A 132,551-nucleotide genomic window follows, 5' to 3' on the forward strand; every position below is an offset into this window, starting at 1 on the left:
TAACCACGAGATCTTGCACGATCTAAAAAATAAAAAGGAGTCCTATAAAAAATGGAAACTAGGACAGATTACAAAGGATGAATATAGGCAAACAACACAGGAATGCAGGGGCAAGATTAGAAAGGCAAAGGCACAAAATGAGCTCAAACTAGCTACGGGAATAAAGGGAAACAAGAAGACTTTTTATCAATACATTAGAAGCAAGAGGAAGACCAAAGACAGGGTAGGCCCATTGCTCAGTGAAGAGGGAGAAACAGTAACAGGAAACTTGGAAATGGCAGAGATGCTTAATGACTTCTTTGTTTCGGTCTTCACCGAGAAGTCTGAAGGAATGCCTAACCTAGTGAATGCTAATGGGAAGGGGGTAGGTTTAGCAGATAAAATAAAAAAAGAACAAGTTAAAAATCACTTAGAAAAGTTAGATGTCTGCAAGTCACCAGGGCCTGATGAAATGCATCCTAGAATACTCAAGGAGCTAATAGAGGAGGTATCTGAGCCTCTAGCTATTATCTTTGGAAAATCATGGGAGACCGGAGAGATTCCAGAAGACTGGAAAAGGGCAAATATAGTGCCCATCTATAAAAAGGGAAATAAAAACAACCCAGGAAACTACAGACCAGTTAGTTTAACTTCTGTGCCAGGGAAGATAAAGGAGCAAGTAATTAAGGAAATCATCTGCAAACACTTGGAAGGTGGTAAGGTGATAGGGAACAGCCAGCATGGATTTGTAAAGAACAAATCGTGTCAAGCCAATCTGATAGCTTTCTTTGATAGGATAACACGTCTTGTGGATAAGGGAGAAGCTGTGGATGTGGTATACCTAGACTTTAGTAAGGCATTTGATACGGTCTTGCATGATATTCTTATCGATAAACTAGGCAAATACAATTTAGATGGGGCTACTATAAGGTGGGTGCATAACTGGCTGGATAACCGTACTCAGAGAGTTGTTATTATGGTTCCCAATCCTGCTGGAAAGGCATAACAAGTGGGGTTCCGCAGGGGTCTGTTTTGGGACCGGCTCTGTTCAATATCTTCATTAACGACTTAGATATTGGCATAGAAAGTACGCTTATTAAGTTTGCAGATGATACCAAACTGGGAGGGATTGCAACTGCTTTGGAGGACAGGGTCATAATTCAAAATGATCTGGACAAATTGGAGAAATGGTCTGAGTTAAACAGGATGAAGTTTAACAAAGACAAATGCAAAGTGCTCCACTTAGGAAGGAACAATCAGTTTCACACATACAGAATGGGAAGAGACTGTCTAGGAAGGAGTACGGCAAAAAGGGATCTAGGGGTTATAGTTGACCACAAGCTAAATATGAGTCAACAGTGTGATGCTGTTGCAAAAAAAAGCAAACATGATTCTGGGATGTATTCACAGGTGTGTTGTGAGCAAGACACGAGAAGTCATTCTTCCGCTCTATTCTGCGCTGGTTAGGCCTCAACTGGAGTATTGTGTCCAGTTCTGGGCACCGCATTTCAAGAAAGATGTGGAGAAATTAGAGAGGGTCCAGAGAAGAGCAACAAGAATGATTAAAGGTCTTGAGAACATGACCTAAGAAGGAAGGCTGAAAGAATTGGGTTTGTTTAGTTTGGAAAAGAGAAGACTGAAAGGGAACATGATAGCAGTTTTCAGGTATCTAAAAGGGTGTCATAAGGAGGAGGGAGAAAACTTGTTCACCTTAGCCTCTAAGGATAGAACAAGAAGCAATGGGCTTAAACTACAGCAAGGGAGGTTTAGGTTGGACATTAGGAACAAGTTCCTAACTGTCAGGATGGTTAAACACTGGAATAAACTGCCTAGGGAGGTTGTCAGATCTCCATCTCTGGAGATATTTAAGAGTAGATTAGATAAATGTCTATCAGGGATGGTCTAGACAGTATTTGGTCCTGCCATGAGGGCAGGGAACTGGACTCGATGACCTCTCGAGGTCCCTTCCAGTCCTAGAATCTATGAATCTATGAATCTTACTCATCTAGAAGTCAGACTGTTAAAGGACCAAAGGTGGCAAGATCTGTATCTAAAGGAACAAAGATATTTTTTTTTAATTGATGGGATAAGCATGCAAAATTTGTCATTTCCATAATGCCAATAATGATGTTCTATGAACAATGCAAACGTGTCAACCTTCATTCCATTACAGATACTAGATTCTATCACTTTTATTATTCCACAACTATTCACATGAGTAAAACATTTATCAACATGTCACATTGTGTTGACTAGTATGATACATTACATTACATTGCCCTATGTTATGTGATCATGTAATGAAATATCATAATGCATCTGTACAAAGGGAATGTTACTGAGCTTTGGTGAGTTTAAATCTATATCTTATGGCTGCATTAATGTTTTGCATAAATGCAAAATTGTGGCATTTAGAATGACAACTTGTACTGGCCCACATTAATGTAATCTCATCTCCTGTGAAAGCAGACAGGAAAGTGTGTTGCTGTATGTGAAAAAATTAGGTGCATCTCTGACATTCAACCTGATCATAACTCTCTACATTTCACATACCCATAATGATCCACCAATAAATCTACCCTGTATGAAACATCCAAAAACATTTGGTTTTGTTGTGTTATGTTGCATTTATGCAAATAAGCTGCTCTGTGTAGATTTAAAGTGAATACAGTTATTTTCAAACTGGATGCCTACTATGCACTCATATAGGAAACATCTGTACCATATTTATGGATATGGTAAAACAATTAAATAACTAAATTGCTGCATCTTTATTCTCCCCCAAAGCGGCCTATGCTGCAGTTTGCCAACCATTTAAAACCTATTCTAAATGTTCTTCCATCGTTTCCAATCTTGAAATAAGCCATAACATTGCTCTGTATGCTGACATTTCTAATCCTTTTCATCTAGAGAGAAGTCTGCTGATTTCTTTTCAGTTCGGGCAAGAATGGTTTGAAGTGAGTGATTTCTTCAGCATTCCAAGGTAGGCAATTCATTCAGGCAATGAATGATTCTGTATTACAGTATCACATTTGCAATGCTATCGTTACATGGTTGAGTTGCAGTTTTCATTATAAGCCCCATTTTCACAGGTTTGTAACTCATCCATACCTTGCCATTAAAGTCATCAGCCCAGGAACAAATGTTATTCCAAAACTTTGTTTGAGTGGGTTTAGTTTTCTTTTTGTTTTTAAAGAGCTCAAGTATTTTAAAAAATAGATTTTAGATGCTCTTTTGACAACCTCCATACTTAGCAATGTGGTACTTGAAGGTACATTTTCAGCAAGAAAAATGACAGGGATTGAGCTGTGCAACTTGCATTAACTTTAACTGAATATCCTTCCACATCTTGTATGCCATGCAATTTCACTACTGACATTCCCATCCCTATTCAAAACACTGCATTTATTGAGCTTCTAATGCTAACATTCATCACCCCACTCCTGCCTTCTTGCTGGACTTTGTCCCAGACATCATTAATTTAATATTTTTTTTAAAGGAAAAAACCCACTATCTGAAAGCTCAATGCAACTAAAAGGAATGCAAAATGAATTATGCATATATAGCAGTTTGTAACATTATGGTCCATTACAACTGTAAACCCTGTCCTTCATAGAATCATAGACTATTGGGGTTGGAAGAAACCTCAAGAGGTCATTTAGTCCAACCCCCTGCTCAAAGCAGGACCAATCCCCAAACAGATTTTTGCCCCAGATCCCTACACGGCCCCCTCAAGGATTAAACTCACAAACCCTGGGTTTAGCAGGCCAACGCTTAAACCACTGAGCTATCCCTCCCCTTCCGTACTAGCCACCCAACCACTTGTCTGTCATTCATTAAGTCCAACTTAGATCTACATCACCCCTCCAGTGGACAACCCAAGGAGAAAACCTCGGGGGAGGGATCTCTGTATGGAGGTTCTGTGAATCTCCACTGATTCTGGAGGACTCTCTCCTTTCTCTCCTCCGGCTCACAGACAATGTGTCTCCAAAGGAACGGCACTGTTAGGGTTTCAGCCACTGGTGGCTGCATCTGGAACATTAAAGGGGGTTCTATAGTGTGGGAGTCTATTTATTAGCTCCCGAGCTTACATGCAGGTCCCTGTAGCCACGGAACTCCCGTATAGATAGGGTTCAGGGCATGGTAATATAAATGTGGCCAACCTGTCCACTATGCTGTTGGGGCCAGACTTGCAAACATAGTTTCCTCCTGATTTAGCTCTAGGTGGCATAATTTGGCCATTATGTTGTAAACCCCTCAAGGCAGGGATGTGCCTTTTTATTTGTCTGTAAAACGCGAGGCACACTTGTGGTGCTGTAGGCCATAAATGATTTGTTTCAGACGTCCAACAGCCAAAACCGTCTGGTAAATTAACAGCCTTGGATATCACACTGTAAAGAGTAGAACTCATAGAATCATGTAAACTGTAGTAGAGATGGACCAATTTGGTCATCTAGCCCATTTCTCTGCCATTACAGGATTGTTGCCTAATTCAGCATCATTCATTCATCTGGCCAAGTTCAAAACTAATGCACGGGGTACAAATTCTCTTCAGAGATGGGGTTTCCACCACTTTCCTTGGAAGACTATTCCATAATCTTATAGATCCCACTGTAAGGAGGAGTTAGTTGTTCTGGTTTTCTTCTCTATCCCCTCCCCACCACCTTTTCTTAGTTTCATATCATTATTTCTGATTATACTCACTTGTACCATAGTAAATAATTCCTATTGTCTTTAGGTGCTTCCATATGTTCAGTGTTTGTATCATGTCCCCTATTACACACTGCTTAGCCATGCTACAACTGTTATAACTACAGAATTCGATTGTTCTAACTCCTGAGCATATTTGTTGCTCTTCTCAGAACTCCTTTCAGATGATCAATAACTGTTTTTGGTGATGGCACGCCCAGAGTTGAGTGCTATAGTCCAGGTGCAATCAGAACAGAATTATAGAAAGAGGTATTATATCTCCTCCTTGGTTTTGTATATGCAGAACTTAATCACAGTGCCTTAGGTATACTCCAGTAAAACTGCAAAAGAAAATTGTAGCTTTCCAAAAAAGTATCCATTCTGTGGTTTGCATATGCGTTCTCTGGACTTTTCAGCATTCTTTCTTTCCTCTCATCCTATTTACATGTAACTATTGAAACATAATTAGATCCTGATGTCTATTTCAGCACTTTTTAATCAAATGTTCTATGGGTCAAGCTTATATCATTAATAAATTTAAAATTAAGTCTTGGCAAGATTACAGCACAGCTCGGATATTTCTATGACTAAAAAGACAGACATATTTTACCAATATTAGCTGACCCCCTACCCAAAGTGTTTGGGGACAGAAAGTTAACAGTACGGATTCACATGTTTTTGTGATTTATCCTCAATTCAGGAGAAGCCTAACAGTTTGCAATCTGGATCCATTGTGAGAGGGATTAAATTAATTCTGCCTAAAATTATATGTAAAGGATACATGTGTGTCACATACAAACTAGAAAGAAATGAAGCAGAATAAAACTACTGTAAACTCATCTACTTCCTAGCTTTAGTGGGCCAAATTCAGAACTGGTATAAGAGAGAGCAACTCTACTGGATACAACAGATATGCAACCCCCTTCACCAGGTCTGCACTTGGCCCACCTTTGTGATTTTATCACTGTTTTAATTTAAAGGAGGAGTAGATGCTGGGGGAGGGGGGGAAGGAAGAGGGGGGAATCCTTACAGGGAAATTATGGGTGGGGATGACTCATGGAGAGTCATCCTAACAACAGAAAACAAAATAAACAGGACTCAGACATGGATTTCTGTCTAGAAGGAAGAATTAGTATTGAAATGGTTCAGTAAGAATATTGCTGCTCCTTTGGGTTTATGCTGTTCAGCAAGCTTTCACTGTTTTCAAACCTGGTGTTAGGGCTCTCTTATTCAGCATTAGCCAACTGTGTACTTTGAACTACTTTCTGAACCCAATATGTGCTATCCTGCAGAGAGAGAAAAGAGCTGCAGCAATATATTCTTTTGATGCTTGCACTTTTATTCATTATGAGCAAGTCTAACAACCTCTCATTCTCTTACTAATTCTTGAATCCCATAAATTTCACTTATGCTCAAACAATCTCATTTAGCAAAGGCCAAAATGCACCTTGGGTTAAATGTTTTCTGGATTCCGTGAAAGCCCATCATCACAAATCATATTCCCTTTCTACTCCAACACTATTTTATTTTGGTGGACACTTGTGGCATGTTAGCAGTATCTCTCTACAGTGAGATGGCCAGCTACAAAGATAACCCTGTAAAGTATAGCTTGTCATTTCTAGCCATGCTCAATATAAATGGCAAGGCAAAGAATCATCAGTAGCACAAGGACATAACTTCAGCGTGAGCTATTCATCCATTTCATCATCATTGCAAATCCCAAAGGAACAGAGGCTCCTTGAAGATCAAGTACCATATGGATCAATATCTAGGTAAGCCCTTAAGATGGCCTGGCTGGATGTTCAGACCATGTCCCCCAATGGCAATCGTAACAAGTTGCTGAAGATTTTGTCACCCATGTGTTCACTGGCTGCGCAGTAGCATTCCTCGATAAGTGTGCTTTGTAATTAGTTGGTTTTCATCTTAATATATCTGGACCAAGAAAGCTGCCAAACCTGAACTCGGGCTGATGGAGGTTGTTGCACACTGGACCAAATTCAACAGTGACAAAAATGATATTGTAAGTTACATGTCAGGTGTAAGTCGATTGAAAATCAGGTGTAAATGGTCAAATAAAGTGACTTGCACAGATTTGGTATTAAATGGATGTGCAAAAGCATGTTTCTTACATACTTAGAAGGCAGAAGTGTAAAAACACCAAAGAAGAAGGGACTGTACACAGGTTGATGGGGCTATTTTATTTTACACCTATATGCTGAATTCTTTTCCTGCTTCATACAATTCTCCCACTCTCTCAGCATGTAATTACATGCATTTCAAATGCACTAAATGACACATCTTTTGCACAAGATACCCTGTTTTATCACTTATACCCACGTTCTGACCAATATGCACCTGACATGCAATTTACATCAGTATAGAAGTTAACTGTTTTATCTGTGAATATTTCCACGGTTATCAGTCACTAAGACAGCCCTAGAACTACAATGATAAAAACATACAAGTCAGCCATAATACTAGTGCTGTGCTCTGGTATCATGGAGTTTGGGTTTGTTGTAGGTCCTCATAATAGATGTGCTTGTAAACACCAACTGTGATACCAATGCTAATATCAAAAGGCTAGATCAGTGGTTCTCAGCTTTTTCCATACCAGGTTCCCTCTGGGATTCCCCACCCATGTAGCAATATGGGAAAGGCAGGGTGGGGCCCCTCACACCCAACTCTCCTTGTACATAACTTGTACACTTGTACATAACTCCTAAATTGAGATCCTATGGTTTAGCTTTTTCTCCTATCCAAATAAAGTCTGCTGGATGGACCGGATAGCAATTATATTCTAGACCAACTTAGTAATGCTAGACAGCACCACTCTAGGTCATGATAAAGTCTGAGGAAACTGGAACACTGTAAAAATTCTTGATATGCTACACCATCAGAAACATCTGTGCTAAATAATATTTGGCTGATTCCCTATGAGAATTCAGTGTTCAATATTCCTTTTGTTTGTTGAAAGAAAGTGGCCAACTTTTGGCATCTTTGGCTGTAATACAGAACTCTAAATATCCTTTAAAAGGATATTTTTCTTTCCACTGCCAGTAAGGTATAATCTCTACTTAGTGGCAAATTCCACCTGGCCCTTATATAGGTGCCAGTACAAGATGAAACATTTTGTAGAGTATGCAAAAAGTGTGGGTGACTTAAAGCTATGTGTGAGACACTCAGTGAGGTACTGAAGTAGTGAATGTTTCCAAGTGGCTTTGTCTAACTGAGCTCTTGAGAATACAGAAGCAAAAGAGCAGTGTTTAGAGATCCAGTTAGTCCTCAGAGGTGTTTTCTTACTGACTACCTTGGGCTGCTCCCTATTCAGCTCGCTGGCTTTTGTGAATCCCATTCTTAGGCAGTTAATTCTCCCCATGCATTGTACAGGGAACCTGGGCACCTAACTCAGGGTTGAGGATTCTGCTGGGTGGCAAGGCACCTAAAAGTTAAGCGTTGCAACACTGAGCATTGCAGAAGCCCCTTTGTGGATTTAGCCCTGAAGTCCATGTTTAGGCACCTAAATTAGGGGCCTGAATTAAAAAAAGTGTCCAGCACACAGTAGCTCAGTCTCTGTTGACTTAAACGTCATCCCACTTATTTAGGTGCCTAAATAGTTTGAAAATCCTTACCTACAATGTTTAACTGACTGTTGTGCAGGCTCTGTGTAGTCAATAATTCTTTAATCTATCCCCTTGCAGAAAGAATGGTGCACTTTAAGTACAAACTTGTAAAAAGTTAAATACTATAAACTGGTATCTGGAAACAGAATGGCCAGACCAGGAGCAACTGCCAATGCTCCCACTTCTTAGATATCTGCATGCCAAGATTAAAACACCTGTTTTAACCCTTTATAAAGTTCTGGTACAAAGAACTTTATTAGCTCTACTTTGTGCTATCGTGTTGTTGGGAGACCTTGCCAAGAAGCGAGTGCACGGAACAGGATAGCAAAGGAGAGACTTAAGGATCTGAAACACAAGTGGCGATATCACAGTGGGGTAGCATTGAAGAAGCTGGCACAAGACCAGAGAGTTGCTTGTGGTAATAGAGGAGAGAGTTACTACAAACCCTCATCCTCATTCCACTAGAGCAGTTGGTAGCTGTTAGCTACACACAGACTGTGAAAGGAGAATGAGAAGTGGCCACATTCTATCATAAGAAGAATGAATAAAATGCATTAGGTCTCCTGCACATGAAGAATGAGAAAGCTATACAAATAAACTATTTCTGCAACAGGCACAATGCCAGCAGCAACATTGTTTTAACTGCTAGAATCCAATATGAGAGCAATGAGAAATGACAGCTACTCAAAAGACATCTTATAATAATAATAAAAAGCCCACAAGAATCTGTATGTCACTCAGTATCTGATTTTTCCAACAACAGAACTACTGTGTCCACAGATAGATCAGTTTTCTTTGAGGAAATGAAGGAACCAACTTTATGAAGTGATTTAAAAGGGGAAGTGGATCCCCCAAAGTCCACACATAGCCTGGCTGGGTTTAATAGTACACTTCTTAGTCTCCTCATCTGTTTTAACTGGGCTAGTCTTTGACACAGCCAGGGTACCATTAGGAAACAAAGAGGGTCTGAGTCTTCTCTCACTTACACTAGTATAAATCACAAGTAACCCACTGAACAACAAGACTGAGTGGTTCAATGTGGACACTGGCATAGGACAGGGCTGCATTTTACCTCCACTGTTCAGCATTGTCATAGACTGGATAAAGAAGTGTATAAGCACCACAAACATTGGTATAGCATGGGTGGATGGCGAATGCCTAGAAGACCTAGACTTTGCTGATATTGCACTACTGAATAACAATAATTACAAAGACAATCTGGCAAAAAACAGTAGGCCAAACAGGGCTCAAAATTAGGTTATGCTAAAACAACCATCTTTGAATCCCAGATGTTAAGCAGTAACATCAGATTAGAAGGGGAAAAAATTTAAAAAACCAAGAAAGTAGAACAGTTCACCTACCTGGGCAGCACCACATTGGCCAACTGTGACCTCAAGAAGGAAATGACATCCACAGCATTTACTAAACTCAGTGTATGGAAATCAAAGGTATATAGCATCAGAACAAAACAGACTTTTCAATTCAAATGTAATCTCAGTTATGTAACATATGGCTAACATACAGCTGCAATAGCTGGAGATCTACTGAAGCGTTACAACAAAAGCGAGATTTCTTCAAAAATAAGTTCCTGCAAAAGATTCCAGGAGCTTATTTCCACAAAAATCAGAAGGAAATAATGGACTTATCTGGGGCATGTGCTGCAGATGCCAAGACACAGATTCTCATGTGAAGCTAACAAGCGGAAACCAATTGGTGTGAGGAAATGGGGGCACTCAAGAGAAACATTAAGAAGAACCCTTTAGCAGGTAGGGCAGAACAGTTGACCAACACTGTAGAACAGATGGAAGTAGCAGCAAGTGACAGAGGAGAATGGAAGAGGCTAATTTCTCCTGTGTGCCAACATTTGCATGAGAAGGATATAATGTAATAATCCACTGAAATCAATTAGTGTAAAACTGATCTGAGATCAGAATCAGACAGACAGAGGTTGAGATTTTCAAAGCAGTTTAAAGGATTCTAGCCATACATCTGCCATTACTTTTAATGGCAGGTATGGATCCAAATCCTCTAGGTTTCCCTGAAAATTTCGAACACATCAGCCATTAAACCCACAGTCTACAGTTAAAAATCACAGAGCATTGAAAGCAAGAAGGAAAAGAGCGGGTACTGCTGTAAATTCACACCACATGGGTCTGAGCTTTCTGGCATGGCACAATTAATGTAGAGAGTGAAGAAAGGGAGAGTAAGGAAGATGAGGTTTGACCAGCTCCTCCAATTAACTGCACCAATTGCTTCCTTCTTCATGTTTTGTTTCAACCTTTCCAATATTTTTTCTTCTGCACTTAATGAAAAAAGAAAAACCAAATCCATACTATTTTGAACATCAAAGTAGTGCTAGGGCTCTCCTATTAGGGGGAAGAGCCCGAGTGCAGCTCTGATTAACTGCTGCCTACTTTGTGCAATGGAAAGCTGGCAATTTCTCAAAAAAACAATTCTAAGGGCACAAGTGCAAGCTATCCCAATGCAAAGGAAAGAGAGGAAGAATAATAAGAGATCACTATGGATCCATCAGGAGCTCTTTAATAACCTGAAAATTAGAAATGAATCCTAAAAAAGTGGAAACATGGATCAATTGCTCAAGAGGAGTACAAAAAAAAAGGCATAAGCATGTAGGGACAAAATCAGATCATGTAGGTCCTCTACTTAGCAGGGAAGGAGAGAAAACTGATGATATCAAGAAGTTGTTTAATATTTATTTTGTTTCAGTATTCAGTGAAAAGATTAATGGCAACCAGGTATTCAACACAATATTAACAATAAATGCAAGCCAAAATAGGGAAAGAACAGCTTAAGGAATATTTAGATAAACTGGATGTATTCAAGTTGGCAGGGCCTGATTAAATTAATCCTAGGGTGTTTAAGGAACAAGTGGAAGCAATCTCAGAATTGTTAGCAATTATTTTTGCAAACTCATAGAGGACAGGTGAGGTCACAGAGGACTGGAAAAGGACAGATATGGTACTTATCTTTAAAAAAAAAAAGGCCCCTGGAATTATAGACCCCCATCAGCCTAACTTTGGAAAAACCTAGAAAAATACTGGAACAAATTATTAAACAATTTGCAAGCACCTAGAAGATAACAAGGTTATGAGGAATAGCCACCATGAATTTATCAAGAACAAGTCATGCCAAGCCAACCTAACAACCTTCTTTGACAGGGTGACTGGCCTAGCATGTGGGGATGGGAGAAGCAGTAAATGGGATAGATCTTGATTTTAGTAAGGTTTTGACACAGTCCCATCTGACAGTCTCATAAGCAAACTAGGGAAACGTGGTCTGGATGAAATTACTATAAGGTGGATGCACAACTGGTTGAAAAACTATACTCAAAGAGTAGTTATCAATGGTTCGCTGTTAAACTGGGAGGTGATATCTAGTGGGGTCTTCCATAGGCATAGGCGCCAACTGCATGGGTGTTTTGGCGCTGGAGCACCCACAGAAAAAAAAATAGTGGGTGCTCAGCACCCACCAGCCACAGCTGTTCAGCGGCGGCCCCAATCAGCTGATCAAGGGCACCACCAAACAGCTATTTAGCAGCTCAGGAAGGGACTTGGGGGAGGGCAGAGAGCAGTGAGCAGCAGGTGGAGGCCTTGGGGTGGGGGCAAGAAGAGGTGGAGTGAGGGCAGGAAGAGGCGGAGTGAGGGCAGGGCCTCGGGGGAGGGAGTGGAGTGGGACCTTTGGAGAGGGGGACAAGGCAAAGATGGGAAGGGGCAGAGTGGGGATGGGCCCTTGGGGGAAGGAGCGGAGTGGGGGCAGGACCTCAGGCAGAGCGGAGTGGAGCATCCCCCGGGAAAAACTAAAGTCGGCACCTATGCCCACAGGGGTCAGTTCTGGGTCTGGTACTATTCAATATTTTCATTAATGACTTGGATAACAGAGGGGCAAGTATGCTTATAAAATTTGCAGATGAAATCAGGATATGAGGGGATGGATGAAAGGATTAGAATTCAGTATGACCTTGACAAATTAGAGAATTGGTTTGAAATCAACACGATGAAATTCAATTAAGATAAGCATGAAATACTACACTTAGGAAGAAAAAAAATCAAATGCCCAACTACAAAAATACAGAATAACTGGCTAGGTGGTAGTACTGCTGAAAAGGACCTAGGGGGTATAGTGATCACACTGAATCTGAGTCAAGAATGTGATGCAGTTGTGAAAAAGACTAATATCTTTCTGGGGTGTATTAGCAAGAATATCATATGTAAGACATGGGAGATAATTGTCCCACTCTACTTGGCACTGGTGAGGCCTCAGCTGGAGTACTGTGTCCACTTCTAGACGCCACACATTAAGAAAGATAAGGACCAACTGGAAAGAGCCCAGAGGAGAGCAATAAAAATGCTAAAAGCTTTAGAAAACCTGACCTATGAGGAAAGCTTAAAAAACTGGGCATATTACTCTTTAGAAAAGAAGAGTATGTTAAGGGCAGTTATAAAGAGGACGAGGATCAATTGTTCTCCATGTCCACTGAAGGTAGGACAAGAAGTAATGGGCTTAATCTGCAGCAAGGGAGATTTAGGTTAGATATTAGGAAAAACTTTCTAACTATAGTTTAAGGTAGTTGAGCTCTGGAACAGGCTTTCAAGGGACGTTGTGGAATCCTCATCATTGGAGGTTAAGAACAGGTTAGACAAATAGCTGTCAGGGATGGTCTAGGTTTACTTGGCCTCAGCACAAGGAGCTGGACTTGATGACCTCTCAAAGTCCCTTCCAGCTCTATATTTCTGTGATCCTGTGAGACTTCCAAATGCTGTCCAGTCATTTATGGATAAAGTCTAAACATTCTCACATGCTAAGATTCCTTCATTTCCTCCTTCAAATCCCTCCTTAAATGCATTTCCTTTCAGTGACGATATCTTCACCCACATCTGTACTCACTTTATGTTGAACTAGTACCCAGTGTCTTGTGTCTGAAGTAGACTGTAAACTCCTTAAGGCAGGACCTAGTCTTGTGTGTGTTTGCAAAGCATATTTATCTAAAACTAGATACTGGAACATAGAACTAAACTAAAACCACCACCAGCATTTGTCCTGTAAGCAGGATCTCTATTGAGCTTCTAGTAGTAAAATTGCTGAAGAAAGCACCCTAATGTGGCATTCAATTTCTTAGGGAAAAAAAAGAAATTTGTCATTTGCCAAACTATTCAATGTTCATATGCAGAGAGGCCGCACCCCACTCTTCACCCCCTCCCCATACAACAGAAAGATAACAATTAAAATATCTTACACCAGCTCCCTCTGGACACCCTTCCACATGGCATGTCTTTCCTGAAGTTTTTTGGCTCTTTGCCATAGATTTTGTATATTTAGGTCAAAATTTGGTGCTTAAAATTGAGCAGCTATAGCCATATTTAGTCAATGGACGTGTGGGGACTCAGCAACCTTGGAAGTTAAGCTACTTACTAGATACTATGCTAGGCACTTAACTCTATATTTAGGTCTCTTATCTAGGTGCCTAATTTTCAGAGAAAGTGAGTATCCTCAGGTCCCAACTACTAAATATGGAAATAATGCTTGCTTTTAGGCACCCAAGCCTGATAATGTCAGCCTTGTTCCATAAGATACTCCTGCTCTGTTGTGCCTGACTTACATATCCCATGGATTGCTATTAAACTCCCACGCCCCTACCCTCAACATCCATTCGGAGATTTGTGCAGTGGCAATGAAAGAGTTATTCAGCATTAAGAGTCCTCATGTATGAACAATAATTTATGTTGGCAATGTAAACATTTTGTGTTGCCAAAGGAATGTTCTATTAATATTCGCAAGTTATTTTATGGCAGGGATAATAAAATGACAGCAGAAGACAATATCTGATTGGCAAGGGAACATTCTGAGCATGGCTACTGTCACGAGTTGCTAAGTAGAACATTAAAGCTACTCAGCCTCTGGAACTTTGCTGCAGCGACAAGCAAATTAAAACACATAATGGAGTTTCAATTATTCTTTATTTTGCGAAACCCCTCCACTATCTCCAGGAAAAGCTCGTCAGACACCTGAGTTTCAAAGTGAAATCATTAAAACTATCAGGTTTCTGTCCAGACATAGAAAATGTCATTATTTACATTCTCCAGAGTATTTCTAATTCCTCAGTTTAATATCCCCAAAAAGTAGTTTTATTTTAGCCCACAAGTTTTTCCAAATATGTCAAAGTTACACTGCTGACCAGATCTAACCCCTCCCATATGCACATAAATAAGTCTTTTTACAACATTCTCAGTAGTCACTGTTCTAATCCTAGATCAGAAAAGCATATTGCTGCATAAGTAATTTATATAAGAACTCAAATTTATAGCCTCTAAGTGTAAAAATATTCCTTCTCCCAATTACTGGAAATTGAGGGTTGCTGTTCCACTCACTATGGCAGTCAGAAACATTTCTTTCTCTTTCATTCAAATAGCTATTGAAAATGTGTCATGGTTTGATAGAAAGAGAAGGTGGGTGAGGTAATATCTTTTGTTGGACCAACTTCTGTTGGTGTGAGAGACAAGCCTGTGTGTTTTAAAAGTATTTCTTCTTTCTGTCCTTCATTTGTGCATATTCAGTGTATTCCATGTATAGCAGCATCTCCTAGTGGACATACTATACTACTACTTGGTGGGTAGCTAGAAAAGAGCATAGTAACTATGCATGCAATGTTTTCTTTTTACAGTTAAATTTGCATGAATTTGGTTTTATCTGATTTGTTCTTTATCTCACAAATGCTAACACTAAAGACTAAGGGCAACATTCACCTCTGGGATTTGTCAACTCTAAATTCACCCCAGGATTTGGCTGAGACTAAGCCACTAGCAAGCCAAGCTCTTTCGGGGGATCTGGGACTGGACATCACCAGTCCACAAAGTGAATGGAACTAGACCAATGGGGCAGAGCCAGGTGTACCAGGAAATCCTCTGTTGGCAGGGCTCTTGTGGAGTTTGCCCACATCCCATGTACATCTTGGATATAATTCTGCTCTCACTTTAGATTTTATACCAGTGTCACTCCATTGACTTCCTGAATTACATGGGTGTAAGTGAGAGGACTCTAGCCTTCCATCTCTACTTTATAAGCAAGTCAGGACAAGGACCTATTCTACAGAAACAAATAATTTCCAGATATTTCCAACAATTTGCAGATGGCATAGGAATATCAATACTTGGCATGTAAAGGAGAGAAGGAAAATTTAAATTAACAATATATAAGCAGTGCAGAAAAATTCACTGAGGACCAAAAATTCTGAGAGAGACAACTCTAAATTCTTACCACTATCGTTGCCATCACCAGCCCAACAAAACTTAACTTTAATTAGCAACATTGACCACTCCAATAACTTTAAAGTTAAGCATGTGCTTAAGTGCTTTTGTGAATCAGGGCCCTTATTTGAAGAGAACTCACCAACTGAACTGATTTTAAATATTGGCCCTTTGACCTGTCTTTAGTTTACACCAGTCCATAGATATTTATGAACCTCATTACTTTCTTTCCCCTCGGCCCACTGGGCAACTTCTAAACCAGGCCAAATGCCCAATCCATTACTGTAAACCCTGTAAAAGAAATGCATGGCTTGTGAAGGTACAATTTTAACCTTTACAAATTATTTCCCATGCTACTATTCTCTGCACAGAGACACTTTCTTTTTTCTTTACAGGGTTAGGATATAGTAGCTGCTTCATGTGATGTCCTCTGGTAATGCAAAATGTATAGAAGAAAGATCATATGGCTCCAGGAACTGTGGTATTTATTTATTTATTTATTGTGCACTGTCTGTGTGATTGGCATTTCACAATATGCTGAGGAAGACAGACCCTGCTTGATGGGGCTCAACCTACAGACACGATAAAGTTCAAAGCCAATGTCCATACAAAGGTCCGAGCGCAGAACAATACACAATTTACTTTTTAAAATTACTTTCTAGTTATATTAATGAGGAAAGCCTCAGTCCAAGAACTGTAATTTAAGGTGGCATGGAAATGCAAAGAGAGGGGTTTGGGTGTACTGGGAGGAATTAATTCCAGGCAAAAAGGGTACCATGGAAGAAGGCACAAAGATGAGAGTTGCAGAAGGAGACAGCCATGAACTTTGGGTAGAGCAAAGGGAGAGAGATGAGAAGCAGGAAAAAAAAATCCAAATAGGAGTTTCACATGTACTTGCTCCATGAAAGGTTCCATTCACTTGAAGAACTTCAGGACAAGATCCTCAGGTGCACTCAAGCAAGGGGGACATCATACTCCCAGATCCTGAAAGTAACTGGGAATTAGTTCAATTACTGGTGCAAATTGGAGCAGCCTCAGGACCTAGGTGCCTTTCCACTGGCCCAGGATCACCAAAGCACAGCACATCTCTTCCTGTTCCTGGAATGCCTGCTATGCTGGAAAGACCAGGCCTGGGCAGCACACAGCTGCTGGTTATGCAATCTTTACACCATCTGGGAATTCCCCTATGCAAGAGAGATTTAACAGACATAGCTGAGGGGAGGATTTGGCTCAGAAAATTCAAGGAAAAGGGACTAGTTCATGGCTTAATGCTAGATTTTTAAAAATAGTCTATTTTCTACAGGAAGGATTGTGGCTGGCCCTTATTCAGTTGCACAGGTGGAGGCAGATGGAAGTAAGGAACCATTCCTCCTGGCACACCCAGATAAGGACCAGTTAGAATTATATCCCCCTTCAGTTGAGGTACCACAGGGGTGGCTACCAAGAAGAAGTCAGCTGAAAGGCAGATGGTGAGGATCAAAAGGAAGAGAAGCCATGACTACACTCCAGCATGGGCTGGCCAGTGGGCCTGGAAGGCTATGCAAGGGGAATATGGTGTACCCCATAAAAATGGTCACAGATTGCACTACCTCATTATCTCTGCATCACAGTATCTCCCCATTGCTCTTCAAAGGGTGGTGTGCTTCTGCACCATTTCTAATGCAGGGCCGTGTGGCCAAATGTCATGCCCATGCATGAGAACAGCAAGGAACTACTTTCACACTGTTTAAGATGCATTTTTAAAGAAGTATTAGACCAAAAATATCTTGGGTGTAACATGAATCTCTTATTCGAGTGTTGTTCAAAAACATATTTTGAATTCAGCATGCTATTTAATATTGAAAAGAAGCTATTGAGCATACACACAACTTTCACAACTTTTTGTTGCATGGTGCTAGGGCAGGATAATAAATGTTGTTACTGGCCAATACAAATATTTACTAGATTGATTCCCTTTCAGGTGAATTAGGAGGTAGTGTACCACCATTTACTTCAACGAAAGTTAACGAAAAAGCTACTTCCACTTCATAGGAAACAAAATTCAATTGGGGGAAACTACTGGAAAGGAGCCAATGACTCCCACTCCACCTCCACACACAGAAGAAAGATTTGAGTTAAGATGGTTACAACACCATTGCTAACCTCTGACTTACAATCAGAATTAAAAAATAATTCAGTATTTTACAGATCGGAGTTTAAAACTTAAAATTGGTTTTGAAATAAAGTTTCTCTGTTTATGCTACTTAGTTTTTACTTGAAATGTGAAAATGGAGGCTGTCTGGGTATACTATGGTTCTATTTATGGCTCATATATTGTGTCATCATTTTGAACACCCTCCTCTCTAACAAATCTACACTTCCTTCAAGAGCTAGGCCCTGCCACCCTTCCTACACTGAATAGTACCTCACTCCTCACTTTGTCCCACTGACACCCAGCAGGACTACTCAATGCAAAATCTGGATTGATTTGAGGGAGCAGAACTGGTCACCTCTAAAAAGGTAAATATTTACCAATTTATATGGTATACCACAATATAGAAATATTGCCATGCCAGGCTAGACCAGTGATCTGTCTATAACTTAGTATACTGCTCCAAGAGCAGCCAGTGCCACATACTTCAGAGGAAGTTGCACAATCCCTAAAATAGCAATTTATGCAATAACATGCTTGTGGGTGAAGCTTTTCTGAACCAGAGGTAATTTTATGTATCTTATTTCCCAGTTTGTTGCACTGAAGCCAATGGAACTACTCAATGGAGAGAATCTGGTCTCGATCAATTCCATTCTGTAATACTTATTGACAAGACAAGCTATCCAAGTATTGCCAGAGTGTCTTGTGAAAGGAATTTCTGAATCCATTTGAGGGCAGCAGTCTCTTCCCATAAAGATTTGGCCAGTTTCAGCTTCTTAAGTTATTCAGAAAGTACTATACCCAGAGCACCAGAGTTTCTAAACTGTGACAGCAGAAGCCTTGATGTTTATAGCTCCCAATAAACTGTTAATCCACAGCATGGTCCTTTTGCGCTTTCATTGTGCTTCATTGGCTTAATTATCTTATACTTTAGCTTCTGAATGGTTTGATCTACAGTTCACATGAGCCCAGTCTTGCTGCCCTCACTCACATGAGAAATCACGCAGGGCTATCATGTGAGTGAGCTCCTCAGGCCCTCTGTTCACAACGTACATAAATAGTGAAGTACGTGTGTTTGCAGGGCTATAATCCACAGAAAAGATTTAACTGTGTTTTGTTTCTGTGGAAGGGTTTGTTATGTACTGCCAAAGTGAAGATAGGGAGGGGGGCCAGAGCCTTCAATATACCTAAAATAGAGAGATTCTTTCTAACTACAGTTTTGCTGATTTGCACGACATTGTTCTTTCATAACAAACAGCAGGGTTAGCTTTAGGGGCAAAAAGCATATCTGGAGTCACATGAAAGAAGGCAGGAGCACCATTGGATTAGACAGCCAGGGCTCCTTTTTAATGGAAAAATGTGTAAAATGTCAAACTGTAGTAGGTCTTCCAGTGGTTTATTAGTTTTACAGAACTCATTAAAAATTACTAGAAAAACAAACCTGTAATTGTTTAAAACTGAAATATCTCATAAACTCAAGCTCAACCTGTTTTGTCACAGCAGAAGGATCTCTTCTATAGTACGTTTGGGTCTCACAGGATACAAAGGAAACTGACCCAGTTATCAGAATCTCACTAACGCCATGCTTTTGCTTAGGTTTAACCATCACAGAGGAACAATACTTCTCTTCATAGATGTCTCCCATCCCTATAGCAAACTCTTCTTGGCAGTTACCAAAAGGCCAGATTAAGACCCTGACCCTCCAAACACTTACACATGTGAACAATCCTATTATAATTGATTATAATCAATGGTACTATGTTTGCTGTAGGGGCGCCTAAATTCTACAGAGGAGATAGGCGAAAGGTTATATTGTGTATTTATAATGTCAACAGTCCTTTTAGATTTAAAAAAGATTACCTACAACTGATTTTTAAAAATTGGAGCCTGAATGCCCTGCGGCCCCTTGGTACCAGCTAGACATGCCCAAAGGGGCAGTAGGACAGGCCTAAGACTGATGGATGCAGAGGAACTCTTTGTGAAGACCTAGCTCTGCCAGTTTTGCACTAACTTTACAACAGTTCAAAGAAGCATTGTGGGATAGATATGGAGTGGGATGGACTAAAGGAGGTAATGGGAATTTCAGGGACAGAATGGAGCATAGGTGGGACCCTTGCAAGCCTCCAGAGACCACTGAAGCAGGGGTGCAACCTATGGCCTCAGAAATACCCTAGTCTGTGCTGAGGGTCCTGCTGCCCTCCTCCCCCATGGCAGCTCTGATAAAGGGAAGCATGGAAGCTGCTTCTCTTCTGTCCCTATGTTGGTGCCTGCATTTGTACCCTTTTTCCACTGCTTAAAGTGGCTTTTCTCTTGCTTGTTTTTTCCCCCTTAGAATCATCAGGAGTTGTACATCTCACATTCCTTGTTTTCACGGAGGACCTCCTGGATGTCACAGAGCATGTTTACCGTAACCTCCTGAGCCTTACTGAACAGGCAAAGGTACTGAAACTTCAACAGAGATGTCCTTCACCCAAAATGTTAGTCGTTTATGTTAAACAAGTGTCAAGAATACCACAACATTTTAGGCAGGCTCCCTAAAAATCTCTTCTCGGTTATTGAACTTTTATTCTCTCAACTCTTGTGATATCATTTCACTAATTCTCTAGTCATCATGGAGTTTTCAGAGCAGACAAGACCTGAATTACTAATGTAAAAAACAAGCAGAAAAAAGTTTAAGAAATAGAGGTCTTCTTTACACATCACAGAAGCAAAAAAAGATCACTTCACAATCCTTTCCTCTTTTTTCTTCCCTTTGCAGATCAACTCCAATTGAAACAGTAGCATATTGGCCCCTTTCTGTCTGGGAGCTCCAGACATTAATGTGGATTCTTCTATTATTTTATCCAAAAGAAAAGAAAAAAAATGGCAAATGGGTGAAATCTTATTCCCAATATTTTCCTCATATTCTGACAACACTGATAGTTATTAAAATTATGTAACTAAAGCCCTGATCCTGCAGACATAACTCATATGAGTAGTCTCATTGAAGTATAGAGGGGCTATTTATCTACTTAAAGTTAGCACATGCTTAAGTGTATGCAGGAGCAGGGCCTAAATTTGTTATTTTTTCCCAAAGCCCTAGAACCCGTGCGTGTGGGTCAGCAGATGACAGTGGAAGCCAATATAAGTATCTGCCACCTGGAACTAGCTCTCTTTAACAGACTTTGTCACTATGAAAGCCAGCATCAGCCCTTCAAAAGCTAATGCTATCAAATCTAAGTGAGCAAACTTGCAAGGCTGCTTTACAGATATAGGCCCTGCTTCTATAAATTCAGTACTACCAACTCCAAAAGTTCAGAAGTCATGAGTTAGTCTCTGCCCAAATCATGAGATTGTCCCCAAAAATCACAATATTCAAGGGGAAAGATTTAATATAATATTTGGGCTGTCTTCTGATATTTGAACTCCTCCTAACTCATGGCCTCTGGGCTTGTAAATTTAACACATTTTCCATTAGGTTACAGGGCATTGTGGGGTGAAGAGATTTACTCACATATTTTGCTACCCCAAACTCATATGAGAACTGGAGCTTTTTACATCATTGTGAGACTGCCAGCAGCAGGCCAAAATTGCATTATTTCCAACAAAATCATCAGAGGTAACAATACTGTAAATACCCCTGGATGTAGTACTTACTGTTATCAATGAAATTACTCATGATAGTAAACTGTATAATTTATGTTCGCAGGATCAGATCATCGTAGTATATTTTGTTGCATTAAAATGTATTGTTTCAAAACAATTCTCTTTGACAAAAAATATTAAAGGATTGAAAATGTGTATGAACAATAATATTTGCATTTGTGCAAGTTAAAAGACACAAAGGAAAATGAACCTTGTATATGAGGGAATAAGAATGCTGACTGCTAAGGTCTGGAAATAAAATTTTTCACAGCACTGCACAAATGGCCAGCTGCACAACAGCCACTTTCCCCCTTCCTCAGAATCATCAGGACTTAGTTATTGCTAGAAGCAGGATACTAGACCAGGTGGACCAATGGTCTGACTCAATAAGCCAACTCATATGTTATTGGTTGCATGGTAGTATTAACTGCTTACAGATTTAATATCCAACCCTTGCTAATGCATCCTCATTCATAATGAATCTGAAAATTAATGGATTTGGGTTTATGGTGAAATTACATTAGGAGGCTAGTGTGTTAACTGCTAACACATCTGGATGTGCTAGCACTGAATGGATTTAATCACAGTATAAATGCTATATGTGGAAGACAATTCATTAAGCTTTGTAAAACAATCCAATTAATTATTATAAAATAATTAAACAAACATCCAAAACTACATTTTCTTTTACTTTAGTATTGTAATTTTATAATGGGGGCAGCTTGCAAATATGTCAATCTGAAAACTCAAAGGCTTTTAACCTTTCACATTTTCTATAATGACTTATAATAGTTGCTAAATATTAAACATGTCTCTAAACAAGGGTTTTTCTCCTCACAGCTTATCCTCCTTTTGTAGTTGCTCTTACAGTGAAGTCATATTAAATATCAGTTTAGATATCACAATATTTCCATAGCAATAGACTGATGTAATAACTGCAGGATGGATAAACAATGCTTTGAAAGGAAAACTTATTAAATCACAAATCTATATAATCTATATATTCTACAAAACAAATACCACCCCAACAACCTAGTATTAATGCAACATTAAAGGTGAGAAATCAAGCACTCCAGAACAGAGCTAAACACAAAAAGATCAAAATCAATGGTTATCCTTAATTCCACATGAAACCTACAGACATTACATACTTGACTTCAAAGAGTAAGAACTGCTCATGGAAGTTGTCAGCTCTATGATCTGGTGCATGTACTACTAGTGGTATGCAGGTTACACAGGTTATTTTAAAGTACAGTATAATAAAAATCCATATCCTCACTGATTAAAATAACAAAGGTGGTTCACCACACACATCAGTTTTAGATGGGCCACAGGAGGTCTTAGGCATGTTCGACACTTTAAAGTTTTACTGCTATAACTATTTCAGTAAGGGATGTGACTTTTAACTGAAATAATTATACCAGTAAAAGCCTAGACCAATTCTCTGGTGTAGATGCAGTTATACCAGTCTAAAGGTGACTGTTACTGGTATTATTTCCCTTCCCATATAGGAATAACTATACCATAGCAGGTTTCAGAGTAGCAGCCGTGTTAGTCTGTATCCGCAAAAAGTACTCCTGTTCTTTATACCATAGCAGTATGCAGTTATCTAATGTAGATATGCTCAGTCTCAGAACCACTGGCCTGGAACTATTTGGCCTCCTATGTTTCTGCCCTTGATGGAGGCCTTCTTAGTTCCCTGGAAAAATACCCCTTAATTATTTAGTTCGCAAACTGTGCATTAAAAAAAAAAAAATCATAGCTTAGAATTTCACCTCCTTTAACACCCAGTGGAATGCCACTTAACTACTTTGCAATAGTTAATGTTCCCCTATTAAACACTATTTGTTATAGCAGCTCTGGTTGTGACTCCATAAAGTTGAGTCAAAAGTTTACAGTTTAGCAGGAGCTTTAACTTTTATTTTGTAAAAATCTCATTAGAATAGCAAATTTAGAGGGGGGGGAAAGCTTTTAGTACTATGTGAATTTTTCATGGTGGTTTGATGAAAATTGGGTCGATATGAAGAAAATACTACAAGTTCCAAAATGACCCCTTTATTTAAGTTTTTCATTGAGTTCTCTTATTTTTGGATACCCTTCACAGGAACACTATGCTTTACTCCACGTGCACTGATTAATACGCTGTCAGTTATAACTGGCTAGTGTTTGTGTGAGGATTTTTCCTTTTCTGTTATGCAGAAAAGGTTAAACATAGTTAACAGCAATACTGGAGCATGGCTGGCTAAAGAGTCCATCCAATACCACTGTATCTTGGGGAGGGGGAGGGGAAGAGAAGAGTCCCTAAAGCTACAAAAGAAGAACCCATAAGTTAAAATACCACCTAGGAAACCTACAGACATTTAAGCAAGTCTGACATTACAAGTCGTTGAGGGGAAATGGAGCAACTTTGAACCAAGCCCTCAAAAATGATGGGTACAAGAAAAATAAATACAGAACTGCATGAAGTTTAAACTGGTTTTGGATTATTCTAAAGTCTTTAAAAAGTTGAACATTTGTGTGAGCATCACCACAGCCTATTACACATAGTAGCTCACAGACATTAGAGCTGGAGAAGGCCTATTAAATTATATATAATCTATTCCCTGGAGCCAGCAAAGGATTGTTCCTACATAATATTTTCTAGAACTTTCTTCAGTCTACTTTTAAAGAGAAATTTAAAAATATTTTCATTTTAGTCATTGGATTGGTGTCATTTTCTACAACATTTCAGCTTTCTGATTTCACATTTGCATAGTGTCCTGTAAATAATTGGCAATAATACATTTTTATAGCAATAGGATTAGAACAGTGTCACCAGCTTGTTTCTTATTTTCTCCAGCTTTATCCACAGAGATCATTTTGGTTTACAGATGTTACACTATAGATATACCCTAAGTCTACTTCTTTACCAGTTCTGCAGTTTTCCCCCAGGTCACTTCTGACCCAGCCTCTGGGTCTCTGTATCTCTTCCCTACTTAGTGAGGCTGTCTCACAGCGCTCCCTACCAGAAAAGTTTTCCTTTCTACCTAGTGGTCAATCCAGCAAGGATTTATCACTACCTATGCCTAGTTTCCCCTTCTTGACTAAACCCACCTTCTGCTCTTTATGGGGAAGTGCCTGATTCCCCTCAGGTGGGAGTCATGCTGTAATCAGGTGGGTTTAGCCCATGGCTCTCCAGCCCAGGAGGCCAGTCATCCTGTTACTATCTCCCTCTGCTAGCAGATGCTGACATTATTAGATCTTTCATGTCTTTTGGGGGAGAGGAATAGCTCAGGGGTTTGCATCTTGGTCTGCTTAAACCCAGCATTGTGAGTTCAATCCTTGAGGGGGCCATTTAGGGGTAAATATCTGTCTGGGGATTGGTCCTCCTTTAAACAGCAGGATGACCTTCTAACCCTGATATTCTTTGATACTAATAATCAATAAGTGTTGTTTACTTTCTGATGATGGTAGTAGGAGTGGAAAGGAAATGGCTATTGCTGAGTGTCTCTTGAGTGTTTCCAGACAAGTATTTTGGACAATTGCTTCTAATCCCTACTAGTGCTGTTGTGGAGTCCCACAGGGTTGCATTTTGTCACCTCTCCTGTTCAGTGTGTACACTGTGCTCTTGGGAGGGCTAGTCAGCAGACATAGGCTGCCTTGCTTTCAGTAGGCTAATGACATCCAGCTCTGTATTTCTGTCTCAACCAATCCAGCCAGGATGTATGGTGGGATAAGAGTGAACTGGTTGAAGCTCAATCTGGATAAAATTGAGGTGTTGTTGGTAGACTGGAGAATAGTGTGGGGGATGACATCTGCTCCTCTCCCTGAGGGTGTGTACCTGACATTTATCACCAGATATCTCAGTGTGAAAGTACTCTTGGGTTCAAAGCTGTTGTTGGAAGATCACAACGTCACAGTGGCCAAAACAAACTTTTTTCTGTCTCCCTCTGGTCTGAAGATTGCGACTATTCCTTTTAAATGTGGCTCTTCATCCAAGGCTTTGTAACTGCCAGACTAGATCACTGTACTGTGTTCTGCCTAGGGCTGCACCTTAAATCCAGCTGGAAGCTGAAATTGGCGCAGGATCTTAAAAGTTGCATATCCTAGGGAGAATGCATGGCACTGCTCTGCCAGGATCTGCACTGCCTTTGGGTCTCTGGATGGACTTTAAGGAGCTGATTTTCTCTCTCTCTCTCTCTCTCTCCTGAGAAGCCAGATCCCTCCCAAAGCTTTGCTGTTAGAGCTATAATCAGCAGGAACACTCCAGCTGGAGATGGGACAGACCGCAAAGGGGCCCTGGCTGAAGGATTCTGGACCCCTGATCAGAAATGGCTCAAATAGAAGTGGAGGGGAGGGAGAGAAGAGAAAAAGGGACGGGTCCATAGGGCACATGCAGTAGCAAGGTCTGCAGTAGGGTTTGGAGAGGCTGGGACAGAAGTTAGGACTTGCATATCTATATGGGCCATGGTTGGGAGGCGCGGGGGGGGTCAGTGGGGATGGCACTTTGGACGGGAAAGTAGGAGGCGCTGTGGGTTGAAATTCAATGCGGGACAGGGAGGCGGCGCTAGGCGGCGCTGTGGGCTGTCGCGGTAGAACTGGGGGGCACCGCAAGCTGTAGCGGTGGAGCAGGGCTGGGAGGCGGCGCTAGGGGGCGCTGTGGGCTGTGGCGGTGGCTCCGGGCACGGATCGGCTGCTCTCTGTCCTTCACGCGCCAGTTCCAGGCGGAAGGCTGCGGCTGCGCGCGTTCCAGGGTTGTTTCCGTTGGTGACGTCCGGCGCGTCCGCCAAAGCAGAGGCGCAGCGAGGAGCTATGTCGGCGCCAGCCGGGATCCCCCCGCGCTCTGCCGCAGTCCCTGGAGGGGCCAGAGCGCCCGCCGCCGCGGCCAGGCCGCCGCCCTGTCAGAACGGTGAGGAGCCGAGGTTGGGGGTCCGCACGGGCCTAGCGCTCGGGCGGGGCTGGACTGGCCGGGGGGCAACAGAGCTGGGGCTGGCCGGGCGGGGCAATAGCGGTGGTGGTAGAGCGGCGAGGGCCGGGACAGAGGAAGGTGAGGGGGTGGGCAGGAGGCTGGGACGGGCGGGCTGGGACAGAGGAGGGCGGCGGGGACTGGGGCGGGCGGGCTGCGACAGAGGGGGGCGGGGGGGTGGTTGGGGCAGGGGGCCTGGGACAGTTGAGGGCGGCGGGAGGCTGGAAGGGGGGACAGATGGGTGTGGGGGGACTGGGATGGAGGAGGGTGGGGGGAGGCTGCGACGCTGGGCTGGGCCAGAGGAGGGCATGGGCGGAGGGGGGCTAGGGCGAGGGGGCTGGGACGGGGGGGCATTTGAGGGCTGGGGGGCTGAGACAGATGGGGGCATCAGGAGGTGGGGGGGCTGACTCTGCCATGTGGCGTTTCCATGGTTTTTGTCTCGGTTAGTTGGGCTGTGTGTGTCCGCTCACGGATTTAGCGCACGTACTGTGCGGTCCAGTCATGCTCCCATCTAGCTGAGTGACAGGCTGGTTTAATGTCACAACAGGCTTTTGGGATGCAGAGTGAAGCAGTGCCTTCACTTCACAGGAGATTCTTGTAATCCTGTGTGTGGTTAACCTCGATCAGTGGTGATACTCAGACTGAGGCTTGGGAGCCACAAATGGCTCTTTAATGTGTTTCCTGTGGCTCTTTGCAGCACATGATATTAAAATTATTATTTAATTATTAACCAAACAGGATGCTTTTACTATGGGCTTGACTAACCGCTAAATCATATGCATCCGAAGAAGTGGGCTGTAGTCCACGAAAGCTTATGCTCTAATAAATTTGTTAGTCTCTAAGGTGCCACAAGTCCTCCTGTTCTTCTTTAAATCAGCACTGTTGCTATTGATGCAGTGGTGTCAATGACAAGTTGTCGATGGCATAGCGCTCTCCCATCGACTTCTGTACTCCAGCTCCCTGAGAAGTGTAAGGTAAGTCAGCAGGAGAGCATCTCCTTTTGACATAGCAGGGTGTAGACACCGCTATAAGCTGACCTAAGGCCTGGTCTACACTGGGGAGGGTCGATCTAAGATACATCGGCTTCAGCTACGCTATTCTCCTAGCTGAAGTTGCGTATCTTAGATTGACTTGCGGCGCGGGATCGACGACCGCTGCTCTCCTGTCGACTCCACTTCCGCCTCTCGCCCTGGTGGAGTTCTGGAGTCGACGGGGAGCGCGTTCGGGGATCAATGTATCGCGTCTAAACAAGATGATCAGTCATTTTGCTTTGAGAATAATCTATGGGTATAAAAACTAAATATGAATATATAGTACTATAGCAAATAAAACAATGAATTTACACTACTGTGGATCTTTTTTGGGTAACGATCGCTAATTTGGCTCCTAAACCACTGTGGTCTGAGTATCACTAGCCTAGATGTTGGCTTCCCTCTTCACAGACACACGATTTGCAGGTGGAGGTGACCTATTTGGCAGTATGGAGAGCCCTGCAGGAGAGACTTTTCGCTTCGTAGACAAGCATGCACAGCTATCTAGACATAGTTTGTGTTTTTTACTGTGTCTGGTGGTTGGGAAGTGGGTGTGAAGTGTTGGAAATTAAGTAGCTGTATAACTGAGATTTAAAAAACCAACCTTTGATAAGTTTTTTGACTATCACTGCAATTCTGGCTCTGAAACAGAGGAATAACTTCTCAGAATATTAAATAGTGCCAGTTAGGCTTATTCAAAATAGTAATTTTCCTCTAATTTAATTCAATTTTGGAACCTTTCTAGGTGGAAAACTGCATCTTGGGAACACTTTGGAGGCTGTAACACACTCAAGTGTTGGTTCTGCAAACACTTAGACACATGGTTTATTTTGTACAACTGAGTAGTTTCAGTGGGAATATTTGCATTCCCAGTGGATCTATTCATATACACCAACTAAGCATGTGCATAAATCTTCAGGGTTAAGACTTTAGGGATTTGGGGGAAATAAACAAGGGTCCGGTGCATGATTATTCTTAACAGGATGTGAATTACTAAAACATGATGCTTTTTGTTTCTTATGGTGTTTTATTATAACAAAATGAGAAGATGTGCACTTCAAGTTACATATCCTAAAATTGAGCAAACTGTGTATTTTAGCATAAAAATATACTAAGAGTATAAGTCTTTACATATATTTTAATCTACAATGATACTGTCACTGATTTTATAGCTCACAATTTTAAAATTGATCGTAAAATATGTATAATTGATGTAATGAGGTCTTTACAGCTTCTGATCCTAATCAGTTTCATTTCTCTCTGTTATTTGTATTAAGCATATTTGCTAGCATTGCACTTTAACATTTTCTCCTAGGCTCTGATTTTACAGTCAGGTTGGCATGGGCACAGAGGTTAGTCTTTGTAGATCTGTTAGCAGGATTGAGGTCTTTAATTTTAATGCTCTTTGGTTATACGAACAAAGTTTTAGCTGTCGTGTTTAGGCAACAGATTGTGAATCAAGTTCATGCAAATATTGCTGAAGGTTTGTAGAAACCTAGGATGATTAAATAGAAACTTTTAGAAAAAGGCTTTCCACTTAAATTTTGTAATAACTTTGACCAATATACATTTTTCCATGTTTATAAAATTGTAATGTATACAGTTGTGTTCAAATAAACAGCCATTTCTATGCAGTGTTGAAATCCAAATATTGTAACACTAAACACAGGAAACTATAACTGGCTTCATATATTTTTACTATATCTAAGACCATGGAAGAAATGTCAAAAATAAGAGTAAAAATAATAATGACCATTTGGATTTTTAAAATTCTTTCACTGTAATCGTTTATGGGCTTATCAGCAACATGGGTAAATAATTTTGTTTACAACCTTTTTAGTTTGACCATTTAATATACCTGTGATTCAGACAATAATTTTTAATTCTTAAAAGTTTTTTAAAAATAAACTCAGTAGCTGACTCTTGCATTTTTCACCTTGTTAGCTCCATAATTATTGACTATCTATTTGTTTCTTGGTTTGCATATTCTTTACCTTGGGATATATTTGCAGTCATGTAGAGTTGGTGATTCATAGGTAAAGTGTTAATTTAATTTGTCACTTTACATAACCACACAATAACGTTTCAACATTTTGAAAAAGATAGCTTTGTTTTTGATCTACCAGTCCTGGGAACTTACATGCAGCATTTGGGGCATTGTTTATATAAAGGAAGGGGAGAAAGAAGGGAAACCGAAAATCGAAAAACAAGACTGCCAGACTTTTTATTTTTTTAGTTTTAATGCCATGTTCCACTTTGCCCAGAATGGCACCATCTGCTTCCTTGAATTTGGTCTATGTTTCTAAAATCAGTGTTACTTATATGTTGGGAGAAGTAAGTAATGCTTATGTAAATATAGTTACTGATGTGTTTGCACATGCTAGAGATAACTGTGTGTTGCTGCGAGAATACTGCATACATTAGACTTCATAAATTCTGCCCAATCTTCTCCCTACTCTTGGAATTTATTGGAGCCTCACAAAGAGCTCAATCAAAAGACTTCCATCAGAAGGATTTAGTGTTTGGCAGAGGTGATAAATTGGGGCTTGCAAGTATTCAAATTGATGTTAGTTCTCATGGCCTTGATACTATTTGTCTGATCCAGGGGACAAGTTCATGTGAAGGATCCTTAGTGATTTTCATACTGGTACACACTTTAAAAAAAGAATGTTTTGTAATATTGGCTTTCCTTTTGTTTGTCCTAATAGTTTGCTTCCTAACTATTCAATTTTCCCTGTTTGATTCTGTGCTGAAGCCCTTCTTTTAAAATAATACCTATTTTGCTTAGCCCATCAATCTTGAAGTCCAAATGTAAGAACTTCTCACTGAATATTTGAAAATAAAATTATTAATTATAACTGAGCGTGTTGCTGGTGGCTGCTAAACACTAGCTGAAAAGTGACACCTAGATGTAGGTAGTACTGTAATATGAATTCAGACTATTCATGATTTTTTTCCAACAGTCTTAAGGAACTGCAGTGTTAAAAATTAAACATGTTGAAATATTAAATACTAAAGAGATAATCTATTACAAAAATCCACACATTTCTGTAGGAAGACTTTTTTATAATATTGTTCCAAGTGACACCTAAGATTACAACTAAAATAGATGCTTGTTTTTTTTCAGTTTGGTTTGTGCATTTGATAGCACTTTGGGGTAGTCAGTTTCACTCGGGCCTGGTCTACATATGGCCTTTGCACTGGTATAATTGTTGGGTAGGTTGGTTGGTTGTTGGTTTTGTTGTTGTTGTTTGTTTTTTTTAAATGCCGGTATAATACAACCCCTAATGTGGATGAAGTTGTACTGGTGTAAAGGTGCCTTAGACCATTATAGCTTCTTCCCCGTCCCATAGGGGAATAAGCTATACTGGTATAACTGTGTCTACACTAAAGAGGGTTTTACCACTTTAACAATATTGGTGTAGTTAAGGTGGTATAATTTTTACTTTTAGACAAAGCCTGTTTCTTCTTCTGTCAAATTTTCCCTGTTTACACGAGTCTCTTTGTGCAGCAACAGAAGAAATAAAATGGAGAGAAAGTTGCTAGGGGTTTTGAGGGGAAGTTGTAGTACCTGAATCTCCAACTCATATTTTGTAGTTATCTAGATTTCAAGTTAAAGGTGACAGGTTTCAGAGGCGTAGCCATATTAGACTGTATCAGCAAAAACAACGAGGAGTCCTTTTGGCACCTGAGAGACTAACACATTTATTTGGGCATAAGCTTTCATGAAGTGGGTTATAGCCCATGAAATCTTATGGCCATTACATTTGTTAGTCTCTAAGGTGCCACAAGGACTCGTTGTTTTTTCAAGTTAAAGGTGTATGATGTCCCGGGTTAACGATTATGTTGCTTTTCAGCTAGGTATCCATCACCAATAGTCGATTCAACTGTTATTGTAATTAAAAATTTAAGACCATATTTTAAAATTTAGGTGCCTTAAAGGCACCTAGGTCTATATTTAGTATCCTAAATTAAAAAAGTAGCCTGATTTTTCAGAAATACTGGGAACTCAAAGCAGCCCTGAGCTCAGGCAAACTTTATAAATGAGCCCAGGCATGGATTTAGGTGTCTAATTTATGACATCTAAGTTTGAAAATACTGGCTTTTACTCTCATAGTTTAGAACTGATTCATTGTAAGTAGTAGGGTTTGGAAAAATGACACCTACCAGCCAGACATCAGTACAAAAGATGTTCATGGGAAGGGCCAGTGGCCCAGTGAGTAGCCTAGTCACCTGCCCCACAGTTAATGACAAGAGGGGGCTATTGCTTGAATTCCACTTGGGGTACTGTCCCTCTACCCATGCTCCATTTGGGAGGGGGTCCATCTTTTGGATTAGCCTCTGATTGGTTAGGGGTCTGATATAGTCAAAGCTCTTAACTCTGAGCAGCTTCAAAGGACTGGAGCTGACTGCATATTTAGCAGAAATGCACTGCAACAGTTCACATTTATTTCACATTCAGAAGGTTATTGTTCTTTGCAGTCAAACGTGTTAGAAATTTAATACTCTAAATTGAAGCTTAGATTCTGCCAATGTTGATGGTGTTTGTTTCCCTGTTTGACAAGTATGAAACTCACTATGACTATGTAGCATATGAGTGGATTTTTCGAGCTCTGGTGAAAAATGTACCTTATCTTCAAACTTTTCAAGATTGCTGAAGGTATTCTGTGGTTTCCTTGGTTGTTAAATTGTATATCCAGTACACTGATACTCTCCTTAATCCTGCTGGCAGTCGCATTCTATAATCCCGTTGTCACATTGCTGTGTTCTACCTTGTATCGTATTTTGAGCATCCAAAACACTTCTGTTACCTAAAACAAGGTAATGTTCTCTGGGAATTTCAGGTAAAGATTTGGATGAAATTTTGAGAATTCCCCATTCCTTGCTGATAGCCCATCCTCAGGTGAAGTAGAGATGGAAAAGGAAGCTATTGGGATCCATGAAATTCCAATCCTGCCTAGCTCCTTCACCCTACAAAATGGAGTTGCTTAGGAGTTGTGTAGCAGTAGCACTTGTGTAGAAATCATAACATCTGGATGAACGGAGTTCCGTGGAGCTTCAGCACTAGACCCCTCTTCTAGCAGCTCTGCTAAGCTGACCAATTGTCTATAGTAAAGAGAGGCACCTTGAAGTCTTCAGACACATTCTCCCCAGTTATCCAAACCCAGTTATCTCAGTGTTTTTGTATGTCCCCAGAGACCATTGGATGTAATGCCCACGCGGGCAGGGGACTGGACTCAATGACCTCTCGAGGTCCCTTCCAGTCCTAGAATCTATGAATATACAATATTCTGTTTGAAAGGGTAAATGGTACACAAGAGTAAAGTTATGCAGGAGCAGACCAGCAGTATGATAGAAATAGGGGGAAATGGAGGAAGGGAATAGAACAAAGGTAGAATTATCATTAAGGTATACTTTGGTAAAGGCACTTTATTTTTTGTAATTGGAACCACCTCAGAAATAGTCTCTGGCCTAGTAAGTGATGAATCATATCTTCCTCTGCTTGAGGGAACCTCAAGGTGTAAGTATATTCCCAAGTAGCCCAGATATTTTTTAAGGTCCATGTCTTTCCTTGGTTGGTCAGGTTGTATGGGCAAAGGGTGAGGATCTGAGGCTGGTGTAGGTATTCTGCCCCCCATTATTATGAGTCTGCTGCATTTATTTTAGTATTTTTACTATATGATAAATGCACTTAGAGCTTTGGATGAGCACTTTTTCATATTTATAAGACAATCTACTGCACCAAGGTCAATTCCACTTTGTAGTCTCTAACAATGTGAGGCATCAGCGGAGCAGTATCTTAAATTAATTTGGTGAGTTTTCTGCTCTAGTTTTCAGGATTTATACTTTTTGCAAATTTGAAAGTTTGTTGAGAAGTCTCCTTATGGAAGTTTAGGACTCCTGAATTTCTAGGTACCAGGTTGGTATTTAAAGCAAGTCTCTGCTTTTGTAATGGACTTGTTCTTTTCTAGACCATTACAGTTAATATTTAAGCATATTTTAAATTGTTGTGACCTCTTAATTTTTTTCAGCTAATACAGAATAAGTGAACTCTGAAACTACTTAAATTAAAAATGATTAGCTTTATTTTATAAACTATTAGACATGCTAAACTATTATCGTGCAGTTTAAATGTCACAAAAGCTGATACCAGTGTTGTGTAATCAGAGAGGTTTTTGTGTAAGTATACAGTAAGGGCCAGATACTGCACTCCTTTTTCACTTAGAATTACTGTTGGAGGATCAGGCTTAAATGCCCAGAACCTTTCTACTATAAATGTAAAATCTGCTAGTAAAGGACTGGAATTTTTCAAATCTAAAAGTTATGGATCTTTTTTAAATTTGTTTTTGTGTGATAAAATTGTTTTTTCTTTCATTGGCTTAGCTACAAATAATTGTCATTTTCTTCTTTAGCTTTAATACTTGTAATCTGCCACATGTAGTGAAAGAACAAAAATGTTTGTGGTGTTAGAAGTGGCTGCTGAACACACTAAAACTTATACAGTATTTAAGACTGGAAATGAAGACAGTTCAGTGATTATAGGGGATGGAGATTTGAGGCAATGAGATTATGGACTAGTGGTTCAGTGTGCATTCATTCCCAGTCTTATTTTTTCAATGCTAATTTTAAAAAGGCATAATAAAGTTTTGGTACTATGCACAACCCTCTCACTTGGAGGTCCGGCAGTGGAAGAAGTCATATTACACACTGTGATGCACTACAAAATACAGCTTTACTAACTCTTTTTGTATTCAATATAAGAAATTAAAAGTACTCTGGAGAAGGAGGCTGTTTAAACTGTCACCCTATTTTTTCTCCTTCAGCCCCTCACTGCTCCTCCCAAACTCTCTCGCCATGTCCTGTCATCATAGGGTACATTATCTTTGTTCCTCCATTACCTTTCTTCTTCATCTATTGAACATAATGACATGTAATTTCAAAAAGGCTCTATCAGCTAATCAGAAGGCAGCTTTGGACAACAAGTGCATAGTCATGACTAATTTTAATTTATTTATAGCTACAATATTCAAACTGCTCTTCAAATTAATAAAAAAAGAACTAGATAAATTTATGGCGGATAGGTCTATCGATGGCTATTAGCCAACATGGACAGGGATGGTGTCCCTAGAGTCTGTTTGCCAGAAGCTGGGAATGGGCAACGGGATGGATCACTTGATGATTATGTGTTCTGTTCATTCCCACTGCTGGAAGTCAGGATACTGGGATAGATGCACCTTTGGTCTGACCCAGTATGGCCATTCTTATGTTCTTAATGTTTTTGTATGGCAATATTTCTCACTTTTTTAGTAACTTGTCATTTTCTGGGCATTTCATTTAAAGAACAAAACTTAAGACAAGTTCATTTGTCTTTTATGCCAAACAGCGTTAAACACAAAATTAAGATTAAGTCAGACATCAACTTTCAGTTATTGTGAAACTTGTCCTTTTGCTTTTGCCTTGATGACATGTTGTCATGTCTTGTCAGAGTTGAGCTCAGCATGACCCAACAATGGATTGTTTTGTTGTGATTGTAAGTCAGTTCTAGTAATAATTTAAAAAGAGAACCATGAGAGAGAGAGGTTATCCTCAAATAGAAAATAGTTGTCTAGTGGGTTAACGAAAAGAGCCTGAGAGGAACCGACTTTTAGATTTACTGTGGTCCAGCCTGTTTATGTAAACAGATATGTGGTGTATGGTCAAATTGAAGCACAGCTACTATTAATAGTGGAAGTCCTTGCCAGGCCTGCACCCGGGGGGATGGGGAGTATATGTGGGTAGGGGTGTGTACTGTTGCAGGAACAGTTGCATTGATGCACTGAGGTCAGTTTCCGCAGTGAATGCAACCCACCTACAGTCAGAACTTTATCTGTGTTCCAAAATCTGTTGTACCTAGCAAGGTGGAAATGTTCACCTCCCCAAAATGCATACTGAGGCCTTCTCTACATACAGAAGTGGCACCTCTTCAACTTAAATCACATTTTAAACCAGTGTAAAGGCTGTGTGGACTCATTTTGGGTTTAAACCAGGCTTATTTTAGTTTCATTTAAATCCAAAATAAGAATGTCTACAGTCTTTTGCACTGGTTTAGCTAAATGGGTTTAACATCACATATTAAGTTAAACCAGTGCAACTTTATTTTATAATGTGTACTGTATTTTGTGTAGACAAACCCTTAGAAGGCAGGTTACTTTATCCAGCTGCTCCCTGATTTATTCTGTGCTGGCTGGGGTACTTGATTAAGTAGAAACAGGGAACTCAAAACACAAGTTGCTCTGTGAATGTATGGATGCACAGTAGCCCTGGCAAAGATGAAAGCGTATTTGATGCAAGCAGCGTATCCTGTCAAACCAAATTAGAGTGGGAAAAACAAATGAGAAATTCATATATAACTAAAAGTACTTGGCAGAGACTTGTACCAGAGGACTATGGGGCAGCGAATGGAAATAAAGAGCTATCTTCCTGGATACTGTATGTTTATAGCTGGGCTTTTGTAGAAGCTCAGACTTCAAAAACAATGTGAGAGCAGACTGGAAAAGGCAATAGCAACTCAGCATTCCACTTTAGTCATCTCTTAAGAATTCATAAAACTAGGTATTACTAACTTTTATCCACGGATCGGTTTGAATGCAGGTTTTTATTTTCCTATCACATTTAGTAGGTTGTTTTTGAAGTACCTTATCATATTGGCATTTTTCTGTTATAAATACCAAATGTGCCAGTGAATGTTATTTATTTTTCTGTTATAAATGCCATTCTTTTTCAGGGGCTTTCTAACATGTTTGTTTAAAAAATAATCCTCCAAATATAAATGACATGTAGCATCTTAGCTCGGGGAAAACTTTTTACAACACATTTTCAAATATCTGAGATGGAACTTTGAAAATTGTGTTTTGTATGTGTATATAAACTGCTTTAAGTATTTTATTTTCACATAAATGTCTGCTACTTTAGTCATTCTGTCCTTTCCACTGTTTGGAAGTAGCTTCCTTTTTTGATGCTGTTGGTTGCTTGCTCCCCCTGCTGGCATGTTAATGCTAATAAGCACACTGATCCCCCAGCCCGGGGGTCGGCAGCCTTTCAGAGGTGGTGTGCCGAGTCTTCATTTATTCACTCTAATATAAGGTTTCACGTGCCAGTAATACATTTTAACATTTTTAGAAGGTCTCTTTCAAAACGTCTATAATATATAACTAAACTATTGTTGTATGTAAAGTAAATAAGGTTTTTAAAATGTTTAAGAAGCTTCATTTAAAATTAAGTTAAAATGCAGAGCCCCTCGTACTGGTGACCAGGACCCGGACAGTGTGAGTGCCACTGAAAATCAGCTCGCGTGCTGCCTTTGGCACCTGTGCCATAGGTTGCCTACCCCTGCCCCAGTCTGTCTGTGTGTCAACCAACTGTGATAAAGGTGTATGTAACCCATACAACTTCAATACATATGACATTTTCTCTTCTTTTCAGGTCCAGTGCAAAATCAGATGCAGTTCCCTTTTGGATATGGCTTACATCTTGAAAACTATAGTGCTTCCTCCGGACACTACCCACCAGTTCCCCATGAAGCTGTCCCTTCGCAGTTGAATAACCAGTATGTTGCTGATTATCACTCTGCTTGCTATTCAATCCCAGTGCAAAGTGTCATGACAACTTCCGTGGGTCCCAGCATGTTGAACACACAGCAGTTGTACAGTGGGGCTCCTCATCCTGTGGAGTCAGCTGGAGGACTTACCCAAGGAGCAATATCATCTGCATCCCATTTACATACAAGTGTTCCACAGTCATATTCTGCAGTGAGTAGTCACTACAGTTCTTCAACCAGCTCTTCAGTTGCGTCTCAGGGATTTCCCCTTTCTTCTGGTCGTTATGCCATGCCTACCGTCTCTAGTGCTGTATATCCTAACCTTTCCTATCCTTCCATGTCTGTTGGTAGTCCATATGGGCAGGTATTTACTTCCCAGAGCCTTCCAGCTGTTGGACAGTTTGAAGAGACTAATACATTTCCTGATCAAAGTTCAACTGTACCTCGTACACTGCAACAGCAAGTTCCTTTGGGATATAATTCTACATCATGGTCCACTTCAGATTTTCAGTCAGCTCAAGACAACTTCAGCAGGAATAACACTGGATCCCTGGCTAAAGCAAGCAACCAAATAAATACAGGTATAGTACTATGCCAAAATCAGGAAACTTCTAAATGAAATGAAATGAAGTATTTTTCCATAATTGAAGAAATTTAAGTGATAGTTTATAATGATGATACCTCATGGAAATCTGAAAATATTTTAAATGTAGGTATTTCTGTTAATTTGTTGTAATAGACATTTGTATGAATACAGGGCCTCTGTATCCTTTAAGTTTATCACCTCCTGTTCCTTATTAATTCATTGAAGACATTATTTTCCTGTTTGTGAGAACATAATTCTCTCCATAGCAGCTAATTGTGTTATTGCTGACAGCTGTGTGACTTGCATCTCTCTCAGTGGAAGTCAGCTAAGGAAAAAGAAACTATTTTTGTGCAAACGTTTCTAATAAACATTTTGGGAAAGAATACATAAACATATGCGTAAACAGAACTGAAGAGTCAAAGAGGCTTCTAATACCTAGTATATCTATGTTTAGGGAGAAAAAATAGACAAACTAGATATATTTTCTCTCAATCAGCTCTGAAGATAGAGAACCTAATCAAAAATCAGTTTGTCATGCCCCAACATGGTGATTAATACTTGCAAATGCTAGTGAAGGAAAACTCTACTTATTTTTCTGAGCCCACTCTGAAAATTCAAAAGGTGAAAAACCTAAATGCATTCGAAAATCCTATCGCTGGTAGCAGCCATCTTGCTGATAAGTTACTTGCACATTGGCAACATCACATTTTTAGCAAGGTAGCTGCTCCCAATATCAACTGTAATAAGAAAAACCCTTAATTCTGTTAGATACCTTATTTTTTTGTTTAAGGTGGTAAGTTTCTCACATTTTTAAGTTCCTGACTGTGAGCTGAGCAAGATGGGTATAGTTTTCCTTTACTGGAAGAAATGGATACTAAACAACTGAAGACACATTAATTAGAAAACAATCTATTTCAAATTCTCATTGCACATTTGGAGATGATGTAAGAATTTTTTTAGCTGGGAAAACTTGGGTTAGAGGCTTATTAAAAGAGAGTTTGAGAGAGGTGCTTATGTTTCTTTAGCTGAAGGTTTGTCTTGACTAGGAAAAATGGTTGCGTTCTGGTCAGGCTAAGCCCTGGTCTACACTACGGGGTTGGGTCGAATTTAGCCGCGTTAGGTCGATTTAAAAATGACTGCGTCCGCACAACCAACCCCGTTCCATTGACCTAAAGGGCTCTTAAAATCGACTTCTGTACTCCTCCCTGACGAGGGGAGTAGCACTAAAATCGACCTTGCTGGGTCGAATTTGGGGTAGTGCAGATGCAAATCGATGGTATTGGCTTCCGGGAGCTATCCCAGAGTGTTCCATTGTGACCGCTCAGGACAGCACTTTGAACTCCAATGCACTAGCCAAGTACAAAGGAAATGCCCTCTGAACTTTTTAATTTCATTTCCTGTTTGGTCAGCGTGGCGAACTCAGCAGCACAGGTGACCATGCAGTCCCCTCAGAATCGTAGAGCGTAGAATGTTTCTATGCTCCCCCTATCATCTTTGTCCCTGAGGTTATCGCAGATTAGAAGGCAAAAAAATGCACTCATGATGACATGTTTTCCGAGCTCATGTAGTCCTCCCACACGGATAGGGCACAGCTTAATGCATGGAGGCATTCAGTGGCAGAGGCCAGGAAAGAATTAAGTGAGCGCGAAGAGCGGAAGCAGGACGAAATGCTGAGACTAATGGGGGAGCAAACAGACATGATGAAGCGTCTGTTGGAGCTGCAGGAAAGCCAACAAGAGCACAGACCCCCGCTGCATCCACTGTATAACCACCTACCCTCCTCCCCATATGGGGCGGGAGGAGGCTCCGGGCACCCAGCCACTCCACTCCAGAGGATGGCCCAAGCAACAGAAAGCTGTCATTCAAACAGTTAGATTTTTAGTGTGGCTACAATAAGCAATGTGGCCTTGTCCTTCCCTCCTCCCCCACCCCACCTGGGCTACCTTGTCCGTTATCTCTTTTTTTTTTTTTTTTTTTTTTTTTTTAATAAAGAAAGAATGCATGGTTTCAAAACAATAGTTATTTTATTTCGAAGGGGGGAGGCCAGTCATGAAACTGGTTTTCAAAGCCTCTCTGATGCGCAGTGCGTCTTGCTGTGCTCTTCTAATCGCCCTGGTGTCTGACTGCTCAAAATCGGACACAAGGTGATTTGCCTCAACCTCCCACCCCACCATAAACATCTCCCCCTTACTCTCACAGATATTATTGAGCACACAGCAAGCAGCAATAACAATGGGAGGAATGTTGGTTGCACTGAGGTCTGACCAACAGCGCCAGGGAGCTTTTAAACATCCAAAGCACATTCCACCACCATTCTGCATTTGCTCAGCCTGTAGTTGAGCTGCTCCTTACTACTGTCCAGGCTTCATGAGCCATAGGAAGCGGTGGAGCCGTACACCGTGCCCTGGAGGTTGCTAGGAGCCGGGCAGGGAAGACGTTCCCAGAACCCCCGGCCAGGCTACATGTCCGATGAGGATGGGTACCAGTCCTACTGCACCGTCTGCTGCGAAGGCAAGGAGCTGCTTCTGTGTAGCAATGCAGTCTGCTGCAGGTACTTCTGTGTTTAATGTTTGAAGGTCCTGGTAGGGCAAGGTACCTCGGCAAAGGCAAAAGAGCAAGAGCCCTGGAGCTGTTGCATGTGTCAACCACAGAAGTACTATGGGGTGTTACAGCACCAACTGGACTGGAATGTACGGCTGCAAGACTTCTTCACCAGAGACAAATGACAGGAATATGATGCATCTAAAATCTAAAAAGGCCAGCACATTTCCTAGAGTCGCTATCCTTGATAACAGAATGCTGCTTGGATCACACCAGCCCCCACAGTAGACTTGCCCACAACAGCAGCGGTGATGGTGAGCTGAGCGGGCTCCATGCTTGCTGTGTATGGCGTCTACACAGGTAGTCCAGGAAAAAAGGCATGAAACGATTGTCTGCCGTTGCTTTCACAGAGGGAGGGGTGACTGACGACATGTACCCAAAACCACCCGCAATAATGTTTTTGCCCCACCACACATTGGGAGCTTAACCCAGAATTCCAATGGGCGGCGGAGACTGTGGGATAGCTACCCACAGTGCACCGCTCCGTAAGTTGATGCTAGCCATGGTAGTGAGGACGCACTCCGCCGACTTAATGCGCTTAGTGGGGACATAAGCAATTGACTGTATAAAATCGATTTCTAAAAATGGACTTCTATAAAATTGACCTAATTTCGTAGTGTAGATCATACCCTTAGTTAAGCCCTGCCTAAATTCAACCATTTGTGTAGTCTGAATGCAGAATACCTTTTAGCTTAATTTTAGTATGTTGAGTTGTAGCTTAGGCTCCTGCTGGATTGAAAGTGACAGTTTGTCAAAAGGTTATGAAAAAGAAGTGTGCATATGTTTTTTACTTGGATGCTTGTCCTTAGAATTCTTAGGTGAAGAGCATCTTTGTATTTCCTTTTCTTCCCTCTGTCTAATAAAAACCGCTTTCCTCACCTGTCAAAATTGAAGGTTTTTAGTGGTGAGCCCCCTCACAATCCTTGTTCACTTTATCTCTTTCAATTAGCTATATTTTCAGCCTAGAACCATGTTGGGTTGCATGCCAAGAAGTCTCTACTGCTGCTCTGAGATGCCTATCTGCTGCTGCTTCTATTACTACTTTATAGGGGATTTGCAGTTGCAAAGAATGGTTAGGAAGCTAGTTTCTTCCTTTCATTGCTTGCAGATCCTTCTCCTATGATGCTACACTCCCTAAAGATTCCTGACACACACTCTCCCTCTCTTTCTTGCCCTTCTTCTTCTCTCCACCCTTTCCCCAATAAATAACTTTAAAAAATTGAAAACTAAATCACACTGAGGTAGCTAGTGTCAAGCATTATATGAAATGGGGTGATGACATAAATGACTTCATTTCTCCAAATCTGCTTGACTTCTCTTTTTGCCCTACTTCTTTTGTTTTTCTTAAAAAAAAGTTTAAATGCAGAAACTTGTTAATGCCTTTTTAAGTTTGAAAGTTTAAATGGATTAGTCAGGATATTGAAAATTTGAAGTTTCCACAGTAATAATAAACTTGACCACATTACACACATCCCAGGGAAAAAATTGACAAAATATTATCAATCCAAACAACAATCCAAAATATTACCATACATATCTGTAGTATTAATGTGAACCTTTTTGTGTCTGTTCAAATTCTCAGTGTTAATGTTGCATTTACAAAGATTTTTCATTTAAATGAAAAATGTTGATTGTCAGACATGTTAAAATCCATTATTTATTTGCTCCTAACAATGTTGTCTCCAAGGAACATGGTTTTTAAGACAGGGCAATGGAGCTGGCAAAAACCTAAATGAGAATTTGAAAGATGCATGGAGTGATATTTTTGTGGTCTTCGGTTTGTTCCTTAATGAAGAGGTCAGATAAGAAATCATTTCTTAATTGGAAGTATGAGTGCTAAAGTAGTGTTTACATACAATTTTTCTTTCATTCAGTAAATTTGTCTGGTTTTAACTGATTTCTGAAAAACATCTATATTGATTTCACTTTAACCTTCAGATTTCAACAAACTTTACATTTATTTAGATTGTAAGCTCTTTGGGGGCAGGGACAGTCTATTTGTTCTGTGCTTGCTTGTACAATACCAATCACAAAGCGGCCCTTATCCAGATGTGGGGCTCCTAGATGCTCCCATAATACAAATAAATAATAAACGTTGGGCTTGAAAAAATCAAAGGTGGGGGATGGAATTGCCTAGTGTGGTGTAATGTAACTTCAAAATAAATTATATAATACACACATACACACCTATTTACAGTTACATACCTAAGAATAAGCACTAATAATGTATTCCTTTTCTACTGTACTAGAGCAATATAACAACACCTAGCTTATTGAATCTGAGGTAGATAATTATGCCGCTGGCTGATCCAAAGATTAATTTTTCTAAGTCAGCAAGCTGTACCCAATTTAAGTTTATTTTGTTCTATTTGAGATTATCGTGTTACATACAATAGGCTGAATATTCTTAATGTTAATTAGCCAAAAAGCCAATTTTATAATAAATTTGCACCATTTGTGAAGCCTGGGATAAACAAAGCATTAATAAATAATAAATGTTCCATTTGATGGTAAATTCCAGACTTTTGCTGAGATTCACAATTTTCCAGTTAAAATTGCTCAGCAGATTTTTATCCATGACTAACGTGGCATTATATTGAAAATGTAACCTGAATTGCTGCAACAGTCAGGTCAGGAGTAAGATGCCCAATGTTTCTTTGTTCCTGTAATTAATTCACTGGAGGGGGGAGTGATATAGTTTTAGTTACTTTCTCAGGTTGTTGGTGCAGCCTTAAAGCATTTTCAGACTGAGTAAAATTTGGTTGGTATTGCTATAAAACTTCCGGTCTTCAATCCTGCACTGCATATATTTAGAAAAAATGTAGTTACAAGCATAAATATTTTTCTTGATTTACTTTCCTTTCATCTTCATTACCTCTGTTTCTTATTTCTTAGGGAGTAACTTGTTCAGTGTAGCATAAGAAGTGTTATACAGTTTATAATGTGTCTTGTGCTTAGGGAAGGTTGACTTAAAATTTGCAGCAGCTCCTTAAAATCTTCTTGCAGCTGATCACTTTAAATGGGTCCTACTCCATTTTTATCTACTTGGTTGGCTATACAAACTGTTTTGGTATCAAACATTAAAGATGCTACAACAGACCTCATCATTTTGCATAATTTTAAAGGAAATAGTTTTACTTGAAGTAATTTTTTGTTAGGAGCTGGCCACTATAGACATAAATTTCCTATGCAGAAAACTTCATCCATGTAGGGATTTCTTTCACACCAAAACAGATGGAAAGATAAAGCCAAAAATCTAGTAAACCGGGCACATCTTAAAAGCAAATTGATGTTCTCCAGGTATCTCTGAAAAGTGTCAAAAACAAATTCAAAAGGAAACAATTTCAAGAAATTACAGATGTCTCAGAGGCAGATATTTTCCAAAATGTGTACCTCACCACTTTGCTTTCATGGATACAGTACACAGAAATTGTCAACAAAATAACCTCAACCCCTTTCAAGGACATCTAGAACACATTTTTTGGGATTGTCCATAGAATGAAATGTTTTGACTCGTGTATGTAAATAGATTTACAGAAAACATTGGACATAGGCTTTGATAAGATACTCAAAGGCTTTAAGATTAAACCTACAGTTTAAAGTACACCTCTACCCCTATATAACGCTGTCCTTGGGAGCCAAAAAATCTTACCGCATTATAGTTGAAACCGCGTTATATTGAACTTGCTTTGATCCACCGGAGTGCGCAGCCCTGCCCTCCCGGAGCGCTGCTTTACCACGTTATATCCAAATTTGTGTTATATCGGGTCGCGTTATATCGGGGTAGAGGTGTATGTCTAAACAAGATGTAGCAAAGATCACAGCTCAGGAGATAGTCCTAAAGCCATTTTGAGAAGCCAAGTGAACTTCTTGTAACATGCAGGAAACAGACAGCGACCTGTAATTAAAATTAAACTTTTTTATTTAAAATGTCACTTTTGTGTAATAAACAAAACCTGCATGCATGCCCAAGTAAGGCCAGATCTACACTACAAACTTTTGCTGGCAGACCTCTTTCAGCGAGGGGTGTGATTTGTGACCAAAGTACCTGTGCCAGCAAGAGACCCTAGTGTAGATGTAGTTATACTGGCAAAACTGCTTTTTTCTTGATATAGTTTACTTTACATAGCTTATTCCAGCCCCCCCTTGAGCAAAATAAAGTTGTGCCAGTATAAACTGTGTCCAAACTACCGGTAGGAGTGCTTTGCCAGTATAATATAGATACTAGTCTGGACCTGGGCTAAAACAGCACTGTGCCATGTACCTGTGCCCTGTGTACCTATAATGCCTGTATATAAATCCTTTAGGGTATCTACTTGTTCATCTACATCTGTGCTTATTGTTACTTAATCACGTAAGTGTACACATGTATGTATAACAGCACCTCACAAAGAAATTGTATTTTTACCCATATAACATTACATATAAAATGCTTGACAGTTAATCAAAATTAAGAAATGCAAAAGTTAAAATGCCAACAGCAGTGTTAAACTGGCCACATTATCTACCCAGTGTTTTCTATTCCTGTTTAAATAGTTAATTACTTATCATAGCTTTATGTTATTGTATACCACAAAATATACAGGATATAGAGTGTGACTTAGATTAATTGCTATAGCTGCACATGGCCCTGGCTATAATGTTAAGTCTAACTGCAGAATGTTACCACAAATACTGGAAAGACTGTCCACCAAAATACATCAAGAGTACTTTTAAAAGGTTATCTTCATAACTGTGAATGGTGCTACTGTACTGACTAATGATTTGCAATAGAAGGTCCAGCTTGACGTTTAAAAATAGAGAGGGATGCTCAGTGTTTGAATCCATGATAAGCCAAGAGGCTGCCATGGTTGCAAGGCAACTGGTTGAACTATAGTTAGTTAACAAAATACATTAAATTTAAACATTGACTTCCCTTTGTCATGCAATCGTACATTGACCTATCTCTGCCGAAAATGGCAGCTTCCTGTTTAATTATTTTTATTTATATTTAAGATTCTTACTCATTTTTAGTGATTAATTCTTCACTGCAATGTCATAAAATATATTTTATATTGCAGTTTTCCTCTAATTCTGGCTAACTTTAAAGGGTTTTCTGCATTTTTTCACATTTACTGTGAGCTAACAAAACATTGTTAGTTTCATGGGTACATTTTTATGGCATCTGCTAGCTGGAATGTGGTAGTGGCTAATCAAGCTTGTCTAGGATAAGCCAATAGAAAATATGTACTTAAACAGATGTTCGGTCAAGCTTTATCTTAAGCTTGATTGCTGTATTGTAGGTTAATCACTACTTGAGTATGTACTTCATCTCCTTGTCAGCTGAGAAAAAAACTGTTAGCAAAATTAAAACTGCTGGAAATTGTGGTTCATGTGGTGGTCTTTCATGAGTGAATGGCATACTTAAAAAGCAATAACAAAGGTGATAGTTACAGTTGTGTAAGTGTTCTTATTGTAATACCCTGTTTTCAGTTGCTCAGGACTCCTCAAAACTTTTCTGTATGAATATGTAATTTTTCCAGGCCTTATTTCTGCAGTTTTTTTAAAGCGTGAGAGAAACTGTTCTGCTGTTTTGAAGGAGTATAGCTAAAAGCCCCAAACCTTTCCCTATAAGTTTGGGAAACCTTTTTGGATAGCTTTCTGCTGCAACAATTTTTGTAATAAAATTAACATTTGGCAAGGAAATAAATCATTAAGAATCTTTGAATGTTCCAGTGAAAATTGGTTAGATTGTTTTTAACTGAGTTATGAACAATTGATCATAGCACTTTGTGCATATAGGTACTCTGGGGCTACTGCTTTTAGTGCATTTCCCAGTGTTCTAAGTAATAGAAAAATTATCACTGCTCATCTTTTATAAAAACTATCTCAATTCACTCTCTGTGGCATAAATAATAAGTAGTGCCCATTATTAAAAACTGCTAACATTTGTATATACACGCTAGAAAAAAGTATATTGTTTCATTAATGTTTTTTATTTATTTTAGATTTCAGCAATAAACCATTCGGAAAGTGTTAGGCAGCCTGGTAATTAAACTTAAAATACAATGACCACCTAGCATCATTATTCATGTTAACACTTTAACTTAGCCAGCCAGTAAATCAAACTAACAGAGTTGTTGCTTTACATGCCCTCCTTCTCCTCAAGTGTCCCCTAAAACCCACTCAAATAATATTGTACTATTTGAGAAAAAGTATAGTATCACATAGGATCACATTATTGGACTAATCATAATATATACACAAGTGGTAGAGCTAAGGTTGCACATACAAACTTGGGCTTCCTGACTGGAGTTGTAACTGCAACTGTAACAATATTTATTATTTAAAAATATAATGCATATTTATCTATTTTTACTTATAACAGTTGTCTCATTTGTATTCTAAATGCTGGTGGTCAGCTGAATTTCTTTTGCTTTTATTTTTGCCATTTTAATAGTCTGATCTGGTAAAATAATCATCAAAGACTTGCCCCTGGCTTCTGGTTTATTGGTCTGCATTGGCAGATGTGTTGCATTGTAAAAGCAGGTACTCTGCACCTGTACATCAACCAATTTTCTAATAGCTCTCAGGAATGTGTGTTCATAAGGGGAGAACTGAGCTTGAAGTGTTAGAAAAAAGGTTGCTTAAAGTTTCGTTTGCTAAAAGTACAATTTATTCAGACTACATTGGTATTTGGTGGAAATAAAGTTATTGTACCTTTACAAAAATTTTCATAACTATTTTTGACCTACTCCCCTTTACAATATCTGTGCCCCTTTAAAACTCACTTCACTGAAGTTAGGATAGTTTTGATATGGAAAGTATTCCTAATGAGCTATATAGCCTGCCTCTTGGCATTGTTTGAGTTTTAATGGGAAGATCCTATCATGTTCAGATGTTCAAAACAACATTGCAAATTCCGTGTGAAAATATTTTAATATTCCATGTGATACTAATTGGTGATTAAAGCAGAATCCTAGGTATCTGGGCCGCATAGTTGGAAAGACCAGTGTGGTAGGGAAGCAGAGCAGTGGAGCACTGCACAGCTGATTGCTGCAACTTGACTGTGCTGCCTTACTTGGAAGGAAGATTAGTGACTGGGCAGTACAACAGTCTGTCAGGCTGTGAGAGTGATTTTTTGAGGCAGAATTAGAGGGCATAGGTTTGGGGATGGATCACAAATTTGGTGTATCCCGGCTCTACTTAGCATTAAACCATCTATCTGATGCTTTCTGTGTGAAATTATATTTTCTGCTTTAGTTGTTGGTACAATTAATATTCAAAACAGTAATTTCCATCTCAATGGAGTGTTTATTTAGCAGAATTGGTGTTCAACTGAAAAACATATTTTTTCTCTTTCTCAGCAATCTAGCTGTTTAAAGCTGTTGCTCTTTGAAATATTTTATCTTAGGAACTCTGAAACCAGAATCAAGTTAACTGTTGTCTGGTATTTGTGCAGTTGTCTTTGCTAATGAGTAAAATGTTATCTTCCTTTTTCACTCTGTCTTTCAGTTGGTATTGTAGATTCATCGCATCCTGTAAGCCAGAATGTTCAGTTTACCAAGCCTGGTGTGGAAACATCTGTTGTTTCTTCTGCTGTGACCTCTTCAATAAGAACACCTGTTGGAGACCACTTAACTGAACCTGCTTCTGTGCCTTCCAATACACAGCCATCGGAATCACTGCTTCAAGAAGGTATTAAAAGCAAGAGGAGAGTTAGCTTATTTTAGAATACATAATAGTAACTTAACTTTTAATATTTATCAAGGTTTTAATAGTTTGTTTTATTTTCCCTTTTTTTTTTTTTTCTGTTGACAAAACATATCTGACAGTGAGCATGTAGGGCAAGTCTCTGTTTTGTCTTGTTTTTTTTTTAAAGCACAATTTGAATTGTCTTTTTTTTTTTTTTAATAGACCTATTTGCAACTTGTTCTACATACATTTATGTATAGGGTTTATAGTAGGGTTTTTGCTTTCTGTTGAAACTCCTCAGGGCACCCCTTGCTGCATCCTTTCAAAATGCTGTGTACCGTTATCTTGTGTCTGCATTTATTCTGTTTCCATTCTCCTCTCTCACCCATTTTTTGATCTTTTTATACTGTTTTTATTTTTACTTCCCCTCCCTTAGTCATTCCTGGCTATTCCAGTTCCCTAATTTGCCAAAAGGCCATGTGCTGTTCGGGTAGTGTGCATCCATTGGTGATTCTGTGGGATCTGGTCACGTGCTGTTGCAGCTGATCTACTGTTTGAAAAGCAGACATAAAAAAAACTTGGGCTGGGGAGCTGTTTCCTGAGCCTGTAGCCCTATATAAACTGCTGCTGTGGCAAGCTGCAATAGGGACTGTTGTAGGAGCAGGGAGGTAAGCTTTCAAAGAAGCTTCTTGGTGCTTTACTCATGGCAGCACATTTGTAGTGGGGAACTGGAATGAATCTAGGCTCTTGCACCTTCATCATCCTCACTGATTCTCAGTGGTCTCTTCTGGCTTGCCTTCCAAGTTGTAAAACACTACATTATGTATAGATGGAGATTCCAGTTTCCATATTCTTTTTTTTTTACATAGGGTTACCATACGTCCGGATTTCCCCGGACATGTCCTCCTTTTGTGTGCTAAAAATAGCGTCCGGGGGGAATTTGTAAAGCACTCACAATGTCCGGGATTAGCAGAGAGTGGCTGGGAGGGCTGCAGGGAAGTCCCGGGCTGGACTCAGGAGCAGCTGTAGAGGAGCCGGATCCGCCCTGCATTCTGAGCCAGCAGCTCCCTTGCAGCCCAGTCCAGCAACACTGTGCAGGGCCAGACCGGGTTTTGTTGTGCAGGGCCAGACCGGGTTTTGTTGTGCAGGGGAGCTCAGCCACGTGTCCGGCTCGGCTGCACAGAGCCCAACACTCTGTTCTGAGCAGCAGGGTAAGGAGGTCAGGGGGCAGGAAGGTTCTGGAGGTGGAGGTCAAGAAACGGGGGGGGCTTTTTGGGGGGAGTGGAGAAAGTTTTGGGCAGTCAGGGTACAGGTAGGGGGTAGGGTCCTGGGGGGCAGTTGGGGGGGGTCTTAGGAGGGGGCAGTTAGGGGACAAGGAGCGGGGGGGGGGTAGGGGGCTGGGAGTTCTGGGGGGGAGCTGTCAGGGGGCAGGAGTGGAGAGAGGGATCGGAGCAGTCAGGGGACAGGGAGCAGAGGGGTTTAGATGGGTTGGGAGTTCTGGGGGGGGCTGTCAGGGGGCAGGAGTGCGGAGAGGGATCGGAGCAGTCAGGGGACAGGGAGCAGAGGGGTTTAGATGGGTTGGGAGTTCTGGGGGGGGGCTGTCAGTGGGTGGGGAGTGGTTGGATGGGGCGTGGGAGTCCCAGGGGTCTGTCTGGGGGTGGGGGTGTGGATAAAGGTTGGGGCAGTCAGGGGACAAGAGGCAGGGAGGCTTAGATAGTCCTGGGGGGCAGTTAGGGGCAGGGGTCCCAGGAGGGGGTAGTCAGGGGACAAGGAACGGGGGGAGGGTTGGGAGGTCAGGGGGGGGCGGGAAGTGGGAGGGGCAGGGGCGGGGCTAGGGCGGGGCTCCTCCCGTCCTCTTTTTTGCTCGCTGAAATATGGTAACCCTATTTTACACATTTGCAGTGTTTTCTCTTGGCTACTTTAGTGCTCTGTAACTTCCTACAAAATAACATTTTAATATATTTGTTTAAATAGTGAACACATAAATTTGAGCAGATACCAGTTGTTTCAGTTACAATAAAATATGTGCAGGTTTAAAAAAATTCTCAAAAGCTTTTAAATCTTAAATACTTGGCTCTGATACAGTGTTTTCATACATAGGTCTCAAAGCCCTTTTGTAATGTGTGTTATGATCCCCATATTTATCAATGAATAAAAAACCTAGGAAAATCCATTAAAGTAATCTATTGTCTATCAACTGGACTTTTATCCCCCAATCATGCGGAGATGAAAACTATTAATTGTTTGAAAAGTACTGTCCCCACACTAAATCTTTTTAAAATCATTACAGAAAGTGATGTTTGTGGAAATTGATTTGCAGCTGCCGTTTGGTTAATGGAGTTTGCTACAGCACAATGTTCCTTAATCCTCCTAGGCAGTCTCACAATAATAACTGTCATATACAAAGTGCATGCAGAGTCTGTGCGTCCAAACCAGGGAGGAAATGTGATATGATTGCATATTTAAATGTATATATTTATCTTAATGTGCGGTATTCCATATGTACATACTAGCAGTGATATGTATGGAAAGTACAGACATTTGATACATTCTATACAGATCATTGGAGGTATTGCTGAATACACAGCTAAATGTAAACATCTTCATAAATTCAGTCTCTTTCAGTGTATATAGCACAGTTGGATAATCACACTTTCAAGACAGAGATGTCCAAATGGTATGACACCAAGGCCCTTTTTAATTTGCCAGGCGCCTGAGGGTTCTACTGATTGCATATATTTGTTTTAATTTTATCAATAATAAATGCACGCAATCACATTTCTTGTACTTGCCTCTTCCTTGACATAGGAATAAAAGTTGTTGGCATTCACTGGCAATAGAAACCTGTAGTTGATCAGCTTTATCCTCTTCAGTTACAAGTTCATTTCAGGTCTCTGAAATGCTGCAGTTAAGGCACTCTTGAAATATTTGTACCAGTGATTATTTGAATGTGGGATCACGTAATACACTTTTTTTTCTCATTTGGGAGGGATTCTGCCTGTAGTACAGATGAGTATAAAGTGTCACCGATTATTTTTTAGGTTTAATAAAGTGTGCTCTTCCTCATGGCATGTGCCCACTGGGGGTTACTACTTTACCTTGTCCCATGGTTCTGTACATTACAAAGTACATCTTATCTCATTCATGTAAGACTGTGTGGATGCTCCTAAGTCTTGCTTAAGTGCTTTGTGAAATTTGACTTGCGCTTAAATGCTTTGCAGAAGCAAGTGCTTAAATATCTTCAGTGGGTTAAACACGAACTTAAGTGTTTTGCTGAATCAGGGCCGCAACTGTGAAAGCCTGTTAGTGTAACTGAATTTTACACTGTTGTATATTTGGAAGCTGGGTTAATGTTGATCCAATGTGAACAAGGCTTAAAATAGCAGTGTTGTGAAGATGGTCAGGGAAATTTCTATAAACTCAATTTTTCTTTTAAAAGTAGAGTCTACAGAATCTGAGTGTAGCTTTTTGGAAGTTAATTGAAGTTTTAATGCTCTAAATGCATATTTGTCTTGAAATTGGCTGTAACATATAGATTAAGTGAGCTGATTTTTGTCCTCTCATATAGTGGGTAAATTTAAATAATTTGTGGCCTGCGTAAATTCTCGAATAACAGAAGCTGATGAGTGAATTAAAAAAACAGTTTAAAAACGGCTAAATCTAAGAGTGTTGAACAGTAGGGTCCATTTTGAACAAATGCAAGATTAATCTTAGTATTTCAGTCAGTGCCTAGGTACTGTGGTGATGGTCGTATTGGAAATATGAGGGTAATGTAAAGGAAGACTTGTTAAAAAGCTACTTTATAATCTAATTTCTTTTCACTTAATTCTCGTTTTATTTTTGACACTGCTACTATTATGAAATCCAAACCCAGTAATTGTATAATTTACATTTTGGAAATCTTTCATATTGTGCTAGAATAGTCTTGTTTTAGCAACAAAAACAAAACCCTGCAATATCGTATAACTGGGTATTTGTACTTTTGAATTCTAATCCTGTTCTCCAAAATGTCCTTACAGTCTGCCATCTGCAGATTTTATAAGCATACTCTCCACTCCATGATCCAAGTCATTTAGGAAAATATTGAATACTACTGATCCCTTCGTAACTCCTTTTGATGCACCTTCCCAGTTTGACAGCAAACCACTGATAACTGCTCTTGGAGTATGGTCTTTTAACCAGTTGTTCACCTACCTTACAGTAAATTCATCTAGACTGCATTTCCTTAGTTTGCTTATGAGAGTTCCATGTGGGGCGATAGAATAAAATCAAGAGCTTTCATGTCTTCTGCTTCCCCGCTATTCACTTGGCCAGTAACCTTCTCAAAGAAGGAAATTAAGTTTGTTTAGTGTTCTTGACATCTTGGCTATTCCTTAAATTCCTATTATACTCTACGTCAGTGGTTTTCAACCTTTTTTCATTTGTAGACCCCTAAAAAATTTCGAATGGAGGTGTGGACTCCCAGGGGTTTAAAACCACTGCTCTAGTTGCTTACAGTTTGATAGTTTAACAATTTGTTCCAGTATCTTTCCAGGTATTGAAATTAGGCTGACTGATCTATAATTTCCCGGGTCCTCTTTGTTCCCCTTTTTAAAGACAGGTGCTATATTTGTCCTCCAGTCTCTGGGACCTCACTCGATGTCCATGAGTTCTTGAAGATAATTGCTAATGGTTCCAAGATTGCTTCAGATTAGAGATTGGATTTGGATTATTAAAGAATGATTCTGAGCATATGTTTCCTCACGGTTTATATGTCCTGTCCCTGTAGACCTCCCAGCTCCTACTGGGACAAAGAGTTTGGTTTTAAGCCCCGTCCTAAACTCTGACTCACTGCTAGTGGAACACCATACCAACCGTACTACAGCTGCTTTTGGTTTCTCTCTCCTTTTCTGTTCCACTCCTTCTCCTCTTCATATCTGACCCCATTCCTGTAGTTTTTATCTTCTGTCTTCCTCACCTCTTGTGTCTTACTGAACTTAATCTGTTTCTCTTCCCCTCTTAATCATGCCTGTGCTGCTCATGTTCTTGCTCAGCACTTCTGAACCATTGTAAAAGGAAACTGATGTATTCCTAGTCAGTTTCATTCTGCAGCTCCTGCTGAGCCAGGAGTAAAACTTTTAAGAGAAGCACAAATACAATCTGGTACTAGGAAGATAATTTTTCTTTTCTTTCCTCTTTACCAAGTGCACCCCATAGCATCAGAGGATAAGAATATCTGAACAAGTTTTTTCCACATTCTAGCAGCAGAGAGAAACTGAAGAGTTCATCAGTTTCATTTCTGTTGGTTCTGCCTGTGTCACACTATCTAGTTGTTACATGTAGGAGCTTCAGCAGAGTGTGATCGTCCCTGTGGGAATGTTAATGCATAGTGTATTTGAAAAACTGGGATACCCTCAGCCTTGCTCTGTTTCTAAACCCCTCTAATATGTTATGGCATCTCACAACTCAGCTTCTCAAGAATGTGCTCACTACAGGTATACGTGGTGAGTCCTTGTTAGGTTGGGGATACCTCTGGCTGATGAAAAAACAAGGGCCCTTTGCTAAGCTGACCTATTTAGGGAGTGGGATAGATACAGACTGGTGTATCTAGATTCCCACAGGATACGCTGGGGGAACGTCTGGGATTGATTATCAAGGCTATAGTGGCAAGGAGGCATACAGTGCTGAAGCTGCAATCTGTTATTGGGCATCTTAACTTTGTATGCTGAATGGTGGCCACAGGGTCATTTTGGGCATTTTGCACCAGGCAGTCATTGGGAATATCAAAGCCCACCATTTTATAAGCTTAATGAAGAGGTGAAGGAGGATTTGGGGACTTGGGAACAGTTTCTGAATCATTTTAATGGAGTGTCTTTTTGGAGGGAGGAACGGACACAGTTATAGATCGTTTATAGAGACACAGTTATAGATCGTTTGCTCTTGTTTTTGATCAACATGAATAACTTAGCACTCAGCACCACAGTTAAAGCCCCGCTTTACTCTCCGCTGTAGATGACCTGCCGGTGCCGCCTTCTTGCATTGCAAATGTGAAAGACTAATGCCAAAGACTGCCTGGAGATGTGCGTCTTCTGATGTCATGCGCATCTTCTGATGTCAGCAGGCACATCAGCAGTATACCATGACAATGTATTCAATCATGGCTGGGTTCTCTACCAGCCCATCAAAATTACAACCTGGAATGTTCTAGCTCTTCACAGGTGTGTTCATCAGGTCACTGTCTCATGCGGACCATCTTAGCATATCAATCGCAGGCCTAATGGAAGCAAGGCTGATAGATCACGGATGCCACAAGGTGGAAGATTCATTACTTCTGTATTCCACAGCCCCAGCCACTTATAAGGGGTAGCATTACTACTTTGAGGTGAAGCGAAGTCCTTCTTGATAACCTGGATGCCTGGATCTTCTCTGCTACTTATTGCACGTCTTAAACATTGGCACAGTCACCTCGCTATCCCGGACGAGCCCCCAAATTGTCGGAGAATAACAGAGTTCTCACTTTTTGTTTGGGTACAGCAAGTCAGATACTTTATTTTCTCTCTATCAATTGCATAGAGGGAGAGAGCTAAACAGTTCTCTCAACAGGTAAACAATTACAGCAAGCATTTATACCTTTTGTTACAGACAATAATGAGCAACAGCTGCATTTTGGTTATACATAGGTCATTCTGATATCTTGTTTTGCTCACTAATGTAGACTCTTAGTCTACATTCCATATTATCTACAGAAGGTCGCAACAACTTCTCACACAGTTCTTTCCCACTCGCCTCACACATTCCTCGCTTCTACAAATCTCGCGTTATTAGGGTTACAGTTAGCCTGACTCTTGCTAACAAACTGTCATGCATTGCAGTCCCCTTCCTGTCAGTTCTTTCTCTGCTTCCACATAGTAGTCTATGTGCTGACAGAGAAATCTGTTGATTCAGTCAAAGATCATTTTTGCGATCAATTGGAATCTCTAGTACGCACCGTCCCTCCATATGACAATTTTGTGATTCTTGGCAACCTAAATGCAGGTTCTGGCTCCCTGCGAATTGGGCTTGAACAGGTCACTGGCCATTACAGTTCAGGTACACTCAACTATAACTCTTGCTTCTTTCTCACCTTCTGCGCCTCTCAGAATCTTTCGATTCTTGGGTCATGGTTCAAGCAGTGATGCATACACCAGATGTCATGGATTTCTCATGATGGCATCTCTCAGAAGGAGCTGGACCACATCATCACACATGACAGGCGTCTCTTCACCTCCTGTAGAGTATATCGTGGTGCGGAATGTGCCGCGAAAACAGATCACTACCTAGTGGTTGCCTGCACAGCATTGACACTCTGACAAGCAAGTAAGCCCTCTGTGATGAGGAAAAGGTTTGACATCGATGCACTTCTCTTTGTGTCAGTTTTAGCCAATAGGTTTTGTATCAACGTCAGAAATAGATTCTCGGTTCTAGCCGACCTGCCAGATGATGTCAAGGTTGCCTGGTCTCTGTTCACCTCCATCCTCCACCAATCCACCGAGCAGACCATTGGCTATTAGGCGCCTAGCACACCGACCATAGCTATCAAAGAAGGCCTTCCAGACGGTTAAATTGAAGGCCACATTCTGTCAGTGTGGCGATAAGCCTGCTTGTACTCAGCTGAAGTGAAAGTTCAACACCCTGGCACTCTGCAATCTTGAGGCATATTATAACCAAGTGGCAGATGATGATGAATTTGGCTTAGCGGTCTAGAGGTAGTTACTATGAAAGGCATCTTGAACAACAGCCAAGGCCATCCATGTAAATTGGATGACATCCTTTCACGCTGGGTGGAACATTATCACAGTGCCCTGAATCAGCTCTCCAGCTGCTGCTTGTTCAGAGCTGGCAGTTTTGGCAGCCACTGTGGTTTCAGACCCAGATACTTGTACTGATGCACCAACATTGGATGAAGTGTGCCATCCGCTAACTGAAAACGGACACTCAGCCAACACCGATGGCATTCTCCAAGAGCTGCTAAAATGTGCTATTGACTCTGTTGCGGAATCGCTTCTGGCCATCTTTCATTTGTTGTGGAGAACTGGAACCTTGCCAACCTCCTGGAAGGACGGTATTGTGATCTCACTTTATATGGGCAAGGGACCACGCAGTGAATGTCAGAGCTACAGCCCGATCACCTTGTTGTCCATGCCAGGGAAGTTGTTTGTGCATGTTCTGCTGGCGCGTTTGGAGCCCCTGCTACATCAGAAGTGTTGCCCCCAACACTCAGGCTTTATGAGGAACAGGTCTAATTAGATGCCATTTTGGCCCGCTGCTTGTTGTGGGAGATACACCATGAGTTCAGGAAGCCCCTGCATGTAGCGCATGTCGATCTTAAGGCTTTGTTTGATTCAGTTGACTGAGTCACACTATGGAAGGCCTTAAAAGAGGTAGGTTTCCCAATCGCTCTGCTGGACTTGATTTGCAAGCTGCATAATGGAACCACTGCCCGTGTACATTTGGGGAATCTGATATTGGCACCTTTTAAATCAGTATCTGGTGTCTTGGCCCCTGCACTCTTTTGTCAGGCAATGGATTTCATAATGCAGTATTCTATTAGGTCCATAGGCATTAAGATAGGTGATCTCTCACTCTCAGACCTTGACTATGCCAATGATGATGTTCTTCTAGTACAGAGCCCCGACAGGTTTCATGAGGCACTTCAGCAAATGGAGGAAGGGTTGGCTTCCATGTTTTGTGGTCAAAGACAAAGCTGCAAAATCTAGGACCAAGTCCACCCGTGACTCCAATCTCTTTGAATAATGAAACTGTCAAAACAGTCCCCAGCTTTTGCTATTTGGGGTCTATACTCACCAGTTCATTCCAACTCTCACACGGAGATTCTCCATCAGATGGGCATCATAGCGTCTGCCAAGGGGCCTTTACAATGAATATGGAATCAACATCATCTCAGAATGACAACCCAGTTCAAGATCTATTTGAGCTGTATCCTTTCCATACTGTTGTACGGTTGTGAAACAGGACACTGTGCAGCTCAGACTGGGCAAAGCTGGAGGCTTTCCACACAAAATGCAAACATTATATATTGGGCATAAAGTGGAATGACTTCATTTGTAATGCAGATGTTTACGGTCGCGCCAGCCTACAGCCTACTGGGACCATTGACTTACGCTTTTCGGACATGTCGCAAGAATGCCCCAAGACATTCTAGTGACGACCATTCTAGAATGGCTTGTAACATCTGGGATAAAATTCCACCAACTGGGGTGTGGAGGTGGCCCAGAGGCAGACCCCTTATTACATCGGTTCATCAAGTCTGTTCCGATGTTGGACTCTCGGGCTCTCAAGCCCTTACAGTCACACAGGAATAGACCAAACAGTGAATGATCACTACAGCTGACTGTTCCACTAAGTGTTGAAGAAGAAGAATAATTCTAGATTCATTCAGATGCATCAGGAGGAATAAGTTTGGGAGAATTTTACCGAGGCAGGTGGTGTGCCCAGAATGGCCTTCAGATTCACTACAGAAATATATAGTAGAGAGTATAACATTCCTGGAATTCTTTCCCATTTTGGTAGCTATAAGTATTTGGGGAACGGATTTTGCAAACAAAAGTGCATTTTTGGAGTGACAACATGGTGATGGTACATATTCTCAATCGCCAGTCCTTCAGATCACCTAAGGCTCTGAAGTTGGTAAGAGCTTTTGTACTACAGTCTTTAAATCTTGACATATGGTTTTCTGCCAAACATGTTCCCAGGATCAATAATGAAATAGCTGATGCATTGTCGTGATTTCAGGTGGATGAATTTCAGGACCTAGCATCCTGAGCTAACGAAGAGCCAGAATGGATGCCAATAGCATTCTGAAACCTTGACGTATGATGGAGTAGTACAGAGATTGGTAGCACCACAGCCGTTTATGGCTGATGGCAGGAGTTTTTAACAATTTTGTGCAATTTCAGAGGAGGGGGAGAGCCTGTCAATGATATCACTTATTCTGGAAGATCAGAAACTTCAGTACATTGTGTCTGGCAACCTGTGGGCTGGCATCTCTGGTCCCTTCTCAGGCCTTACATTTGTCAGTAGAATAAGGGGTTACCCAGATCCGTGTAGTGGGTTCATAGTTTGAAGGTTTTTAGTAGCGTAGCCTCAAGACATGGGCCCCAGAGAGGATTGCTGTGGTCTAGTCACTGTTCAGATGCTTGGGGATTTGGTGCTATTTCTCATCCAAATATGCAGAAGCAGACAGGAGTCAGCCTTGTTCAAGACTGCATTCCTGGTAGTTTTTTGGAGCTTTTAGAATGAGTGAGCTAGTGCTTGGGTCAGTGTGGGATACTTTGAAATGGGCTTTGGACTGGAGGAATTTACAGTGGGAGGTATAATCAGTTGTCTTGGCCTGAGGATATTCAAAACCGTTCAGGGGATGAGGTGAGTCCATCATACTGCAGGAGGGGAATGAGGCCAGAATTTGCCCACTAAGGGCTTAAATAGAGAAGAGACCGATTGGAGAGGGCCCCCTCTTTATTCTTGGTGATGGAAGGCCCCTCGCAACATACCAGCTTGTTAGTTTTCAGAAAAGGGCTTTTAGAGTTGACATTACTGGTGCATAATTTGGTCCCCACTCATTCCAGAGCAATGACATTCAAATGCATATGGGACATATGTGAGACCCCAGGTAGAGAATCTGAACTAATTTACTGTTTCCAATTTCAGAATCATGCAAATGGACCAAGCAAGCAGTAGTGTGGATCTGTAGGTACAATATTGTATATTAGATGCACAAGTAGGCTTTCAGGTCATCTGGCAGTTCATATCTGTGTCTAGGTAGGGTGGCAGTCCTGAGCTAATATGGATGGCAGAGCATGCTATGGGAACAGTTGATGCCCCTTGTATACTCTTTGGCAGCCCAGGAGCAGAAACTGATTGCAATTATTGTTCTCTTCGTTGAAAACTATTTGTGAAGGCGTAAGGGGGTTGAATTGATGCTCAGAGTTAAGGGGGATGTGGTGCAGATCCAGGAGTTGATCCCCTGGGTGACAATTATTTGGTCTGACATGTTGCAATGAGGATATAGAAGGGGGCCATGAATCCTCCTTGGGTCAATATAACGGGGAGGTATGTGAATAGGGAGGTGGCTAAATTCATATGTAAGCAAGGGAGTTTGATAATTTCTCATTGGGACATATCTTAGTGGCACCTGAATTATTCAGGGAAAATTGAGTACACCTGTTTCTCTAATATTAAGGGAGGAATCAGTCAATATCTAGGAGCCTGTCAGGGACAGGGTGGGAGGAAGTAGCCAAGCATAAATGTACTCGTTATGTTAGGGATATGGTTATTGGATAAAAAGGATTGGAAGGGAAGCATCACTTGAGAGCTGAGTAAAGGGGTTTTGGGGGCTCCGAAGTCTGCTACAGTGCGGAGCTGACCACCCTTTTTTTTTCTATTCCCCCTTAAGGCTGATACAGCAGGGAGTGGCCCTTCCTCCTTTTATAGCCCCCTTTTATCACATATGAGGGGAGGATGGTGGGGGTCCAGCAATAGGATGGCTGGAAGCAGGTTGGGCATTAGGTGGAAATGATTTGGGAAATGCCTGCATTGTACTACTTTTTGCCAGGTACTTGAAAATATTTTAAGTGAATAAAATTGCAACCTAATTTAACCATATCCATAGCCTCCTGTCTTTCTTCTGGCATGGCTGGACAATGTTCTGGTATTCTCTTTGGTTTCTTATTTCCTCTTCCATTGGCTTGGTAGCGGCTCTTCAAACTATCCCAGCTGAGTTATATTAAGTATAATTTAAATACTCCTGATTTGTTCATTTGAGAATCTTTTTAAAGCAGAATGATGTGATGGCTAGCTTGTGTATTTTAATAAAATACATGTTAATGTGGCTCACTGTACAACAGTTAAAACACTTTGAGTTAGTAATTGAATGTCATTACATATACACATCATTGTATGTATACATGAATGCCAATGTGTATATGATATATCTGCAACAATTTTATTGTAATAGAATGTTAAATATATTGTCATGTCTCATATGTGGTATACTAGTCCATTGTAAATTCAGGACTTCTATTAGAAAAACACAGAACTCTTCAAAACTTTGGAAGTGTCTGAGTTAATTTTTTTAAAGCATAGTAGCCCATTGGGCTGCCAAGAAGAAAACTATGGTAAGTTGCATCTATAAAATCAACAGATGTTCAAGATTTTGAGTACTTCTGTAGTTTGTCAAGTCAGTAGTTCTGCACACACTGTCAACTGATCAGTAATTAACATGGCTATACATCATATCTTTACACAGTATATATATCTAGTGCCTTGTCTATTGTTTGTATTTGTGTACAGTGCCTATTGTATTAAAAACTGTTGGTTACAGTTTGTAGAATGTTCTAATATGACATTCCTGGGTGCTCCTCCATGCTTTTGAAAATCAGGCCATGTATTTAGGTGCCTAAATATGGACTTATGAGCCTAACTGTAGGCCCTCATTTTTAACACTCTTGACCAAGTAAACCAGCACAACAGTGCTAACACTTATTAAACTGGCATATCTTGTTTAAAATGCATGGTAAGAGTGTGATGGAAAGGTGGAACATGTGTGCGCTTATACGGTGAGGCAATGATATTTCATTACTCTTCTTGCTAAACTGCAAAATACTAAAGAATTTGCATGATTTGTTTTTAAAAGAGCAAGTTTGCCAAGCAAACTTATTCTTTCTTTGTCCAGAGGAATTATTAAACGTATTTTCCTTCCTACTAGTTTTCCTTAAGCAGTACTAATGCTGAACCAAACTAGTTCACTAAAAAGCTGCTTCTGCTAAACTACTTACAGAGATGATCTAGCTTTCTTAGACTATTAATGAACTTTCATCACTTGCATGTAAGGATGTTCTCTGGAATGCCTGATTTCTCTCACTTTTAATGCAATGATTTGTGACTTTTGTTTCTCATCTTTCCTGTCTGTTTGACTCTTGTGTTTGTGCTTTCCACTTCACAGGCATGCAGTATGGTGGATATGTTAATAATCAAGCTAGCTCTGCACCAGCTCCCTTGTCATCAAGTTCAGATGATGAGGAAGAGGATGAGGAGGATGAGGAAGCAGGTCTGCTTTAGCTTTACACCAGTATATTGCTTTTTTTCTACCCAAGTTTTGTCTTCGTATTTCCACCCTGAATTATTAAAATTAAAAATTTAAACCCAAAAGTAGTTGCGAGTCTTCAGACACCTAGCAAGCTAAGGGAAAATTTCCAACTCTTTTATGAATATGGTAGTTAAAATGGAGTGTAGTAATTGGCAATTGTTCAGTACAAAGTTTTTTTTCCCCCTGAGGTAACATGCATCTTCGTATTTTATAGTGTAAAGGTTGCACTTTATGAGGTTGTTTTAATTTCAGTATTCTGACTTTCAGCAAACTTGTAATGTTCTAATGGAATGTGTCTGGATGTAGAGCTTTTGGATGATTGGTTTAGCTCTGGTACGGCTATACATGTAGATGTTTTACCACCTACGATAGTTAAATGTATCAGTTATTTTTTGATATTTCTCCTTCTAAGTATAGGAAACATTGTAAATACTGCAGGAAAGAAACATGTTGTAATGTGGTAAATATTATTTTTAAGGCAATAACTATATACGGAACCTGTCCTGTGTTTCTCTAGTACTGTCCAGTATCAGGAAAGACAAGTCTGTTTAGTTTTAGGAGACAGAGAAAGGAAAATAGTAAAAACTCCTGAGGTACTCTCAGTCTAGTGACTTAAGCTCAAGATCATCCTCTCTCTCCTTTTCTGATATGCCAGTGACCAGTATGATAGAGATATCACCAATGTCTCTTGGCATGGCTTTTTGGAGGATAATCTTTATAAAGAAAAATATAGATCTCTGAGAAAGTAATTGCCATGTTTCTGTTGGCCTACAAGTAGTTCATCTTCACAGTCTATTGCAAAATGATAGACCTTTGGAATTCCGCACACTTCAAGAAAGTTCTGCCCCTCTCCACTCAACCTTTGTTGTGATATTTCATTTCCTTTAAAAAAAAAAATATGTAACAGAGTATTGTATTTGTGCAATTTCATAATGGAGCCTTAATTATGTGTAATAGAGTATTTGTCCACAGGTACTTACCTGAAAGTATTTAGGGTGGCAGATAAAGTGAGACCAAAGCTGTCCTCCCTTTTTCTTGTTGGGTCTTGACCCTGCTTGTCTTTATGGATTCTCTTTCCCCAAACCCTGGTGGATAATTTAGAGAGATCACTTACTTTGAAAACTGTTTTTCTTATGGCAGTTTGTTTGGGTAGGATTGTTGGGAGTTTCAGGCTTTTCACTGCAAGGATCCATGTTTGTTTTTTATCAGAATGGTTTAGTTTCAAAACTAGTTCCATGTTTTCTGATAGTTCCTCAGGTCATGATAGTTTCTCAGGTCGCTATTTATTTTTCTTGCTTTGCATGAACCCTAAAAGAGAAGTAGATCTACAGCCTTGATGGTGAGGAGAGTGCTAAATATCTCCTTTAAGAGAGCCCTCTTGAGAGAGAAAGATATGTAGCCATTGATTCATCCTACTGGTAGACATATGCAACCTCTTGTATGGTGTACTACTGAGTGTGCTGTTGGTATTGAGGATTATTAGGAAGTCCTACTGTTTTAAAAGTGGAAGATGCTTCAGGCTCAATTTAGGCTTATTTCATAAGGACATTCACTGCTTTGGGAGTAGAGAGAATGGTTACTTCTCTGGAACAATGTACAGGAGCCACATTTCGATGCTTTTACCAGTCCTCATAGCCTTGACATACGGCTCCTGTAACTGCCTCTTTTGAAAAATGTGCTTGGCAGGCTGTTACTCATGAAAGTTTTACTCAGCTGTTGTATGCTGTGTAGAAGTTTTTCTGCAGTGATTTAGAAGGATATTTTGAGAATAATTTCTTGCATCTGATTTGTTTCCTTGTGTCTTACACCAGCTCATTTATCCTGCCCATTGAGTTCAGTTGGAGGATGCTTTTCATACGTTTTTTGTTCAGAAAGCATTTAACCGAACAGCAAGATGTGTTCCTAGAGAGTTCTCTTAACAAAAAGGCATACCTAGAGTAACGTTTTATCCCCCTCCTCCAAAGAAAAAGATTGGTCTTGCAATCTAACATGTATAAAAAAAATGCTAATTTTTAGCATTTTGCAGAGGCCAGCATCTATTTCTGAATGAAATTAAGTTAATCCATTTAGTCTTCAGAGTTTTTGAAAATTAAAATTGAATAAAAGCAGAATTCAGGTTTGTTGATGAACGATCTTAAATGAAACCTTTATCCTACTTAATTTTAAATTAAGTTTATCCATATGTTATTTTATAAATCTGAGGAATGTTTTCTGCTAAATTGTTCCTCATAACAGTTGCTCTCTGTGTAATCTGATTCCCTAGTTTGTTACCTACTTAGAAGTGGTGCTGAAGAAAGGTTGTAAAATATGTATAATTATGTTACTAGCATGATCAGTTTTTTAACCAATAATATTTTTACATTGGTCATTAGATGTTCATTGTAAATTTTTTGTCAAGATTAAGAAAGGATAAATTTAGACGATTACTCTCACAAATAGCACTACTTAACTCTAGGCTCACTGCTTCTTTTGACTTCAATGGGAATAGAATTGGACCCTCTATCACAGGGGTACTCAAACTGGGGATTGGGACCCCTCAGGGGGGTCACAAGGTTATTACTTGGGGGGTCGCAAGCAGTCAGCCTCCACCCCAAACCTTGCCTTGCATCCAGCATTTATAATGGTGTTAAATATATAAGAAACTGTTTTTAATTTATAAGGGAGAGTTGCACTCAGAGGCTTGCTATGTGGAAGGGGTCACTAGTACAAAACTTTGAGAACTACTGCTCTATCACTTCAAGCAGAATAATACCATTAAAGCCCTGGCAACAAAATGTCACTTTATTTTGCTGATATTGCATGTAGGGAACTTTAATAGTAGGTTTGTTTCTTAGATTTCACTGTATTCAACTAATGAGTCAGAGATACAAAACAGATACTTCCTTGTGCAACAAGTATACCACTACAGTGGTAGAAATCTGGTTGCGAAAGTGTCTCAAATTCCAGCTGCAGTGATTGCAGAACAAACCACAGAACCTGACGGCAACATTACAGTTCATGGTATCGACAGCATTTTGTGTATATTGTACTGATGGTTATCTTGTACACTGGTGTTCGAGTCACTTAGTACATGATACTGGAAGAGTCAGTAATGTGGAGGGAACTCTGTTACTAATATGTAAGGTATACAGAGAAATCAATACTATTATCCTGATTCAGCAAGATAAGTGACTAAATTTAAGCATGTGAGGATTCCTATTGAAGTCAAATAAATGTGTAAGTACCTTGCTGAATCAGAGCCCAGTCATAGGTTGGTATCAGTAAAATGCAACGTGTCAGAATAATAGTATGGAGTAGTGCAATCAACAAAATATGCCTTGCAATGGGGAAAAAAAATCTGTAGACCCCCTCAGAATTCTCATATACGTTGGCACTCTGATGAATTTTTCAGGGGGTAGGGACAGTACATAAACGATCTTCAAGGTGATGGGGTCAAACGTTTCTCATAGGATATGAGGAGTGGTATTCTTTTCATCACATTAGACTTAGTAGAACTGTTACACAGAGAACCTGAGATGTTTCTCTCCAACTATAATCCTCTTTCATACTGTATCTTTCTCCCAGAGTTGGCCTGGAAAGCTTTTGTAGAAGAAACCAAAAATAATTCAGATTTAATTACATTTTTAGTGTGACACTGGGAAGGAAAAAAAAGTTAACATTTGTGCTTCCAAGCTGTCATTCATCTCTCAAAGATCTTCACGCTATACTTTGGAGATATGTACTTTGACTTCATTATATTCATTAAAAATATATATTTTAATTTCTGCTTCATAGCTATTGATTTTATGCCAGCACTATTTAATTAGAGTGCTACACCTTGAAATATATATTTTTCATGCTTTAGCCAAAGTTTGCATAGTAATCATCTTTTGCTATGCATTCATTAAAGTAAAGCTTTGACGCGTCTGTGCTTTATTCTGCCATATAGTCTGATCATTACATAATCACATCTTAATGAGTGACTAGTGCAAATTGATTTGATATCTGATTGATAGTGTGGATTGATGTAATAAATTTTATGGAATCCAATTTACTGTTGAATAAATGAGAAATATTTTCTACAACTAACCTGTGACATCAGAACATTCACAAAACTTGACCTACCTTAAAATGGTTATAATTGGGTAGTAGTCTCCTCTTTGTGTGTGGTTTGTTTTTGTTTTTGTTTTTAAGTAAAACCATCTTTCTTGTGCAAGAACATACATTCATTTTTAAAAAATTCCTACATCTATACCTACCATATTTTGTTGGGCGTGGAAATAAGCTCCCCTTTTGGCTTTTAATTAGCATTGTTTAACCAAACTTACAGAAGCTATGCTGCTGCTGAATAAACAAAAATCTTGTTTGCTTCAGCTCCTAGGATTTTTCACCTGATCGGGGAAAAAAGAGAAAACTTGGTAGGGAAAGAAATGTTGGTTTTCAAACTCATAAGTGAATATAACAAAGGAAGGTGTTTACTAAGTTCACAAGTTTATTTTAAATTAATACTGTACTTTAAAAAAAAAATTACATTTTTTTAAAGAGGGAAGTAAAACTTTGTTCCTAAGAGTAACTGATTTTGAATGTTGAGTTTAAGCCTTGTTTTACAGCCTAGTTAAAAACTTCATAGAAATAGTTATCATTGAAATGCCGAAGTAATCGTTACCATAGTGGTGTCTCCATGTTACTAGTAATATTGTCTCCCAGATGCATTTCACTCTGCTCCTATGCATGGAACACTTTCCCCATTCAAGTTTGCTAAGCCAGCATGCTCTCCATTAATGTCTTCCTGAAACCCACTTTGGCTTCACTAGGAAGGATGAGTTGTAGTAGCTGATAACCTTGAGGCAGCAGTGGAGGAATCTCTTGAGGCCTTCCATCCTGTCTCTCCCATCCACAAAAATTGTATGTGGCTTTGTTTTGTCTGAACTCTTACATGTACTATTTTTTTTGTGTTGCATTTTGTGACCTGTAGTTCAGATACCAGATTTCAGCAGCCAAAATTATCCATTGTGTTTTTGTTTCTAATGAGCAGGCATACAAAGTCTCTCTACTCTGTCCCTTTCTTGTGGCAAATGTATATGAAACTGCACTAACATGCTTTTAAAACATTTACTTATTTTTACTTAATGTATTACAATACAGATAATCAGTTAAATAGAGAATAAGTATGTGGCACTAGGAAAAATTATGCATTAGTAGTCTACGCAATTAAAAAAAATTACTCTTTACTTGACTTATTTTATTAGTGTGTTTAGGTATGCCTTTTGGCTACATCAGATTTTCCTCTGTTACGGCTAAGGCAGAAAACTTTAATAAGCAATATTCAGTAGACCGTGTGTTAGAGCTTTTGCATTTAACAATAAAACGAGCCATTCTTTATTACAACAGCATAGGGAGGGACGTTGGAAAATTTCAGATGAAAAGATTACTTCAAAACGCGCTCTCCAGGACTCTCAATTTAGGCAAAACTCCCTTTGAAGACCATTGAAAGTCTTGCATGATATGGGAGTGCTAAATGCTGCCATTGAGCCAGTATAAATAGAAATGCTTTAAATTACCTGAATTCTTTTAGATTAAAAAGAATTTAGAAATGGTTGTCTAAAAACCTCTTTGAAATAAGAAGTCATTTTAATTTTATTTTTGTCCTTATCCATTTGTTGCTTTTTCCATATTTTCTGAATACCAAATTGCCTACATTTAGGTATGATCTATGTGTTTTCTAATAGTAATAACTTTGTTGGATTCTTAGTACAATATTTTTCCTGTATCTCTTTAACAGTTTCTTACCAGAAGTTTAAGTAACAATGTTCTCTGAAGGCCTGTCCTCACAGAAGCTTGCCATTGCTTAAAGCAAATCTTTGTTTTATTTTTAGCTATTGACAGCTCCTCCACTACTAGCAGTGCCTCTCCTGTTATCAACAATTATGATGCCCTTGAAGGAGGTGGCTATCCAGGTGAGCCCTTTGTTGCATGTTAATTCTGAATTGTTGTTGTTAAGGTATAACAAAACAAAAAAATGTTACTTGTATAATATACGGTTCTAGGTTTTCAGGTTGTTCTTTTTTAAAAACATCACCCATTTCCTCTTACTCTAGATTCCCTGTAATCCCATCATGGATTCCTGCTTATCCTTACTGCCTCCCTTTCAGTCATCAGCAATGAGACATCCATTAAATTATAAAATGTGTGATTCACAATTCAGCTGGCTTGTTATTACAAAACATTTATATAGCACTATAGAGTTGAGTAGCATTTTACTCATGTCAGCTTTGATTCTTTCTTGTGGGCACCCCCTACTTGAGATAATTTACCTTTTTTGGGGTGAATGAGGGTGCCAGGTTTAAATTTCTCTGCAACCATCCCCAGCCTCTCTGGCCTTGTACACTTTCCCGGCTTGCACAGGCCAACGCTTGTCCCTTAGGGTGGCTGTTGCAGGTGACTTGCACTGCCATGCCTCTACTCCAGGTAGACCACCTAGCCGCTATTCATCCTGGCAGTAGATGATAGTTTAAGGTATATTGTTCCACATGTTAAAGTTGCTCAACTGTTGTGCCAGTTTCAAAACTGCTGTTTTTTCCCCTCTGAGATCTATTGAGACATCTCAGTCCATAATCAGTACGCTATGCTTCTGTTTCTTGTCCAGTCTACCTCTCCTTACCACTTTGTAACAAACTATCTGAATAGTAGCTGCATGCTACAAATAACTCAGCCTTTTAAAACGGTTGGGCCATATTTTGGCCTTGGATACACATGCGGGGCTTACATTGACTTCAACAGAAATCCCATGTACACCCTTGCAGACAGAATTAGCCTCTTAATAAAATTTAGAAATCTCATCATGGGTGACTAAGAGAGGCTACAGATCAATAGGTCTTGGTGCAGTTTGCAGGGCAGGGGAGATTTGAGAGCAAGAGCAGTCTTGGGGAAAAAATATAATTAAGGGGATTTTATTTTTTATATTTTTGCAATTTATTTACTCTTACCTTTCTATTAAAAAGGGGAAACTTATAAAATGACATTATGAAGTTCCAATTGCTTAGTAGATAAGTTGCATTTAATTAAATGCGGAGGAGAGTTAGAAGACAAGTAGGGTAGAGGTAGAGTTAGACAGTGCTCCCCAACCTATTGCCCCAGATACTAACAGTGAGAGAAACTTTTTTCTGCTGTTTTACAATATCCATTTGGTCAATGCAGAGAAATTTTTGGGTTGTTTCTTTATAATTAACAAAAGCATTATTCTCATGATCAACTGTTGTATTTTGCTTCTTATGTATTTAAATGCAATAGACAGATAATTTAAAAAAATATTTGTTTTCCCTATCCTAGAAACAAATTCTGCGGCAAGTAGTCCAGCTCCTACTCCTCAGACATCAAGGACTCCTAAGCCCTTTGGTTACGGATACCCAACTCTTCAACCTGGATACCAGAATGCAACACCATCTACTTCTGCTATGCAGCCCAGTAATCCAGGGCACCATTCTGGGTTTCAGCAATATCCTCAAGTGAGATTTTTAATTGAGAAATTATTTGATGTTTCTTTTCAATCCTTTTGTAAAGCTTATAGTGATGTGCCTTTGACATAGTTCCCAATAGTCTATTTTAAAAATTAGTACAGTTTTTTAAATTTGAGAACTGTAAATATCGAGCAAGTCTGAATATTGATGTAGTAGCTCTAAATTCAAAATAATGAATGAGATGGCTACTTGAATTATTGGGGAGAGGACCAACAAATTGCTGTAGCCCATGTAATTACTTGTTAACTTTTAGTTAAAAAATAAAATAAAATTTAATTTAATATTTTAAGCTTTTATTAAATTGTTATTTTTGAAGGAGAAAGAAACTGAAGATTTATTATAGTTAAACATTTAATAAAGAGGAAGACCAGTAATTTCCCAATATACAATCCAAATTTCCCATTGATCTGCATACAGCAGTACTAGATGACAATATACCCAAAAGAGAGTACTACTTCACTTTGGGGAATGCAGATTGGTTAGTATAAGTGAAAATTCTTCTAAAGGAAAAGGAAAGCATAACTCTGTTTAACCTAATGTTTCCCTTTCTGTGCTTGGTTCATAGTCTTAACCCCTCCATACTTTATTAATAAAAGACAATTGGGCATTCACCTGGAAACTAAGAGCCAAAGAGATGTTTTTTAAAAGCTGTTTTACAACCTTCTTTGTGATAATACTACGGTTCCTTGACTTCAGGCTGTTATGGGTAATGAAATTGAAGCATTTTTGAATTTTAAAAAATCAAATTTGATTAGGTTTTTGTTTTAAATTGAGAGAGCTTTTACAAATACTTATTTAAAATAATCTTTCTAAATGCTACAGAAACAAGGGAATGCACAATGTGGTCTGAGGTTTACCCCGGATTGAAGAGAGAAAATAGAACGTATAGCCCGGGGTCAGCAACCTTTCAGAAGTGGTGTGCCAAGTCTTCATTTATTCACTCTAATTTAAGGTTTCGCGTGCCAGTGATACATTTTAACGTTTTTAGAAGGTCTCTTTCTATAAGTCTATAATATATAACTAAACTATTGTTGTATGTAAAGTAAAGAAGGTTTTTAAAATTTTTAAGAAGCTTCATTTAAAATTAAATTAAAATGCAGAGCCCCCTGGACCAGTGGCCAGGACCCAGGCAGTGTGAGTGCCACTGAAAATCTGCTCGTGTGCCGCCTTTGGCACCCCTGGTATAGCCTGTTTTTCTGGTTTGGAAAAGGAAAAAAGTGAGCTCTTTTGAAGAGGGGGGACGATATCAGTTTTCTTGTAATATCTGAGCTGATTTACCTCTAGGTTTCTTTAGACAATGTTGAATAAGAGCATCTTGAAAATGAGGATTATGCACCTCCTGTAAAATTATCTTTTATGTTGACTTCATGCTGTAGACTGAATGTTATTCAAAGAAGTATATGCTAAGATTCTGGGAAGCATTGTCCACTTGTGTAACCCTTTAAAATTACAAGTCTCTTCTCATCGGCAAACGATTATTAGCTACTGCTATATCTTCCTTAATGGTGATCTGAAAGAATAGTGTAATGAATTAAGTTTATGTTCATTAAACATATAGTATAACTGTTTTGCAATGCTCTTTTTTTTTTTTTTCCAGCAGTATCCTGGTGTGAATCAATTATCATCCACCTTAGGAGGATTAAGTCTACAGCACTCTCAGCAGCCAGAAAGCTTGAGACCAGTAAACCTTACACAAGATAGGAATATTCTTCCTGTTTCTCCAGTTCTAGCTCCTGTGCCTAATTTGAATTCAGACCTTAGAAAATTAAATTGCAGTCCAGAGTAGGTATACTATTTTCAGTTTTGGGTATATTAGACATAGCATTTTTCTGTGACATTTCATAATTTAGTTAAGAATAATAAAAAAAATTATAAAGGATGAAATTGACCACAGTATTCTGCTTTCACTGGTCAACCAGTGTAGTCTGTTTCCTCTGGAGAGAAGAGGTTAAGTCCTCTTCACTTCTGTGTGAACACTGAAGCTGTTTCTAATTTACATCTCCTGCCATCAATGCTTAGCATTATGGCTACCATTCTTAGGGCAACTAGATGAGACCATTTTAGAGTCTACCGGTATTGTTGCTTTATGTTTGGGGAGGTCACTGTTGAGTAACTTATGGTATTCCTTTCTAGTGGAACAACATACCATTCTTCTTCGAGTGCTTGCTCATATCCATTCCATTAGGTGTGCGCGCGCCGCGTGCACGATCGTCGGAAGATTTTTACCCTAGCAACACCGGCGGGTCGGCTGTGGAGCCCCCTAGAGTGGCGCCTTCATGGCGCTGAATATATACCCCAGCCGACCCGGCGCCCCCTCAGTTCCTTCTTACCGCCCCTGACGGTCGTTGGAACTGTGGAGCGCTGCTTAGCTGTTCTCCACTTCCCTAGCTTATCTTGTTGTATCATAGTTGTAGTTATAGTTATAGTCTTAGAGTTTGTTGTAAATTAGTTAAGTAGTTTTAAAGTTGTTCTAAATAGTCCAGGGGATTAAGGGGGTCGTCTCCCCCCTTTCTCCCCCGGCCGCGGGGCCGGGCTCATGCCCAACGCTCCCGGCTTCAAGCTGTGCGCCTCCTGCGCTAAACCTATGCCCACGAGCGACCCGCACGAATCCTGTCTGAAGTGCCTGGGAGAGTCACACCAGACAGACAAGTGTAAAATCTGTAAGGCCTTCCGTCCGAGAACCAAGAAAGAGCGGGACTTTCGGCTCAGGCAACTTCTGATGGAGGCGGCTCTTAGCCCGGACGCTCCTTCCACGAGCAAGGCCCCGGCACCTAGCACCTCGGTGCGCAGTGCCCCGGCGGCACCGGCTGCGACGACCACGCGAGTGGCGTCAGACAAGCCTCCCCGGCACCGGACCTCGTCGGCACCGCAGACACAGCAAGTGCCTCGGCGCCGGTCCTTATCCCCAGGGCATAAAAAAGCCCATAAGACGGGGACATCAGTGCCGAAGACGCCAGCTCCCCCAGTGCCGGGGGTAGAGCCGCGTCCACCGGTGGAGCAACGAAAACAGGTGCCTCCGGCACCGTCGACTCCGGCGCCGAGGCCGTTGAGTCCGGTGCAGATAGCGTCTCCCCCCAGGCCGGCGGTGATACAGTGCCTCCCGTCGACCCCAGAGACCTTCGCGGCGGCGAGAGACTTAATAGCTCTCACGGAGCCGGCACCGCCTCAACCACCGGCACCGACTGCACCGTTGACTCGCACGGTCCAGTCGAGGGGGAAACCTGCCTTGATGCGCCCACCATCACAAGGGCTGGAACCTCGGCACCGATCCAGGTCCCGAAGCAGGTCCCCACGCCGCTCGCAGTCCCGGCACCGAATACCGTCTCGGCACCGGTCGTACTCGCGGCCAAGATCTTCTTCGCGGCACCGCTCTTCGTCTCGGCACCGATATGATCGTCGGCACCGATCAACGTCGAGACGTAGCTCTCGGCACCGCTACGGTCGACGCTCGACGTCGAGGGGTCGCTCCCGGCACCGGGCATACTCCAGGTCCTCGTCGAGGTCCAGATCCGACTCCCGGCACCGACGAGGTCATCGGCACCGGTCGCGATCCCGGCACCGATCGCCGGCACCGCGCAGAGATAGATCATCTCCGGACCGGCACCGTGCGGCACCGCAGCCCACCGGGATGGTTTCATCTCTCTCGGCACCGCCATGGCCGTCAAGATCGGTGTCTCGTTCCTCGGAGGACCTGTCGAGATCGGCATACCCCCCTCAAGGGCACGCCGAGGAACAAAATTTCGGCCACTGGCAAGAGATGGCAGAGGACCACTCTCATGGACCATCTCACTGGTCGTTTTGGACCCCGTGGGCGTACCACCAAGAGCAAGGGGCTCCAATACCATCGACCTCTCGCTCGGGTCACTCGGTCAGAAGGGCCCCAGAATCCACCATCTCTCGGCCTCCGCCAGGAGGCATGGAGGCTTCGGTGTCCACGCCACCCGACACCAGGGACCCAAGTGCAGGTGATGCCCCGGCCCAAGAGCAAGGGGATCAGGACCCCCCCTTGGATCCGGTACCACCGGAGGCATCCTCTTCCTCCTCTCCGGACGAGGCAGTGGCGGGCACTTCATGTACGGGTCCCCCTCCGATAGATCTTCGGGCTCACCAGGATCTCCTGCGTAGGATGGCCCGTAATATGGACCTGCAGGCGGAGGAGATAGTGGAGGTGCACGACCCGATCGTGAACATCCTTGGGGCAGATGCCCCATCGAGGGTGGCGTTACCTCTGATCTGCACGATACAATCGAATGCGGATACGATATGGCAAACTCCTGCCTCCATTCCACCCACAGCGAGAGGGGTGGAAAGAAAATACTTTGTCCCCTCTAAGGACTATGGGTACTTGTATACCCACCCCCAACCGTGTTCACTGGTGGTGGAATCAGTGAATGCACGAGAGCGCCACGGCCAGCAGGCTGCAGCGCCTAAATCAAAAGAGGCTAAGCGGCTCGATCTGTTTGGCCGTAAGGTTTACTCAGCCGGAGGGCTACAACTTAGAGCGGCGAACCAACAGGCGCTACTGAGCCGCTACAATTTCAACTCCTGGAACTCTATGGGGAAGTTTAAGGAGTTGATTCCCCAAGAGTCCAGGGAAGAGTTTGGAGCCATGGTAGAGGAGGGCAAGAAGGTGGCTCGGACCTCCTTGCAGGCCTCCTTGGACATTGCAGACTCAGCGGCGAGGACCCTGGCTTCGGGTATCGCTATGCGCAGGATCTCCTGGCTTCAGGTTTCGGGTTTGCCTCCGGAGCTGCAGCAAACCCTACAAGATCTGCCTTTTGAGGGTCATGGATTGTTCTCGGATAAGACGGACTCCCGCCTGCAGAGCCTCAAGGACTCGAGAACAATCATGCGCTCCCTGGGGATGCATGTTGTGGGCCCCCAGCGCAGGCCGTTTAGGCCGCAGCCTCAGCGCTTCTACCCCCCCCCCGCCCCGTCAGAGACAGGACTCGGCCCGAAGGCGAGGGCGAGGTGGTAGAAGAAGGTGGACCGGCCCTCAACCTGGCCAGAACCAGGGGCCACCTAGACCACCTTCAGGCCCCAGGCAGAACTTTTGAAGGTGCGGTCGAGGACGGCGCCCCAGTCATCCCCCAGGATCCAGCCCCCTCCTTTCGGGATCGCCTCTCCCACTTCCACCGTGCTTGGTCCCTTATAACTTCGGACCGTTGGGTTCTCCGCACGGTGGAGAGGGGATACGCTATCCAGTTTTCTTCATTTCCCCCCTCCTCCCCCCCTTCCCCGTCCCTCTTCAGGGACCCTTCTCACGAGCAACTTCTTATACAGGAAGTCTCTACGCTCCTCGCCATGGGGGCCATAGAGGAGGTTCCGGTGGATTTAAGGGGCAGGGGATTCTATTCCCGTTACTTCCTCATCCCCAAGTCCAAAGGAGGTCTGCGACCCATCTTGGACTTGCGCGGACTCAACAAATTCGTAGTAAAGTTGAAGTTCCGCATGGTCTCTCTGGGGGCCATTATCCCTTCCCTCGATCCTGGAGACTGGTTTGCCGCCCTCGACATGAAAGACGCATACTTTCACATTGCTATTTACCCGCCTCACAGACGCTTCCTCCGATTCGTGGTAAACAGGGTGCACTACCAATTTGCAGTCCTTCCCTTCGGCCTATCTTCGGCCCCACGGGTCTTCACGAAATGTATGGCTGTCGTGGCAGCGTACCTTCGTCGGCAAGGGATACAGGTGTTCCCGTACCTAGACGACTGGCTGGTACGCGGTCGCACCAAGGAACAAGTTCGCGATCACGTCCACATAATAGTGCGCACATTCAACAAGTTGGGTATCCTACTCAACAAGGACAAATCCACTCTAGAACCTACCCAGAGAATAGAATTCATCGGTGCGGTTCTAGACTCCAGACGCGCACAAGCCATCCTGCCAGACAATCGCTTTTGCACCATCACGAGCCTCATCCAGGGACTCAAGGCCTTCCCAACTACCACGGTGAGGTCGTGCCTTACCCTCCTGGGTCACATGGCTTCCTGCACATACGTAACCAGGCATGCCAGACTTCGACTTCGCCCACTCCAGACCTGGGTGTCATCAATATACCGCCCACATCGGGACAGCCTGAATATGGTGGTCACAATCCCGAACTCGGTCCTGACCTCCCTCACATGGTGGCTAGATCACAATGTGGTTTGCGAGGGGATGCCGTTTCACGCCCCACAACCCTCTCTGCACCTGGTCACAGACGCTTCATCTCTGGGTTGGGGCGCCCATCTCAACGAGCACCATACCCAGGGCCTGTGGACTGCACCTCAGCTAGCCCTACACATCAATGTTCGGGAACTGATGGCGGTGCGCCTGGCGTGCCAGGCATTTCTCAATCTCCTACGGGGCCGCTGTGTGTTAGTTCTCACCGACAACACCACGGCCATGTTTTACATCAACAAGCAAGGAGGAGCACGTTCGTCAATTCTATGCCAAGAGGCCATTCGCCTGTGGGACTTCTGCATCGCCCACTCAATCCATCTCACGGCATCGTTCCTCCCTGGAGTCCAGAACACTTTAGCGGACCGACTCAGCAGGTCCTTTCAAACGCACGAGTGGTCTATCCGTCCGGACATCATACATTCCGTCTTCCAGAAGTGGGGGTTTCCCCAGATAGACCTGTTTGCATCTCGAGACAACAGAAAGTGCCACGTGTTCTGTTCCCTGCAAGGTCGAGCTCCGGGCTCCCTCTCGGATGCGTTTCTCCTTCCCTGGAAAGACCACCTGTTTTATGCCTTCCCTCCGTTTCCTCTGGTCCACAAGGTACTGCTCAAATTGCGCAGAGACCAGGCACAGGTAATTCTGGTCGCTCCAGCGTGGCCGAGACAACATTGGTACACCACACTGTTGGAACTCTCGGTTCAGACACCGATCCCGCTTCCATTATGTCCAGATCTCATCTCTCAGGACCACGGCCGGCTGCGTCACCCCGACCTGCAATCACTCCACCTCACGGCGTGGCTGCTCCATGGTTCACCCAGGCAGAGCAACAGTGTTCCCACTCTGTCCAACAGATTCTGCTGAGCAGTAGGAAGCCCTCAACACGGACCACATACTTGGCCAAGTGGAAGCGGTTCTCCTGTTGGTGCGAACAACGAGCCACGTCCCCATTGCACGCACCTATTCCTCTTATTTTGGAATATCTCCTCTCCCTAAAACAGCAAGGGTTGGCGATATCTTCAATTAGAGTTCACCTGGCCGCTATATCGGCCTTCCATCCAGGGGAACTCGCGTCCTCGGTATTCTCTAACCCGATGGTCGTTAGATTCCTCAAGGGCTTAGACCGGATGTACCCACAACAACGTCAGCCCGTTCCGACGTGGGACCTCAACCTGGTTCTCTCCAAGCTCACAGGTCCTCCATTCGAGCCACTGGCCACCTGTTCACTTCTGTACCTATCCTGGAAGACAGCCTTCCTCGTAGCCATCACCTCAGCAAGGCGCGTTTCTGAACTCAGGGCGCTTACATCCGAGCCCCCTTACACAGTTTTCCATAAGGATAAAGTGCAGCTCCGCCCACATCCTGCCTTTCTCCCTAAGGTGGTTTCCCCATTTCATATCAACCAGGATATATTTCTCCCGGTCTTTCACCCTAAACCACATGCTTCTCGCCAGGATCAACGTTTGCATTCCCTGGACGTACGCAGGGCCCTGGCCTTCTATATTGACCGCACAAGGCCCTTTAGAAAGACGACGCAACTCTTCGTTGCAGTGGCCGACCGAATGAAAGGCTCACCGGTCTCCTCACAACGCCTATCCTCCTGGATTACGTCTTGCATCCGGACTTGCTATGACCTGGCAGGTGTCTCAGCACCGCACCTCACCGCTCACTCCACAAGGGCCCAAGCGTCCTCGACGGCTTTCCTGGCACAAGTTCCGATCCAGGACATTTGTAGAGCTGCGGTTTGGTCGTCAGTCCACACGTTTACAGAACACTATGCACTAGTGCAGCAGTCCAGGGACGATGCTGCCTTTGGATCAGCGGTTTTGCACACAGCAATGTCTCACTCCGACCCCACCACCTAAGTTGGGCTTGGGAGTCACCTAATGGAATGGATATGAGCAAGCACTCGAAGAAGAAAAGACGGTTACTCACCGTTGTAACTGTTGTTCTTCGAGATGTGTTGCTCATATCCATTCCAAACCCGCCCTCCGTCCCCACTGTCGGAGTAGCCGGCAAGAAGGAACTGAGGGGGCGCCGGGTCGGCTGGGGTATATATTCAGCGCCATGAAGGCGCCACTCTAGGGGGCTCCACAGCCGACCCGCCAGTGTTGCTAGGGTAAAAATCTTCCGACGATCGTGCACGCGGCGCGCGCACACCTAATGGAATGGATATGAGCAACACATCTCGAAGAACAACAGTTACAACGGTGAGTAACCGTCTTTTCTCACCTCAAGGCCCTGACATTCTAAAATCAAGAGAACATTTTATAAACTAGCTATTGAAACAATCTTCATGAAACTTACCATAATAAGACTAGGCAGCATTCTAATTCCAACTCTACCACTGATTTGCTTTTGGCATTGAGCAAATCACTTAACCTCTATTTGCCTCATTTTATTCATTGATAAAATCTATTTACCATCATTTGTGGTGGTCACAAAGACAAATTGAGATCATTTGCAAAAGCAATAAACTTATAAAAATCAAAAGTACTCCGTTTCTGATATATTTTTTTTAAGTCTGGAATTTTCAAAAGCACCCAGCATCGGCATAACTGCTCCCAGTAAAGTCATTGGCAGTTTTACCATTGCCATCAGTGGGAGCAGAGTTCAGCCAATGATGAGCACTAAAAAAATCCCTCTCACTGTATGTGACTAGTGATCGGTGTCAACACTGGAAGGTCTGTTATTTAAATATAACCCCATAATCTTAAAGCTGGGCAAAAGCCTAAGGAAAGAGATCTGTTTTACACTGTGCCCTAACAGCCCAACAGATGTGGTCTCTGGGAGACCAGTGGAAGAAACAAGTTTCAAATTGAACTTCCTTATGGTGAGAATGTCTTGGGATTCAAATCAAGGGACTAGAAGGGAAAGGATCCCAACTGATTTCAGCTGCGATGGTAGCACTTTAGGAGAGAGGCAGTCTTTCAAGTAGCCAGGACCCAGAACCTGAATGACTTTATATTTCAGTCTAAGTATGTTGGCTTGCATCTGAAGCAAATAGGAACCTACAGTCATGCAATCTTGGGAAATTTTATGTAGTCTTGCCTTGCCAGTCACCAGCGTGCAGCTTTTGAAGGATGTGCCAGGCACACTGCAATAATCCAGCCATTTGTATGTCAGTAGTAGAGACATTATGATTATTATGATTAAACATTTAAATTGTAGTAGTGCATAAAGGCCTCAACTAAGTTGCCAGGCACGTGCAAACAAGGAAAAAGAGTCTGCTCCAAAAAGCTTAGTTGTAATGCTGAAAGAAGCTTTAATCCAGTAGGTAAATTTGGGTCAGCTTGGTGGACTAATGACAATGTATTATTTTGTGAGCAGGAGGGAAATTAGAGTGGGTCATATTCAGTCCCACGTCTGGAGCACTTTGGAGGCAGTACTCCTCTTCTGGACTCCTTATGTGTGTCTGGAGCTATTCCCCTTTGGTTACTATATTGGGTGGCATTAATAAGTTTTTAGGAAGTCTCATCCGTTCCACGTCCATCAGAGAAGAGTATGACTCATAATTCTTTGTGGGAGGGAAACATTAAGATCTTCCTATATTCCCTCTCACATTAAAATAACTTTTCAACAAATAGCAAGTACAGTTTTCCTTTAGTGAGTTCTGAGATCAGAAATATTTATCATGAATGAAAATACCATCTCAAAGTTTAAATTACTTTGGGTACTAGACCTCCCCCCATTGTTTGTTCTTTTTAAAAACTCAATAATAGCTCCAGTATGCATTTCCTGTTGAAATGCAATACTTTCAGCTTTTCATTTTGTGCCGCACTTATACTTAAATATTATCCTCTCTGGAGGAGACTTTTGCTGTTTTGGGCGATGGTTTCTGTTTACTTTGAAACTAGGTTTAGTAATATTTAAAATTTAACAACTCTTTGAATTGCAGAGAATATGGTTGCATGCTAATACAACGTATGTGTTCAAGTTTGCTTTGCAAGCTAATTTTTGTCTGATTTCTTTCCAGTTCATTTCGATGTACACTGACAAATATTCCACAGACTCAGGCTTTGCTAAACAAAGCTAAACTTCCCTTGGGATTGCTGCTGCATCCGTTCAGAGACCTAACGGTAAAATTTAAATATTTTTTATTTTGAATATCTTCTCATAGTGCTTTGCTTTTTTACTGTGTGGTACTTTCTTATCTTGTCTAAGCCTTATTGAGGATTAAATAATAGCAGGAGGTGTGGAACTATTTTCAAGTAGAATTTCTATTCAGCTTGTCTGTTCAGGTGTTTGTTCTTTGATATAGTCAAATTTTGTTTGTTTCAAAATTCTATCTTAAATGTAACAGGATGAACTGATTCAGTTACTGTAAGATAAAAATTATGGCTGTAAATCTTTCATCCTTTTTTTTTTTAAAATGAAACGTAGCATCTAATAAGCTGAACAAGGTTGTTAGAGAAACTATACAAATTGCAACAATTAAGGCTTTTACGTACCTTTAGTGTGGTTGGAGTGGTTCAGGCAAAATTATCTTTTTTGTTTGTTTTTATTTAAAGCTTCATCAGAGTGAACAGCTTACCTTGGTATTTTTTAAATGTCATGTCTTGTGCTCTATGCCTGCATACATTGATTGTGCCTCTTAATTTAATAGCTATTTGAAGTTTTGCCTCTTGACTTCTTAATTTATTAAGTGAAACTTGAACTAGAGGGAGAGATCTGAAAGATTCCACCCCTTCCAGGAATCTCTTCTCAACAAGCACAACTGATCAGATTCTGGGGAAGCAGGGCAGGGATCAGCTCCTCCTATTTCTCTGGTTATTTTACAGTATTCAGCACTAAGATGTTAGAGTAATTTGCATAGCCATTTGCCAATCTAGCCTATTTATTCATGATATTCCTAAGGAAGACGGGGAGAACTGCTGAAGTGGTGGTCATCTGACTTTCCTCTCTGGAGGGAATGAAATCTTTCAAATTGCTCCGTCCATATCCACAGAGGACCTCCTTAGTAGATGAGGATCAGAAGTCCAGAGGAGTCTATTCCCCATTAACTGCAAGAATGACTGCTGCTGTTGCAGAATGGGATGGGGTTTTAGATAATTCCGAGGAGAGGAATTAAATAACAGACAGGCAATGCTCAAATAACAGAAAAAGATGGTCTTTTGTTCTAACAGTGCTGTTTCAAAAGTGCTACTGTTTCATTTCATCCACTCTCTCTAAACAAGTTCAAAAATACATAATACACTATACAAGTATTTACAGTATACTATATTTTTCCTTTTGTAAATTTAATCTAATTTCTACAGATACTATGTTAAAAATAAATCTGTGCTTGAGAAAGTGTGCACACACATTAAGCAACTCTTGTCCTTATTAACTTCTTATGAAAACCTATGGCTCTCTCTGTATCATGCCCTCACTCCAAGATGTACAAGTATTCCTGCATAACTTAACTTCAACTGTGTTATTGCTTAGCTAGAATTACAATAAAAAGATTGCTGATCTGACCCTTGCAATCACAGGGATCAATCAGATTCCTTTTATCCAACTAAATATATTAATGTCCATTATCAGACCAGATTCTTCTCTCCAACATTTTGTGGACAAGTATAACACAATAGACTTAAATGAAATTACTCATGATTTACACTGGTATATGTGAGATCAAATTCTGGTTCGGTCAAAATAATACTTTATTATGTCTTCCTATTTTAAAGAGAGAATGTAAAGGTGTGAATATTGCACTGTATATAAATGAGCTAAAAGGACTAAGTGGGAGACAAGATTAACAGAATCTTTTGGTTTTATGAAGCTTTCAGAGATTGAGATATTGCACAATCCTGTCCTCTCAAAATTTTTCTAGGATCCTCTTTGCTACAGCTTTTCATTATTTTACTTTTTAGCAATTACCTGTAATAACATCAAGCACCATTGTGAGGTGCAGATCCTGCAGGACATATATCAACCCTTTTGTTTCCTTCATTGACCAAAGGAGGTGGAAATGCAACTTATGCTATCGAGTTAATGATGGTAAGTTTCATTACAAAGGTAAGTAGCTGGTTTCTTGCAGCTACCTAATGTATTTAAGATGTCTTGCATTTGTATCAACAACTGAGATGTCTTTCACCTAGAATATCTGGGATTTTTAATATCTAAATCATTTTCCGAAGCACCTATATTTTGCCCAAGTGAAGGCTACCGTGCAACATGTCAGGAGTCTGAGAGCACCATATCAGATTGGACAACCTGAGCTATATAATTTAAAAGCAGTTTCCCCCACTGACTGCTAGCATAATACACAATCAAGTCAAGGTCATAAGTAACAGCAGTCAAAGACAAAGACCAGTTTCATAAATACAGTGCACGTTGAGACATGTCATTGTAGGGCACTGGAAACACAGAGTATACATATACCTTGTTGTCTGTAAAATAGACATTCTTGTCTCCGATTCTTTAACTTGATGTTTAGGTTTTACAACGCTGATTGGTTCCTTATTTACATACTTTTTAAATGTTTATGGTCTAATTGCTGCTTTTTGTAATTAAAATACATATAATGCAATTAACATTATGTTGACTGTTGCTAATAGGCACAAAATCTGTATATCTGTCAGTGAATAATTTACTTTGGATTCATAATTTTTGTTTAGTTCCTGAAGAATTTATGTATAACCCATTGACACGATCCTATGGGGAGCCTCATAAACGGCCAGAGGTCCAAAATTCTACAGTGGAGTTCATTGCTTCTTCAGACTACATGGTAAAAATATATATTTTTAAGTATGTGAATTTAATACTAGTGCAAGATGCTAGAGTGACAACCCTATTTACCACTAAAAAGTGTGTACATCACTCGCATTTCAAACTTCCCCACAGTGCCCTACCAGTGTGCCTCAGTTTTCACTTAGAGGGACCCCTCGGATTGAAAGACTAATTGTCTCAGTTCCCATTTGAATCTTTCTCTGTCAAAACTGACAGTAAAGGTGTCAATTAATGCCAATTGTGATGTGGGCACCTACACACTAATTTGCCAAAGACCACCAAACTCATTCTGTGCTACAGCAGTTTCTGGCTTTCTCCTTTCCTCTGGAAACATGGGCAGGACCAATGACTGATGAGACAGAAGAATGTTGGCATCTTCCAAAGAACTCCTTTTCATTTCCCAGATTGATTCCTGCTTCTCACGAAATTAACAGCTAGAAAGCAACCTGTAGCCAGTTCAGTATGGAAATGGGGCCTGAAAATCTTTTCGATAAGAGAATACCTAGCTTTCATACATCCTACAGTAGCATTTTGGGCACCATCAACCATGCTTTGCTGACCAGCACTCGGCCGGAAAGTGGAGGTTCCATTGCAGCCTGAGGCAGGTGCTAATAGTGCAACATGTGGAAGCAGCCCACTCAGCCAGCAGCAGTACAGGCAGAATGATAATGCTTTGTGCAAAGAAGAGAGTGTTTCTAAGAGGGGGATATGAAATATTTAGGTGTCGAGGACAGTAATCTATAGAAGGGACTCTGTGATGCCAGCTTCAAAGGCTAAGAAGTGTAAGCACTCATCAGGTAAAAGCCACTCTAGAAGATGATCTATTAAATACAGATCTAGGTCTGGGATTTAAAAAGGAGGGAGTTATTCATTTTTTAAATCAGACTCAAAGTCTAAACTGCTTTTTGTGGCCTTCCAGAGCTGTCAATGTTTCTGACTGTCCCCTTCCCCTATTTTCAGAGAGAGAAGGATCTCTTCCTTTATATTGTAACAGGAAGGGATCATTTCAGACAATTGTTGTCATTTGTGTCCCAGGTTGAATTTAAGCTCTTACCTCCCCCTTCTCAGGGTTGCCATTTACTACCATCCTCCTTTTTCCTCCCCCAGAGGAAGCTGACCTCTGGACAGTGAAATATCTCTTAGATATCAGAGCAATTGTTCAGAGAGCAGCAGCTGATGGGAATTTAATCTAGGTAATTGGTAGTTCCAAAAGGTATAGAGGACAAGATCCACTTTGGATCTGAAGTGGGTTAATGTTCAAGACTCAAATTCAAGATGGAGTCTCTCCAGTCTATATTAGCTGTGATCGACTAGGAGAAATTTCGTTTCTTCAGTAGATTTAAAAGAAGAATGTCTTCATATTTCCATAACATCAAATGTTCACCCTGAACTGGCATTTCTACTACCACTCCCTGCTCTTTGTGCTGGCTTCAATACTGAGGGTGTTTACAAAGGTCATATCTGTGATTGCAGCAGGGGATTCTGTAAGATTCCAAATTTGGTCAGCTGACTTATCATGAAAAGTGAAACTGCAGAGCCTTGGGGGAAATGGCTGAAACTTGGAACATGTTCAAGAACATAGACCTCCTGATCAAGCATGAGAAGAACACTCTTTGCTTGGTACAGTTTCCAACCTATCTAGATGCATTGACAGGTATTGAACAAGGCTGTGTCTTTGCCGAGGAGGAGAGATTTTAAAAACTGAGCTGTTTTTAGACCTGAGCCTGCAATTTCACTGTGCATCTCAGACTGTAGTCTCATTACTCTAGGGCTTGAGGATTGTGTGCTGCAATCTGGTTATGAGGGAAATGTGGCACTCTAGAACAGTGGTTCTCAACCAGGGATCTGAGGCCTCCGGGGGGGGGGCTGCAAGTAGGTTTCAGGGGGTCCTCCAAAATAAACCAGAGAGCAGGGCCAGCATTAGACTCGCTGGGGCTCAGGGCAGAAAGCCCAAGCCATGCGGGGCTGAAGCCAAAGCCTGAGCAATTTAGCTTTGCGGAGTCCCCTGTGGTGTGGGGCCACAGGCAGTTGCCCTGTTTGCTACCCCCTTAACGGCAGCCCTGGCTTTTAATCTACTGGATATGCAGACAAACAGTTGTTCTGGCACAGGTGGGATGTGGAGGTTTTTATAGCATGTTGCGGGGGGCCTCAGAAATAAAAAGTTTGAGAACCCCTGCTCTAGGACATGCTCAGCAACAATCCCATTAGATCAAGCTCTCACAGAGAGTTTTGGACACCAGGTAAGTGAAACTCTCTACAGTGGTGGAAGCACCAGTACAGGAAAGACCTGTACAAAAACTTAACAGGCTGCATATCACAACTGAGGCAAACCTAATAGAATGAGGACTATCACAGGTTCCATATTAGCTCAGACTGGTCTCTGAGAGAAAAAAGGCCTTTTATGTAACTGCACCTAAGAGGAGTGAGACTGGCTATTTTTGCATTCTGCAAAGAGCAATAGCAAATGTATCCTGATAAACCTCAGACAACTCAGCAGTAGCTGTGCACCTAAATCAACAAGGGAGAAGAAACACTCCCAATTCATATGGGCAGGGAACTTGTTCTCAGCATGAGCTCTGCACATCTTGGATGCTTGAACCTACAATCAGACTGCTTTAGCAGATCTAAAGTGCTCCAATACAAATGTTAGCAACCAGCAGAACGTAACAACCTTGTCACCTCTTTGTGCCATGAAAAAATATTAAATGCAATCAATTCTACAGCAGGTACCCGGAGTAGGACGTTCTTAGCGCATGACACATTATCAGTCTTTGGGATTTCTGTGTAGACTATGTGTTCCCTCCATTTCCTCTCACCTGGAAAGTGCTGGAAATTATTGTGTGATGCAGGGCCCTACTGAGTCTCATACCTCAGGAATAGCCTTGAAAGATGTGGATACTCAGGAGTTAAACCAGCAGACATCTGCTCATATAGTCTTTAGTGGGAGTGTGCTTACAACTGTACTTCCATAAGGGAGTCTCATCTCAGGAGATATATAGTTGACAAAGGAAGAAAAAGATGTCTCTCCTTCTCCCTGTTTCTCCTACCTGCATCACAGGATCTCCTCAGTAACCAGTATTTTATTTTGATTTTGATCCACACCAAAAGGGTATTTGATGATGGAGGGGACAAGTACTAGTTATGTAAATCATCGTGTATGGGTATAGGTTGAGTTATACAGGGGTGGAAGTGATAGTGCCTCCTAATAGTGAGTCAGATCTCCTTTTTTTTTTTTACGTGGAGAGATAGGTCAGTGGTTTGAGCATTGGCCTGCTAACCCAGGGTTGTGAGTTCAATCCTTGAGGGGGCCACTTAGGGATCTGGGCCAAAATCAGTACTTGGTCCTGCTAGTGAAGGCAGGGGGCTGGACTCGATAACCTTTCGGGGTCCCTTCCAGCTCTATGAGATAGGTATATCTCCATATATTATTATTATTATTATTTATTATCTTTGGGGTGCTTTAAGAACCCAGGATCTATGCTGTAACAGCCCCAATCATACAGTATGTCGTCACAGTGCTTTAATGTGGCTGTGTAGTTGTGGCACCAGCGCTGGCAGAGAGCTCTCCCAACGCTGATTTAAAAAAAAAAACCTACCCCCATGAGGGAAGTAGCTCCCAGCACTGGTGCACTGTCTACATTGCCACTTTACAAGCACTGAAACTTGCAGCGCCCGGGGGTGTTTTTTTCACACCCCTGAGCGAGAAAGTTGCAGCACTATCAAGTGCCAGTGTAGACAAGGCCATTGGCTAAATTGAGTCCCATTTACTTGCAGATTTGTTTTCCGTGAGTGGGTCAAGACAGCACAAACACCCATCCAAGAGGAAATTGGGTATTGGATGGAAAGGATAAGCTTTTTCATCCAGAGTAGGAAGATAAAGTAGGTCAAATAAATTTTATTTTATTTTTTGTCAGAAGGAATCAAACCAGAGAGTTAAGAGAAGTCTCTCTGGTGCCAAAATCCTTTATTCTGAGTGGTCATCGGGGGGGGGGGGGGGGAGCGAGAAGAAACCCAGGGTCAGTGCTGTATTAACTCAGTTACAGAAAGCATAGCTGCAAATAAATAGGATTAAAATGGTCTTTTCACAAAAGCTACTGAATTTCTATCAGATTGGTTAAATTTAAATTCACCACTAGTCTTTGCTGGATTGGGTCTTATTTTAGAAGTGAAACTCTGTGACTAAGGGGATTAGATTATAGAATTAATATACACTTAATTATAATTATGGTAGCAATGTAATGCTGATGGCTTATTGTAATTCAGAATAGTAAAATGTGTCATTGTCAGCATTCTGAAAGAACAGTGCCATTTTTCAGAATAAATTCTACAGTTGACATCAAAGGCTTTCCTCTGACCCAGCTGACAAAAGGACAGACTAAGATGTTGATTTTGTTTTCTATGTTAATGATAAACTTAACACAAGTGAGAATTTCTTTTATTTTACTTTGTTAAAAGCCCAGAATGACAGTGTAAATCTAATTTTTGGTTAATTTAATTTAAAGCAGACTGTGAAGAACTTCAAAAAGATCTCACAAAACTAAGGGATTGGGCAACAAAATGGCAGATGAAATTTAACGTGGACAAATGTAAAGTAATGCACATTGGAAAAAATAAACCCAACTATACGTACCATATGATGGGGGCTAATTTAGCTACAAGTAATCAGGAAAGAGATCTTGGAGTCATCATGGATAGTTCTCTGAAGACGTCCATGCAGTATGCAGCGGCAGTCAAAAAAGCAAACAGGATGTTAGGAATCATTAAAAAAGAGATAGAGAATAAGACGGAGAATATGTTATTGCTCTTATATAAATCCATGGTACGCCCATATCTCGAATACTGCATACAGATGTGGTCTCATCTCAAAAAAGATATACTGGCATTAGAAAAGGTTCAGAGAAGGGCAACTAAAATGATGAGGGGTTTGGAACGGGTCCCATATGAGGAGAGATTAAAGAGGCTAGGACTTTTCAGCTTGGAAAAGAGGAGACGTGGGGGGGGGAATATGATAGAGGTATATAAAATCATGAGTGGTGTGGAGAAAGTGAATAAGGAAAAGTTATTTACTTGTTCCCATAATATAAGAACTAGGGGTCTGTGGGGTCCCATGCGGAGCGGATAAAGCACATGACCAATGTGGTTGCAAGCTGAATCCTGTTTATTACAAGCTTTCTTTTATAGTTTTTCTCAATATTACATAACACAATTAGGCTATAATCACACATCTACGGATTGGACAAGAAGGAGAATCATGTGTTTATCACCTGTATAGCCCCACACCGATTGGTTCAACCATTCCTTACATAAGGCCATGATTTATCACCTTGTTTACCTCATCTTATATAATCCCTAGACCACCAGGGGGCCTTACATAAGGCCATGATTTATCACCTTGTTTACCTCATCTTATATAATCCCTAGACCACCAGGGGGCCTTACATAAGGCCTTGAGCCGTTGCCTGGCAAGTGTCCCATCGTGACCCTTACCTCCTCATGGAACTTTCCATTAGGTTGGTGTAGGGATGATACATCCCCACAGGGGTCTCCAAATGAAATTAATGGGCAGCAGGTTTAAAACAAATAAAAGGAAGTTCTTCTTCACACAGCGCCCAGTCAACCTGTGGAACTCCTTGCCTGAGAAGGCTGTGAAGGCTAGGACTATAACAGGGTTTAAAAGAGAATTAGATAAATTCATGGAGGTTAAGTCCATTAATGGCTATTAGCCAGGATGGGTAAGGAATGGTGTCCCTAGCCTCTGTTTGTCAGAGGGTGGAGATGGATGGTAGGAGAGAGATCACTTGATCATTGCCTGTTAGGTTCACTCCTTCTGGGACACCTGGCATTGGTCACTGTCGGTAGACAGGATACTGGGCTAGATGGACCTTTGGTCTGACCCAGTATGGCCATTCTTATGTTCTTAATTATAGGATATATTCTTAAGCATTTTGCAAGCCATTCCCTTCCTTCTCTTGCTCCTCCCGTCCCCCAAAAAAGGAATGTTATCCATTAACATTTTTTACCCTTTAAAATAAGAATTTTGAATTCTTTTTTATATTTTACAGCTTCGTCCTCCTCAGCCTGCAGTGTACTTGTTTGTTTTAGATGTGTCTCATAATGCAGTGGAAGCTGGATACTTAACAATTGTATGTCAGTCATTGCTGGAAAACCTAGACAAGTAAGAATATACATCATCATCTTTTTGGATTGACTTTATTTTATATTTGTGAGCAGGCTGCAGTGTTAACTTATGCTGTATCTTTTACTGTAACTTTCATACAGAATTTACAGGACTTACCAATATATGGCAAATTAGATTTTGAAATGTCTGTCTGTAGTCCAGAAAAAGAATATGGCCATGTAAATTAGGACCATTTGTATAATGGCGAAGAATATCTTTTATGAATGTGATTAGAAGTGATCTGCCATGCGTTTTGTTTAGATAACCCAAGAATTATATACTGAATGTTCAAAATAGCTATGGATATTCCTTACATCAATTCTAAATTTCTAATATTTTATCTCAGGATATAAAATAACTTTTTTGGTTTGTTTTTTCTTTCATTCAAACTTGGGAATTTTGAGCACTTGCTGTAGTTTGATAAAGCATTCTCTGCTGAAATGCCACTTTATAAGTTCCATTCAATTGGTGTTTTTATTGCTGTTTGACACAGAGAATACACATAGCAAGTATCCTACCTCTGAAGCATATGGGTTATATTATGCACATCTTACATTTTCATATTAGAGTTTAAACAAACAAATCACCACTGCACCAGTTACTGGCATTTTTCTCTAACAAAGGATGAAAATAAAAGATTGAATTTTCTGTTGGTGGCAGGGAGGACATTCTCTGGAATATTATGTTGCAAATTTTGATTAAACGGATCCAATAAAGCTATAAGGAGGGGAAAGTACAAGAAAAGAAGATAGGATGTAAGAATAAAGGGAGGAGAAAAAAGAAAAGTAAAAATAAATTTAGGTGCATTATAATACAAATGAGTTCTTGCCATCATAAATAATTTTTTCAAACAAATTTGAATCCTCTGCAGTAAACCATAAAGTAGTGTTGAAGTTTGACCTATTTAAGAGGTCTGATCTGTAATGACAACTGGAAGTTTGCATAGTTCTGCTTTTTATCATGATTGTCTCACCTGCTCAGGAAACATTGAGATCACATTCTTATTATTTTTTTTAAAAATTGTTGAGTGGCCAGCCAAGAACACACTCCTCAGTACCCAACTCTCCTTGTTACTTTCTATTTAGTAATTTCATACTGCAATGCCAAGTGAATTGCAGTAGGTAACAATGCACAGACTATTGTCCTATAGCAACGTCACATGATAAATGGAGAGAACTATTTTCTTTCTTTCCTTTTGTGAAAGTGTAGCACTGTAACAGAAGTTCTTCGTGTGATGGTCCTTATTGTATTCTATTGAGTGTGCGCACCATACATCAGAGCCAAAGAATTTGAAAGTAGTAGTGTCGATCCACGCATGTGCCCTTGCCTCGCCCAAGGTGATTAAGGGTGGAGTGGACTGACTGTGTCTCCAGTTCCTTCTCACCACCGCATAGTCGAGTGTCGATTTAGCGTGTCTGCTGAAGACACGCTAAATCGATGGGATTTGTGTACTCCACCTCCCCGAGAAGCGAAAGGGAAGTCGACGAGAGATGCTCTGCTTTTGAAACAGCGCAGTGTAGCCACTGTGGTAAGTGGATCTAACTACATTGACTTCAGTTACGTTATTCACGTAACTGAAGTTGTGTAAATTAGATTGATTTACTGCTGTAGTGTTGACCAGCCCTTAGTGTCCTCTTGTGTGACGCACCTTTTAAAAAGAGTATAATTGTATGTAGTTAGCTTTTTTGTAGTCTTTGGTGTTTTACTGTTTTTACATAGTTTTTAAGCGTTTTAGTAGTTATTTAGAGTAGAATTGGGACTTTGGGGGATCTGTTTACATGTAAACACCACCACCATCCACACCTATGCATGAATACCGGACCATGCTGAAGACCTCAGGCTTTAAAATATATGCCTCCTTCCTTCTCGGCTGGCGATGAACATCAACGCTGCCTCTACTGCTTGGGAGAAGACCACTCTACATCCAGATGCTGTATCTGCCAGTCTTTCCCAAGCCGTACCCGAGAAGGCTGGTCTCTCCGCCTCAAGAAGCACCTTGTGGAAGTTACCATGAAACATCATTCAGATCCAGGCTGGGGAAACCCCTGTACATTGGCCTGAGATAGCCAGGAGTGCACTTCCAGCTACGGAGACAAGGTCCAGCTCCAGTGGTACCACCACTATGGACCCCGAGCTGGGGCCTAGTCAGGAGGTAAGGAAGCATGCACATAAGCATGGCAGTAAGTCTTCCTCCAAAGTGAAGAAAGGGAACGCTCCTTCCACAATCTCCAGCCACGGGGTAGCAGTGTGCTCCAAGACTAAAGAAACCAAATCGATACCAGGTACCGAGCCGCGCATGCCATCAGTGTCAGCATGCCTTAAGATACGGGACACGCCCGCTCCAGGAAAGTCTGGCACTCCAGCATCGGTTCCCACTATGGAAAGTACCATTAAAACCAGGGTGTTGGGAAAGGGGCCAGAGCCTCAGGAACGCTTTGCCCTGGGAGAACCTTCTGCTACCATCAACCTGAGGGAGGCCAGATCTCCCATCCAGGACATGCTGCAGTCAAGGCACCCTTCACACATCCTCCACTGGCCTACATGCTTCCACCAGATCCAGCGGATGGAACCAGTGGTTCAGTTTTTGTCCTCTGAGGATTCAGATGAAGTGCAGGGATTGCCCATCCCTTACTGCCACTGTGAGTACCCAAAGATGCTGTCTACATTGTTGCAGTATCCTCCACTCTAAGCGCAGAGGAGTCACTGGTTCCCTACATCCTCGGGCCCATTGCAGCACCTCTGGATCCATTGTGCTAATACCCACCCTTGAAACCCGCCCATTCCGTATGGGAGACTTCATCTCTCTCCCGTCTAGAGTGCACTTGAGTAGACACTCAGTCAGTCATGAAGAACTGCTGAGTCTCATTCCGATGGTATCGCTGGAGCCCTGAGCGTTTTCCATCATAGTCATATGTTGCTGCAGTGACTTCGGTGTCCCCCTAACCCCCAGATAACTTTGGGTAATTCCAGAAGGGTAGGGTGGTGGATGAACTTCACATCCACCTGGAGGAGGTACAAGTCACGCAACATCAACTAACTCCTGGACATCCTTCACTCATCCTGAGTAGGGCTGCTCTGCCAGTCAGCGATGCCATCCTCCAAACAGCTCGAACAGTTTGTACTGTGTTTGTACTGGCTAAGGGGTCTGAGTTACTTTTCTCACCACCACCACCCTGCCCTCGCATTCCCTTATGGTACAGGCCATGACGGAGCAGTCCAGACAGCAGCACCCATGCTTCACTCCGACTGATAAGGAGAGCAAACGGTTGGAACTTCTGGGATGCACGGTTGTCTCCTTAGTTAACCTTCAGTTCAGGATTTCAAATTATCAAGCATTGCTTGCCAAATAAGACTTCCTGAACTACAGCAAACGGGGATTTTGCTGAAAAACTGCTGCAACAAGATTGGGCCTGGTTCCAGTCAATCTTGGAGGAAGGCAAACTGGTGGCAAGGACAGCGCGTCAATCAGTTATAAACACAGCAGATACTTCATCATACTTGATGGCTATGGGCATTGTCATGAGGAGGGAATCGTGATTTCATTCCTATGTTTTCCCCAGGGAGTACAAAATATTATTGAGGACCTCCCTTTTGATGGATCCCATCTATTTAATCAGAAAACGAATTATCCCCGCCACACATAGTTCGCTGAGTATCTACCCACCTGTGCCCAAGTGTAAATTCGACCACCTTCACAATGGTACAGGACTTCCCAGATTTTCCACCAGAGACCTTACAAACCACCATGCAAGCACCAGAAGACCCAACAATCTCATCCTCCTGGTCCACCTTCACAGCCTTCCTCATCACACATGCAACCCTCTCAGAGAAGATATTTGAGGAACATTAGAGAGCTGCCAACCACCTCGCCTGCTGCCATACAACCACCCCACCTCTTTCAGGGGTCATGTAGCACTCTTCTTATTAGGTTGGAGTGCAGTAACAACAGACAAGTGAGCACTAAATGTCATCCACTATGACCATACAATTGAGTTCATCATGCTACCTCATCCACAGCCCCCTCCCTCCTCAGGGACCACTCCCCTGACAGCATCCTTGCCCTAGAGGTGGACTCCTTACTACCAAGAGGGATAATAGAGCGGGTTCCTCTGGACTGTGAAGGAATGGGGTTCTATTCAACTTACTTCAAAACCCAAGTTTCGTCTGGAGAAGGCATGTAGTTTACAGCTCTCGATATCCAGGACATATCACATAGACATCCATCCAGCCTCCACAGGATGGGATCAGCACCCCTTCCACGAGAGCCCAGGCTTCAACAATGGCCATCCTCCATGATGTGCCACTTTCAAGACATATGTAGAGCAGCCACGTGGAGTTCAGTACATACCTTCGCTATGCATTATGCCTGGGTGTAGGACTCTGGACGGATGTCTCATTCGGCATGGCTGTCCTCTGCTAAACTGTTCCATCCTTATCCTCGCAGCCTCCTACGACTTAAGTACTGCTTGTTAATCATCCTCAGTGGAATACAGTAGGAACCATCACTTGAAGAAGAGTAGGTTACTTACCTGTAACTGGCGGTTCCTCGAGATATGTGGTCCCTATCTGTATTCCACTTTCACCCTGCTTCCCCTCTGCTGTGGATCTGTGCGATTTGCAGTGGAGTAGGAACTGGATACACTGTTTATCACCCCATCCGAAACCATGAGGCGCAAGGGCACATGCGTGGACCAACACACACTATTACTTTCGAATTCTCCATCTCACGACGCATGGTGCGCATGTGTAAACCCTCAGTGGAAAACAGATAAGGACCACACATCTCGAAGAACCTCCAGTGATAGGTAAGTAACCTCCTCTCATAACTGCCTAAAATAAGTAAATTCAGTCTGTCTTAGGTTATTCATGCTAAATGTATTTTTAACTACATTTAGAAAAATGAACTATGACACTAAGACCTTGTGTCTAGCTATACTGGCAAACTCTCCTAATGGAGATGCAGCTTCTTCCAGAAAAGAATTCTGTTGCCAGTATAGCTTAGCCCACTTCCCCAAATGGAATAAGCTATACTGGCCATCATAATTGCATCTACACTAGGGCTGTACCTGGCATACCACGTCAGTTAGAGATGTGACCTTTTCATACATCTAACTGCCACATCTATGCCAGTATACTTTCTACTGTAGACCTGGCCTAAGCAATTAGGGCCCAGTTTTGTCTCAAATACACAAGCATGGTTTCCTTTAACATAAGTGGAAGCTGCAGATGTGTATCTGAGATCTGGATTTTTGGCTTTGTCTTTTTAATTTTTTTTTTTTTATTATTTAATCTTAAGGCTGCCTGGAGATTCGAGAACAAGAATAGGATTCATAACATTTGACAGCACTGTTCAGTTCTACAACTTGCAGGAAGGTTTATCACAGCCTCAAATGCTGATTGTCTCAGATATTGATGGTAAGTAACAAGAAGAAAAGGAATCAAAAGTATTCAAGAGTTTTTATTTCACATTTTTAAGGACCGATTAAAATCTGCTTAAATATGATGAATATGCATAGCAGCGTATTATAGTGATCAGTTAAAATAAGTTTACTTCGAAAACAATTGACAGAACAAGGAGCAATGGTCTCAAGTTGCAGTGGGAGAGGTCTAGGTTGGATATTAGGAAACACTATTTCACTAGGAGGGTGCTGAAGCACTGGAATGCGGTGGAGTCTCCTTCCCTGGAAGTTTTTAAGGCCCGGCTTGACAAAGCCCTGGCTGGGATGATTTGGTTGGGAATTGGTCCCGCTTTGAGCAGGGGGTTGGACTAGAGGACTTCCTGAGGTCCCTTCCAACCCTGATATTCTGTGATTCTATGAAAATAAATTGCAAAATACTTGGCTCTGAAAAATGAAACTCTGATGTTAATGATACTGGCACTGATACAAAGCAGTCTTTGTATAAAATACATTTTGTATATACAACCGGGGGAAAAAACAGGGTTTATTCAATCCTTTTTTTTTTTTTTTTACAGTGCCACAGAGTTAGTATTTTGTGGTGTTTGTAATGTATTTTTATTCTTTAATGAAATTTGTATTTTTCCCTCCATAGATGTTTTCTTACCTACACCTGACAGCTTACTTGTAAATCTTCATGAAAGCAAAGAGGTATGATTGATCAAAAAAGTACCATTACATTTCATGGATAAAATAAACATTTAAAAAATACATTTATGTAGTCTGCAGTTTAAATTCCATTGATTTCAAGTCTATATCCTCTACATAATGCTTAAATCCAACATTTTAATTTTGCTGGAATTCATGATAGTATTGTAGTGTACGGTTGAAATCCTGTTTTGCTATTTTATTATTCCATTTAAAAAACTACATTTTCCATACAATATGTGTTTAAGATAAGCTGAAATATTCAGCACCAGGTGCTCATGCCATGCCAGTATAGCTTCTGAGAAATTACATCCCTATTTTGTCAATAATACCTTTCAATCTGTTTTGCAGCTGATAAAAGATTTATTGAATGCACTACCAACTATGTTCATCAATACAAGAGAAACACACAGCGCATTGGGTCCTGCACTTCAGGCTGCCTTTAAATTGATGTCTCCAACAGGTGGCCGCATATCTGTGTTTCAGTCACAGTTACCATCCTTGGGTGCAGGGCTCTTGCATTCCAGAGAAGATCCCAATCAAAGATCAAGCACAAAGGTACTATTAACTTTTTTCGATGGATCATTCATTATTATTGAAACTAAAAACTTGCAGTGTTTTTCTAATCTAGTTTTACAAGCTACCTTTTGTGTTTGTTTACTGTTGCAACTTGCTAGCTTTTAAATATCTCTTCAGCACATCTATGTTAGTCTAATAAAATTTAATTACAAACATTTTATGCACGTTTCCTCTGTCTTTGAGACAAGTGAGCAGATTGTTCCATCTTCCTTAATCCAGAGTCAAACTGATAGTCAAACAGTGCTGAAAGAATAATACCACAAGTGCTTTTTATTTTAACTGTCTCCATCAGACAGGAGCTTAGGGGGAGGGATAGCTCAGTGGTTTGAGCATTCGCCTGCTAAACCCAGGGTTGTGAGTTCAATCCTTGAGGGGTCCATTTAGGGATCTGGGGCAAAAATCTGTCTGGGGATTGGTCCTGCTTTGAGCAGGGGGTTGGACTAGATGATCTCCTGAGGTCCCTTCCAACCCTGATAGTCTATGATTTCATTTCATTTAAACCACAATGGACATCTTTGCCAAACCAGCAAGGATTCTGAAACATCAGTTCTTATCTTAATATTTTGTCACTTTATTTTAGAAATCCCACGAGTGTGCTGTAGTTTAAACAGCACATTGTTAGACCATTTATTTGTATTTGAACATATGTTTTCCTGAAAGGAAGATTATGGATGTAAACTAACAGGAGGTGCAGAGTAGAAAAAAAAATACTTTTCTGCAAAAGTTAGTAAGCAACTACAAATTATTATTATAAGAAAATACTAAATATTGTACTTTTATCTTTTATACTGTGTTTCTATGTAATAACAAATTTATTGTGCCCATGGTAGTATGCTCCCAACTTGTACTCTTTGCTGTATAATTTCTTTTACTAAAGGTTGTACAGCATCTTGGCCCAGCGACAGATTTTTACAAAAAGTTGGCACTGGACTGTTCAGGACAGCAAACGGCTGTGGATTTGTTCCTCTTAAGTTCTCAGTATTCTGACCTGGCTTCTCTAGGTAAGAAATGCTAATTTGTCTTTTTACCTGCTTCCACAATTTGTGCTTTAAACTCGCATTAAAATCAAAACTCCTTCAGGAGCCCTTAAATTGTGTACATGGGTATTTAAGCACTTCCCTAAATATGACTCTTCTGCTGTGGAGGAACTGACATGGAAACCAACAGGAAAGAACAAAGAGGGCAGGCTAGTGGTGTGAGAGTCAGCTTATATTCTGGTGCTCTGCCATTGCAGGAGATAGAAGATAGTCTTGTTATGTTCAGAGGAAAACAACTAGGGGAATGAGAGAGAGAGTAACTGAAGACAAGTTTATTAATGGTCAGTGTAGAACATGGAAGAAAAGTATTCTCATCTAGTTTCCTAAATGTTAAACCAAAACATGTTACTACTGCTCACCTGAAATTAGTTATGTCTACAAGAATATTGTACAGTTCAAAATGTGGCATGCAACATTAAAATGCTTTTTTACGTGTGTGTGTGTGTGTATATGTGTAGAGAGAGAGAGAGAGAGTGTGTGTGTGTGTGTGTGTGTGTGTGTGTAAATAGTGGCTAAAATGACTCACTGTCCCCTTCCTGGTTGGCCTGAGTAAGAAGTTGGGAACTGGCAGTAACAGAGATGGATCAAATCAGGAAAATAGAATAGGGATTCCAGCAAGTTGGAACAGGCCTTACTCTGTTCAGGTGTCCTGACCTAACCAGGTGACTAGTGGTTGTAAGCCCCTTCTCCATTATAGCACCCTTTACTTGCTCTTCAAAAACCCTATGGACTAGCTACTTAAGGCTTAAATTCCAGTTTAATTTTTTTCCTTTATGTGCTAATCTGTGTTAAAATGGCAAAGGATTATATTTCTTTAAAAAACAAAACTCAGTTTAGAAGTCAATTGTATTACATCTATTCGTATATAAATATTAACCATTTCTCTTTCTCCTCAAAAGCTTGTATGTCCAAGTATTCTGCTGGATGCATCTATTATTATCCATCTTTCCATCATAGCCACAATCCTGCTCAAGCAGAAAAACTGCAAAAAGACCTTAAACGATACCTTACAAGGAAGATTGGATTTGAGGCAGTCATGAGAATAAGATGTACAAAAGGTATGGCTTACATCTTGGAATTGTTTTTACAAGACGTTTCAGATTATATATTAAGATAGGGATTGCCTACAGTAGATAATTGAGGTAAAGTGAGGCAAAATGTATTTCACTTTTTAAAAGGCTCATTTGAGAACACTGGTGTGTGAGCTGCCAGCTTTTTACTATTTTTAAATACAGTACGTACATCATTAAGCATTTGTACTTTGGCTCTCTTTAAAAACCTTAGGATAAAATATATAACCTATGCATTTTCTTGTTTTATATCAGCTAGAATAGTGGCTCACATTTAAGACCTTTTTCATGCCCTGAAAAAAAATCAGAAGGAAAATCCTGTTTGAATGCAATACCTCAGACGTGATCCGCTGTATCTACATTGCAATTTGCTAGGAAGAAACTTACAGTAGTTACTATAACTTTCTGCACAGCATACTCAAATGATAACTTTTACACATATTAGGTAATTCTACTGGAAGAACCAAAATCTTAGGCCTCAGGTTTCCCAGGTAAGAGAAGTTGTATCTGAGAAAAAAGTACAGCTTTCTTCCGGTCAATGTTTATATTATCACTAAAAAGTTGCTAAAGGTTTTGCTGTCCACCATCAGTACTATGGAAGAAGTTTCTTTAAGATAACATGATGAATTATAGATGCGATGGTTTCTCCTGGCCCATCACCGCCTTTTGCTCTGGGTTATTTGAACCAAAATAAAATCTACCTTGCATTGCATTCAGGGATTAACAGCCCCGTCCCCTTCCTCTGATGCAGCTGATGCCTTCACAATCCTTGTTGCCTATCACAAATCTTAAATAGTATTGATAACCTTGCATGAGCCTTTCACGCTGGGGTGAATTTTGCCTAAAGTGTCAATTGAATACATTTAAGATCCTCTGAATGGAGAAATTTTGCTTGCAAAAATTGGCCATTGATTCTTAATGTCACACTTGTTCATAACTTAAAAAACGAAAGGTACATTAATTTCAAGCTAGACATTTTAATCTCTTTCTAGGTATTGTATACAGTTGAATTCTCCAGCCCATATGCTGATAATTGATATGAAAAGTTCAGTTCATCCTGCTTAATCAAAAATGTGGTGGTGCACAGGATGTGCAATTAAATGTAACATTTCTGTTGTCTAACTAGGACAGGTACAGCCTTCGATAAATTAACTAACTTGTTAGTGCCATCAAAAGTTTAATTAGGGCATCGGAATCATCTACATGAGTCAAGAAGAAATTAAATCCCACTTTGCCTACCCATTACTATGCAAAGTGTCTAATATTCTGAATATATAGGTTTAAAACTGTAACCTTTAGAGACTATGAGGTTAGGCTCCTTAATTTGTCTGGAATCAGTAATGCCGTCCCAAGGCATAGCCATTTGTTTATGTTGTTAAATGAATGCAATGACTTAACTCTTCCATAATTTTTTAAGTTAGAAAAACATCAATGATGTTCTGCGGGGGCTCACTTGTTATGTAAATGAGACTCTCCACTGCCCTAATTGACCTATTTATGCATCAGTTGAGTACATTATATACTATGTCCTATAATTCAAAATGATCTGCTATATCATGGTTTATATCTGTGGAGTAGTAGTTAGAATGAAGGTTCAAAACTACTGTGTGATTCTGTAGAAATTTACAAAATGCTCAGTGAACATTTGTAACTAATGTTAAATTCCAGAGTGTTAAAATTAGGAACACTTTGATTTTATGTAATTTCTTTTACTGAATTTGGTGATGTATATCCTGATTTTGAATGATTCTCATAAGTGACTGGTTTCTAAATGCATGGTAAGTAGTTTATTGCTGTAATATACATTCCTTTCTTCTTGCTCTGCTTCAGTCAGATTTCATTACTAATTAACTGTAAATGTAGGAGAACAGCAAAACTTATACAATATTTTTGCTTACCCAGTGTAAAAAAAATATTCTAATAGTCAGTTCTGGTACTTTTTAATTCATTAATTGAGTGCTAATCTCTAATATACCTAGACCATCCCTTTTTAAAATTAAATGACGAGAGACATGGTGCACAGTTTTATAAGAATTGATTTCTTCTTTAGCTATACAGACTTGTAAGTTCAACATCTTAGCATAGTCAAAGTATTCATCAGCCTTTACGGCCAAAAATAATCTCCAGTTATTTATTTTGCTGGTGGTATTTGTCTTTGCTTGAAGTGTTAATTGTATTTATAACTCTGATTGTAATTTTCTCTGACCAAATTGGCATTACTTGTGACTTGATTCTTGTGGACACTGATCTACTATGAATTTTTTTAAATGTCTGGCAGCATCCATTTTGGTTTTGACCATCATCTTCTGTACCTTTCCATACAGTGTCACCTCTTAGGCTGAGCATCTAAAGTGGTTCTTCTGTCAGCTGTGAGCTATCTCCCTAGGAGTGGAGCTCCATCACAAATCAATTCTAGGGAGATGCTCACTCATCCACCCTCAACTTTTCCAGAAGCTTTGGCATGGCTAGGGGGAGGTGGGACAGGAATAGGGAGGGAGCATCAAAGAACCTTTAGAAAAGAAAAAACAAAAGCAAAGTGGGGATACTGCAACAAGTTATATTTTGGAGAAGGCATGTAGTAGAAAGTTAGAGCAAATGTTAATACAAAAATAAATATACAGACTTAGGTCTTGCTGCAGCATCCACTTATGTGATTAACTTCAAGCATAAGAATAGTTCCATGAGCTACTTGAAGTTAATCATTTGCGAGATTAGAGTCTAATTTTTTTCTTATAGTCCATCACTTCAGGTTTAAATGTTTGCAGTCAGGGCAGTAGTTTGTTTATAAAGAGTGTTCAAAAATGGATATAAACATGAATTTTTTGAGATTATCCTTAAGTTTCTTACCATTATATACTGTAGTTGTGCAGTCATTGATGAATTTGCATTAGTATTTAGAAAAATTAACTTTCATTACCCTTTTTGAAATAAAATTGGAGATTTTTGGTTTTTAAAAAGATCTAATTATGGAAGTTAGGTTTTTCATGTTGCTGCTATCCATATTTTAAATTATCTCATCTGCTTCTAGGTCTTTCAATACATACTTTCCATGGAAATTTTTTTGTGCGATCTACTGACTTGCTGTCACTTGCCAATGTCAATCCTGATGCTGGATTTGCAGTACAGATGTCCATCGAGGAAAGTCTAACAGATACATCTCTGGTGTGTTTTCAGACTGCTCTTTTGTATACTTCCAGCAAAGGTAACTGGAAAACAACCAACAATTTATTGCCTTATTTCTCCTCAAAATAAATCCAGCTGATATTTTTGAAGCAGCAGTATTTATTTCTATACTTAATTCTGTGACCTCTTAGGAATCTTCCCTTCCATTATTTCTTGATTTCTCTTTCTTGTCTTGTTGCAATTTATTTTCTGTTTTAAGGCAGTTCATCTTGCACTGAAATAAATGCTCTTGCTAGTTAATGACTCATGCAGAGGCCAATTGGTCATGTTCTTAATTGAACCATCAAATTGAGTACAGATTTCTTTCTTGCTCATGACAGTGCATGAGCTTACTACCAGGGCTGGCACCAGCGAAGGAGGCAGGTGCCTGGGGTGGCCTATAGAAAGGGGCGGCACATCCGGGTCTGCGGCGGCACTTTGGTGTCGGTCCTTCACTCCCTCTTCGGTGGCACTTCGGAGGCCGCTCAATTGGGTTTTCCTTTGCCGCTTGGGGCAGCAAAAAAGCTGGAGCCGGCCCTGACCAAGACAGCCTAATTAATACTTTTTACATTTTTATGCTAAGCTTGAAATGTCTTAATAGATCTGTACTCATATAGGAACCAATCCTGCAAAGTCTCACACACATGCTTAACTTTATGCACTTCAACTCCCTGTTGAAGTCAGTGGTACTACGTCAGCATGTACAGTTAAGCACACATGTAAGTCTTTCCAGGATCAGGGGCTGTAAACTTTGTTGCAAATTAGAATTTTTTTTCCACATTTAATCTAATCCAGGTAAAACAAAACTTAATCTCAGGAAGTGAAAATTAATTTACAATTATATTATTATTATTTATCACCAGTAATGTGCTTGTCACTGTATAGTTCACCAAGAGCTGAATACTGGCATTTTTACTCTGTGAATAGGCCCATTGAAGTCAGTTGAGCTTCTTGTGGAATTGGGTACTAAATTTGAGTACAGGTGGCAGAATCTGGCCCAAATATAGTCCCTGCCACAAAGACCATATGGTTTAAAAGACAGATATAGAGAAAATAAGTTGCTCCTTCCTCTGGAGTGTGTCCTAAATCTCTTCTTCAGGAGCCTCTGTATATTACCATTGATGAGATCCAAAGGACCGGTGTGAATGTAAATTGCTTGTGAAGACCTAAAGAGCAAAGTTTTCTGAAGGTTCCAAAACCTTGTGGTGCAGGTGTCTTGGATTCCAGGAGTGGGAATATACATAGGCATCTCTGGAAGATCTAGTTTATAAACCAAAGTTATTTACCAGAAATTGTTATGAACTCAACTTGGACATTGCATTATGAAAGTAAGTTTTCTACGGAGGATTTAAATGTAAAGAGGGTGGTAGTTTTATGAAGTCGGATTAGGAGATTTCATGCATAATAGACAGCATGTAAAAGATTTCATATATGGGATGGGAGAAAGAACAATTGTGGGCATCAGGACTGATGTCACCAGTGGAGCAAAGGAGTCTGGGATGAGAGAAGGAATGCAGTAAACAATATCAGTTGCCTCTTTCCTATCTATGGATATTGCATTATTAATTTATTCATCATTTTGGTATAGGTGAACGGAGAATTCGAGTGCATACACTTTGCTTGCCCGTAGTCACTTCACTGGCTGATGTTTATGCAGGAGCAGATGTACAAGCAGCTGTCTGCCTCTTAGCAAACATGGGTGAGTATGGTAATAGGTGATCAAATATGTAATTGGCCAGGTTTGCAAAGGCCCCTTATGCTCAACTTGATGGCACATCTGTGTTTGTTCATGTGTAACACAATAACTTTTGAATGCTGCATCTGATCAATTCTCATATTCTAGGGAATGTTCTAGGCATCAGTAGCCAGAACCATGTTGATTTTGGGAGAAAAGGACGACGCATGGAGCCCTTGCCATCTGTTTAGCACAGCTAGAGCTTCAAACACCTCTGCAATTTTCTGTAGATCAAACTGGTTGATAGTAACCCTAACATCTTCCTGCATAACAGTATTCTGATCTCATCTCTGTCCATCTTCCCAAAAGAGTTCAGTATGTTGACACTCTAAATGACTTATATCCCGAACAAATAATAAGTGGGGGGAGGAACAAGCATGGATGGAATGGGGGTGTGCACATATCCCCTGGCATGATGGAGGGGAATTGGGGTGGACCCGGTTATGGGGTGATGAGGGAGGGCACAGAGCCCTTAGCATCGGGGGAATGGTGGGAATAGGGGCAGAATAGGAGACCTTGGTCAAGGGCTGAAGGGAATGGGGTGCACATAGAACGTCTGGCGGGGGGAATGCTTGTTTGTGGTGAGTGGGTGAGAAAGAGGGAAATTGGGGCTTACACAGAGCTGCAGCCATTGCAGGAGAATGGAGGACCTTGGAGTGGGGGCAATAGGGAGTACATGAGCCCCTGTCCTGGGGTGAGAATACGGACCCTGGTATATAAGGAGGGGGTGCACAGAACCCCTGGCAGAGGGGAGATTGGGTGGATTTCCAGGGAGTCCCTGAAGGGAGGGGATGGGAGGATGGCAACAGAGCTAGTGGATGGAATGTAGTTTACAGAAGCTACAAAGTGTGCAACACCCTAGCATATTACATAAAATACTACATTAAAATGTCGGTTAAGAATTGCCAGATTTATGTATTCCCGCACAACCTTAATTTGGCCCAGTGTACATCCAAACTGTGCACTGAGTGAGGCAGGGATGCTTGAGGAAGAAATAGTATGAGATCATAATGCATACATACCAGAGAACCAAATTAAGGATGCCTAGCTAGCTATACATCTGACATGTCCTTATTTTTGAGTCCTTGAGCAAAATGTTCTTTTAATGTAGCTTCCTAGTGTTTTTCAAGGACAAAGGTAAAAACCAATTTTGTTATGTATGTTTTGTACGGCGGTAATATTGTCGTCATCATCAGGGCTTATACCGTGAACCTTTAGCATTGCTGCTTGACTTACAGATTAACTACGTGAGCTGACAGCAGAAGAAGGCTGTTCTCCCAATGGGGGGTTGGTTACTGGGTCTATATGCTGGGTCCAGAGGGCAGTAAGGAGCAGCCCAATTTGGTATTCTCTTCCTTATCTGTGGAAGTGGGAGGCTCTTGCCCATGTGGTACCCCAGGAGCAGGGTTAGGGGGAGACTGACTTGGCTCTTCCTCCCCTTGGCAACTGAGGGAGCTCTGGCTTTGTATGGTGCCCTGTGGGGCTGGGCCCGTATGCTGGGTCCAAGAAAAGAGGAGGAGTTTTCACTGTAGGAAGCCCAGCCTGGTTCTCTCTCCCTCTTCCACCACATCTGCACTGGCAGCTCCCAGGCATTCCCAGGAGAGTGTCTGCTGCTGCTGTTTTGATGGTGGCATGGGCAAGCGCCATTAGAATGTTCAGTGACTTTGGTAGGCTGCACACATTTTTCCTGAGGAATGAAAGTGAGAATCTCTTCCCATTTACTTCATTTGGAGTTGTGGGTCTTCAGTGTTTCTGAAAATCAGGCCCTAGCCTTTAATGATATGTATATTATAGTTATGTTATAGTTTTATTATTGTTACATAATGTATTGTAGATTTATTATGGTGTCTTCACTTTGCCAGGGTGATGTTGGATAACTAATTCTTTCTGGCTTATGTTCACCTTCCTGCTATTTCTCTCTGTATGTCTGTCTGTATGTAACATAACTATTTAGTCACTTCCAAAATGTCAGGGAATGTTCTAGGCATCAGTGGGTAGAACCTTATTGGTGAAAATTGGAAAAAACTTGATTCAGAGAAAAACTGTGGCCCCCAGATTGCCTTGTGTAGCAGACTGATGGTGATCTCTGGTGCCCGGAGATCTCTGGTGCTGCTGTCCATAGATATCAGTGGCAGCAGCATAACTTGCTGTCTGGGGAGATTGACTGTATCCTGGAGTCTAGGCTAGTGTCACGTCTATACTACGGACTTCTGTTAGTCTATAGTTCTGTTGGTCAGGAGTGCAAATAAGTGTGCAGCAGAAGCCCCTAGTGTGGACACAGCTATACCAGCAAAACTGCACTTTTACCAGTATAGCTTTTTTTATTCCTTTCAGGGAGTGACTTTATTATACTGGTATAAAGCTGGTATAGCTGCGTCCACCCTAGGTGTGTTTTGCCAGTATAGCGTACTGGTATTCCTATATGGGTGAAGGGTTGCTATTGTAGACCTAGTCTAACAGAAATGAGAGCCCTAGAGAGAGGGCTTTTGTGTGGCATGCTGAACGGAAAGTGGGGATCCAGAGAGGGAGGCAGAAGCAGCTGGAAGGATGAAGTGATGATGGGGGAAGCAGGGATCCAGAAAGGGGTGGGGAGTGGAGGAGGGAGCCCAGCTTCAGTTTCTGAAGTGTGAAGAACAAGGGAGCTCTTAGTGCAAGGGCTGGGGAGGTATCCGTAAGCCCCATAACTCCCTCTCTGCTTCCCTCCAGTTCTCATGGTCCCTCACTATACCAAATTGCTGAAGGCATCCCATGCTGCTGTCTACACATTGCAGGCAGCAGCTTCATATGCTGCTCTCTCTCACTGCGGGGTGTATAGCTTGGCCTACAGAAGAAACAAAGTGTGACCCTGTAGTATAGAGGTAGTCAGTTATTTTTTTTGTCGAGGTCCACATTTCTTGTCAAGGTCCAGACTCCAGGGAAAATCATTTAAAAAAATAACAATAGTAGTAAGTAAATAGATTTTGGGGTCTGTTCAAAAGTGTGTGGCATTTCAGATTTGGCCACAGTCCGCCTATTGCAGGGGTCAGCAACCTATGGCACGCATGCCAAAGGCAGCATGTGAGCTGATTTTCAGTGGCACTCTGCTGCTGGCTTGGGGTTCCATCTGTAAATGTCTTTGTTTTTTGCAGTGCACTGTGCAGTCTTGTAACTTCCTTCTGTAGCTTTGGCTGTCAGACCTGGTCTAATTTCAGTTGCTGATGACTTATGACATGCAGGAGACGAGGCTAAATAAGCTGGTGGTCCTGTCTGACCCTGGACTCTCTGGCTTATCTGGCCCCCATCCATGCAGTAGCTGAGCAATTCACTATTTTTAAGATATTTACCCTCCCAGCAGCCATGTGGGGCAGGGCAGTTGTTCCCATTGTACAGAGGGAAAACTAAGGCACAAAGGAGACATCCACACTGTGATAAAAAAAAACTCACTGCACCAAGTCTCAGCCTGAGTCAGCTGACTGAGGCTTGCAGGGCTAACATTAGCAATGTAGATGCTGCGAGACCTTTTCTGGGATCTCAGAGCCTGAGCATCTACATCACTCTTTTCAGTCCTGCGAGCTAGAGCCAGCTGCTGGCCATTTATAGCAGCGCAGACATATCTAAACAGGCTGAGTGACTTGCCCAAGGTCACACAGGAACCCTGTAGCAGAGGAAGGCAGGGGCAGTGAGTTGTATGGGCCCATGGTGCCCGGGCTCCAGGAATATTCAGGGCCTGGGGGCCCAGCTCCACCAGTGTTCAGAGAGGTTAACAACTGATCACTCAGAAGCCTATGTGCAGCTTAAAGTATCCAAATACGTGCCAGACATTGGAAAACTCAGCAAGGAAAAGCAAGGGCAAGGATCACACTAAACTGATAAGATCTGCATTTTAATTTAATTTTAAATGAAGCTTCTTAAACATTTTAAAAACCTTATTTACTTTACATACAACAATATATATATAATATAGACTTAGAGAGAGAGAGAGACCTTCTAAAAACGTTAAAATGTATTACTGGCATGTGAAACCTTAAATTACAGTGAATAAATGAAGACTTGGCACACCACTTCTGAAAGGTTGCTGACCCCAGGTCTATTGACTACCCTGCTGTAGTATGTACTGTGTTTCATACTAATGGTCTACTAAACAAATTGTATTGGGAGAAGCTAATAGCATTTCACTTCTATAGATGCTAAATTCACATTCGGTCTGTAGATGGCTTCCTACAACCAAAACATATTTACGGCCCTGGCATTGCAATCAAGGAAAAGTTTAACTGTAGCTGCTTCAGGAAAACAGATCAACATTTCTCTTACTACAAAAGCAGACCTCCCAACAGTCCCAGGTTTTGCCTTGACCTACAAAACTCCCTGTTCTGTGGGCTAACTAGACTCCGCTCCCTACTCCAGGCATTGCGATCTGCTTCTCCCTCCTATTCCCCCTAATCCTCCCTCACAGCCCCTCCCGTCCCTGTTCTCCAGTTTGTGCCTCTGTCTGGCTTTTTCTGGCACAGCTGGGCTGCTTTGGCATTTTAAGTGTAGACAGGCCCTTAGGAGGCTAAGGGCTCTGAGTCATAAGGATCCTAAAACTCTTTCTAGTTGTATAATTTGATGTTTAGAATTATGAAAGATTTCTGAGTACAAAACGTCACTAAAAATTGAAACCTGTAATATGCAGTAAATGGGAATATCGAGGAACATTTGAAGTGCAGATAGCCTTTAAAAATAAACAGAAAAGATAAACATTTCTCAGATTTCTAGTTCAAAGACATTTGGTCCAAAATGCAGAGGATAAAGGGAGAAGCTTCTGCTGAAGTTGGCATTAGTCACTTTTTAAAGTAGAATGAGACCTACGATGGCAGTCTTCCAAAGCATGAAACTTAATGTATGGTTTATTAGAAAACAGTTGTCATGCCTTTGTTTTTGACAAACATCTTCATTTTTTCCTTTCACCCAGAAGCAATGACCATCAGCTGTTTGCCACTTGCTTACCATTGTCATTTAGCACAGTGTGTTCTTTTTTTTCTATTGACTGCTTCTGAATCAATATTCTTTTCTTATCACAATGTCAAAGCTGGCACATAACGGGGGAATAATTGCTCTGTTTAGGGTGACCAGACAGCAAGTGGGAAAAATCGGGACAGGGGGTGGGGGTAATAGGCTTCTATATAAGAAAAAGCCTCAAATATTGGGACTGTCCCTATAAAATCAGGACATCTGGTCACCATAGCTCTGTTCTTAATTATTCTCTATTTCCCCAATAAGATTCAGCAATTAAGGCTTTTATTTATTTGTCTACTTTTAATTCTGCAGCTGTGGATCGGTCAGTTTCATCAAGTCTTTCAGATGCAAGAGATGCCTTAGTGAATGCTGTGGTAGATTCACTGTCAGCATATATCTCAACTGCCTCAAACCTGCAGCAATCCTCACTGATAGCACCAAATTCCCTCAGACTGTTTCCTTTATATGTTTTGGCTCTTCTCAAACAGGTACTTTATAATATAGTGTTGTTCGTGTTGGGCATCAAATACAAAGCAATGTTTTTCTTTAAGTCTTCAGCTTTAATGCAGGCTGTAAACATTGATTCATAGTCTAGCTTCTTTCCCCTTTTGATGCAGACCCTTTTGTTAAATTATTGTGAGCTATCCACTCTATTTTTGGAGAAAGTATCCTTGTACATAAATTGTTGAAGAGTTCATTTGCATGAAAAAGATGTAACTAATGATATGTCATCAGTTCCTGACTAAAATTTTCAGGGATCTGTGGCCGCAACCGCGTTATATGCAAATTCGTGCTATATAGACGCGTGTTCTAGCGAGGGTCCGGTGAACTTCATATCAATTTTGTTTACACTTTCATTTCATAAGAAAAATTAGAAAATCAATGTTGTAACCATTAACATTTCTAAAATTTGGGATTGAATCAGTCTTGGTTGAAATTCTGTCTAGAAGCAATTTATTTCTTTTTTCTCAATTTCAAGCAAATAAACTAAATACTCTCAAACATGTGTGACCAATACCTGAGACCTCTAAAGAGAAATGGGTAACATCAGATGTCAGTCTCGCTTGTGATTAAATGAGAAACTGATGATGAAAGTTAACACTATGTATTTGTTAAGTGGGGTTTCACGTCAAAGAAATGCTTAATATAGCACTAGGTTTACAAACACTTTAAAATGTTTACTTTTGAAAGTTTTTCATTTTAAAACAAAAGCAAAATCTTATTTAAAGGGTGGAGGTAGAAAGAGCACTTTCCTCGGGCCCTGATCCCAACAACAGATCTTGGCTTAAGATGAGAGATGTTCATATTTAAAGCTTGCATAGTCTGTACAACATTTTCCAAACAAAAGGTGTCTCTCTAAAATTAAAATTAAATAGTAAAGTGGAATTTCTTCAAATCAGAGGCTCATAAACTTTTATCTCCTTTGAGGCTCACAGATAGCCCAGGACCAACATAGGACAGTTGTGACGAACTGGGACTGTTCTTACTGTGGTCTGTGAATGCTGAGTGGGGAGTGTTGGCCTGGGAAGGTCGCAGGGTAGTGTGGCTAGGATAGTCTGCATTGGGGGATGGGAGATTGCCCGAAGGAGAATACCTGAGCATGTAACATGAGAACCCAGGAAGGGGTTGGAGGCCAGGTGACACCTTGGCCCGGGAAACTGAACAAAGGCTGTGGGAGGGGTCGCTGAAGGCAGAGTGTTGGAAGCGGGCTGGAGAGATGGCTGGGAGGCAGAGATGGCTCTGACCTCCCAAAGGGGGGGGGGGGCTGGGATGCCCTGGGACCCCAAGATGGACCTAACTGAGGGGGGCCCTGTTGTCTGTGCCTGCAAGACCTGTCTTGGACTGTATTCCTGTCATCCAAATAAACCTTCTGCTTTACTGGCTGGCTGAGAGTCATGGTGAATCGCAGGAAGCCGGGGGTGCAGGGCCCTGAGTCCCCCAATACTCCGTGACAACAGTGATTAAGGCTACCCTGGAAGACTTAACAAACAAGAGCAACAAAATTGGATATTTTAGCACAAAGACACATAAATGACATTGCTTTAAAAGTAACAGCAGTTGGGGAGATTAACAGAAAAATATTTTGTTTCTCATTTAGAAGCCCAGTGGGGTACAGAAAGGACAGTGGAAATATTTGAGAAACATGACTGACCAAAGAATTAGAATACTTTAAATTCATGTTGGAGCAGAAAAGATACAGATCCAGTAAGGTCTGACTCTATTGTTACAGAGACTTCTGATTGAACATGGGTATTGCCCTACTGGATCAAACCATTCCATTTAGTCCAATGTCCTGTCTCTAACAGTGGCCAATGCCAACTGCTTCAAAGAAAGTTGCAAGAAATCATGCAAAAGACAGTTTATGGATTAACCTGTCCTCAAGGAAAGTCTTTCTAATCCCCATTTGGTAGAGGCTGGTTTGTGTCTAGAAACATGAGGATTTATGTCCCTTCCAAAACTTTTGGTTATTTTTTAATCTTTACTACTGTAAATTTGGATATAATCTTGTTATCCAAGTAAACATCTAATTCTTTTTTTTGACTCCTACTAAGATCTGAGCCTCATTGATATGTTGTGGCAATATGTTCCACAACCATAATAGTTGTCATGGATAAAGGTAAGGAAAATGATGGAAGCCACAAAATATCATATCATGCTAAATGGGGAAAACAATCTTCCTTTTGGTCGTTGTCGTCCTCTTCATAAGCAGAGGAAAGATGATTGGATTTAAAATGCATCAAATTTGCCATTCAGGTTAAACTTGATTTGTTGGATACTTTAGAATATTTTAATGCCAATATTTCCTTTTGAAAAATTAAGTAAGTTTTTGCCAACTGTATATCTGAGAGATTCAGAACCGGTTTTTTTTTTTTTTTTTTTGGCCAGTGCCAAACCAACATTTTACCTCTGATTTGTTTAAAAGCAATACAAAACATATAAAAGATGCCTAATGTCAACATACTTTCTTACAGAAAGCATTTAGAACTGGCACTAGCACACGCTTGGATGATCGTATATATGCCATGTGCCAGATAAAGAGTCAGCCTCTTGTTCATCTGATGAAAATGATACATCCCAGCTTGTACAGGATAGACAGATTGACCAATGAGGTACAGTATAAAACCATTTCTTATGGAATACATTATTTAATTCTGAATAAAATAGAATATCTATTGAACCTACTGTAGTGCTGCACCAGCAGCTCCTTTAAAAGTTTTGGGTGTAATTTTAAATATTTACTTCTACTGTGCTTGCCATGGTAAAATACAATAGATAAAAATATCCTCCAAAGGTTTGTCTCAGTGATTGTGGTACTCTGTCATCATCAGTTTATATAAAGAAGAGCAGATAATATCCATTAGGTCTGTTACTAGAGGTTAAGTTGTTCTAGCCGTGTGGGAAGGATGAATAAAGTAGATATGCTGGGGAGTTTTAATTTGTATATACAGGTGGATGAAGTTATTTGGCTCAGAGTGGAATGATAAATACTTAGCTGCTTTTCCATTGTGTATGGATGAAGTGGGATGTTGGTATGTCTGTCTTGGTGGTTTGGGTGTGAGATGAGTGGGATTCTTTTAAAACTACATGTACAAAAACATTAAGGTTTTTTACTGACAAAATGTAGATGAGGTATGGTGATTGGAAGTAATGGGGCTTTTAATTAATAGAATGGGCATTACTCAGGATCAAACTTAACCATGCGACAGAGACCTGTGGCACCTTATAGACTAACAGACGTATTGGAGCATAAGCTTTCGTGGGTGAATACCCACTTCGTCAGACGCATGCAGAAGTATTGACGTCTGTTAGTCTATAAGGTGCCACGGGACTCTTTGTCGCTTTTTACAGATCCAGACTAACATGGCTACCCCTCTGAAAGTTAACCATGTTTGTAGAACCATAAAGTCTGCATTTTAATAACTAATGCCACAATAAAAGTTTGTCATTTATGAATTTACATCCCTAACTCTAGTTTTAAAGTTTTATTTGTTTGGGAATATTCTTTAAGTATTTTAAAGAGCATTACATAGTAACTATTTTTATATGGTCATTGAATCTGACTAGTTTAGCTGACAAATTTCTTGCAAGCTGTTTTGACCAGTGCTATTTCAAAGTTTGATTAATGATTTTAAGGAAGCTAAACTAAGCTAAGTTTACTTTACTCTGGTGTATGAATTAATAAGTATTTCTGGCACTTCACACACCCAATTAACTGTCCTACAATTTCTTTAAGCAAGCCAATCCAAGTTTTTTGTTTCTTTTGCTACTGACACTGAAACACCTATAGTCAGCATATTTGTATGTTAAGCTCTTAGTGTTAATGGAAACACATCGGCACATCTCATTGGAAAATCCAGTTCCTAGTGCCAAAGGATTTTAACCCACTTGTCTCTTGCAGAACTATATTTTTAAAACAGTCTGGTATTTTTGTTCACTGGCAGAAGTTAATTTAAATATTTCATTCTGCATAGCATGGGTTTGCCAGGGTATTTCCTCAGTTCAAAATATTTACCGAGTAGTTGCTTTGTTTATTTTTTTATTCTTATTGTCCTAACAACATTTTTTAAAGGAAACCTTGCAGAGTTGAGCTATATTAGAAACAGCCAAAAAGAGGGCCCTTTCAAACCAATTAATCCCAGTTTTTCTTTGTTCATTATAGTGATATCATGTTTTCATAACTTAGGACATGTCACAGCTCCTACTTATGGGTCACTAAGAAAGTCATTTGAGCAGGGAAAAACTTAGGATAGTTTGGACTGACAACAGGACAGGCCTGTTGTTCAAGGATCAAGATAAATATAATGCACCTTGTCAACTTGTAAGCTGGAGAAAAAAAATCTTTCCTGATCTTTGCAGAGGATCAGCTTATGCTATATAAGCATTACATTTTGTCCTTGTGCCCATTGACACATGCATATATGAAGATTTGGCCCTGAAGAATGAGATTTAGTTTCCTTTATTGTCTTGCCTTGCATAGCTTCCGTGTTAATAGTGTTATTCTGTAACTTTTAAAATGTGACCATACTGTTTCTTGATGACCTCTACAACCATGAATACCATAGGTTGATTACATTTTGCCTAAATCAGTGTTTCCTGTAATTGGTTTTAAATTTCCTTTGAGTTTCAAGGATCAGCTTTCTTGATGCTCATCATAATTGTGTACAGCGAAGTCTCTTCTAGCTCTTCTTCTTCCAGGCTATATCCTACAATTCTCATTTTTTTATGTACAAATCCCACAAGACCACTAATGAGTTGTATTGTATTTCTGTGGACTTTTAAAATCAATGCTACATTTTTTTTAAATATAATTATCATAATTCAGTCCAGATGTGGGCATGTAATCACTTATGTAAATTTCCAGATTCTTCTGTGCAGAAAGGTCCATGCGTCCTTAAAATAGATCTTCAGCATTGGGGCAGACAGTCACTGGCAGGGTGATCCAACTTTTGTACGCCTGGCAATTGTATTCCTCCTCAGCTGCAGATAGGCTTTTAAACAACCTCCCTGTTGTTTAAAGCAGAAACTGAAACAAAAAAATTGAAAATGGAGGACAGTTTGGTCAATTAGGCCCTTTCAGAACTGTGTAGCCAAGGCCCAAGATTTGTCTGAGGGCCTTGTTAGCTGCTTTAACCTATATGCCAGTCATGGTTATGACCAAAAGGGGATTTCTGCTATCTGGGAGTGGCAATGTAGTACACTTCTGTAGAGTAGAATTTTAGATGGTTCTGCTCTAATAATGTTTCTGTGAGGATGGAGGCAGACAATCTGTGGCGCTTTTGCCGTGGCTGTTTGTAACTTATTTTCATTAGATATCAGAGGTTAGGTTTCTTGGCTTATTTTTAGGTTTAGAAGTTGCAGGATGAGAATCCACTTAGGGTATGTCTACACTACCCGCCGGATCGGCGGGTAGCGATCAATATATCGGGGATCGATTTATCGCGAGCAGTGTAGACGCGATAAATCGATCCCCGAACGCTCTCCCGTCGACTGCTGAACTCCAGCTCGGCGAGAGGTGGAAGCAAAGTCGACGGGGGAGCTGCGGCAATCGACCCCGCGCCGTGAGGACGCGAGGTAAGTCGAACTAAGATACGTTGACTTCAGCTATGCTATTCTCGTAGCTGAAGTTGCATATCTTAGGTCGATCCCCCCTCTCCTCCCAGTGTAGATCAGGCCTTAATGTAATATGTATATTTGTAACACATAAATTATATTACCACTTACATAATCATCTCTTGATCTATATGGAAGAAAGATCACCTGGCATTAGTTTTAGTAATTCACATTAGAAGGACCTAAGATAAGGATAAATATGACATTTTGTTAAATGAGACCCTCTGCAAGCTATAACTAGAAAACTTACAAGTCTCTTTTCTGTTTTCTCAAAAACTAGTTACGCTTGATGCTGCTGATTATATGTCCTGTTTTATATAATAGGTTTTCTGTAACTCTTTATTACAGGGTGCAATACATGTTAACGACAGGGTTGTTCCTCAACCTCCTCTTCAGAAGTTGTCTGCAGAGAAGCTGACAAGAGAGGGAGCTTTTCTTATGGATTGTGGATCAGTAAGCTACCTGTTCCAGTAGCTTTTATCTGATATGAATAAGACAAATATGTTTCACTTCAGACTTTTAATTGCAGCTAACTCATAGTACCAATACTCTGTAGTTTTTCGACCTTAGTTATTCCAGGATTCTAAATTAATGTCTCAAATGAGAACCTTGAATGTCAGCATTGAATTTGCAAATATCTAGTTTTGTGATAAATTTCTTAAACAAGCATGGATATTAATGTTTTAAAGGTTAATTTTTCATATTACTCTGCATGTATACCAATCAATGTTAGTTTAAATTGTCCTTCCTGAAACTTAAGGCTTTCTTTTTCAATTGTTTCCTTAATGATGTTCGTTTTTTTGAACTGAATGCACCAGGGTCCCAATCTAGCAAATCACGTATACTCATACTTGTGTGATTGAAAGCAGGGCAACAGACACAATTGAAGAAAATAGTTTTCTACTAAAGAACCATAAGAAAGTATATTTTAGCTACTCTGAAACCTATTTTAGTCTTGTTATCTGGAAATGAAGAAATTTGAACCCTGTACGTTTAAAGTGTTCAGCATGACTGGTGAAGTAGCTTTTTCCTGCAAAAGTCACAACTGTTGACCTGCTTAATCTGAATAATTTGAGAATACTTCTTTAATTTTAAAAAAAGTTTTCAAAAAGTGTTTGTACTTACTGTAGTTTCTTAGATGCTATTTAATGATATAACAGTAGATGGTGCCAATTGATTAATAAGGCAACCGTATGAAACATTGTCAGTAGGAGAACATTTATTGAAACTGCCCCTGTTGCTGAATATCAGCTCGTTTGAATTAGAAATGTATTCTGATAACTTTAGTTCCTTGGAAGAATTATCAAATTCTGTATGAAGTTATCAGATTTTACATGAAATTTCACAAAACCAGAAAAATATCGTGCTAAACATTTTAACCCCAAAACAAGTCAAAATCACTAAAACATTTCATTTTATTTCTAAATCTAAACTCCAAAACAAATAAAACATGAAAACTCAATACTCTAAAATATATGCAAGGCATTTTCTTCGCTAAAATTGATTTTGGTCTTTTACAGATATTTTACATTTGGATTGGGAAAAGTTGTGATAATAGCTTCATAAAAGATGTGCTTGGATACCCTAACTATGCATCTGTACCACAGAAACTGGTAAGTGTCTTAATGAGTTATGGAATGTAATACATACATTGCCAAGTAGTCTACGTTCTCCCTTGTATTGGCTCTATCAAATTATGAAACTGAATTAGATTTATTTCATTACATTCATAATGCTAATACCCATTTGTCAGCTTTGTCCAGTCTTTTAAACGTATGTTTAAAGAATGTGGAGCACCATACAATTGTTTGAATTGTAAAATTAGTTTAACTAAAGCACTAAAAACAAAAATACCAAGGGATTCATGTAAGCAGATTAAAATAATCATGAGATTCTGACTCAGCTGTCAAAAATGAAGGAATCCAGAATTAATATCGGAACTCTTCCATTCATAATTTACCCTCTTGAGGTAGTGGTGTTTGGAGAGTTGATAGTCTGTGAACTCAGTGTAGTCCACAAGATCCACAGTACAAGAGATAATGAATAAAGGGTTGAATTTAAACTTTACTTACTGAATTTTCGTAGCTTTGGTCAATTTTAACAAGAACACCAACCATTAAAAGTCACTGGGACTTGACATTCCCTGAGATGCTTTTGAAAATCTGCCCCTAAATGTATTTGATTCAGACAGTACTAAGATTTTATTTCCAAAAAGTCAGAAAACAGCTGTTTGTTTTGAGGATCGAGGTACCTTATTAAGATACTGTACTGTACAAAAAAATCTGAACAGAATTGTATTGAGGTAGAACTAAATATGTTAGATACTGTAGAAACACACAGGAAAACAGGTCCTGCCCTAAAGATTACAATATGAAGGACAAAAAACAGATATTTTGAGGGGACGGTGAGAAGTGAAGCATACAGCAGAGTGGTCAGAGTGAAATCGAGCACAAAAACAATGTTAGTTCCAAGTTTTTAAAATCTATTTTGCATGTGTAATCTAATCCTAACTATCCCTCTACTCAGCCATAATTAGTTGGCAATTGTAGGTGACACCATAGAAGGGGGTTTTAAGGATGGATTTGAATGAAGAAAGAGTAGTAGTATCTTAATAGAGGAAGATAGATGGTACAAGAATAGCTTTATTATTTTCAGTGAAAAAGCAAAGGGGTGATGAATTTATGCTAGGGAATGACTGGCCATTACAGAAATGTAAGTGAAACTTAAAGATATAATTCATTCTAGCCATTTACTACAGAGGACAGTAATTAGTTTGAAAACTGTAATCCAATAAATGAATTTTGATCCCATGTTAATTGTCCCATAAACTAAGCAAGCCTCAAAGGTAGTATGATCAGTTCAGGCAGAATGAAGCATCTTTCTTTCGCTGCTCAGCAATGATCGTGCAGCCAATTAGATAGACGAGTCCAATCTTTGTGTTGAACTTTAGGGGTTGCTGTTCAGGGCAGTTTGTGGTGGTTGTATGTATGTGGGTCTCTTTAGGGCTGTAAAAGTAATCCTGAGGACAATGCTCAGGAACTTGTGTGAGGAAGAAGTTAAAATAATGCATTTTGGGGGTCGGGGGGGAAGGGAAGGTAAAATGTGAATACAGTTAGGACAGAATTTATCTACATACTGTTATTTTTATAGGCCTGTTTCCTAAAATGTCTTGTACTTCAAATATAGTGATTAATTTTATTTAAGGATGAAATCTTTGCACTTCGGCTTATCAAAGAGAAAATGCATATGTAATACAATTCATAGTAAATGATTTTGTAGGATGAGATTGGACTGTTTCCCTTGTGGATCATGTCATGACTGACATCCATCTTCTCCCAAACCATTTTTAACTCTTATTCATGTACCTGTTTTACTAATTGGTTTCTTATATATATGTATATATACACCCATTCAGTACCCAGAAACATAATGTATAAAAAATGGCCATTTAATTTGTCAGTCATCCACGGTTGGGGAGCTTTACTTGGAATTTATTTTTAGAGTACTTGTTCCAGCCTACCATTGATTTATTTCTGTATGATTTATTTTAATTTGTTAGGTTATATTTCCTTGCATTATAAACCTTTATTTTTCTAATTACATTTTTCAACCAGACACAACTTCCAGAGTTAGATACACTTTCTTCAGAGAGAGCCCGATCTTTTATATCCTGGCTTAGAGACAGTAGACCTTTAAATCCAGTTCTTCAACTAATAAAGTAAGTATTTTTACAGTTAAACTTTCTGTAATCTCATCTTTTATACATCTCTGGGGAACAGAATTAGATTCCATAATAGCAGCTCTCAAATCCTGATCCTGAGAGATACTGAGTGCCCTCAACTTCTAATTGAAATAAGTGGGAAGCAAAGGCACTCAGCACATCATAGAAGATGCTGAGCACCTCACAAGATCAGGCCCAGTGGTATCAAAGACATCTTAAATGCAGAGATTGCTTTACAAAATATTTAAATTCATTTAATTTTAGAGTGCCAAGTCAAAGTTCAGGCATTAATATATTTTACTATTATGAAAATACTAAACAATATGTGCCCCATGATAAATTGAAGTAACTGAATCAATTTCCAGTCTCATTTTATATGAAGGCTCCATTTATAAATGGTTTATAGAGTTAATAAATTATTAATGGATGTTTTAATACTTTCTTAATCGGTTGTTATAGATGTAGTCAGACAGTAGCTTATAACCAAGGTTTATAACCATCTCGAACACCTGTGTATGCCTACCACCATATCTATAACTAATATGCTACTAATGTCTATAACATGATTACAATATTTAACAATTTATTAATCCTTTATAAACCATTTATAAAATGGAACCTTAATATAAAATGTGACCTGTATTCTAATTCATCAGAGTACTATACATACTATTGAATTGCTTTACTGAAGTCCTCCTTCTTTTCAAGCTATTACCTACTTGAAAAACCAAGACCTCATAAAATGCTTATAGTTGTATCCAGTCAGTAGATTTTTCATCTCTGACAGTGATTGATACACCATGTCTGACAGGTTTTTAAGAGAAATTACATTGAATGTTGGCTCCTGGCTGTTGTCCATGAAGCAAATATTGGTCTTATTTTTTATATGTGCGCAAGAGGTTCAAGTAAATTAGAGTGGGCACTGTTGGCTCAACTATCTTGTAGTAAGGGGTGTATCAGCATTTCCTTTGACTTCTTACTTTTCAGAAGTTATTGGTTAACTGAGAATGAAATATCTGTATCTTGGGTAAATTTTTGACACCTTTAAAAATTGAATAAATCAAAAACTGTTTAAAGAAATGATTATCAGTAATTTCAGTTGATTTATCTAGAGATTATCTTTGTCACCCAAATTAATGAAAGACAAGAAATTCAAAGTTAGGGCTGAAATTCCATATTTAATTCTTAGCCTAGCTGCTGCTGTTGTATTACAGTAGCATCCTGAGGCCTTAATAAGGACTGGGGCATAATTACAGTAGGTGAGGTGCAAATGATGGAGACAACCTGTGCCCCAGTGAATTTACAATCTAAGACCCTGATTCTGCAAAAAAGTTTGCATAGCTTTTAGCTTGCAGTAGCTTCAAGGATGCTGTTGATATGTTTAAAGTGTTTTCTGGATTGGGGCCTTATTGCCTCTTTCACTCTCCTTTCTCTGTTCCACCTGGAGAAGGAAAAAATTGAGGATTATATGTCAGCAGTGACTATAATCTTGAAAATTATATTAAAAGTTTAAAAGTTAACCAGATCAAAGTCCGTTGCTGTCAACAGAATCATGGCACCTGCTTCCACAAAAATCCTTTTTTCCTAACTGTTTCTTATTGAGTCTTTGTTTTGTTTTGTTTTTTAAGGCTAAATATTTTTAATGTTTTTTTCCTCTCCCTATTTTTTAACCCAGATTCTAGAGCTCCTGTTTTTATAACAGGAAAGAACTTTGATTTTTTTTTTTTTTTTACTGGGGAAAACTGATACCCTTATTAGTAGAGTTGTCCAGAAAATCCCTTACTATGGAAAAATGCATGTTTTTGAAATATTTTTGTCCAGGACTTTACAAAGTCAAAACATGACACTTTCAAGAAAAAAAACAATTTTGGTCAGCAAACCAGAAAATTTGAGCACAGGCAAAAAGTGAAATTGACAAGGGCCTTCCACCCTGGCTGCTGAAGAGGCAAAGAGCTGGACTATTCAGGGTATGTCTACACAGCAAAGAAAAACCTGCAGTTGGCCCGTGCCAGCCAACTCAGGCTCCCGGGACTCGGGCTGTGGGGCTATTTCATTGCTGTGTAGACTTTGGAGCTCTGGGACCCTCCCACCTCGCAGGGTCCTAGAGCTTGGACTACAGCCTGAATCAGCTGGCACAGACCAGCTGTGGGTGTCTAGTTGCTGTGTAGACATACCCTCAGTTACTCACAAGCTCTGGCAGCCACTCAACATCCTCTCCCCCATCCCTCCTCTTTCTCTAGAGGAAGAGAGTGGAGGTGCTCAATCTCTCTTGCCCAGGGTGGTGGGAAGGCTGAGTGCTCTGATTCTCTGGCTCTAACCCTCCTGAGGAGGAAGGGAGGTGGAGAGTCAGGGTGCTCAGCCTTGGCAGCCTTCCAGCAGGGCAGCCAGGAACTGTCCCTTTGGCAAAACTGAAATTTCCTTACAGGACATTTTGGTTTTTGTGAAAAGGGCATTTTTCATCAGAAAATCGTTCAATGGAAAATTCCCTTTTAACTCTACTTAATAGCGTTTTTTGCTGAATCCTAGATCTCCAAGAGCAATATGCAGTGTATGGACTTCCTGCTTATACTTGTCTTTACAATAGTTTTGTTTAGTGCTTTGACTAATACATTTTCTTATGTTTCAGAGATGAGAGTCCTGCCAAAACAGATTTTTTCCAGCACTTAGTTGAAGACCGGACAGAGGCAGCATTCTCTTATTACGAATTCTTACTTCATATTCAACAGCAGATTTGTAAGTGAAAGTGGAAGAAAGAAGAAGAAAATTCCCAACTTTGGATACAAATGTTAGCTGTGAGAGGAGCACATGGCAACAGGCATTTGCTCTTCACAGTAAACAGTGTAAAGCACCGTATCAGAAGCTTTGCAGCTAAAGGAAAAATATACACGTCCGGAGGAATTTTACGGATTTGCTTCAGCCTGAAAATGATAGGAGTAATGATGCTCTTTCACTAGTACATTTTTAACTGGTTTATACACGTTTCCGGTAGTGCAGCAGTATGGTGCTCTGTTTATTGCAAGCTGTTGAATTTATGTAGCTATGTGGGATGATATTTCTTAATGATATGTAAAATTAGATAAAACCTTTTTTCTTACATTTATTATGATAACCTTTCAGGAGTCAGACTCTTGCAGAGGTGCCAAGGGCAGTACTATATGGTGTTTGTTTATATTACTTTTTAAAAGGAATGATTCATATTCACTAAAAGACTTCAACATTTTCCGTGTGAGGACTATAGAGTTTCAATACAGTACATGAATTGTAGAAATAAAACATATAATGTACATAAGTGTTACATTTGTAAAGAAAATGTAAAAATGTAACTACACAATGAATTGCCCAGTGTGCAACAGTGTTGCATATTCAATAATAAATCATTTTGCCCAGTTAAAATGAGGTTGACTGATAATACATATTAAGAAATCTGAATCACATAGGAAATACCCAACTTTGTAATCCTGTTAATTCTTTTACATGGATTTATTTATGATCAGCTTACTAATTACAAATATTTTGCTTGATCATGTGTTTTTATATTTATGCAACTGATAATCATTTAGAAACTGAACTCTAATGCTGAATCTAAAATTCACTTTTGAAGAGAATGTTTACCACTTTATTTCACAGATTTCTAGAAGGGGAGGAGAGAATATTTCATAGTTTGAAATGAGCAAATGTATCAATAAGGGTTAGTTTGGGGTCCTTTCACATATTTGGCTTGTGAAAAAGTATAACATCCTAATATTTTGTAATCTGCAGCAATCCTGGCCCAGGTTTCTGCAACTCAGTTTTGTGGTACTCAAAATAAGCATGATTAATCATTGAATGGGATCCTGTGACAGGGTTTCTGCATGATGAAAAATAAGGGACATAAAAATGTTTTATGAAAAGAGAGGAAGGGAAAGTAATATTTTATTTGAAAAGTTGGTAAATGTCAAAAAAGCTTATTTCAAAATGTTATCACCTTGCTATTGACTTCTTTATAACCTCGTTTCTGCTAATAAATGTAATTAAATGGCTGGGTTTGTAAACACAGATTAAGCTCCGAAGTTAAAATCTGGTATTGGTGGTCAGGTGAAGGGGGAGGAACTGTGTTTGGCCATCCGCTGCAATTGCTGATTTAGACTTGGTCAGTCATATGACCCAGTCTGAACTTTTATCACTTGTTTGCTTTAATTAAATTTGTGTGTGTTCAGGTAATTGAACGAAGGAGTGCTAAATAATTAAATGGTGGTAATGTTAGCACATTTTCTTTTAAAACAGTCCAGAAAAACATTTTTTAAAAGCATTCAAGAAGTTGAATATTAACGACCCAACCCCCCGGAAAGATGGACTCAAATTGAATCTGTACCTACTGTACAGTATTCAATAGAAACATGTAATAGCTAGATATTGCAACTGTTTATGATTAATTAAATCCTGAAAGCGTGTAATCCTGAGAATTTGCACCACATCAGTTTTGGAGATACCTTATTTAAATTTGTGTATCTTTTCCCTAATTAAAGATACTCAAGTACACCAAGGATAGCACATAAATAAATCTTTGTTATTCATCTTTATGGTCAGTTACTAAGGGGCTTGTACACACTACCACTTATGTTGGTATAACTTTTGTCACTCAAGAGAGTGAACAAGCCCCCCCACCCACCCACCCATGACTGACGTACGGTACAGCAAGCTAAGCGCTGGTAAGGACAGCACCGTGTAACTCTCCCACCGACATAGCTACACCTCTCGAGGAGGTGGTTTTATTATCCCAAAGGGAGAGCTCTCTCCCATCAGTATAGAGCGGCTTCACCAGCTGCATAGGTGCAGCTGCGTTGCTGTAGCACTTCTAGTGTAAATGTCTGCAGAAATACAGGGTAGTGTCCCTAAATCAAGACAACACAATGCAAGTAACTACATATATTTTGTTCTATTTACACTACACATTTTGAATTAAGGGTAAGAGCTACTGAAGAATAAGACAGGTGAAAAGATGTCAGAAGGGGATATTAGCATAATCTTAATAGTTCTTCAGAATATACAGACTTGTAAACTTGACATTGAATATCCGGGAACATTCAAAACAATGATTATGGTGACCCAGTCTGTAAAACTGCTACTTAAAGCTTTATTCTTCTATGTATTTTGTATATAAAAGTTGTTATGAAAAATACATGAGAACTATTTGATTTATTTAGTAAAATCAATTTATAGTATAGAAAAGCTGGTAGTTTTTGGCACTTTTTATATGGTGATAGGTTAATATCAGATGTCTCTTTTTCAACCACCATAAAGGAATTGGGTGCAAGCCATAAGATATGTGCTCCCACCAAGAAATGTGTGCAACCACCCTGAAGAAGCATGAAGACCCTCTCATCAGTAGCATTCTAAGGTGGGGGATGTGCTTTTATGATGAATAACTTAAAAAATTAACAAAGGTTTTTGGCCACATTAAATCTGCATATGAAGCAAGAATCTTTGTGTATAAAAAACAAACAAACAAAAAAACGGTGTGCCATAGAAACAAAAATAGAAGACATCCAGCCTCCTAGCCAAGGCACTAGTGTTAAGATGACTTCCTAATCTGTTGTTTGAATTCAGCCAAGGTGCATAGTAATAGAAGCTGTCAGGTGGCTGTTCTGGTAGTTTGGTCCAATGGTCCATCTAGCCCAGTATCCTGTCTTCTGACCATGTTTTATGCCACTTGCTTCAGAGGGAGTGAACAGAAGCGGGAAATTTGATCCATCCCCTGTCGTCCCAACTTCTAGTAGTCAGAGGTTTAGGGACACCCAGAGCATGGGGTTGCATCTCTGACCATCTTGGCTAATAGACTTTGATGGGCTTATCTTCCATAAACTTACCTATTTTTTTTTTAATCCAGTTATACTTTTTGATTCACAACACCTTCTGGCAAAGAGTTCCGCCGGTTGACTGTGCATTGTGTGAAGAAGTACTTCCTTCTGTTTTAAACTTGCTGCCTATTAATTTAATTGGGTGACCCCTGCTTCATGTGCTATGTGAAGGAAAAATAACACTTACTTTCTCCACACCATTCATGATTTATAGACCTTTATCATATCCCCCATCAGTCATCTCTTTTCCGAGCTGAACAGTCCGTCTTTTTAATCTCTCCTCGGATGGAAGCTGTTCCATATCCCTAATCATTTTGTTGCTCTTCTCTGTGCTTTTTCCAATTCTAATATATCTTTTTTGAGATGGACAAGGTGGGTGAGGTAATATCTTCTATTGAACCAACTTCTGTTGGGGAGAGAGAAAAGCTTTCGAGCTACACAGAGCTCTTCAAGTCTGGGAAAGGTACTCCCAGCATCACAGCAAAATGGAAGGTGGAACAGATTGTGTAGCATAAGTAGCACATATTATTAAGGGGCTATTCAAGATAGAGTAGCCTGTTAACATTTGTGTAATCAAAGGACAAAAAGAGGGGGGTTAGGAGTTTACAGATGGTTGTAATAAGCTATAAATCCAGTGTCTCTGTTCGATCCACAATTTTTAGTGGCTAGCAGAGTAATGATTTTAAGTTCCCAGGCTCGTCTTTAGAAAGTGTTGTGCAGTTTTCCTTTGAGAATGAGGATGGATAAGTCTGCTATAGATAGGGTGTCCAGAGCTACACACAGAATTCAAGATGTGAGCATACAATAGATTTATATAGTGGCATGATATTTTCTGCTTTACTATTTAACCCTTTCGTAATGGTTCCTAACATTGTTAGCTTTTTTGTTAGTAGCTGCTGCTGCACATTGAGTGGATGTTTTCAGAGAACTATCCACAGAGACTCCAAGATCTTTCATTTATTCCTATCCTTTGTTTCCTATCTTTTAACCAGTTGCTCTTCAATGAAAGGGCCTTCTGTCTTATCACAACTCCTAACTTTGCTTAAGAGCCTTTGGTGAGGGACCTTGTTGAAGGCTTTCTAAGGTCCAAGTACACTACATCCACTCAATCACCTTCATCCACATGCTTGTTGACTCCCTCAAAGAATTCTGATTGATTGAGGCATGATTTCCCTTCAAGAAAGCTGTGTTGACTCTTCCCCAACATATAATGTTCTCCATGTGCCTGTTGATTCTGTTCTTTACTATAGTTTCAACCAATTTGCCCTGTACTAAAATTAGTTTTATCAATCTGTAATTGCCAGGATTGCCTCTGGAGCCTTTTTTAAAAATCGGTGTTACATTAAACTATCCTCCAGTCATGTGATACAAAGAATGATTTAAGAGATAAATTAAACCACAGTTAGTAGTTCATCTTTGAGTTCCTTCAGAACTCATTGGTGAGTAGCATCTGATCCTGGTGATTTACTATTTTTTAACAATTTGTTCCAAAACCTTGTCTATTGACATCTCAATCTGAGGTTCCTCAGATTTGTCACCTAAAAAGAATGGCTCAGGTATGGAAATCTCCTTGGCACCCTCTGCAGTGTGGACCAATGCGAAAAATTCAGTTTGCTCCTCTGCAACAGCCTTGTCTGTCTTGAGTGATCCTTTAGAACGGGTCGGCAACCTTTCAGAAGTGCTGTGCCGAGTCTTCATTTAATCACTCTAATTTAAGGTTTCGCGTGCCAGTAATACATTTTAACGTTTTTAGAAGGTCTCTTTCTATAAGTCTATAATATATAACTAAACTATTGTTGTATGTAAAGTAAATAAGGTTTTTAAAATGTTCAAAAAGCTTCATTTAAAAATTTAAATTAAAATGCAGAGCCCCCCGGACCGGTGGCCAGGATCCGGGCAGCGTGAGTGCCACTGAAAATCAGCTTGCATGCTGCAGGTTGCCTACCCCTGCTTTAGAACCTTGATCATCCAGTGACCCCACTGACTGTTTGGAAGGCTTCTTGCTTCCAATATACTTCTAAAAAATATATATAAAATCCTGTTAGTTTGTGTGTCTTGCCTAATTCTACGTTTACACTTGGCTTGCCAGATCTTATGCTTCTTTCTATTTTCCTCAGTAGGATTTGACTTCCAATTTTTGAAATGTGCCTTTTTGTCTCTAACCACCTGTTTTACTCTGTTTAGTGGCCTTTTTTTTTTTTTTTGGTCCTCTTACTGTTTTTTTTTGGGGGGGGGGGGAGAAGGGGGCGGAGATAATACCTATAATTTGAGCCTTTTATTATGGTGCTTTTAAAAAGTTTCCATGCAGCTTGCAGGCATTTCACTCTTGTGACTATTCCTTTCAGTTTCTGTTTAGCTTCATTTTTGTGTAGTTCCCCTTTTTGAAGTTAAATGCTGCGATGGTAGGCTTCTTTGGTATTTTCCCCGCTACCAGGATGTTAAATTTTAATTATATTATGGGTGCTATTACCGAGTGGTTCAGCTATAATGACCTCTTGGACCAGATACTGGGCACCATTTAGGACTAAATCAAGAATTGCCTCTCCTCTTGTGGATTCCAGGACTAACTGCTCCTGGAAGCATACATTAATGGTGTCTAGAAGTTTTATCTCTGCATCTCATCCTGAAGTGACTGTTTCCAGTCAATATGGGGATAGTTGAACGTCCCTATTATTATTTAGCTTTATATTTTGTAACCTCTCTAGTCTCCCTGAGCATTTCACAGTCATTGTCATTATCCTGGTCACATGATCGATAGTATATTTGTACTGTTACACTCATTCAATCATGGAATTTCTAGCCTTGGGGATTCTGTGGTACAGTTTGATTAATTTAGGATTGTTACTGTATTTGGTTATGTGCTTTTTCACATATAATGCCACTTCCCCACCAGTGCAACCTACTCTGTCATTCCTATATATTATGTACCTTGGTATTACCGTGTTCCATTGTTCCAAGTTTGATGCATATTATCTGAATATCCTAATTTAATACCAGGCAGTCAAGTTCACCCATATTAGTATTTAGACATCTTGTGTTTGTATACAAGAACTTATAAAATTTGTCAATATTTCATTGTCTGCCTTCGTGATGTAATTTGAATGGGACTCTCCTTCATTTGACTGTTTTTGTTCTATCCTGTACTTTATCAACTTCTGTCCTCTTCCCTTTACTAGGATATAGAGTTTCCCCTTTAATAAATCTTCCCCTAAGGGATGTCTCTCCAAACTATGTGCTCCTCTGCACCTGTTGACTTTCCCCTAATCCTTAGTTTAAAAACTCCTCTACAGCCTTTTTAATTTTACATGCCAGCAATCGTGTTCTGTTTTGGTCTAGGTGGAGCCCATTCTTCCTGTATAAGCTCCTCCTTTCCCAAAAGGTTCCTAGTTCCTAATAAACCTAAATCCCTCTTCCTAACACCATCATCTCATTGATGCATTGAGACCATGCAATTCTGCCTGTGTAACTGGCCCTGCACTTGGAACTGGAAGCATTTCAGAGCATGCTACCAGTGGAGGTCCTGGACTTCAATCTCTTGCCTAGCAGCCTACCTATCCCTGTGTCATTGCTACCTACATGTACCACAACCACGGCTCCTCCTCAGTGCTGCACATAAGTCTATCTAGATGTCTCAAGAGGTCCGCAACTTTGCACCCGGCAGGCAATTCATCATGCAGTTCTGCTGGTCCTCACAAACCCAAATATCTATTTCTAATAATCGAATCCCCCATTACTATTATTTTTCTCTTCCTATTAACTGGGTACCTAATACCCAGGGGGGTATCCTCAGTGCAAGAGGATACCATGACATCATCTGGAAGGAGAATCCCAACTAGGGGATTATTCTCCTTCACTCCAGCTTGATGTTCTCCTTCCCCCAAGATTTTCATCCTCCTCAACAGCACAGAGGCTGTCAGACTGGGAGTGGGACTACTTTACTGTGCCCCAGAAAGTCTCATCTGTGTACTTCCCTGTCTTCCTTAGGTCCAGTTCACCAACTCTAATCTCAAGAGCCCTTACTCTTTGCAAGCCATGACTTGCTTGCACCGAATGCACACATCACTTGCCCACGAGTGCAATAAACTGGGTAGCCCCTAGTCTGCTGCTGGACTTCTGCCTGTATTATTTTTATTATGGCAGGGGTATCACAATAGAGATACCATTACTAATAGCCCTAGCAGAGAAACCCGAGAGTTAAATGGGCCTGGGTACTGAACCCCACACACAATTTTGTATATCATCCCTCCAGATCAGTTGTCATTTACGTTAGCAGGACAGTTTTTGATGCTGGGTGTTGTGAGTTCCTAGTGTGCATTAGTCTGGTACCATCTACAAATAGTAAACTAAATAAAAGTACAAAACTCTGGAAAGTAATGAAAATTGTTTGTTTTTCCCAAGGTGGTCAGCTGTCAGGGTTCACTTTTCCTCTTGACAGACACCAATGGCATCATACTTTCTGGGCAGGCTGTGTTGAATATGTGCAAGCAACCTTCTATCTAGGTGCATATAAAGAAAAGCATAATATTTTGCTTTGTGGCAGGAAGCAGTTGTGACTATTTACACCAGATAAATGATTTAGAAAAAACATTTGGCTGCAGCACCATGCTTGGGTTACAGATCAGGTTACCCTGACCAGACTTATGGAACAATGTGGATCGAAGCTGGTGTTTGGGACTCTGAAGGAGATAGAGAAACAAAAAAGTGATATAATGAGGGCGACTCCTTACTACCAGTTTGAAATACATTGTGTTGCTGTGCTGGATGGAACTAGTGTCTTTCAGCTGAGGAATGAATAACAGCGATGTCTTCATTTAGTAAGGGGGTGTCTTCATGGCCACTGGCAAAGCACTAATAAAAGGGGGCAGAGTTAGCAGAAATATTTTTGTAGTAGAAACCTACATTTACATTTACGTCTATCAAGGTTATGGCAAACAACCCTAGAAATACAAAATATAAGATCTACTAATCTACAGTAACTCCATCCAGTATAAATAAATGCTCTTTTTTGGCAACCAAACACTAACATATTTGGAGGTGGAGTAAAAATGTTCCTTTGCAGCAAAGGGAGATGGGAAAGAATTCAGATTTAATTGCCAATAACTTTTTTTTCTGAAGCAGAGGCCTGTTGCTGCAGCAGCTCCATTGTAGCACAGGAAGGAAAGTTCATTTTTATAAATCAAACTTTTGCCTCATAGCAAAGGAACTGTGTACCACTAAGGGAATATGTGAGCATAGCCTGCAAGAGTGAATCATTGTTAACAGTAGTAGTACATTCATTATATGTTATGTCTGTTTCAACAAAATTATAAAGCAAGTGTCTATTGTTGTTCCATTTTCTCCATTCCTTTGTCTATTATGTGCTCAGTTAACTGAAATTTTCTTATTCTAGAATAAAAATGACTGTTTGAATATCTCTTTTTGAGGGCAGTGGCAAAAACAAAGGCTTCTGATTTTTTATAAAAATCTGCCCTTCCTTTCTTTTCAATTGTCTCAAGTTCCGGTTTCTCCCTAAAGTGTTTCTCTAAGTTGCACTTCATTAATGATGCATCAGGTTTGGGTGCATGCAGGCTTATCTCACCATTCACACCTGCTTTTCCCTAGTTCTGTAATGCCCTTTAGTATTGCTTTTAGAATAGCTGCATTGTACTTGTAGTTTAGGCACTCACCTTCTGATAATACAGTGGCTCCACAAAGCATTGAGACATATTAGAATATATTTTAATGTTGCTGTAAATATTAAAACATATTTTTATTCTGTGCTTACTGTTTGCTGGCCACAGTATATAGAAATGGAGGCTACACATACTGTTGTTTGTGATATATTTTCTGTGTATTCCTTTCATTTACACATTGTTTTAAGTGTATTTTGAAGCTGAAGTCTGAAAGATTTTTAAAATACAGATTTGCATTCAATATTGCCTCCTTCCTCCAAAATGTAACTAATCCATGCACAAACAGCTTAGAAAATAGAGAAAGAAATCTACTCCTGCAGGAGGATAGCACAACCATAATGTAATTATATGGTTGAAGTAAAGGAAACTAAAGTTAAGATGGAAAAGAGTGGGATGGGATAGGCAAAACAAAGGTAAAGTATACCTGGGAAAGAGAAGGAAGGATGTGTTTTCTATATTTTTGACTCAGTATTTTAGAAGAAAATCATTGCTTTTATTAGACATGTCCAAGAAAAGTCTCTTTATAAGGAGTGCATTTTAGAGGGCCATGTCTACTCACGTACAGTAACTAGTGATATATTTCCAATGTCTATAGTATCTTCTAAGCAATGAATAAACCTGAGCATTTTAAATCTTCCTTTGAGCTGTGTGGGAGGGGCTCAATATCCAAGGTAATATTGCCATGTTTACCTTTAAAAATGTGGTGTTTAAGCAAATATAGTTTCCCAATATGCTTTCACCTGTGCACAATCCCAAAGCATGCATATGTTCCTGTAGATTTCAAACACTGCCAGGAATAATTTGTGTTCTTCAGACCCAACTAATTAAGACTTTTGTGGGCTCCAGTCAAATTTTGTTCAGAATTTTAAAATATTAATTGAAGATTGGCATTCTTTACAGTTTTCTAGTTGGAGGAACAGATAATACTGCAAACTCTTATCTTTATAGCACAGTATGTGGTATCTTATTCTTGCTCATAACAATATTATATTATGAAGAGTTGTGTCAAGGTCTGATTATCAGACTTCCGAGGTAAGATACTGAATGTGTTTTTGAAGGGTTATTTTTAAATCCAATTTGAGATTGGATTCTTTGAGATGTTAGAAATGAGCTCACTAATCCTAGCAAACAGCTTTAATTGCATCTGGTCCTCTCTTTTGCATCCAGATTGTTTTTATTTTGCAGCTGCTGAAAAAAAACTTTACAGGCATAAATCAAATGTTTAGTATCCTTTAGCTCTTCCAATAGTTCTAGAACATTTTTTCACTATTTTTCTTTTTGTAAGTTCAGATTTTCAGATGTAAACTTACATGGATCATTTTTGTGAAGCTTATTCCAAATTTTAAGAGTATGATATAGTACTGGATTTTGTGGAGCTGATGATTATCTCAAACTGGTGTAAATACATCAGTTTAGGTAGAGTTGCTTCTTATTTACAAAAGCATAAGTGAGACCAGAATTAGATCCTTCATTTTCAAGTCAATGTTAGAGTATATTTTACTCTATTCTAACTCTATTTATAAGTCTGAGTGCCATTCACCTTTATTCAATTAGGCAGCAATTCTGCAAACACTTAAGTATGTGCTTAATTTCACTAGCCTGAGTAATTCTGTTTGAAGTCAATGGGATTATTCATGCTAATAAAGTTAAGCATGTGCTTGTTGCAGTACAGGGGCTTTAATAGGTATTCCATCTACATCTAGGACACAAGATCCTCACCTATTTGCTGGATTCTTCAGCTCTGTGGTAGATTAAATTATATCCCCTTTCAATATGTCAGTTGTCAATTTGAATCCCCTATTTTGTAAACAAAGGGGGAAATTTAAGTTTCATATAAAACAAGGTATAATTTGGGATACAGTAGACTTTTTAATTGTTTGATTTATGCAACATCTGGAGCAGGAAGTGAAGGGGTGGAGTATTGCTAATTTCAATATTATTTACATATATCCCTGAGACTGAGATTAAGTAGATCCTAGTGGGAGAGTATCTCCCTTTATATCTTGTATGACTATACCAAAAATGTGCTTGATCATAATTTTCAGAATTCAATTTGATCCATAAATATAATTTTTAATTAAATTTGGTTTCCAGGTGTTAAATAATATAGGCGGTAGTTTGAAGTAGGAAGGAACCATTTATCATATATCCTAAGCACATATCAAGAATTACTTGAATGAAAAATGTATTGCTTTGTTCAATATATGAAGCAACCAGTTTTGCTGGTTTAAAAATGTAGTTTCAAGCTTTCACATGGTACTTCCCTATCTACCACTAATTCCTCAAAGGAGGAACTCAGATTATTTACATATATTATTTACCTGTTTTTCATAACTAAAGCAAAATGTAACCAATGTATATCTCAATTTCAGCATCACACCAGTGGAATCCTGAATAGACAGAGGTTATATCACAACCTGTTTTAGCTCAAATAGGTTAAATCTCAATTTATACATATGGCTTTTGCAATAAAAGCATATAGAGATCAAACTGCTCAGAACAAAAATGTCCAGCCATAATTTTAGGTTATTAAAGCTCTACTTGCACCCATCTTTGGCAGTCCCTATAATTTTGAAGAATAGATAGATGCCTACTATCAATTTTTGCCTTTCTAATTGTACTTCTACTGTTTCGTTGGTGGAGAAGAATCTGGATAATGTGGTCAGGAATATTAGGATTAACTGAAAATTTAAATAAACCTTTTGGACTGTTTGAGCATATTTTTGATACTCTTTACAATGTATTGATGATTTCCCCTATACTATATATAAAAAAAACCCCTCAGATTCACTGTGGCTAGTGAGTTCTCACATATGATTAGTGATGTGTAAACTCCACAAACAGCATGAGCATCCAGGTAACGAAGCTGTAGGTGCTTCTCAAACTCAAATCTCCTTGAAAGGCTTTGGTTCCCTTTTTCACCTCCAGGTCCTTCTTTGCCCCTTTCTCCCCTTTGATAATTAATAGCAATGGCCAACACTTCTGGATTCCTCTCTGTTAGTTATGTCACCGAAGATTTGAGTAATCTGGGACCTTTAAGGATATGGATGTAGTAGTGGGAAGAACGTCTCCCGACAGCTCAGAAACTGAGCAATGTTTATTTTACCCTTTTAAAATATCTGTTCCACATTTTATTTTGAGTTCACGTTCCTTAGTTTGCAGATTCGTGTACTGCCCTAGTTTATCATGTTAGGTGACCACTGTCAGACAAACACCACTGCATACAAAACTTGAATTGCATATTTAAGCTAATCATTCTCCCATTCAAATAAATGTGGTAATAGAATTCAAGAGAGCAGGGAGTGTACGCAGTTACGGCAGGGGATTGAATGTCTCGATTCTGTTTCTTCTGGCATTGAATTGATATGTGAGAATTGAGAAGACATCTAATAGCTCTAGTTTAACTATTTACAACAGTAGAATGTCTCCTTACCTAAGAGATAGAATCACCAAAACATCAAAAGAGCTTCTATAGTACCACACTGGTGAACAAGAACCCAAACACAGTCCCCTTTAGGCATTCCAGTCCTTGGCTCCTATCTAGGCAAAAAGATCTAATATGGCGAGAGATTTATTGAAAACCCAAATCACCATATGTGAGGTTCTACTAATCCCAAAGGATCAGACACTTTCTCCCATGTCACTGTGTGTCTCAGATCTTACCCAAATACCACGCTGTCAGCCAATCCTTAGTAAATTAACTAAAGGTTTATTAATAAAAGTAGAGAGTTATTGAATGGTTAAAAGATTATATACATGACAAATGCGTGCTAGGTCCCTCTATCAGATTTGTAGCTGTGATGGTTGAGTCTGCTGACTTACAAAAGTTTCTCTGAATTATCCCAAAAGGTTAGAATCCAAATGTAGCTTAGATGTAAAGTCTGTTGGAGTCTTTACATGCTTTTCCAAATAACTACTTGGAAGATCTCAGTACCACAGCTTAAACTTTCCCTGTTTAAAGTTTACAGACTAGAGATGCAGGATCAGGCCTGAAGTTTCACTTTTATAGCTGAAGCAGGCCTTCAAGTGTTTTGAGCACAGCATGTGACTGAGGATTCTTCTTTGAGCACACAGTAACCCACCTCTTTGAAGTTAACTTTCAATTTCCTATCTATACACAGGAAATCTAGTTACACTTATTTGCCTAAGGCAATAAGGCATTATAACAGATAAGCTGAAGACAATGTAGATAATTGTTTCCTACAGTATCTCACCTCTTTGATCTTAAGGGTAACTGAACACAATTAAGACATGAAATGGATTTAGCATCTAAAAGCTAATTTGGTTACACTGGTAAACTTCTAACAGGATATAGGTAAACACAGACAAATACACTTAGCACTATTCTTTGATTCTTACCAATACAAAGTGAATGAATTGGGGATTGCTAGCTTACTTAATATTTCCTTGATACCCATACATAAGTGGATTGTCTTAATTACAATTGCAATGCCTCTTGTTAAGTTGTTCTGGTCATACACAAGTTAGCTGGTTTACCAGCATCACAGTAATATTTAGTGGCAGAAAGAGAAAGCTGGCCAGTATGGAGAGGATCTGGCATGGACATGATTAACTCTTTTTATAGGGCAATAATTTACAGTATGATAGATTGTGGGAAAGCATAATAAAAATTCACCTGTCTTCACTTTGTCTCAAAATTTTGTTGAAAAACCTCATTGAAAAATCAAATTTTGAAAACTGTTGGTAGCACTAATAACTTATTTCTAAATTAATTTTCTGTAGCCATGTAAAGAACACTGAACCTCAGTAAGGACAATCTTCATGACAAGTTGAAAACACACTTCCTTTTGGAGCTCTACAAGCTTTAATCTCCCACTAAAGAACATGGACTAAAAATAAATATTGTCAAACCAGGCAAAGCCAAATCTTCAACTATAGAGGAACAAAATGTGTATTAAACAGCTATTTTTGATGCATTCTATTGCCTGTATACTTTGTCTATATAGTGAGTATTTAGGGCCTGATCCTGCCATCACTATCAGGTGTCGTGGTTACTACTGACTCTTCACAAAAGTAAGCACTGTATCCACTAGTACGTTTGCCATATGACTTCAACGGGCCTATTTTCAATGCATAAAGTTAAGCATATTCATAAAGCTAATTCTTCGGAAAGTTTAAGTGCCCTTAAATAGA

At 40.2% G+C, this 132,551-nt stretch overlaps 1 protein-coding gene across 4 annotated transcripts; it reads left to right on the forward strand.

Annotated features, from left to right (window-relative positions):
* The first annotated feature begins 25,990 nt into the window (after positions 1-25,990).
* Positions 25,991-121,044, forward strand: SEC24B (SEC24 homolog B, COPII coat complex component). 4 transcript variants are annotated; one of them, XM_005287910.5, is made up of 24 exons: positions 25,991-26,193; positions 36,744-37,439; positions 47,540-47,722; positions 60,699-60,803; positions 66,698-66,778; positions 68,151-68,326; positions 69,936-70,120; positions 78,480-78,582; positions 80,359-80,485; positions 81,106-81,215; positions 87,280-87,392; positions 92,692-92,810; positions 93,447-93,502; positions 93,851-94,057; positions 94,956-95,079; positions 96,015-96,173; positions 99,214-99,387; positions 100,936-101,046; positions 106,369-106,544; positions 109,029-109,166; positions 112,516-112,620; positions 113,688-113,780; positions 115,782-115,885; positions 118,515-121,044. In XM_005287910.5, the coding sequence occupies exons 1-24, from the start codon at positions 26,097-26,099 to the stop codon at positions 118,627-118,629; spliced, it is 3,657 nt and encodes a 1,218-aa protein (XP_005287967.1). In that variant the 5' UTR covers positions 25,991-26,096; the 3' UTR covers positions 118,630-121,044. The 4 variants fall into 4 exon arrangements, with proteins under 4 accessions (XP_005287967.1, XP_023962608.1, XP_005287968.1 ...); XM_024106840.3 differs by having other exon boundaries at positions 69,939-70,120; XM_005287911.5 differs by lacking the exon at positions 60,699-60,803.
* Positions 121,045-132,551: the final 11,507 nt, after the last annotated feature.

The sequence above is a fragment of the Chrysemys picta genome, chromosome 5 (assembly GCF_011386835.1).
Source record: "Chrysemys picta bellii isolate R12L10 chromosome 5, ASM1138683v2, whole genome shotgun sequence".
NCBI classification, from domain to species: Eukaryota; Metazoa; Chordata; order Testudines; family Emydidae; genus Chrysemys; species Chrysemys picta.

Excerpts from the sequence above, each read along its gene's own strand:
- SEC24B (XM_005287910.5), top strand. The coding sequence starts at position 26,097 with ATGTCGGCGCCAGCCGGGATCCCCCCGCGCTCTGCCGCAGTCCCTGGA. Across the intron at positions 99,388-100,935 it reads TTTGTATACTTCCAGCAAAG|GTGAACGGAGAATTCGAGTG; the intron begins GTAACTGGAAAA and ends ATTTTGGTATAG. Across the intron at positions 101,047-106,368 it reads CTGCCTCTTAGCAAACATGG|CTGTGGATCGGTCAGTTTCA; the intron begins GTGAGTATGGTA and ends TTAATTCTGCAG.